The sequence below is a fragment of the Dendrobates tinctorius genome, unplaced genomic scaffold, assembly GCF_039654945.1.
Source record: "Dendrobates tinctorius isolate UK_male_01 unplaced genomic scaffold, ASM3965494v1 ptg000059l, whole genome shotgun sequence".
Classification (NCBI taxonomy): Eukaryota; Metazoa; Chordata; class Amphibia; order Anura; family Dendrobatidae; genus Dendrobates; species Dendrobates tinctorius.
In genome coordinates, this window is record NW_027361727.1 from 18804801 (window position 1) to 18948979 (window position 144179).

The 144179-nt window shown below is 45.0% G+C and overlaps 2 protein-coding genes and 1 long non-coding RNA gene across 12 annotated transcripts; 2 read left to right on the plus strand and 1 right to left on the minus strand.

Moving 5' to 3' along the window:
* Window positions 1-4069: 4069 nt before the first annotated feature.
* On the minus strand, window positions 4070-35372 carry LOC141092391 (RNA-binding protein 4B-like). 5 transcript variants are annotated; one of them, XM_073578513.1, is made up of 5 exons: window positions 35249-35321; window positions 30832-30947; window positions 16979-17399; window positions 14220-14818; window positions 4070-5146 (listed from the first exon to the last, which is right to left on the minus strand). In XM_073578513.1, the coding sequence occupies exons 3-4, from the start codon at window positions 17388-17390 to the stop codon at window positions 14229-14231; spliced, it is 1002 nt and encodes a 333-aa protein (XP_073434614.1). In that variant the 5' UTR covers window positions 17391-17399; window positions 30832-30947; window positions 35249-35321; the 3' UTR covers window positions 4070-5146; window positions 14220-14228. The 5 variants fall into 5 exon arrangements, with proteins under 5 accessions (XP_073434614.1, XP_073434615.1, XP_073434612.1 ...); XM_073578514.1 differs by lacking the exon at window positions 35249-35321 and adding an exon at window positions 35187-35206; XM_073578511.1 differs by lacking the exon at window positions 30832-30947 and having other exon boundaries at window positions 35249-35372.
* Window positions 35373-35417: 45 nt separating this feature from the next.
* LOC141092393 (uncharacterized) lies at window positions 35418-75223 on the plus strand. Of its 5 annotated transcripts, XR_012232782.1 has the most exons (6): window positions 35427-35535; window positions 36636-36724; window positions 37275-37486; window positions 37554-37634; window positions 51117-51174; window positions 55763-58463. It is a non-coding gene; the product is annotated as an uncharacterized lncRNA (long non-coding RNA). The 5 variants fall into 5 exon arrangements; XR_012232783.1 differs by lacking the exon at window positions 36636-36724 and having other exon boundaries at window positions 35418-35535; XR_012232781.1 differs by having other exon boundaries at window positions 35466-36724.
* Window positions 75224-131211: 55988 nt separating this feature from the next.
* On the plus strand, window positions 131212-137320 carry LOC141092394 (protein spinster homolog 1-like). Of its 2 annotated transcripts, XM_073578519.1 has the most exons (6): window positions 131212-131361; window positions 131535-131724; window positions 131970-132035; window positions 132373-132471; window positions 134933-135104; window positions 136496-137320. In XM_073578519.1, exons 1-6 carry the CDS (start codon window positions 131234-131236, stop codon window positions 136528-136530), a joined length of 690 nt encoding a protein of 229 aa, XP_073434620.1. In that variant the 5' UTR covers window positions 131212-131233; the 3' UTR covers window positions 136531-137320. The 2 variants fall into 2 exon arrangements, with proteins under 2 accessions (XP_073434620.1, XP_073434619.1); XM_073578518.1 differs by lacking the exon at window positions 136496-137320 and having other exon boundaries at window positions 134933-136349.
* Window positions 137321-144179: the final 6859 nt, after the last annotated feature.

Genomic DNA, 144179 nt, shown 5'->3' on the forward strand with positions numbered 1-144179 from the left:
TGTGGGCTCCCACGGTAAAATCACAACCAGAGGGAAAGCCAGTGAGGGCAGATTTTGATAGCCTTGAGAGGGACTATTGTTATGGTCAAAAACTGTGTCTATTTCATTAAGAGAATTTTTAATTAATGTCTGTTTATCCATTTAATAGTCTAGAGTTAATAATGGATCGGTGTCTTATTGACACCTCCCCATTATTAATCAGCTTAATGTCACCTTCCATTAGCAAGGTGACATTAATCCATTATTAACCCATTAGCCATCCCTACAGGGCAATGGGAAGAGAGGATAAGTGTCAGAAAAGGCGCATCTTATAGATGGTCCCTCTCATGGCTATTAATATCTGCCCTCACTCACTGGCTTTCCCTCCCTGGTTGCAATTTTACCGTGGGAGCCCATGCATTTTTTTCAATGAATTAACCCCTTAATTTAACACCTAGATGTCCCAAATTTTACACACAAACCCTAGTCAAAGACATAAAAACTAAATGAAACGGTTTACTGTATGTAAACCATGTGTCATTTCATGGCTGGTTATGGAATGATTTTACAGAAGCTGGCAATTGATTTAGCGGCCATTAGGCTATGTAGAACTCTATGAAATATATGTCTCAATGACATAGAATACATGTATTCTGTGTGTCTATAGCTATTCTTTATTAAACAGGTCAGTGTGATTTTACTGTATCACACACTGAATTGCCGGGCTTTTGATAAAGGACACCTTTGAGAATTTCTCGCAAGTCACACGTTTGGTCCGTGTGTAATCCGTAGCTTTCTCACCCCCAGACTTGCAATTGGCGTATTTTGCCCGTAATACGCTGACAATCGCAGCATGCTACGATTGTCTCTGCCCGTAAGATACAGGTGAGAAGTATACGGATGATAGGAGCTGCCCCATAGAGAAACATTGGTCCGAGTGCAATGCGTTGTTTTTTACGCCTCTCACTCGTCCGTATTTTTCTCTAGTGTGACACCGGCCTTAGTCCTGCTGCATTCACAACTCCAAAAGGGAAATGTGAGTGAAGAAAATTTGAGGCACAACTCCCTTTTGTGGAGGAAATCCCAAACAAAGGGCAGATATGGAACATACCTCCGGGTAGTATTCGAAGTATGATTATGACACTTTAGTGCTTGAATTACAATTTATTTTAAAAATCCATAGGAGGCAATTATCTTTGCATGCTGGTTACAAATAAAATAGGAAGAAATCCGCAGCAGTTTTTGCTGCGGTGTACAGTACCATTACCACCTATGGAAAACAAACCGCAGTGCAGTTCACATCTTTCTGAAGAATCCGCAGGGGTTTAACACCATCTCCATTGTAGAGGTGTGAAAACGCAGGGCTAAACCGCAGGCTGATCCGCAGATAAACCGCTGGTCTTTTGACCTGTGGATTTTGCTAAATCCACGCAGAAAATTCTGCAGGTGAATCTGCAGCGTGTGCACACAGCCTTAAAAGCTAACCTGTCAGCAGTTTTGGCTGATTCAAGATACAGCCACTGCCATTCAGGGCTTATTATAGAATGCTGTAGATAAGCCCTCGATCTGACCTGCAAGATAAAACATTTTTTTTGCCACCCGGGGGCGGTGCAGTCCAATGGTGTCACAGGTCCAAGTAACTCCCATCTTGCAACGACAAGCTCCTGTTGCTTCATGCCTCCCCGGCATTGCACTGCTGCGCAGGCATAATTCTCCGCCCTGTTGAGGGCAGATAAGTATGCCTGCTCAGGAGCGCGATGCTGAGCAGCCATGAAGCAACAGGAGGGCGTCATCGCAAGATGGGAGGCGCCAGATCCAGACATGTGACAATTGGACCCCCCCGGGGGAAGTATAATATAACTTATTTTTCTCATCTTGCAGGTTGGATCCAGGGCTTATCTACAGCATTATAGAATGCTGTAAATAAGCCCTGAAAGGCAGCGGCCACATCTTATAGCGGTCAAAACAGCTGACTGGTGCACACTTTAATGCTTGATTTCCCCCCCCCCCCCCAAAAAAAAAAGACCTGTTGATTTAAATATTAACAATTGTATTCCTTGCATGACCCTTCAATTCCAGAGTTCCCCTCATTCAAAATAAAAAGTTAAAATTTAAGAGGATTCCAACACAATACGATTTGTGTCTAAAACAAGGTATAGAGAGAGGAAGAACCTTCTAAGGCGTTCTCTCTGCAAGGTGAATTTATATATATTTTTGAAAAGGAGATTCGATATTCTTTCTAATGGCTGCAGACAGAATTTATGGCTACATTTGAACACACGATTGTCTCAAGTAGAAACATTTAAAAGCTTTCAAAGTGGAAACCGTGCCCATTAATTGATGGGGATGTATATAAAGCTCTCCATGTGTCATTTTGTTTTATACACCTGAGGAAGGCTTTCAGAGCATTAACACGTCGTGTTTTTAAATCACTTTAGGCTTCTCTTACTATTTTATTTGTAACCAGCATGCAAAGATCATTACCGCCTATGGATTTTTAAAATACATTTAATTCAACAAGCACTAAAGTGTCATAATCCCTACGCCGAATACTATCCGGAGGCATGTTACATCTGAAGTTCGTTTGGGATTCCTTCCACAGAAGGGAAGGGCCTCCAAATTTTTCTTCTCACATTTCCCGTTTACTCATGCAAGACGCAAACTGACTGAATAAAATAAAGACACTGGCTTTACCTCTACATATAGGTCTGTTTGTGTTCATTGGGTACATCAGAGAGGGTATACGAGGGTGGGGGAAGAAGAGGGAGGGGAATATTTGACCATACTGGAACCCGAGCATAGTTTATAACTGCACATAAATTATCACACGTACTTTCAAAACAGCTCTTTATTTAGGAAAAAAAATGAAATATACATTTCATACCATAGCACAAATTTCCAAATGCAACTATGGGCAAAATAACACCTATATTCAGTCAATAATAAACCTAGTGAATATTAAAATACGTGCCCAAAAATAATCCTAATGAATAAAGTAAATGTAAACTCCAAACAGAATATACCAAAAGAAAAAGGAGTGCAATACATATAATGAAGTGCAAAACAAAGTGGAAGTAGTATTTATTAATTAATTACAGATAATTGTGTACAAAAATTAAAATTGAACATATCATACAACCCTAGTTGGTATATGTACCCAGTGCAAACCATAGGCAGCAGGAATCTTTAATGGCACATAATGAAATTATGTTACACAAAGTGTTATAATGAAGATAAAAAAGCGGTGCTGTTACATGTATACAAGCAGAAAAAAAAACTTTAATGGCACATAATAAAATTATTTTACACCAAGTGTTATAGTAACCATAAAAAACAGTAGCGCTACATATATACAGGAACCAACCCACAGAGTGCTGCCAATAAAAATGCCAAGTGAAGTCACTGCTTCTTAACACTTACCCATATAGTATGGTGCCTGGTTGCTCTGGAGCCACGTGTCACCCTTGGCTTTATCAAAAGGGATAAAGCCAAGGGCGAAACGCTCGTCAAGGGTGACACGTGGCTCCAGAGCAACCAGGCACCATACTATATGGGTAAGTGTTAAGAAGCAGTGACTTCACTTGGCATTTTTATTGGCAGCACTCTGTTGGTTCCTGTATATATGTAACGCTACTGTTTATGGTTACCATAACACTTGGTGTAAAATAATTTTATTATGTGCCATTAAAGTTTTTTTTCTGCTTGTATACATGTAACAGCACCGCTTTTTTATGGTCATTATAACACTTTGTGTAAAATAATTTCATTATGTGCCATTAAAGATTCCTGCTGCTTATGGTTTGCACTGGGTACATATACCAACTAGGGTTGTACGATATATTCAATTTTAATTTTTGTACACAATTATCTGTAATTAATTAAATACTACTTCCACTTTATTAATTGTTTTGCACTTCATTATATGTATTGCACTCCTTTTTCTTCTTTTGGTAAATACATTTCATACGAGCAAGATGACATTTTTCTGAATAGTTTTACTGCACATTACTTCCCTTCTTGCCAAGACATCTATGGAAGGAGGGGAAATCAAAGCTTGAAATATGAATTCCTAATAAAGAGCTTACAAAAGCACAGTTAGTAAGATGTATTTAAATATACTATGCATACAACACCAAACCCTTTCCACAATTTGGATGTGGTGATATTACAATAGCATATTTCGGGATTTATATTTGAGGCAAAGCAATCAGTCCATGTTGCAACATAATGACATAGGCTATATGTCTTTTAACTCTTTAAAAGTGATCCTCTATCCTGGGATTGAAGTGACATTTCTCATGTATGGTCACTGTACTTGGTAGCCTCCATTCACCTCCTTTGCAGAGACAGTGTTCCTGTCCTCCTGCTTCCAAGATCAATGCACAGAAGCATTGGGTGGGCAGTAATATGGCTAAACCATGCCTGCAAGGAAAGGCAGAAGGTGCCAAGTAGGATGACTACACATGGGAAATAAATAGCTTTACAGCTTCAGTACAAGTAGTCTTTCAATGAAAAATTATATTCCTTCACCATGAATGAGCACTACTACAAGAGGGATGACATTTACACTAAACTATGGATTAAGCTGGAAAAGCCTTTTGTAAATTATAAAGTAAACCAAAAAAACCTAAATGTTATCCAATTAAAAGCGAAATATTTTAGGGTACTAAATGGCAAGAATTCAAAAAGGGCATGTAAATATATAGGAAACTGGATTTGCTTTGAAGCTTTTGCACTATACTGTGATCCTTTAAAATGACAAAATCAAGGTTGACAATCCAGTACCATGAAGGACAAATATACACTAGGCTATAGCGGTATTTTGACTATTTCACTATGCCCAGTAACTTTGTCATTATGGGAAACAAGACACTACCAGAAGGGCCTGGAGGCATCCTACACCTCTCGCCACATTGAAACCATCCACGCTTTGATGAATTTGGTAGTCAGAGAATAGATGCCGGCCAAACGTACATTTGACTCACAGCTATCTACAGAACATTGTTTTAAGAGATGAAACTACATCTATTTAATTCAAACCGGTGAATAATTCATAAGAATTGTAGAAAAAAAATACGTATTTGTAGCAGTGTTACACAATTTTGACGTTCATCCGAAAACTTTATAGCAAACACGACTGAAGACCACGGAGCAGAAAATATCTTACCTAAAATACAAAAAAAGGGTAGAAAACTGCAGTTAAAACATACTGAAATATGTATTTCTACTTTAGATAGAGGAGTGACATCAGTAGATTAGAACACCCTTATCAAATAAATTGCAGCAAATCATGGCCAAAAAAAAAAAAAAAAGTGTTCCAAGGTTTGTGCAATTTCATTTGTTTCTGCCTTGTGCCATAAGCTCAGTCTTTTTTTTTTTAAACATCTGCGATTCTTTATGTAGTTTACTTTCACTAAAAGAGATCAGTTTTGGCTGTAAGCCATGACATGCAGCTAAAGTGCCACCCGTAGAGTTTGGCCAGTCAATCAATCTTAAGATTAGAATATAAATTTAAATGGAACCTGTCACCAGGTTTGGCAGGTATAAAATACAGCCAATGCTTTTCAGGGTTTATCTACAGCATTCTAGAATGCTGTAGATAAGCCCCTGATCCGACTTACAAGGTATGAAAAATACCATAATTTTTGGATAAGACGCACCCCAAATTTTGAGAAAAATAGCTATTTTTTTTTTTAATAAAATGGTGGGGCTTCTTATAATCCATGCGTCTTATTGCTTACCTGGGGTAGTGGGAGGGTCCCAGGGTTGCTGCTGGAGGCGGCAGGTGTGGGGTGATGCTGCAGGCCATAGGCTGGGATAAAATGTCGTCCGATGTGCAGTATGCTGCGGGTGTCCCCAGCTTTGCTGCCAGGGGTGTGGCACTGCTAGAGGGGCTCTGCCGACACTTCATGCGCCACCTCCCCCGGCGGCCATTTTCCCAGAGTCCACAGAACTGCGGGGGACTCTGGACTTTCACAAAATGTCGGCAGTGCCGGACAACCCAGGCTGCACCCCTTCATCCCAGCCTGCAGCAACAGTACCAGTAAGGTATATATGTATTATAAGACGCACCCCCCATTGTAAGTGTCTTATAATGCGTAAAATACGGTATAATAATAATAATAATAAATTTTATTTTTATAGCGCCGACATATTCCGCAGCACTTTACATTTCAGAGGGGATTTGTACAGACAATAGACATTACAGCATAACAATAATCACATACAGTAGATTATAACAAACAACAAGAGGAGTGAGGGCCCTGCTCGCAAGCTTACAGTCTATGAGGAAAGAGGGAGACACGAAAGGTGGGTGGTAACAATTGCCCTGATTGTATGGACCAGCTATAATGTTAAGTGTGTAACAGTACAGACACAGAGGGCTAATGGATGCATAAAGCATGTGGGAACATGATGCTGGGAACCTGGTTATGGTAAAACTTTTGGCTCTGCCACACAGGGATAGGTTAGGTTAATGTGTTGAGGCGATAGGCCAGTCTGAATAAATGCGTTTTCAGGACACGCTTAAAATTGTGGGGATTGGGGACTAATCGTATTGACCTGGGAAGTGCATTCCAAAGAATTGGCGCCGCACGTGTAAAGTCTTCGAGACGGGAGTGGGAGGTTCTGACTATTGAGGATACTAACCTCAGGTCATCAGCAGAACGGAGGGCGCGGGTAGGGTGGTATACTGAAACAAGGGAGGAGATGTAGGGTGGTGCTGAGCCATGGAGGGCTTTGTGGGTGAGGATAATACGTTTATACTGAATTCTGGAGTGGATGGGTAGCCAGTGTAATGACTGGCACAATGTAGAGGCATCGGTGTAACGATTGGCGAGGAATATGATCCTGGCTGCAGCATTCAAGACAGATTGGAGAGGGGAGAGTTTGGTAAGAGGGAGACCGATTAGAAGAGAGTTACAATAGTCGAGACGAGAATGAATAAGAGAAACAGTAAGAGTTTTTGCAGAGTCAAAAGTAAGAAAAGGTCGAATTCTAGAAATGTTTTTGAGGTGCAGATGACAAGAGCGAGCCAGTGATCGAATGTGGGGGGCAAAGGAAAGCTCGGAATCAAGTATGACCCCAAGACAGCGGGCATGTTGCTGGGGAGTAATAGTGGAACCACACACAGAAATAGCAATGTCGGGTATGGGTACATTAGTAGAGGGAGGAAACACCAGGAGTTCAGTCTTTGACAGGTTCAGTTTCAGATATAGTGAGGACATGATATTAGACACAGCATTTAGACAAATCGCCAGTGTTTTCTAGAAAGGCTGGCGTGATGTCAGGAGAAGAAGCGTATAATTGGGTGTCATCAGCATAGAGATGGTACTGGAAACCAAATCTACTGATTGTTTGACCAATAGGGGCAGTGTACAAGGAGAAGAGGAGGGGGCCTAGAACCGATCCTTGAGGAACCCCAACAGTAAGGGGAAGGTGAGAGGAGGAGGAACCGGCAAAAGAAACAGTAAAGGAGCGGTCGGAGAGATAGGAGGAGAACCAGGAGAGAACGGTGTCCTTGAGGCCAATGGAATGGAGCATAGTGAGGAGGAGCTGATGATCCACAGTGTCGAATGCTGCAGAGAGATCCAAGAGAATTAGCATGGAGTAATGACCATTTGATTTAGCTGTTAGCAGATCATTAGAGACTTTAGTGAGGGCAGTTTCAGTGGAGTGTAAAGAGCGGAAACCGGATTGGAGAGGGTCAAGAACAGAGTTTTCTGAGAGATAGCGGATAAGACGGGAGTGGACCAGGCGTTCCAGGAGTTTAGAGATGAAGGGAAGATTAGAGACAGGTCTATAGTTAGCGGCACAGTTTTGGTCGAGGGATGGTTTTTTAAGTAGTGGATGTATGATGGCATGCTTAAATAAGGAGGGAAAAATACCAGAAGAGAGAGAGAGGTTAAATATTTTAGTTAGGTGAGGGGTGACAGCAGGGGAAAGGGACTGGAGGAGATGTGACGGAAATGGGTCACTGGTGCAAGTAGTTGGGCGAGAAGATGCAAGGAGCCTGCTTACTACTTCTTCTGTGACTGGTTCAAAATCAGAGAGTGAGTTAGATGCAGTGGGGGAGGGAGGACAGTGCATGGTATGAGGGGATTTGGAGATAATTTCCTGTCGGATCTGGTCAATTTTTTCTTTGAAGTAATTGGCCAGATCGTCAGCTCGGAGCTCCGTGGTTGGGGCCTGTACTCTTGGATTGAGTAGAGAATGAAAAGTGTCAAAGAGACGTTTCGGGTTATTGGACAGTGAGGTGATGAGGGTGTTGAAATAGGTTTGTTTGGAGAGGTGAAGGGCAGTGTTGTATGTTCTAAGCATAAACTTAAAATGGATGAAATCTTTGTGTAGATTGGATTTTCTCCACAGACGTTCGGCGCACCTGGAGCACCGCTGCAGGAAAAGTGTTTGCACCGTGTGCCAGGGTTGTCGCCGTCTGTGTTGTGGTGTTCTATTTATAGGGGGTGCAAATTCATCCAGGGCACTTTGAAGTGTTTCATTGTAATGCTTCAATGCAGAATCAGGACATGAGAGGGAGGAGATAGGGGCCAATGAAGACTGCAAGTTCTTCAGAAGTTTCTGGGTGTTAATGGCCTGTATGTTTCTATAAGTCTGGACAGTGGGGGTGACCTGAGCAGCCTGGCAGTTCTGTATAGAGAATGAAAGAAGATTGTGGTCAGAGAGCGGGAGAGGGGAGTTTGCAAAATCATCCACTGCACAAAGCCGAGAGAAGACCAAGTCGAGGGAGTTTCCGTCTTCATGCGTTGGAGAATTAGTAAGCTGCGAAAGACCAAATGAGGAGGTTAGAGATAAAAGGTGAGTATCAGATGGGGAGAGGGGAAGAGCAATGGGGATGTTGAACTCTCCCATGATGAGGGTAGGGATGTCACAGGAGAGAAAATGTGGAAGCCAAGTGGCAAAATGATCCAGGAACTGATGGGAGGGGACGGGAGGACGATACACCACCGCCACTTGCATGGAGAAGGGGGTGTAGAGTCTGACGGCATGGACCTCAAAAGAAGGGAAGACAAGTGAGGGTACTTGAGGAATAACCTGAAAGGTACATTTTGGTGATAGGAGCAGACCAACGCCTCCACCAGCTCTATTGTCTGATCTTGGGGTATGAGAGAAGTGTAGCCCCCGGTATGTTTCATTATACTCACCTGAGGGGCAGTCCGGTCCGATGGGTGTCACAGGTCCGGGACCTCCCATTTTGGCGATTCTGCCCTGTTGCTTGCGTCACAGGCTCCCTGGCATCGTGCTCCTGTTCAGGCGTACTTATCTGCCCTGTTGTGAGCAGGGCAATGTAATGCAGTGCGCAGGGCCTCTGACCTTTCCTGGCACATTGCAGTACTTTGCTCAACAGGGCAGATGAGCACGACTGCACAGGAGCGCGATCCATGAAGCAAGCAGGAGGGCGGCAATCATAAGATGGAGGCACTGGACGTGCGACACCCATTGGACCAAACCGCCCTCCCGGGTGAGTATAACGAAGCTTATTTTTCTAAACTGTCCAGGAAGGATGGGAAATCTTGAAAAATGAAATTCTCAAAGCACAGTTGTTAACAATTCCGAAAAGAGGGAAGAATAGGAAGCATTTAAGGAAACCAGGATGGATGAACACAGAACTTAAGCACATGCTAAAAAGGAAGAAAAAAATGTTTATAAAATGGAAAGAGGGAGGCATATCTAAAGAAGAATATAATGCTGTCTGCAGAACCTGCAGGGCACAAATCAGATTATCTAAAGCTGAAAATGAACTGAGGCTTGCAAGAGATGTCAAAAGAAATAATAAAGGATTTTGGGGATATGTCAAAAGTAAAAGAAAAGTCAAAGATGCTATAGGATTTTTACAGGATGAAAATGATGACATGGTAAGACAGGATGTTGAGAAGGCTGAACTTTTAAATTCCTATTTTGCATCTGTTTTCTCTCAGAAAGGAAATGCAACATCAACTGTTATTCACTGTCCTATTAAGGGAATAGAAGAATCCAGGATATCTATAAACAGAAAGATAGTGAGGAAACACTTAGCTAACCTAAATGAATTCAAGTCTCCAGGTCCAGATGAATTACACCCCAGAGTACTGAAGGAGATAGCAGAAGAAATTTTTGAACCCCTCTCCATAATCTTTGAAAATTCTTGGAGAACAGGAGAAGTGCCAGAAGACTGGAGAAGAGCAAATGTTGTTCCTATCTTCAAAAAGGGGAAGAAGGTGGACCCAGGCAACTATAGGCCGGTGAGTCTGACTTCTATACCAGGAAAGATCTTTGAACAAATTATTAAACAACATGTATGTCAATACCTGGATAAGAATGAAGTGATTAAACAGAGTCAGCATGGGTTTCTAACTAATAAGTCATGTCAGACTAACTTAATTTCCTTCTATGACGGTATCACTGATTGGGTGGATCAAGGAAATGCTGTAGATATAGTATATCTTGACTTCAGCAAAGCATTTGACAAAGTCTCTCATACAATCCTTATTGAAAAAATGACTAAGTATGGAATGGACAAGGCAACTGTTAGGTGGATTCATAACTGGCTTAGTGATCGGACCCAAAGAGTGGTCGTAAATGGCTGCACATCCAGTTGGAAGAATGTCTCAAGTGGGGTACCACAGGGCTCTGTCCTGGGCCCTGTATTGTTCAACATCTTTATCAACGATTTAGATGAAGGAATTGAGGGTAAACTGATTAAATTTGCTGATGACACAAAGCTAGGAGGGATAGCTAATACTAGAGAAGAGAGAGAGAGGATTCAAAAAGATTTAAATAAACTGGAGAAGTGGGCAGCAACTAACAGAATGGTTTTTAACAGGGAGAAATGCAAAGTACTACATCTGGGCAATAAAAATGAAAAAAGCATATATAGAATGGGAGGAATAGGGCTAAGTGACAGCACATGTGAAAAAGACTTGGGTATACTAATAGATCACAGACTGAATATGAGTCAACAGTGTGATGCAGCAGCAAAAAAGGCAAATGCAATTCTAGGATGTATTAACAGAAGCATACAGTCTAGATCACGTGAAGTCATTATTTCCCTCTACTCCTCTTTGGTCAGACCTCATCTGGAATATTGTGTCCAGTTTTGGGCACCACATTTTAAAAAAGACATCAACAAACTGGAGCAAGTTCAGAAAAGAGCGACCAGAATGGTGACCGGTCTGCAAACCCTGTCTTATGAGGAAAGGTTGCAGGATTTGGGAATGTTTAGTTTGCAAAAGAGAAGACTGAGAGGAGACTTAATAGCTGTCTACAAATAGCTAAAGGGCTGTCACATTGTAGAAGGATCAACTTTATTCTCATTTGCACAAGGAAAGACTAGAAGCAATGGGATGAAACTGAATGGGAAGAGAGACAGATTAGATATTAGAAAAAACTTTTTGACAGTTAGAGTGATCAATGAGTGGAACAGGCTGCCACGAGAAGTGGTGAGTTCTCCTTCAATGGAAGTCTTCAAACAGAGGCTGGACAGACATCTGACTGGGATGATTTAGCAAATCCTGCTTTGAGCAGGGGGTTGGACCAGATGGCCCAGGAGGTCCCTTCCAACTCTACGATTCTATGATGATTCTATGATTAAACTTTCAGGTCAGATAGGCGGCTTATTTGCTGCATTATAGAATGGTGTAGATAAGCCCTGAAAGGCGGTGGCCGTATCTTATATTGGCTAAACCTGATGACGGGTTCGCTATAACAAAAACACACCACTCATCGCCGTTACTTTAGTCTTTACCTCCTGGTCCCTCGACATCAGGAGCTGTCACTGCGACCTGTACCAAACTAAGCAAGCGGTGGTTTCTGTGTGCAGCAAGAAACCAGGCTGCAAGGAGGAGATATTATATTTTGATTTGAAAATTTGTAAAGTGGTACCCGTAGAAGCGCATACCGTCACGAAACAGCCGTCGACCGTTGCGTCTCCTCTTCACACTTCCTTGCTGTTTTTATGTGATTTCCATAAAGACAGCAGGACATAAATGGGACGGTGAGTGCCTGTACCACTTCTTTACACTTGGAGTTTCAACTGTTGAACTTTATGTGGAGTGGCAACCGAGGTCCCGGAGCTGGCATCTGTCTGTAGTCCAAGTAGTGCAGCTGTGCCTGGCCGTTCTGATCACCATTACTAATTTTCAGCCCACTTGAGAGCTTAAAGCAGCATTCCAGCATGTTTTTTCCCCCACCAGAGTGGTGCTTAAAATCCAAGTTCCCTGCCCCTTGACTGATACTCCCCTTCTGACATTTTCACCAGTTTTCATTACTACTCCCATCAAGTCTCCTCCAGACTGCTGTATTGTTTCAAGGAGCGTGCCAGAGGTCACTAATCAATGCAAGTCTATGAAAGCCTCTTTCTGGCTCAAGACTTTTGAGAGGTTGTGACAGTGTCCGACTTCTGGCCAGTCAGAAGCTGCACTCACAAGAAGATGGCGCCAAAGGACCGGAGCAGCCCCCCCCAAAAAAGGTGAAGATGCAGGTGGTACAGTATAAGATAGGGCAGGGGACTTATCTTTAAAAGCACCACTCCAGTGATTAAGAGAAAAAATAAATAAGAAATTGAGTGGCTAGACACTGTCAGTTACTAGTAGAAAATTGTTTTTTTAAACAGCAAAATTACATAGTACTTTTTACAAAACAGTGACAGCTAGGCCGCTTAGGCCATGTGCACACGTTGCGGATTCTGCTGCGGATTCGCAGCCTTTTTGGCCCTGCGGATCCACAGTAGATTTTGCTGCGTTGTACAGTACCCATTGTATTTAATGGAAATTAAAAAATGCAGTGCACATGTTGCGGATTTGCTGCGGTTTCAAATCTGCAGCATGTCAATTATTTGTGCGGAATCTGCGGCGGTTTTACACCTGCTCCATTGTACAGGTGTCAAACCGCAGGCTAGTCCGCAGGTAAAAACGCAGGTCTTTTGAACTGCAGATTTTTCAAAATCCGCAGCACCATCCACTACATGTGCACATGGCCTTAGGCTGTGTGCACACTCTGTTGCGGAGTTTTCCGTGCGGATTTTGCAAAATCCGCAGGTCAAAAAACCTGCGGTTTATCTGCGGCTTTCCCCTGCGGTATGACACCTGGACAATGGAGTAGTTGTAAAACCGCTGCGGATTCCACACAAAGAAGTGACATGCTGTGGTTTTGAAACCGCAGCAAATCCGTGCGGAAAATTCCGCACCGTGTGCACTGCATTTTTTTTTTTCCCATTGATAATAATGGTACTCCGCAGGACCAAAACCGCTGCGGATCCGCAGCGTGTGCACACACCCTTATAGTCCAGTAGCTCAACTGTATTAATAAGTGAAGTTATTCACAATCGCACCTAGTTGCATTCAGACAATTGCAAGCCACAGGAATGTAAAATCACCACTGCCTTATTAACACCTTCCTAACCTTGTAGAATAGCGATTTAATAACTTACCTGCAAATATAGGGATGTAGGGCATCTAAAATTAACATTTGCAAAAATTAACACACACTGCTCAAATGCAAACGATAACAGACAGGAAAAAATGTGAATACTCTAAAGCAAATTAAGGCTGGTTTCACATTTGCGCTTTTGTGCGCAGCGCATCGTGCGCACCCGTGCGCATGCGCACTGCGCACCTATGTTTAACATGACGTGCGCATGTTTTTGCGCACACTTGCGTTTTCGTGCGCATGCGTTTTTTTGTCTTTTGCGCCAGGTGCGCCAGACGCAACATGTTGGATTTTTTGGTGCGCCCTGTCTCGGCAAAAAAACGCATGCGCACGCTTGCGCACGGAATGCGCAAAAACAACACATTGAAGTCTATGGTAACGCATGCGTGCGCATGGTCTTGCGCACGGTTGCGTTTTTTTACGCATGCGTTTTTGAGTGAAACAAGTCTAGAATGTTCTCTAGACAATGGAAAAAACGTCACACTTAAAAACGCATGCGCATAAAAAACGCCAACGCATGTAAAACGCAAACGCTGCGTTTTTTTTACACATCAGCGTGCGCATGACGTTAAAAAAACGCGCGTTTGTTTTGCGTTTTTCTTTGCGTTTTTTATGCGCCCGATGCGCTGCGCAAAAAAACGCTAATGTGAAACTAGCCTAACAGCTTCTATTTATGCGTTCTTTCAACTGAACCTTTTGTGAAGAGGAGGAAGACAGGAATTAAAAAAACATCCGGAAAAAGGCAGAAGACAGAATGGAAAAGGATTAGTTATCAAAGTATAAAATCACGAGGGGGAAGTTAAATAAAAAACCCTCACCTCCTGAGCTTAGTAATACCGCGTGCGATCAGCGTAGGTATTCCGCGTGTATCGTGGGGTTTCATAGAGAGTGTTACGCATTGTAGGGGCTAACCTGCGATCAGCGACATATTCATCCACAGCGGCGGTCGCAGGAGGAGGAGGCGGACGACGAATTGGGCTTCGCTCTCGTGCGTAATAGCTGGGAATTGGAGGAGGTGGCGGCAACGCATGCCTCTCATATGGAGAGGTCTCCAGACGTTTTCTGTGTGATAGACCGGACATTGTTTGAGGGGGGATAGGAGGCATTCGACGATCCATATAGGCATCATACGATGAGGGGCGTATGCGATAGCGATGGTAATAGTCAATGAGGTTGCGGCGATCATAGTACATATGCTCGTAGGCAGCAGCCGCCGCATTGCGCATAGGGACATAAGGATCCGCGAAAGGGTCATGACCGTAGGGCGACGCCAGATCCACCTCCTGAGCCATTTGGTCCAATGGACACACTCCGGACCAGTGGCCATCCTTCCCGCAACGATAACACTGACTTCGTTCTCCCATCCCCGGGGTGACTCGCAGACGACTCGTAGAGAGCTGAACGTGCATCCGTTTGCCTTCAAGAGAGCAACAACAACCAACAAGGGTCAGGACAGCTCCCTTACTCAAGCACTAATATGACCAACTATAAATGTTACGTTAGATCTGAGTTCGTATACAAAGAACAAAAATAAAAGGTCACAGCTATGGATATATAAAAATATTTAAAGAATCTCATTGGTTTCTGAAACTTCTAGTCAGGTGTTCAGACAAAGTTATAAACGGTCATCCATTCAGCATTATGCGTGAAGACATGCTGAAGTAATTAGCCAAATGGCCAATAACCTCATTATTGCTTAATGTTAGGTGGCGTATACTCAAGTTGCGAAGGCAGTGCTACCTGGCACCACAAATTTGTCCAGTGAGAAGCCAAGGACAAATTTACTTACCAACGAGGAAAAATTACTTTCTGGGATTCTTCTATGGTCATGGAATCAGCAATTTGAGAAATTAGATTTCTAACTTCTTAAAAAAAAATTCAAACACGTGAAATTAAACACTTCTAAACGTTGATAACACTTTTTGTATAGTTAAAGGTTTGTGACATCTAAACATAGCTCTATACAGGTGCCTTTTATGACTTGTGTCCCTGTAAAAAGTCATGTATCCAGTATGCGAATAGCTGGGACCTTCTTTCATGTGTATTTATTTGCTGTGCCGCTGGTAACATGATTGTTTCTGGTTACAGACTGCACAATGCTCAGTTTTTTTTATGCCAAGCCTTTGTTTACTGCATGCAAGGAAGCAACAAATGTACTCATAAAAATGAAACTCGTTCGCAATTGTCAGTCTGAACACATACTGTCAACCTGCAAAATACTATATGGCCAATTGGATATTTTAGTGTTGGCATGAATAGTCAGTTGTCCAAAGCCCAATAAAAGTAGAAGTGCTGCGCACAACACTATACTGTATGGGAACTGATTAATTAACCCCATCACCACTGTTTTTCCACTTTTTGCTCCCCTTCTTCCTAGAGACATAACTTATTTTTTTTGTCAATATGGCCATGTGAGGGCTAGTTTTTTACAGGACGGGTTGTACTTTGGAAAACCATTAGTTTTGCCATATAGTGTTACTGGAAAACAGGACAAAAATTCTAAGTGTGGTGAAATTGCAAAAAAGTTCAATTCCACAGTTGATTTTTGTTTTATTATTTTACCATATGTACTAAATGCTAAAAGTGACCTGCCACTATGTGTTTCTAGATGCCAAGCTGAAAATCAGGGAGCAGCTTCTCAGTGAACCCAGAAGTACTTGGCTGTTAGCTATGTGAAGTGTCATGGGAAAGGCAGTAATTTAATCAGGCCTATGTACATTTGTAGGAAGACTAATGAGAAGTAAGCCTGTTTTTTAATCTGCATTTTGAATGACTACCTGAAAAGAAACCTTTAAATCAATGTTTTATAACGCAAGTGCCTAGACAAGCTTGCAGAATCTAGCCATTTTGGCTGGAGCCCACAATGATGGGTACAGTCATGGTCTGACATCGGTAAAGTTTAATAATGAGCACATTGCATTTTAACATGCAAGATGCTTGGTTCTTCCATATCCATCATATGTGCAGCTAGAAGTGTGATGGCATCTTAGTCGCTCTCAAAATACACATGAACACTAGTTCAATCCTAGAGACTCATGAGGAAGTCAGCAATAAGATATCCTATGAGTGGTAAAACAAATACTCAAGATTTAAACTTCTGTTCCTTGAAGGCACAGCTTGATATGGCTTTAAAAAAAAAAAAAAGCACATGGACAAACACCTTAATAGCTCCAGTGACTATCAAAATATCCACATTTGAAACGTTCCTTACACAGCGGCACTGTTCTAGTGATGTTAGCACTACAATCATTGACAGTAGTGTGACAGCCAGTGAGCTCTGACTGCAGCATCCACTATTTGTTAAAGCAGACTCCGGTTTTGATGGAATAAAAGCTACAGCTGATTAGTTGCCAGTCACTCAACTGCAGTGTGGGAACTTCACCATTCCATCAGGCAAGTATCAAGGGTTTTTATTTTCAGATGGACCCTGGAGCAATTAAGAAGGCATTGTCTAGTAGTGGATATCACTTTTAAAAAGAATGGTTTGTTCAGTTCTTTATCATAAAAGGAAGAGTGAAAGAGGCCTAACCAGTTCTGCTATATATTTTCACAACTACCCCAATTATATATATTTCACCTTTAAACTCATAGTTGTTTAGATTTCTGATGGCTTCAAGTGCTTCCTCTGCTTTCTCCATGTGAACAAATGCGAAATCCTTGACAATGTCACATTCTAAGACGGCACCGTACTCTTCAAACTTTTCTCTTAACTCGTCACTGGTGCAATCAGGGCTGATGCTACTGACGTGAAGCTTGGTTGAAGCTTTTGGCTTTCCCCTGCTGTGTTCCACATTAATGGAGACACCATGCAATTCATATTGGTTTAGATTTGCGACGGCTTCGTCGGCTGACTTTTTATCTTCCATATGGACGAAGCCATAATTTGTTATGATGACACATTCTGTCACTTTCCCATACTGTTCAAACAGTGCCTTCAGCTCTGAAGGAGTCGCCTCAGGTGGGATGTTACCAATAAATAGTTTCACCATCTTGGCAAGCTTCAAAGGAAATAAAAAAAAAACAAAAAAAAACAGTCAGCTACACAGGTTTTCAATTACACTGAACGAACTACATCCCTAGAATCGATACATGACGCATTTCAAACGCACATGGTTGTCAGAGCTTGACAATTCTTGCAGTCAATCTGATAGCAGAATTCATTAACTTTTATTTCAGAAATCAGTATAACACCTGAAAATGTGTAAGATCTGAAACTTCAATGAAGACAAGACTTATTTCAGAGACACTAGGTGGAAGTTGGTGCTGATTAAATCCTATAGAAGTGAATGGGAGATTTACATGCGTTCAATAGAACACAGCAAAAATACGCTGCAGCCAAAGTGCTACTTCCTGGTTGTGGTTAAGGCAATTTTAAATCACAGATACATCGGAGAGTGTGGGAACACAAATTCATTACCATCTTTGATTCTATTCACACAGGACTCAATTTGTCAGAAGGTTTTATGACCCATTACCATATCTGAGCTATCTCCTCCAAGTAGCCCTTTGATGTCACAGAACGTTTCACACTACCCATCTAATCTTACCTAATTAAGGATTCTCTCTCCAAGCTCATTGTTTATTGAAATGTTGTGCTTTAGGCTGTGTGCCCACGATGCGTTTTTTTAAGCGTTTCTGCAGCGTTTGTGCCGGCTCAGACGCTGCAGAAATGCTTAAAAGATGCATCAAATTAGCAAGCATGCGTTTTTGGCTTTTTGTGCCAATGCATGCGTTTTTAACTGCTCAGGAATCGCTTAGCGGCTAAAAACGCAGCATGCTCATTAATTCCCGCATTGCTGAGTGTTTTTAGCCATCCCCAATGATCCCAGAAATCGCGTGTAAAAAAAAAAATGCGTCAAAAACGCATCATAAATCGCGCAAAAAACGCATGGAAAAAGACGTGCGATTTCTGGGAAGGGGATCCTTTTCCTGAGCGTTTAAAAACACTAGCGTGGGCACTAGGGTGACCACAAAAAAAAAAAAAAAAATCGATGTTGGAATTTTGTCCGTCTGGACCCCACAAAACGATTCCCCTTTCCAGATATTGAGATAGCCAAAATTTGAGCTTGATCAAACGACGTTAACCCGTGCCACTCGTCGCTCAAAGTTTGAAAAAATCCAAATTTTTGGCCAAAAAGCTGACATATGGAGCCATAACTCCAGAACGGTAAATAAAAACACGCTTAATATCTCAAAAGAAAGCTAATGTTGTTCTTCAAAATTTATATTTTATACATAATTGTTATTTTAAGTCAAACTGAGTTACAACAGCTTTTAGCCCCAAGAACGTGACCTGGTACCACTAGGAGCAATGGAGCATACTTCGTATATTTTGTTATTAAGTGATAAATTTTGTTTTTTTTTGGTATATTTTTGAGTTTAAAGTAGAAATAACAAAAAAACAAGTAATACTGATAAGTCTAATGACATTTTTTATTTTACAATAAAAAAATGAGGTATATAATACATACAAAACAGACACAGAAAAGATACAGACGTAGTACCTACATGAGTTGATAATTTTACATAGTTATCTAATCTATTCTAGAGCTTTTGTTAAAGTAGTTTTTGAAACGTCAGAATATAATGTTCGGCATTTGCTTACAACTTGCCGGACATATTGCTTTTGTTCTTCATCTTTTGTCAGAAGGTCGTTAAAGTCGGTTATTAATTTAACACCACGCTCAGCCATATCATTAACTACTTTTAATGTTTTGACAATTTTCAATCCTTCTTGGAAGTCATTATTTTGAGGCCAGGTGTTTGGATTTTGTCTTAGGAAATCCGTTTTTATATTAAATCGGTCAAAGAATGTAAATGTTTCTTTGGTAAGTAAATTTACCAATCCTCCATCAACTACCTCTTTTAATTTTTCTTTCCTAACTTTTGGATTTACAACCCTAGCATGCTCTGATGGTTCATCTGTGCTACTGAGCAATTTATTAGCCATTAACAACTTTTCATCGTCTGTAATTGTGGGATCAAAAAACGATAATCCCACCAACTCTGCATTCAAATACCACAAATGGTTCGAAAATTTGGTCAGGGCTATTTCTGCAATGTCGTTGTCACATTCTTTATAGTCTAACAGACTATGCAAAATACCTAAATCTTGCTTTGGCGCAAGATGAGCTTTTGGAGCATTTAACCAAGCTTTACAATAAATTTTAACTAGGAAAACAGAAATGGCACGCACAGAACTTTCTTCTTCTTTAGACATCTTAAATTGACGACAAAAAAAATGAACATTTTTAAGCAATAAATAGCCTTTGCCATCCACCTAGCGTGATGAATGGCTCCTGGAGTTCTAAAACCCACAAGATTGCCGTCTAGTGATCCAACAAATACGAGAACCAACTGCAACAGTTCCTTGTAGTCATCTCTGGGGTGGCTCTCAGTTAATTTGGTCTCGAATTCAGCAGTAACATTTGCAATTACTTCTGGAGTTAGCTGCTTTTGTATTAGATTGTCACTCATACCTGTGTCGTATTTTCCTTTGTCTATCTTGGGCCACGCAGTGAGGAATCTTTTGAAAATGTCTCGATGAGGTCCAGTGGTTGATCCCATTTTTGTGTCGAATACGCCTCTTAACACAATTTCCAAGATATGGTGACGGCAAGCTAGGTGTAGCAGTTCTCTTCCTAACATTTGCTCCAATAGGACGCATGCTCCTTTGAGTCTTCCAGTGTTCGATGCTGCAGGGTCGAAGCACATCGCCTTGACGGTGTTGGGAAGACCCCATTCCTGTAGGCATTCATATACGGCTACGGCTTGCTCTTCTCCAGAGCTGCTTGCTGTTACAGGAACTCCCAGCAGCTGTTCCTTTTCGCCATATGAAATAGCAATAGCTATTCGCTCACATTGCTCATGTTTTAAAACACCCGGTAAAAGTTTACCATCCCAATGGACAACCACGGGCTCTTTTCCAGGAATGTTTACTTTATCTAAAATTTTTTTAGTATATTGTGCTCTGAACATTTGCCTTCTAGAATGTAATAAAGTTTTCGAGACTTTGTACTCAAGAGGGTCAAGGTTTAGTGCTTCTAGAGTAGCTATTAAAATTCTCGTGGCATTTCTGTCGATACCTTACATCGATCTAACACAATGGATAATTTCATGTTTAAAATCTCTTTAACGCCCCTTACAAATTAAACTTTCATCCTCTTGCTCTCAGATGGTCCTGGATCTTCTGCAGCTTCTTCAGGGATGTCCATTTCCTCCAAGCTCTCAAGTTCCTGGTAGATGCTGTCCTCTTCAGTATCTTCTTCTTTTCCTTCTTCGAGCTTGTCTTCATCATCCGTCTCTAAGAAGCAACAAAAGAAAGAAAAAAAAGACTATAAAAACTTGTCGTTTTAGCAGAATAGTAATAATACATAGGTACTAAATTACCTACTTCTAATTATCAATAGGTATTATTTTAAGAATATAAACTCAATCATAAAGATGCCAAATGATGCTCTCATGTACAATTTTCTTTCAATTATAATGAAACTATTTACTTATTTGTTTATCTACTTTTTAGAATAATAAAATAAACTCACCAATATCAAAAGTTTCTTCTTGGATTTGTCGGTTCATTTTTGCAAGTTCCTTTTGCACCTTGATTTCTTCAGCTCGATCCACTCCAGCCATGGAACCTGGGCGGCCCTTCTGCCTCTGTTTCACGAGAAATGCCTTATCTTCTTCCAATTTCATCAGAGCCAAGGTATCTTGTTGAGCAATATCAAAGAGATCATTCAACTTTTCAACAAACTGTTTAAATTTGTTCTTGGCCGTTTCCGATGTTTTCTTCCGGTCTTTTTGAAGACTTCTCCACTCGGCGTGAAGTTTTTCCAGCTTAGTAATTGCATCTTGCTCATGTTTAGTCGGGATTCGAGCTTTCCCCCAAAAAATGAACACTTCTCGTATGGTCAGTTTTGCTGATTCTCTTAGTTAATTTCACAGTACGTAAATTATAAAATAAAGCACATAAGACTTGACGATTTGAGGGTAGTTTACAACCGGTGATCTGGTGAATGGGATAGCCCACAAGAAATAATTTATCCTTGTTACGGCTTTGTACACCTGATGTGAATGCCATTTCAGAGTCCAATAGGTAAATAACAGTTAACTAGAAAAACGAAACAAAATATATTACAAACTTTAATTTCAATAAAATATTTTCAAATATCTTTTAAAATACTATAATATTGCGCATCACCCCTACTCTGGAACTCTCTACCACAACATATCAGACTCTCACCTACCATCGAAACCTTCAAAAAGAGCCTGAAGACCCACTTCTTCCGACAAGCCTATAACCTGCAGTAACCACCGATCGACCAGCTCTACCCTCGCCTACTGTATTATCACCCACATCTTGTAGATTGTGAGCCCTCGCGGGCAGGGTCCTCTCTCCTCCTGTACCAGTTATGACTTGTATTGTTTAAGATTATTGTACTTTTATTATGTATACCCCTCCTTACATGTAAAGCGCCATGGAATAAATGGCGCTATAACAATAAATATTATTATTATTATTATTATTATTATTATTATTATTATTATTATGCTATAAAAACAACAACACACACTTAGAAAATTTAAAAAAAACGTTAAAATATCTTCACTGGATAATTGTTCGATCTAACCAGCTCAAAGGCACTTTAGAAACTAAACTGAATAAATAAAAGGTCGGTTGTACGCTGAAGTAAAATCACCATCCCTAAAATAGAAATTACATGCACCCTGTGTGTAACACAGGGCTGTGGAGTCGGAGTTAGTTTTGGTTGGAGTCGGTAGAAATGTACCGACTCCAGCTTTAAAAAAAAAAGGTATTAATATTTCATAATTGAACTTTCATATGAATTTTATAAATGTTACTCAAATATATATGTTCTATCAAACTATGAACAGTGATAAGCAGTTCTGCTGGAGATAGAGACATTTCTTACTTCTTGTGTGTCACTGTTCTCCACTGCCCTTATCTAATCTTATACTTGGTTAACCTCATGCTGCCCCAACCCCCCTACTTACAATGTATGAAACTGAAAGTGAAAATGTGTTGCAAATTCTTAGTAGTAAAGCTCCTCCTCTAGACTAGATCATACTAGGTGTGTGTCTTCCAAGCATCTCACAGCTGCCTGCTACTCTGAAGAGGAAGACTGTAAGAAGTATTATCCTTTCAACAAACTTTGCATCAGTTAACTGTGAGTACATGAGGAATAATAACAGAATTACTGACCACTATATCAGTTGTACGACCTGGCAATACTTTTGTACAATTGTTTTTAGGAAAAACAATTGTCATTTGGATTGTGAATGCAGAATTAAAAACCTGAGAATGTCAAAGAAGCATCACATTAAATCAGCTGTATTTGAACATTTCACCATCACTCAAGATAGAAAACATTATGTCTGTCAGTGTATGACAAATGATCCAGACGAAAACAAATGCTGTGAAGCCAAGATGAGTGCATATTCAGGCAAAGATAAAAATGCTCCTACCAGAGCTTCTAATCTAAAGAGACATTTACAGCGCTTTCATCCAGAAGTACTGAAAGCAGTGGATGAGAAAGACTGCATCCAAACCAATGAACCAGTGCCCAGCTCTTCCAGTCAAACAAAGGAGCAGAGAACTTTGCAGCCATCAGTTGCGAGATATTTTGTCAGTGACAAAGTTACTGTGACAATGACAGTAGATACATTTAAAAAACAGATCATAGAGCTTGTTGTCAAGGATAGTGTGCCTATTTCATTATTTTCACGACCAGCTTTTGTGTGTCTGAATGGGGAAATGGCCCGCAAGCTTGGTGTTTCTCTGGAGAGAGAGAGAGTATTAGAAAATTAGTAATCGAAGAAGCTTTTAAACAAAAGGAAGAACTTAAAAAAACTCTCAAGGGACGCTTTCTGTTTCTTAAAATGGATGCCTGCACACCTCACAGAGTGAACTATTTTGCCATCAATGTCCGATTTGTTTGTGACAAAAAAATGAAATAGTTACCAAGACATTGGCAGTAAAAGACACCAAAGCTCATCACACCAGTGAGTTTCTCCAGGTCTTGGTGGAAAAGGTTCTGCAAGACTATGAACTTAAAAAAGAGCAAGTTCTTTCTGTCGTAACTGACAATGCTTCAAATATGATAAGTACTATTAAGCTAATGAATGAGAGTAATGATGGTGACCAGCAGCTAGAACATTCTGGGTCCACAGACACAGAAATGTTTGAAATAGAGGAACACAGTATTGTACCTGAGGAGCAAACTGAAGTTGCTTCAGATGAACAGCAACATGATAGTTTAGATGATCTTGTTGAAACTGTGACAATATGTTCTTTCATTCATCACATGCGCTGTGTTGTGCATACGCTACAGCTGGCTATAAGAGACAGTCTGCAAGAAGGACATGCTGCTGCACTGATTGGCAAGGTGAGAAAATTGGCTACTGTTGCCAGAACCCCTAAAGTTGACTCAATTTTGAAGAGACGTGCTGGAAAAGGGGCAATTATTGATCAAGCCACACGATGGGGCAGTACTTAATGATTCAGCGCTTGGTTGAACTGAAAACCTTTCTTGTAGACATGGCTAACCCTCAACTGATGCTAAATGAAAGTCAGTGGAATCAGGTGACTGAGCTGGAAAAATTGCTAGAGCACCCATTTACAGTGACTAAAAAATTACAAGCAGAGGACTTAACTCCAGGTGTTTTCTTAAAGGAGTGGAAGAACCTGATGTTTCGCCTGTCCCAAAGAGGAGGGTTAATTGCAAGTGGCATTGCTACATCAATGAAACGGAGAGAGGAGCTACTATTACAAAATAACATTCTTTTGGCAGCTGTTTATGTAGACCCAATGCATCGGATTCTTCTAGATGATCAACAGCTAAGTAAAGGAAAAGAAGCTCTGTTTGAAATAGCAGTAAGGATGAAAGGGTTGCAGAACAGTCAGGAGGAACAAGAAGAATTTGGTCGTCCTGCCACATCTTCACCCTCATCATCAACTGATGAAGAATTTAATTTCGAAAAATATTTGGATCACAAGGACCGTGCAAAGCGTTCCCGCATAGAAGAGTCATCCCCATCAAGGAACACAGCCAGTACATTTCAGAAGAATTTTTCATGTGCACTAAAAGAAATTGAGAAATTTGACCGTTCATCAAAAATAACAGTGCAACAAGCGATTCCTCTGTATCCTGACATTGTCAGAGATGTTGCCCGAGTGGTTACTGCTTTCCCACCAACACAAGTTAGTGTAGAGAGGTTGTTCTCTGCTCTCAAAATAATTAGATCAGATTTGAGGGCATCCATGAAGGAGGATCTGACAGAGGCAATACTTTTTCTGAGGACAAATTTATAGATTTCTTCTTATTAACTGCATAAAAGTGTTTATTGTATATTTACTTACAGTTTAGAAAAGTTTATAAAAGTTATTTGCTATATTCTAATTGTATTCTAATAAATGTAGTTTTTGCTCTAAGTGGTCTGATTACTTATATGATGGTGAGAAACTGAATAAGCACGATGTTTAATATTTTACAACAGTAAATTTGTTGTTATGAATTGGCCATTTATGAAGGAGTCGGAGCCTGATAAAATCCAGGAGTCGGAGTCGCAACTGTGGCTTACCGACTCCACAGCCCTGCAGGCAATCCCTGCAGGCTTTGTTGTCGCCTAAAATATGGGGACTTTAATTAACCCTAGAACGCATGACCATAAAAATCTACACTTTCACATACCTGGGGCCTTTTAGGCCCGTGTGCAAATAACATGGAATAACTCAAACAAAAATAATTTTCAAAGTTTATTCGAAAATTGCAAAGTAAGGATGCATTCCCACTAGCGCTGGTGTCTGCCAGGAGGAGATCTGTAATGGATCTGACCTCCTGGTGACCCCAGCAAAGGCTGGCGGAATCCCGGCATTCCAGCAGCCATAACTGGAGTTACCAAGAGATCAGATCCATTACTGAGCACCTCCTGGTAGACCCCAGCGCCAGTGGGAACACAGCCTAAGATGTGAATAATTCAAAACATTACTATGTGCAAAAAAAACCAAAAGAGTAAGGCTAGTTTCACACTAGCGTTTATGAGCGCAGCGACGGCCTGCGCACGGCCGCCGCTTAGCCCCGCCCCCGCCGGTAGCTCCGCCCACCGGCGCATGACGCTGCAGGCGCCCTGCGTCCCCTATCTTTATCACAGGGGGCGCAGGCCGTGCGCAGTATGCGTTTGGCGGCGCATGCGCCTTTTTGACGATGCGCAGACGCAACCAAACTGCAGCAGGTTGCGTTTGGCGCAGGTCGGCGCACCGTCAAAAGGACGCATGCGCCGCCAAAAGCATACTGCGCACGGCCTGCGCCCCAGTGATAAAGATAGGGGACGCAGGGCGCCTGCAGCGTCATGCGCCGGTGGGCGGAGCTACCGGCGGGGGCGGGGCTTAGCGGCAGCCGTGCGCAGGCCGTCGCTGCGCTCATAAACGCTAGTGTTAAACTAGCCTAACTGAACGGGCTTAAAACGCCCAATATATGTATTCGATATAACCCTTTATAATAATGTTTTTTTGTCTAAAAAATTTTTTTATATAAAAGTTGCAGTAAACATGCTGCAGGAATATCTCTTTTCAAAGGTTCCTTTTCTACTTTACTAATGACCGCAACAACTTTCACACGTTATCTGTTCGGAAGAATGCTCCTTGCAGACATTTTGTCCACAAGTAGTACAGACACGCTTGGATTTACTGTCCTTCTTTGCTGGACAAATATAACATTGCTTTTTTTTTTTATCTCTTGGCTCTGGATGTTCCTGAAAACGTATATCACATCGGATCATAGCTTCTGTTTGCCTTTGTAAGCATTTTGTTCTGCTTCTCTCCATCATGTTAGGCATTAAAAGTTCATAGCAAAGTTCTGTCAAGTATAGACATCTCTTGTCCTTTCTGTTGGCATGGATGAGTCTCACTATAAACAATATAGGTATTGAGGGCCGACACATCTAGCATATTATAAAAAAGAACTACAGGCCAACGTTTTGTCTGCCTCTTGCACGTATACTCTCCAATCATTTTGTCCATCTTGTCCACTCCTCCTTTGGTTTTATTATAATGCAAGATGATTTCGGGTTTCTGTTTCCTGTAATTGGTGTCTATACTTCCATCACGGTGCATTGTACTCAGTAATATCACAGATTTTTCTTTCTTAGCTTTATAAGACACCATTGCCGCTTGATTGCAGAAACCAAATACACTATCATAAAGTTGTCGATGTTGATTGTGCTTCATGATTGGAGGAATTTCTCTGCGGTTTTGCTTCATTGTACCAACTGTAAGTTGTTTCTGAAGCAAAAAATTGCCCAGTTCAAGATTGGTGAAGTAGTTGTCCATTGTTATATTTTTTCCAGAATAGAAAATTGGTTTCGCAAGTGTTTTTACTACGTCAGAACATAGGTCTTTCTGGACTGGAGCATCAACATCTTTGCCACAGTAAATCACACCATTCATTCCATAATAGCTTGTAGAATCAGACATCCAGAAAATTTTAATACCATATTTAGCAGGTTTGCTGGGCATATACTGAATGAAATTGCAACGTCCCCTAAATGCAAGAAGTTGCTCATCCACTGTCACTAGAATGGTAATGCTTAGTACAGTTCTTGATAAAAAGATTCCAGATGTAGCTAACGGGTGCTAATTTATCTGTTTCCAACCTGACAGGACGAGTTCTCTTGTCATCAAAACGAAGGCTTCTCCGAATATTCTCAAATCTATAGACTAACATTGTAGCTTTGTAATGTGGATCTGAAAAAGGGTTCATAAAGAGTTCTGATAGGAACATTGTATGATTTTGTACTCCCTGCCAGAAGAGTAAGGCCAATATAAGCATACAGTTCCTCTTTTGTTATATTTTTCCATGTTTTTTTTTTTTTCTTCCTGAAGCGATACATTTTCCTTCTAAGTTAGTACACAAAACTACCTCATCTACAATATCATCTGAAAAAATTTTACAGAACATCTCTCTTTTGGACAAGAATTGTGGAATTCCTACAGTTCCTTAAGCAACTCTAACAATATTATGTGATGGGGTTTGTCCAAGAACCTCAGCAGTACTGTTCCAAAAAACATTAGTTTTGGATGTTCTATTTGTACATTCTGCTGGATCCATTACTTCATCATCTGAAGAATCACTGGACGATGAAGTAGAGACATTAGCTGGTGGCATGTACTCTTCATCAGACAAAGAAAGTTCACTGTCTTCATCACTATCAAAAATGATTACTTCGATTTCTTGGTCAGTCAAACCCCTGGATGTAGACTGTGCCATTGTAACCTTATAACTCAGTAAACTAAAATGAAAAAAAAAAAAAAATTACAATCAGGGTTGTACACTCTTTGTAAAGGTACTGTCACACTTAGCGATGTACCAGCGATCCCAACCAGCGATATGACGCAGTCAGGATCGCTGGTACATCGCTAAGTGGTCGCTAGTGAGCTGCCACACAGGCAGATCTCACCAGCGATATCGCTGGCGACAGGGGTCGCTACTTACCTGTCACACTAGGCGATCCTGCGTCCTCCCGCCCGGCTCCACGCTCGTCTCTCCACAGGAAGCGCCGCAGGAAGCTGACGACGAGAAACAGTCCAGGACGTTCTCGCGCAATCAGCGATGAGCAGCCGGTCGTAGGCAAGTATCACACACACAGCGATATCGCTAGCAATATCGCTATAACGTCACAAGTTATAGCGATATTGCTAGCGATATCGCTTAGTGTGACAGGCCCTTTAGTGTGTGTGCTAAGGGTAAAGTGCAGACTCCTCCTCTCACCTTCAGCAGGTCACCACTTTCTTTTAGGTGTAGAAGCTTTTGGATTTTTGGAACTCAGAAAGTTTCTTTTTCAAGAAAGAAAGCCGACTCCTTCCTCCAAAGTCTCTTCAGCAAGTAGCACACAATGAACAGTGTTCAGGACCTATGATGATGTCAGAGACTCATGACGTTGTGAGGGAGCCTCCTTCCCAAGATGACATGACCATGTAGTCAGGCAGAATTCACACTCTTCATAGCAACAGCAGAGTCATAAAGACTGAGTCAAAGTCTTCCCCAGCAACAGTGAATACAAAAAGACTTAGGATCACATGTAAACCTAGTACGGGCCTAAAAGGCCCCAGGTATATGAATATGGGGTATTCACAAAAAAGAGTTGTTATACCGAAATGCCTGTAACATAAAAATAAATGAACAACTGGAAATGACAAACAACTATATACCTGAGGAATACCTAGAGTTTCAAAATTCTAACCAGGGCTGTGGAGTCGGTAAGCCAAACCTGCGACTCCGACTCCTCAATTTCCCTTACACCGACTCCCACATATATTGCTTATATTTAAGTGAAAAATTTATTGTAGTACAATGTGAACATCAGACATTTAATCATTTCTATGATCTAATAATCAAGATATTTAGATAGAACATAATATCTATTTATTGGAATACAGCTTTAGAACACAAAAAACTAATACATTGTAAATATGTAATACACTGTATACATGTACACGGTACAGACCAAAGTTTGGACACACCTCAAAGAGTTTTCTTTATTTTCATGACTATGAAAATTGTAGATTCACTCTGAAGGCATCAAAACAATTAACACATGTGGAATTATATAATTAAAGTGTGAAACAACTGAAAATATGTCTTATATTCTAGATTCCTCAAAGTAGCCACCTTTTGCTTTGATTACTGCTTTGCACACTCTTGGCATTCTCTTGATGAGGTTCAAGTGGTAGTCACCAGAAATGGTCTTCCAACAGTCTTGAAGGAGTTCCCAGAGATGCTTAGCACTTGTTGGCCCTTTTGCCTTCACTCTGCGGTCCGGCTCACCCCAAACCATCTCAATTGGGTTCAGGTCTGGCGACTGTGAAGGCCAGGTCATCTGGCGTAGCACCCCATCACTCTCCTTCGTCAAATAGCCCTTACACAGCCTGGAGGTGTGTTTGAGGCCATTGTCCTGTTGAAAAATAAATGGCCCAACTAAACACAAACCGGATGGAATAGCATGCCGCTGCAAGATGCTGTGGTAGCCATGCTGGTTCAGTATGCCTTCAATTTTGAATAAATCCCCAACACTGTCACCAGCAAAGCACCCCCACACCTCCTCCTCCATGCTTCACGTTGGGAACCAGGCATGTAGAGTCCATCCGTTCACCTTTTCTGCGTCACACAAAGACATGGTGGTTGGAACCAAAGATCTCAAGTTTGGACTCATCAGACCAAAGCACAGATTTCCACTGGTCTAATGTCCATTCCGTGTGTTCTCTAGCCCAAACAAGTCTCTTCTGCTTGTGGCCTGTCCTTAGCAGTGGTTTCCTAGCAGCTATTTTACCATGAAGGCCTGCTGCACAAAGTCTCCACTTAACAGTTGTTGTAGAGATGTGTCTGCTGCTAGAACTCTGTGTGGCATTGACCTGGTCTCTATTCTGAGCTCCTATTAACTGGCGATTTCTGAGGCTGGTGACTAGGATGAACTTATCCTCCGCAGCAGAGGTGACTCTTGGTCTTCCTTTCCTGGGGCAGTCCTCATGTGAGCCAGTTTCTTTGTAGCGCTTGATGGTTTTTGCCAATGCACTTGGGGACACTTTCAAAGTTTTCTCAATTTTTCAGACTGACTAACCTTCATTTCTTAAAGTAATGATGGCCACTCATTTTTCTTTACTCAGCTGCTTTTTTCTTGCCATAATACAAATTCTAACAGTCTATTCAGTAGGACTATCACCTGGGTATCCACCAGACTTCTGTACAACACAACTGATGGTCCCAACCCCATTTATAAGGCAAGAAATCCCACTTATTAAACCTGACAGGGCACACCTGTGAAGTGAAAACCATTTCCAGTGACTACCTCTTGAAGCTCATCAAGAGAATGCCAAGAGTGTGCAAAGCAGAAATCAAAGCAAAAGGTGGCTACTTTGAAGAACCTAGAATATAAGACACACAGTATTTTCAGTTGTTTCACACTTTTTTGTTAATTATATAATTCCACATATGTTAATATGAATTAACATGTTTTGTATGACATGTTTAATATGAATTAACACAAGGTTTTCAGAGTGAATCTACAATTTTCAGTCATGAAAATAAAGAAAACGCTTTGATTGAGAAGGTGTGGCCAAACTTTTGGTCTGTAGTGTGTATATATATATATATATATATATATATATATATATATATATATATATATATATATATATATATATATATATATACACACACACACACACACTATGACTTATCTCGGCTAAGATAAAGCCTAGATCCTCAGAAAACATTCACACTATGGGCGTAGCCAGGATCAAACCTAGGGGGGGGGGGGGCAGAATCTCATACTGTTCCGCAGAATTTCATACTGCACACCTCAGCTGCTGCAGAACCTCATACATCACACTCCTACACTTGAAAATAAAGCCTGCACCTTAAGAAGATGTGGTGATGAATGCAGTCTATTTATTCCAACTATCAGTTGATGTTACTGAAGACGAGCAATGCCTGTCCTGGGCGTCCTTTTGGGCAGCTATGAGGTGTACCTGACTGGTGCGAAAAAAAAAAAAAAAGGAGTGTTAGTCTGTGTGCTATCCGGCTTGCATTCTTTTTGGTACAGATACGATATGGATAAATGGATATATAGATAGCAAAAGCAGATTAGAAATCTGCTCTATTGAAGAAAACATTATCTATGAGCTCAAAAACCTTTCAGGTGATGCAGTTTTTTAAAAAGCTGATCTGCTTTTGCAACTGAAAAACGTATCTTCAAAAAAAACGCAGGGAAAACGCTATGTGTGAATGTAGCCTTAGATCAGGAATAGAACAGTCATTTATAGGACATTTCATAACTTTCCCAAATTCCTATGAAAAAATATTGAGCATATTCTGCATTGAATTACTGTACCCAATTTATTATATATTTTAGGAGTCGGTCCATTTTATACCGACTCCAACTCCACCAAAATGAGCACCGACTCCACAGCCCTGATTCTAACTAAAGTAATCTTGAGAAAATAGAAAACAATTAACAGGGCGGGGCTGCGAGGCCCCAGGTATGCGTTCTAGGGTTAACATGTCACTCGCGCACACAAGACAAACTCGAGTAATGAACACACGCGCTCATGGCTAACCACAAGTTCTCAATGAAAGTCTATGCGAGGCAAAACCAGGCTCTCGCACATTTGTATTGGAGCTGTGACCTCCAGGAAACAATGGAGCGATCCAGCAAAGTGACAAATCTGCTGGAGAACAACGGGTGCAGCGGCAATACAAGGGGGGGGGGGGGGGCTTGACACGGCGCAGGTATGTGCAGCAGACTTGTACTATACACAAGCCAGTGACAATTGTGCCCCATCTCCCAGTACTTTATAGTATAAAATTAGCGTTGAATTCATCAGAGGGGAAAAAAAAAGAAAAAAACCCACACCCCATTGGTTAACCCCTTACCTACAAATGACGTAATATTCAGTCCATGTGACCATGGACCTAATTACCATGGACGGAATATTACGTTATCGCGATCAGCGGCGCCCACGTGGTGAGCGCCGCTGATCGCGGCCGAGTGTCAGCTAATTATCATAGCTGACACCCGGCACAATGTGTCAGGGGCGGTCACGGACCGCCCCCGACACGTTAACCCCTTGCACACCGCAATCAAACACGATCACGGTGTACCGGGGGTTAAAGGGAAGCATCGGCAGGGAGGGGGCTCCCTCCGTGCTTCCCTGAGCCCCCCACGGCAGCGCAATGTGCAGCGCTGCTGCGGGGGACTCCTTTCCTGCAGGTCCCCGGATCCAATATGGCGACGGGGACCTCCGGGGGCCTGCAGGAAGCTGGCTTCCTCAGTGCCTGCAAAGCGCAGGCATGAGGAAGCCTGTGCAGTGCCTGTGACAGATCGCTGATCTGTCACAGTGATCTGTGATGTGACAGATCAGCGATCTGTAACAGGACAGTGATGTCCCCCCTGGGACATTGTAATAAAGTAAAAAAAGTGTAAAAATAATTAAAAAAAAATAAATCGCCAAATAAATTAAAAAAATATTCCCCAATAAATTCATTTTTTTGGAAATAAAAAAAAAACAAAAAAAGTACACATATTTGGTATCGCCGCGTCCGTAACGACCTGCCCTATAAAACTGTCCCAATAGTTAACCCCTTAAGCGAACCCCTTAAAAAATAAAAATAAAAAACAAAGCAAAAAATAATGATTTATTATCATACCGCCGAACAAAAAGTTCAATAACGCGCGATCAAAAAGACGCATATAAATATCCATGGTACCGCTGAAAACGAGCCACCATACAGCATCATCAGCGAAAAAATAAAAAAAGTTATAGCTCGCAGAATAAAGTGATGCAAAAATAATTATTTTTTATATAAAATTGTTTTCATTGCATAAAAGCGCCAAAACATAAAAAAAATGACCTAAATGAGGTATCGCTGCAACCGTACTGACCCGAAGAATAAAACCGCCTTATAAATTTTACCGCACCCAGAACGGCGTAAACGCACCACCCAAAAGAAATTCATGAAACGCTGGTTTTTGTAAATTCTGCGTCCCAAAAAACTAAATAAAAAGCGATCAAAAAATGTCACATGCCCGAACATGATACCAATAAAAGCGTCAACTCGTCCCGCAAAAAATAAGACCTCACATGACTCGGTGGGTCAAAATATGGAAAAATTATAGCTCTCAATATGTGGTGATGCAAAAACTATTTTTACAATAAAAAGCGTCTTTTAGCGTGCGACAGCTGTCAAACATAAAAACCGCCATAAATAGTAAATTAAACCCCCCGTTATCACCCCCTTAGTTAGGGAAAAATAATAAAATTAAAAAAATGTATTTATTTCCATTTTCCCATTAGGGTTAGGGCTAGAATTGGGGGTTTCCACTATTTGCGCACATCAGGTGCTCTCCAAACGCAACATGGCATCTGATCTCAATTCCAGCCAATTCTGCGTTGAAAAAGTCAAATTGTGCTCCTTCCCTTCCAAGCTCTGCCATGCACCCAAACAGTGTTTTACCCCCTCATATGGGGTATCAGCCTACTCAGGACAATTTGCAAAACAACTTTTGGGGTCCTATTTCTCCTGTTGCCCTTAGGAAAATAAAAATTTGGGGCCAAAAATATCATTTTTGTGGAAAAAAAATTTTTTGTTAGTTTCACGCCTGGGCGTTATAAACTTCTGTGAAGCCCTTGGGGGTTCAAAGTTCTCACCACACATCTAGATAAGTTCCTTGGGGGGTCTAGTTTCCAAAATGAGGTCATTTGTGGGGGGTTTCCACTGTTTTGGTACATCAGGGGCTTTCCAAACACGACATGGTGTCTGATCTCAATTCCAGCCAAAAAAGTCAAATGGCGCTGCTTGCCTTCCGAGCTCTGCCATGTGCCCAAATAGTCATTTACACCCACATATGGGGTATCAGCGTACTCAGGACAAATTGCACAATAACTTTTAGGGTCCTGTTACCCTTGGGAAAATAAAAATTGGGGGTGAAAAGATCATTTTGTGGAAAAAATATGATTTTTTAATTGTACCGCTGTACATTATAAACTTCTGTAAAGCCCTTGTGGGTTCAAAGTTCTCACCACATATCTAGATAAGTTCCTTAGGGGGTCTAGTTTCAAAAATGGGGTCACTTGTGAGGGGGTTTCCACTGTTTAGGCACATCAGGGGCTCTCCAAACGCGACATCCGATCAGAATTCCAGCCAATTTTGCATTGAAAAAGTCAAACGGCGCTCCTTCCCTTCTGAGCTCTGCCATGCGCCGAAACAGTGGTTCCCCCCCACATATCAGGTATCAGCGTGCTCAGGACAAATTGCACAATAATTTTTGTAGTCCAATTTCTCCTGTTACACTTGGTAAAATAAAAAAAAATTGAACCTGAAGTAATTTTTTATGTGAAAAAGTTGTTAATTTTTTTTAAATATTCAAAAAATTCCTGTGACGCACCTTAAGGGTTAGTAAACTCCTTGAATGTGGTTTTAAGCACCTTAAGGGGTGCAGTTTTTAGAATGGTGTCACTTTTGGGTATTTTCTATCATATAGACCCCTCAAAGTGGCTTCAAATGTGATGTGGTCCGCAAAAATAAAATGGTGTTGTAAAAATGAGAGATCGCTGGTCAACTCTTATATCTTACTAACAAATAAAAATTTTGGTTCCAAAATTGTGCTGATGTAAAGTAAACACGTGGCAAATATTACTTATTAACTTTTTTGTGTGCCATATCTCTGTGATTTAAGGGTATAAAAATTCAAAGTTGGAAAATTGCGGAATTTTCAAAATTTTCGCCAAATTTCCTTTGTTTTCATAAATAAACGCAAGTTATATGAATGAAATTTTACCACTAACATGAAGTACAATATGTCACGAGAAAACAATGTCAGAATCACCGGGATCCACGGAAGCGTTTCAGAGTTATTACCTCATAAAGAGACAGTGGCCAGAATTGTAAAAATTGGCCTGGGAGTTAACGTGCAAACCACCCTTGGTAGTGAAGGGGTTAACTAAACGGAATAAATTAAGCTTAACTACAATAAAAAAATACAGAATAAGTCAAAAAGGTTATGCTTATGTTAAACTTTCTTCCCAATATCAGCTGTTTCTGACTATACACGGAAATTAGTAGCTAGAGAACAGGGCAGTGCCGCAGTGAGTAGAGTGAAGCCCTCAGGAAACCTCCCATCACTAGAAGCACAACACCAACGCTAAGGACGCCATTACAGCAGCTCGCACACATATACCGGCCATTCGTGGGCCAATTTCACGTCACACTTACACCTATGCCGCTCCCCCTCGTTACTCAGCGGTAAATCTCTGTAACATCCGGACGACACTCACCGCACTACCTCACGAACGATCCACGCAAAATGGCGCAACTGCCGAAGCTGCTCTGTAACAGCTGCGAAAGAGATGGGCGGGGCTCACACGTAAAAATGAAGTTGATTGGCCGGCTCAGGATGCGTGTTACATCATGATTGGCTTAGTTCAGTTTCCCGCCTTGGTGGACAGGAAGTAGCTCGTTACACGGCAGCTAGCAGTGCACCGCGGCGCGCTTCCTCCTGAAGGAGGCCGCCGTTTTGTCGTTCAGTCATTGCTCGTTCTTTGTGCTCCGGGAATGGCGTAGTGTAAGTAAAAGGGTGTCAGGAAAAACCGCTCAGAACGGAAAACTATAGAAAGAGTTGGCGAATATGCGAAACTGAAGTGACATCATCGCGTGCGCGGTTTTTTTTTACCTCATGTACGTCATACGGCAGCCATTTTTTTGCTGAGGTAATTTACCAGAGATACCATTCTGACACGTTTTTTTACGATAACTATTTTCTCACATGAGCAGTAACTTGCACCAAGCGCCTCAATGTAAAATTTTACCCTTTCAAAACTGAAGCCTATTTTCCATTTTTTGCTTATTCCTTTCTTCCAAGAGCCATTGCTTTTTTTTTTTTTTTTATTCTGTCGATATGGCTGTAATGAAGACGTGTTTTTTAAAGAAAATTTTTTTTTCGAAGTAGTCATTCATTTTAACAAAGAATATACTAGAAAATGAGTAAAAAAAAATTAAATGGGAAGAAATGGTACCAAAAAAATGCTTCCACCATTGATATTTTAAAAGTTTTCCTTGTGAGGTAATAAAAAAAGGAACCTGGAAATATGATTCTCCAGGTCAGTACGGTCATGAACAAACCAAACTTGGTTAGATGTTTTTTTTTTGGATTTCAGTGTCAAAAAAATAAAAATATGTATTTTTTTAAAAAAATATATATTTTATTGGTTGGTTTGAAAGGGGGGGGGGTGGGGCTGTGTTGCCTTTTTTAGAACCTCTTTCCCCTGTCTTTATAATTATGTCCTCCCTCTAAGGGCTCGTACTCTTCTGCAAGAAAAAGGCACGAGTGCGATCTGATAAAAAATCGGATTGCGCTCTGACCAACGTTAAAGGGAATCTGTCACCAGGTTCGGCTGATATGAGCTGTGGCCACCACCTTTCAGGGCTTATCTACAGCATACTATAATGCCCCTGATCCAACCTGCAAGAGAAGAAAAACATAGCTCCCACCCGTCCCGATCCTCGCTGGACAGTCCCGTTTTTGACACCCCCCACCCGAGTCCTGCCCGGGACGCTATTTTTAATGCATTGCCCCCCCATGCACCAATGCCATCCTTGCCCTCCCAGATTAGACCCACTGCAGCCTGCAATGATGTGGCTGGGCTGTGTGTTCTGTGCACACAGGGCCTGTGAGAGGGGAGGAGTCGGGTCACATGATCAGGGGCCTCCGTGTCTGCACTCTGCTGTGCTGGTCATTATGATGCTGGATGAGGGTAAGTTTATATGTGGGGTCAGGAGGGGTTTACATTGTGGATGTAGCAGAGCTGCGCGTGTACGGAGCGGCGCCGTGCGTGTACGAGGTGTACGGAGCGGCGCCGTGCGTGTACGAGGTGTACAGAGCGGAGTCGCGTGTGTATGAGGTGAGCGGAGCAGCACCATGTGTGTACGAGGTGTACGGAGCAGAGCCGTGTGTATGGAGCCATGTGTGTATGAGGTGTACAGAACAAAGCCGCGCGTGTACGAGGTGAGCGGAGCAAACACCGTGTGTGTACGGAGCAGAGCTGTGTGTGTGCGAGGTGTACAGAGCGGAGCCGCGTGTGTATGGAGCCATGTGTGTATGAGGTGTACAGAACGAAGCCACGTGTGTACGAGGGGTACGGAGTGGAGCCGCGAGTGTACGAGGTGTACGGAGCCGCGCGTGTACAAGGTGTACAGAGCGGTGCCGCGCGTGTATGAGGTGTGTGCAAAATAATATATATACATATATAATATGTGTGCAAAATGTAAAGCGCTATATAAAAATAAAGATTATTATTATTATAGGTGTACGGAGCGGAGTCGCGTGTGTATGAGGTATGCAGAGCCGAGCCGTGTGTGTACAGGATATACGGAGTGGAGCCAAATGTTTACAAGGCATACAAAGCGGGCTTTTCCCACAGACACAGGAGTACACGGCGGAGCCCCGAGGAGCACTTTAAAACTCGCACATTGACGGTCCACCGGAAGTGATGTGCTGGAAGCTGACCTGAAATGAGGTAATTTCATGAGATTGTGACGGAACCAAGAATGCTTCAGATCCATCACCATGTTCTCCTCCAACAGCGCGGACAGCAGGATCGCCTTGGAATCGAGGATGCCGGCCATGTGTGCGGATCATGATATGTCCTGCTCCGGGAGGCTCAGGTGGGCATTACAATGGGAGCTGGGCTACTATAGTATATAGAATCTTTCTTTCTCTCTGCTTCTTTCTCATTCTTTGTTCTGTCTTTCACTCTTTTTCTTTCTCTGTTCTTTCTCTACTTTTTTCTTTCTCTTTATCCGTTCTTTCCTTTGCTTTCCTCTCTTTCTCTCTGTTCTTTCTTTACTTTCTCTGTTCTTTCTTTCCCCTTATCTGTTCTTTCTTTCCCCTTTTTCTCTTTCTTTCTTTCCCCACTTTCTATCGCTCTGTTCTTTCTTTCCCCTTTCTTTCTTTTTCTGTTCTTTTTTTTCTTTCTTTCTCTCTGTTCTTTCTATCTGTTCTTGCTCTCCTTTCTTTCGTCTTTCTTTCCCCTCTTTCTCTCTCTCTGTTCTTTTTTCTGTCCCCTCTTTCTTTCTCTTTATTTCTTTTTCTCTGTTCTTTCTTTTCCCTCTCTGTTCTTTCTTTTCCCTCTCTGTTCTTTCTTTCCTTCTCTTTCTCTCTAATCTTTTTTTCATTCTCTGTTCTTTCTCCTTTCTTTCCTTTATTTCTTTCCCCTTTCTTTCTGTTCTTTCTCCTTCTTTCTTTACTTCTTTCTGTCTCTCCTTTCTTTCTCTGTGTTCTTTCTTTCCCCTTTCTTTCGCTCTCCCTCTGTTCTTTTTTCTGTCCACTTTTTCTTTCTGTTCTTTATTTCGTTCTTTCTCTGTTCTTTTTCCCCTTTGTTATTTATTTCTTTTTCTCTCTGTTCTTCCTTTCTTTTTACCTGTTTTCTCTGTTCTTTCTATCTGTTCTTTCTTTCCCCTCTTTCTCTCTGTTCTTTTTTTCTGTCCCCTTTCTTTCTCTCTGTTCTTTCTTTCCCCTTTCTTTCTCTCTGTTCTTTCTTTCCCCTTTCTCTCTGTCCTTTCTTCTCTCGCTGTTCTTCCTCTCTGTTCGTTCTTTCTCTGTTTTCTTTCTTTTCCTCAGTACCTGTCAGTGGGCCCACAGTACTAGCCACTATGACCATAATGCCAGCCACTGTGCCCTCAGTACCAGTCAGTGTGATCATCAGTGCTAAATGGGTGCGGTTGGGCATGGACATGAGTGTGAGTAGCTGTGAAATGGGTGTGGTCAGGGCATGGCCTAAAATTTGCCACGGCGCGCTGCACATCCTTTGTCCCTCATTCCCTTCAAAAGTGGGAGGTATGGAAAAATGAGTGTTATTATACTCACCCAGGGACAGTCTGGTCCGATGGGTGTTGCAGGTTCGGATCCGGCGCCTCCCATCTTGTTGAGACATCGCCCTCCTGCTTGCTTCACAGGCTCCCCAGCAGGCGTACTTACCTGCCATGTTGAGGGCAGAGCAAAGTACTGCAGTGTGCATGCGTCAGGAAAGGTCAGAGAAGCCCTGCAGTACTGCGCACTGCCCTCAACAGGGCAGACAAGTACGCCTGCGAAGGAGCGCAATGCCGGGGAGCCATGAAGCAAGCAGGAGGGCAGCATTGCAAGAAGATGGGAGGTGCCAGACAAGGACCTGCGACACCCATTGGACCGGACCTCCCTACAGGCAAGTATAATAAAAAGTTATTTTTCTTCTCATCTAGGTCGGATCGGGGGCTTATCTACAGCATTATAGAATGCTGTAGATAAGCCTTGAAAGGTGGTGGCAGTAACTCGTATCTGCCAAACCTGGTGACAGGTTCACTTTAATCTGAGTCCTTGCTCACTTGCAATTTTTTTTCTCAGCTAAATCGGACTGAGAAAAAAAATGGCAGCATACTGAGATTGTCTTCGTATATCAGACAAGACTTGTTAATGCAAGTCAATGGGTGCGAGAGAGAAAAAAAAAACGCATAGTACTCTGACCATGCGATTTTTACACATCCATGTAAATGAAAAGACATTTTAGCAGCCGCAAAAAGTTAAATCACTGCATGATCTGACAGAATATAATTGATATATAGACATAGAATAAATAGCTACAGTCATGGCCAAAAGTATTGACACCCCTGCAATTCTGTCAGATAATACTCAGTTTCTTCCTGAAAATGATTGCAAACACAAATTCTTTGGTATTATTATCATCATTTAATTTGTCTTAAATGAAAAAAACACAAAAAGAATTGTCCTAAAGCCAAATTGGATATAATTCCACACCAAACATAAAAAAGAGGGTGGACAAAAGTATTGGCACTGTTCGAAAAATCCTGTGATGCTTCTCTAATTTGTGTAATTAGCAGCACCTGTAACTTACCTGTGGCACCTAACAGGTGTTGGCAATAACTAAATCACACTTGCAGCCAGTTGACATGGATTAAAGTTGACTCAACCTCTGTCCTGTGTCCTTGTGTGTACCACATTGAGCATGGAGAAAAGAAAGAAGACCAAAGAACTGTCTGAGGACTTGAGAAACCAAATTGTGAGGAAGCATGAGCAATCTCAAGGCTACAAGTCCATCTCCAAAGACCTGAATGTTCCTGTGTCTACCGTGCGCAGTGTCATCAAGAAGTTTAAAGCCCATGGCACTGTGGCTAACCTCCCTAGATGTGGATGGAAAAGAAAAATTGACAAGAGATTTCAACGCAAGATTGTGCGGATGTTGGATAAAGAACCTCGACTAACATCCAAACAAGTTCAAGCTGCCCTGCAGTCCGAGGGTACAACAGTGTCAACCCGTACTATCCGTCGGCATCTGAATGAAAAGGGACTGTATGGTAGGAGACCCAGGAAGACCCCACTTCTTACCCCAAGACATAAAAAAGCCAGGCTGGAGTTTGCCAAAACTTACCTGAAAAAGCCTAAAACATTTTGGAAGAATGTTCTTTGGTCAGATGAGACAAAAGTAGAGCTTTTAGGGCAAAAGCATCAACATAGAGTTTACAGGAGAAAAAAGAGGCATTCAAAGAAAAGTACACGGTCCCTACAGTCAAACATGGAGGAGGTTCCCTGATGTTTTGGGGTTGCTTTGCTGCCTCTGGCACTGGACTGCTTGACCGTGTGCATGGCATTATGAAGTCAGAAGACTACCAACAAATTTTGCAGCATAATTTAGGGCCCAGTGTGAGAAAGCTGGGTCTACCTCAGAGGTCATGGGTCTTCCAGCAGGACAATAACCCAAAACACACTTCAAAAAGCACTAGAAAATGGTTTGAGAGAAAGCACTGGAGACTTCTAAGGTGGCCAGCAATGAGTCCAGAACTGAATCCCATAGAACACCTGTGGAGAAATCTAAAAATGGCAGTTTGGAGAAGGCACCCTTCAAATATCAGGGACCTGGAGTAGTTTGCCAAAGAAGAATGATCTAATATTCCAGCAGAGCATTGTAAGAAACTCATTGATGGTTACCGGAAGCGGTTGGTCGCAGTTATTTTGGCTAAAGGTTGTGCAACCAAGTATTAGGCTGAGGGTGCCAATACTTTTGTCCGGCCCATTTTTGGAGTTTTGTGTGAAATTATCAATGTTTTGCTTTTTGCTTCATTCTCTTTTGTGTTTTTTCATTTAAGACAAATTAAATGAAGATAATAATACCAAAGAATTTGTGTTTGCAATCATTTTCAGGAAGAAACTGAGTATTATCTGACAGAATTGCAGGGGTGTCAATACTTTTGGCCATGACTGTATAAAGATGTCAGTGACATATGAGTACAGTGACTATGCAGCTTATTGTACATGTATGTAATTAATAAATCTTTAAAAAATGGCATGTGATCCCCTGACATTTTATTAACCAGCAGAGGGACAGTGGACAGCTGAGGGTAGATGTTTATTACCTCGGAAGGGGGAAGTACCCATGGATCTTCCCATGCTATTAATTTCAGCTCACAGCTGTATACTTAGCATATACCGTATTTTTCGGACTATAAGACGCACCGGACCATAAGACGCACCCCAATTTTCAGAAGGAAAATAGGGAAAAAAATAATATGTCAAATGGGGGTCCGTCTTACAGTCCGAATTCAGCTTACCTGGGAAGGGATCCGGCACAGGTGGAGGAGTAGTCACAAGGGTCATTCAGTGGTCCAGGCGCGTGCGGTGGCGGCTCTGTGCTGGGGCAGGTTGGTTGTGCAGGGGCAGCTGTGCTGGGGCAGGGGCAGCTGTGCTGGGGCAGCTGTGCTGGGGCAGCTGTGCTGGGGCTGGGGCAGCTGTCCTGAGGCTGGGGCAACTGTGCCTCTGCGGGGTGGTGGTGGCGGCGGGCTGTGCTCCGCTGCAGGGGCGGCTGCTCTGCCGGCATTTCCTCCAAGCCCGGAGGCCCCCCGCACATCCCTTGCTGGCCGCCGCCATGTTGCGGTGGCCTCCGGGAACATGGACGCCGGGAAGATGGCCGCCGATCCGGGGATGGCGCATGCGCGGGTTCAGATCTCGTCCCGAAATCTAGTCCCCCGAGATTTCGGGACGAGATCTGAACCCGCGCATGCGCCGTCCCCGGACCGGCGGCCATCTTCTCGGCGGCCATGTTCCCGGAGGCCACCGCAACATGGCGGCCAGCAAGGGATGTGCGGGGGGCCACCGGGCTTGGAGGAAATGCCGGCGGAGCCGCCGCCCCTGCACCGGAGCACAGCCCACAGCCCCGCCCGCTGCCACCACCGCACCACAGAGCCCCAGAGGTGAGTATATTGCGACCATAAGACGCACCCCCCACTTTCCCCAAAAATTTTTGGGGAAAAAAGTGCGTCTTATGGTCCGAAAAATACGGTAATGGTTATTAAAATGGAGGAACCCCCCCCCCCCCCAAAAAAAAAAAAATGAAGTAGGGTCCCCCTATAATAACCAGCAAAGGGTAGGCTGACAGCTGTTAACCCCTTAACGACCAGGGGTATTTCAGTTTTGAATTTCCGTTTTTTGATCCCCTTCTTCCCAGAGCCATACATTTTCGGTCAATTTGGCCATGTGAGGGCTTGTTTTTTGTGGGACGAGTTGTACTTTTGAGCACCATTTGTACTGGAAGTTTATTAGCTGAAACAATCATTTTACACATGTCTGTCACATCACCTGTTGGGAACAGCAGCGCCACCATCAGAATGCTGCGGGAGAGAGTATATATAATTTTTATTTTCTATGGGGTCTTGAATTCATTAAGCAGCTGTTGTCTAGGAATGGACAACCCCTTTAATCATTTGGAAGGGACACGAATCTGAGGACCATCATTGTTCCATTCTGCTTCTGCTGTGCTCCTTGCTATGCCCAACTCTGTTATATTGCCACTGTGTGCCTCTTAACATACTCAGCTCTGCCACATCGATGGGCTTGGCTACATTGTCACTATGTGATTCTGGAAATATCAGTTACATTGCTGGGCTCTTCTACATAGCCAGGGTTTCTCCACACACAGAGAAAACGGCATTGGAACAAGCACAAAGCTCGAAATGGAACGGAGAGCTGTTATTAGGAGAATGAATAAATACAAGACTGGAAAAAAAAAAACAACGCGCAATAGGGTCTTACCATGTAAACAGAGAATAGATGAAATCAGAGTATGCTCAACTGGAAGGCTCGCAACAGTCTCAACCCCTTTTTAAGGCTTGTAAAAGGTGTCTGCAGCATCACCACAAAGATAAGACAAAATGCTGGAGACTGAGGTGGGAGTCAAGCCGGGCTGCCAGAGATACGATACACAATAGGAAACCAAGTGGAGTGGAGATGCGGTTTTATTCGACAACGTGTTTTGAGGCAATCCAACCTCTTCATCAAGCAAACTAAATTGTGGCTAGATTACCTCAAAACGCGTTGACGAATAAAACCGCATCTACACTCTATTTAGTTTCACATTGTGTATCATATTTCTGGCAGCGCAGCTTTACACCCTCTTCAACTTCCAGCATTTCTGTCATTAGAAAACAGCTAAGGCAGAAGCCAATGCTCTGGGTTGGTGTTTTTTTTTTAGGATTAAACGTGTAGTCAACAACTTGGACAGCCACTTTTTATTTCCCATGTTTGGCCCAGTTATAAGGAAAAAAAGCTTATACTCGTCTCCATTGCCGACGCCGTTCCAGCGGTGTTGGCACTCATGTTCCCGAGGTTCACGTGAGGTTCTTGTGACACATGAGCCTGGCGCCCAATCACTGCTCACGTTGCTGTCCCCACCTTCCGACGTATTGGTAATCAAGAGGAAGTGAAAGCTGTGGCTGGCAGTTTGCAAGTTATCCACAATCCAAGGAATAATGGCTAACTTTTCGATACAGCATGTCCGAAAAAAAAAAAAAGCAATGACGCACACTTTCTTTTACGCGGCATGCATCTCTTGTCGGGCTGTGTTGCCGCGGGCGCAGAGCAAGCATTTATGCGAAGCCTGCGAATCCAAATGCGCCCAGGAGCCCTCCCCTGCGACCGCGACCAATGTGTCAAATTCCCCGGCGTGGGCCCGATCACTGTCACAGTACATGGCGTCGCTTACGAGAGCAATAGAATCCCTTCAAGCCCCAGATAGGGGCAGGAACAGTGTCTCGCCGCCTTTAGAGGGAACCTCCACCTCACAGGAGCCTCCGGCCTGCAGGGGCCGCCCTCACTCCAGGCAGACCCGGGGGAAGCGAATCCACACGGTGTCGCCCAGTCCATCCGGTGTCTTCGGCATCTGTAAGATCTGCTTCTCGCTCCCCGTCACCAGTGGTTGATAGCGAGCAGACCTCAGATTGCGACTCAGACGAGCCCATTGACCTGGACACTCCAGAGTCACGTGAAACAGTGGACAGCCTCATAGAAGCCGTCAATCAGACCCTGGGGATTGAGGATGATACCGCAGCGGCTACGGGGCATAAAGTGGCATGTAAACAAGTGAAGCGGCCGCACAGAATTTTTTCCTCATCCTGAGTTTGAGGACATAGTGCAGCGGCACAGAGAACGTTCAAAACGGCATTTTTTTCGAGTTAAAGGGTACTCGAAACGCGTTATTCGTTTGCTCTGGACCTCCATAAACAATGGATGGAATCCCCGATAGTGGATCCTCCGGTTTCACGCCTGGCCTCTAAGACCCTGTTATCTGTCCCTAGGGTTTCCTCAATTAAAGATCCCAAGGACTGCCTTATTGAGAGCCTAGCTCGTTCAGGATATGAGGCGTCAGGGTCTGCACTCGCTCCCTCGTTCGCAGCAACTTGGGTAGCCAAGGCTATGATATCATAGTCAGAAACATTAAACAAGGTCGCGCAGGAGCAGGATCTACCTGAAGAGATCTCGGAGGTCACATGTCAGATGACGATAGCTGGAGATTATGTATTGAATGCGCTTTTGGATGGGGCCAATTGTTCAGCACTTGCTGCCGCTAAAGCAATCTCTATCTGAAGATCCCTATGGTTGAGGACATGGCGGGCCGATTCAACTTACAAGAAGTCCTTGACTTCCCTGCCTTATCAGTGCGGCCGCCTAATTTTGGATCAACTTATCTCCGACTCCACAGGAGGAAAGAGCGGGTTTCTCCCTCAACAGAAGGTTAAATCGTTTTTTTTTTTTTTCTCACCCGGTTCAGGCACGTTTTCGGGCCTTTCGCAGTGCCACTGGCCATTCCAGGCCGGGCGTGACGGCATTGGTCAGGTGGCGGCCGCTAAGCAGCCTGAGCCTGGTCCGGGACCCGAATAGGAGACCAGTCCAGGGTCATGCGTTAAAAAACTCCGGGTGGACTACGGGACCCAATTCCGCCACCTCAGGCCGCCCCAACCAGGATAGGGAGCGGCAGGTCATATAGAGCCAACCCATTGGGGAGAATGCGGGCTCAACAGGCCAGATCGAGGGGACCAAGATCCTAAGGATCATCGGCCAAATGACTCGAGGTCTTTACCAGACGACACTAGCAAAGTGGGCAGCCGCCTACTCTGTTTTCAACACGTCTGGGCCAACATCGCTCACGACGCATGGGTAAAAGAATTGGTGTCCTCAGGTCACAAAATAGAATTTGTCAGATACCCTCCAAAATGTTTTTTTCTTTCCCGGCTTCCCAGGGTGGATACCCAGGTAAGGGCTCTATTGGGAGCCATCAAGTTGCTCCTGCACAACGGAGTCATTGTTCCAGTGCCGGAACACGGAAGAGCTCAGGGGTTTTATCCCAACCTTTTTGCGGTTTCCAAAAAGGACGGGTCGGTCAGGTCTGTTTTTGGACCTAAAGCTTCTGAACAAATTCATCAGGATCAGACATTTCCGGATGGAGTCTCCGTTCAGTCATAGCGGTCATGGAGCAGTGAGAATACTTGGCCTCAATTGACAGCCAGGATGCATTTCTGCATATTCCCATTTTTTCCTCCTCATCAGAGGCGGCTACGCTTCGCCATCAGCGTTCAGCATTTTCAGTTCGTAGCGCTACCCTTCGGGCTAGCCACGGCTCCCAGAGTGTTCACAAAGGTTATGGCAATTGTCAGGGCCACACTGCATTCTCGAGACATAGTCGGCTTGCCTTATTTGGACGACCTCTTGATCAAGGGCCCGTTAATACGGGCATGTGAGGAAGGTGTCAATATCACGCTAGATACTCTTGCCGCTTAGATGGTTAGTCAATGCAAAGAAATCATCCAGCTCAGAGGATCTCCTTCCTAGGAATGATCTTTGACACTTGCTGAAGGTTGATAATTCTCCCTCAGAAAAGGGCACTAGTCTCCGGCAGGGAGTCCGGACACTACGCCAACCAGTCCCTCATACCATCCGATCCGCGATAAGGATCCTAGGGAAAATGGTGGCAGCAATCGAAACGATACCTTTCGTCCAGTTCCATACTTCACCCCCTGCAGCACGCCTCGTGTCAGTCTGGGACAAGAATCCTTTCACGCTCACGCTCGATCGGCGGTGCAAACTGTCCTCTCAAGTCAGGCAGTCGCTCGGATGGTGGATAACCAGTTCCTCTCTGGCCTAGGGGAAACCTTTCCCCCCATGTCATGGGCTGCTAATGACAATCGACGTCAGTCTCCTCGGTTGGGGAGCGGTGTTTCGCCACCACACAACCCAGAAACGGTGGTTGCCACAGGAGGCACGCCTCCCAATCAACTTATTGGGGATACGAGCAATTCGGCTGGCTCTGCAGAAGTTTCATCACTTTCTAGCAGGCCGCCCCGTCCGGATTCCATCGGACATCGCCACGGCGGTGGTTTACATAATTTGTCAGGGGGGCACCCGCAGCAGAAGAACCATGCACGGGGTAGAGCACGTTCTTCATTGGGCCGAAGCAAGCCACTCGGTGATTTTGGCTGTCCGCATCCCAGGCGTGGAAAATTGGGCGGCAGACTTCCTCAGCCGGCAGGGTCTTGCATCCGGAGAGTGGTCTCTACATCCCGAAGTTCTTCAACAGATTTGTCAACTGTGGGGAGCTCCGGATGTGGACCTGATGGCTTCCCGAGTGAATGCCAAGGTGCCCACATATGTCGCTCGGGCCAGGGACCCGCAGGCATTCGCGGTGGACGTGTTGGTTCTGCCATGGAACCAGTTTCAACTCCCATATCTATTTCCCCCACTGCCACTACTTCCGAGAGGCAGCAAAGGGATCAAGATGGAAGGGGGGCCAGCGATTCTGCTGGCCCCAGACTGGCCTCGTCGAGCGTGGTACGCAGATCTAAGGCAGCTGCTCGCCGATGTTCCTGGGCGCCTGCTAGAGCGCCCAGATCTACCGTCTCAAGGGCTAATTTGCCACCCGAACTCAGGGACCCTGTGTTTGACGGCAGGGCCGTTGAATCTTGGATTCTAACCCAGGCAGGGTTCGGGAGCAAGGTGGTCGCTACAACGATTAGCGCCCGGAGGCCTGCTTCAGCATGAATTTACCACAACACCTGGAAGGTGTTCTTTGCGTGATGTCGAGGCCGCGGTGTTTCTCCGCTAAGATTCTCGATCTCCAACATCTTGGTTTTTCTCCAGTCGGGCTCATAGAGCCCGGATAGCTCAGTCGGTAGAGCATTAGACTTGGGCTTTGCCCCAGGTTTCCACAGGAGACAAATGTCGGCCTTATCCGCCCTGTCCCAGTGCAGGGTTGCTACCAATTCGCAGGTGAAAACTTTTCATCTGGGGAGTGTCCCACTTGATACCTCCCTATATGGCGCCGATGGACGCCTGGGTTCTTAACATGGTCCTAAGTGTTCTGCAGGAAGCTCCATTGGAACCGCTTCAGGATATCGCTTTGAGGTACCTGTCCTGGGAAGTTGTTCCCCTAGTGGCCTTCACTTCCATCATGCGGGTTTCAGAGCGGGCGGCTCTATCTTGCCAAGCTCCGTTCCTCACTTTCGATAGGTATAAGGTGGTCCTCAGACCAGCCCCTCCTTTTCTGCCTAGGGTCGTGTCCTCTTTTTCACATCAATGAAGATGTTGTTTTGCCTTCATTGTGTCCAGCACCGGTGCACCGTGGGGAAGAAGGCTCTTCACATGTTAGACCTGGTAAGAGCCCTCCGGAGGTACATGTCGCGGACGGCACCCTTTCCTCAGACGGACACGCTGTTTGTGCTCCCTGAAGAGCGCAGGAAGTCTCAAAGTCGACCATAGCCAGATGGATTCGTTTGACTATTCAGGAGTCCCACTGCATTAGAGGCACGCTGATTCCAGCAGGGATCAGAGCGCACTCTACCCGGGCGGTGGGCGCCTCTTGGGCGTTTCGGCATCAGGCTTCGACGGAACAGGTTAGCAAGGCAGCAACTTGGTCCAGCCTGCACACAGTTGTCAAGCATAATATCCATGCTCAGGCCTCGGCGGAGGCAAGCCTGGGTAGAAGGATTCTCCAAGCAACGGGGGTGCACCTTTAAACAGGAGGTGCATGTAGCTTGGATCGGTGAGTCAATCTCCCACCCAGGGACTGCTTTAGGACGTTCCACAGTATCTGTGTCCCCCAATGAGACGAAGGAGAAACATGGATTTTTGTGAGTACTCACCGTAAAATCCTTTTCTCCGAGACACTCATTGGGGGACACAGCACCCACCCTATTAGCCAGTTGGCTCTTGTTTAAATGATTATGTGTTTACTTATTTGATATAAGGGTGGTGTTTTCCTTTGGACATGTTGTACCTGTATTAAGGCTGATTTGTTATCCTCCTACTGCTTTGGCACCAAACTGATTTCTGCCCGCAATAGGGGCGAGGGTGTATACTGCGGAGGAGGAGCTAACCTCTTTTTTTCACTTAGTGTCAGCCTCCTAGCGGCAGAAGCATACACCCACAGTATCTGTGTCCCCCAATGAGCGTCTCGGATAAAAGGATTTTACGGTGAGTACTCACAAAAATCCATGTTTTTATTGATCGGGTGATTCTGAACACGGCGATACCTAATATGAGTATGTGTGATTTTTTTTTTTATTATTTTGATTGGGGCGAAAGGGGGGTGATTTGATCTTAGGTTGTTTTTTTTTAAACTTTTTTTTTTTTTTAACTTTTGGCATGCTTCAATAGCCTCCATAGGATAGCATGCACAACTTGATCGGCTCTGCAACATATAGGCGATGAGCAGATCTCCCATATGTAGCAGATTTACTGCATTGCTTTGAGCTCTGGCCACTGGGTGGTGCTCAAAGCAATGTGCCTGCAACAACCATAGAGGTCTCTGAGACCCGTGGTTGACAAGGCAACGCTCACTTCCGGCTCGATGGCCGGAAGTACAAGTTAAATGCCCACTGTCAGCTTTGACAGCGGCGTTTAACTAGTTAATAGGTGCGAGCAGACGGTGATTCCGCTCGGGCACATGTCAGCTGTTCATAACAGCTGACATGTCGCGGCTTTGAGGTGGGCTCACCACCGGAGCCCACCCCAAAGAAGGGGATCCTTACCGATGACGTACTATTCCGTCATCGCTAAGGAAGGGGTTAAGAAAGAATAGAGGTACAGAGAGATACATAAAGTTCATGTATACTAAGGCCAGAAGCCTCGCCAACAAAATGGAGGAATTAGAATTAATGTTGTTGGAACATAATTATGACATGGTGGGGATATCTGAGACATGGCTGGACGAGAGCCATGACTGGGCGGTTAATTTACAGGTCTATAGTCTGTTCAGAAATGACCGTACAAATAAGCGAGGGGGAGGCGTGTGTTTATATGTAAAATCATCCTTAAAAGCCATCCTTCGTGGTAATATATATGAATCTAATGAAAATGTGGAGTCCCTGTGGGTGGAGATAGGGGGAGGGGGGAAAAATAATAAATTACTGATAGGGGTTTGTTATAAGTCTCCAAAAATAATGGAAGGAATGGAGAATATCCTCATAAAGCAAATAGATGAAGCTGCGACTCAAGGAGAAGTCATTATTATGGGGGACTTCAACTACCCTGAAATACACTGGGGAACAGAAACCTGCAGTTCCAGCAAAGGTAATAGGTTTCTGACAACTTTGAGAGACAATTACCTTTCACAACTGGTTCAGGACCTAACAAGAGGGGGGCACTGCTAGACCTAATATTAACCAACAGGCCAGACCGCATATCAAATGTAAGGGTTGGGGGTCACTTGGGTAATAGTGATAACAAAATAATAAGTTTTCATGTGCCCTGTAATAAGATGTGTAGTAGAGGGGTTACAAGGACACTAAACTTCAGTGTCATGATACCAGTGCTGGTGGACCTTCACTTCTAGGGTTAATGTTTTGATCTCAGTGCAGACTCTTACCTGCACACCTGGGGCTTATTATGGTGGCCTCTCATTGGTTCTGGGAAAGCTTCTTATAGCCTCAGGAAGCTCCCCTCCCCATCAGTTATACTTTCGCCCTTGGCAGAGTTGTTTTGACCCCTGAGTGTGTTTGTGCTGTGTTCTGGTTGCTTGATACTTTGTGTAGGACTCGGTCTGTTCTCTGGATATTGCTTGCTGGATTCTGCTTGGTAACTTCTATGTCTGTTTGGTTTTGACCCCTGCTTGGCCCCGACTATCTGTTCTGTCTCATCCCTGATACTTTACTGCTATCTCTGTGTAAGACCTCCGTTTTGCCTGACTCTGAGTATTTCTGCATAGTGTCCTACTGATCTCTGGAAGCAGGACGCTAAGCCCCGCCCTCTTGCAGTCACATTGTGGCGCCCCCAGAAGTATGGTCACCACGCTGGCATTGCCTTCCTCTTGGGAGGGTGATGTCAGGCTTGGACGCAATGAAGGGTCTCTCTGGCAGTTAACCATAACATGCAACACAGTTCCCACTCCAGGCCAGCAGAGGGAGCTCTGAACCAATACTAAGGGGAAGAGCTTCTCTCTGGGGGCCAGGAGGGGAAATGAGTTAGTGTGAGGAGGACAAAGAGTATAGATATGTGGAGAGAAGCTAGAGGTTGAGCTGAGGATAGAGAGCTCCCTCCCATTGATAGCGCATGATCTGGAGCCTGGTCTCCACGGTTATATGGATACTGAAGGTCCTGCAACAGAAACCAGAGGAATAGGAAGCTGTAAATGCTCTATTCCCAACTAAGGCTCGGAGGCACAACAGCGTAGGGTGGGCCAAGAGAGATAGAAGGCTACAGCTGTCTGCCATATGAGGTAGATTCAAAAGGGAAGAAGAAGGAGGAAAGTCAGTGTAACACAGCACTGCATGTACCTCAAGTCAGCGCTAGAGAGGAGACTACATAACCCATCTGACAGATTCCTACGTTGCTTCCAGGCTAATCATCTCCTGTGCCATCTGTAATCTGGACCCTGGACTGCACTTACAAGTAAAGGTAAAGAAACTACATTCCGCATGTCCTTGCCTTCTTCCTGCAACTTCTTCTGCACTGCTACATCTCTGTGCCAGACACTGCACCCTCTTCCCCAACACCTATCTACACTGCCCTGGGACCAACAGCCCTACCTGTGGAGGGCTATAACATCACTGCTGCACCACACCATCTGTCCCAGAGGATCTGTCTGCAGCGTCGGCTTAACACCTCCCTTGCCGAACACCACAGGTGGCGTCACGAATCACTCATAAACTTTATTTCACCACTCAAACCCCTTGTTACATGGGCGCCCAGGGCCACGGACTGGGTCACCACTGCTGTGACATTCCCCTCTGAAGGACCGGCCCGGTACTGAGTACCCCACAGCCCTGGGAGGGCGACCCATTTTGGCGTCACGAACAGGATTACGGAGCCCGGTATCCCTGGTTCCTGTGTGCCTGAGACTGTTTTGAGTACTGTGGACTGTTGGCGCCATTATCCCGCTGCTTGGCACGCGCGGGAACCCAAAGAGGCGGGCCGTCGTAGACGGAGCCTGCCAAAGAGTGCAAGGAAGTGAAGTGCCGTGCGGGAAGAGAGGACAGCGTGCGAGAAGGGGAGGAGCTGAGGCCTACAGCCGGTAAGCCACTCAACCCCGGGGCCTGGCAACCGTTAACTGGGGGGGAAGGAGAATGTCTGAGGCAAGCGCCGATGCAGCGGCGGACGCCCCCGCCAGTCCCTCAGCGCCGCAAGATGCAGTGCCCAACACGGCTACGGCTCCAATAGCACCCACGCAGCGGTTCCCATAATGCCGCTGTCTATGCCTTACATACCGGGAGCAGCCTGGCTACTGCAGTATTCAGGGGAGTCACATACCCTGAGTGAATTTAATGAGAGACTGTGCAGTTTGTTTGAGGTGTATCCTCTATCTGAAAATAATAGAGAATCGGGTGCTCACTGCTTTCGCAATCTGGTGCTCAGAGGAAAATAAAGCAACTTTTAGAAAAAGCCTCGGCACACAGTATAATGTGAATCTATTGTTCATCCAAAGAGGGCATAATATGATATTGTGAGACCAGTGTTATGCAGACAAAACATCAGCGTTTCGGCTATTAGGCCTTTTTCAAGATATTATCTGCATAGAAAAAATGGTCCACCCAAGCTGCCATCTGGAATATTTATATACTTAATTCATGTGGAACACAGGTGAAATGCCTTCACCAAGAGTGACCGTCCGGGGGGCGCACAGGCAGAGGTGTCAGCAACTGCAGGTGGGAACTGACTCCACCCCTTCATACCAAAAGAATGGGGTTTACAGAGTGATCCAGGAGTTTGAGCGGGTATTCAGTAAACACCCTCTGGATTTTGGAACGGCAAAAGGAGTTCAGCATCATATCCCCACTGGAGATCATCCACCCATAAAAGAAAGGTACCAGCCTATACTCCCAACACAATACCAATGTGCCAAAGGTATGTTGAGAGAGATGAAGGAAGCAGGGGTTATCAGAGGCAGTTGTAGCTCCTGGGCAGCTCCAATAGTTTTTGTAAAGAAAAAGGATGGTACCATGAGAATGTGTATTGATTACAGGAAAATTAACAGCATTACACATAAGGATGCCTACCCATTACCCAGAATTGAGGAATCATTAGCTGCACTTAAAACTGCTAACTATTTTTCCACCATAGATCTCACCAGTGGGTATTGGCAGGTTCCCGTGGCAGAGGCAGACAAGGAGAAAACAGCATTTACCACCCCAATGGGTCTCTGTGAGTTCAACTATATGCCATTCGGGCTCTGCACCGCCCCAGGAACATTTCAACGGCTGATGGAGTGCTGCCTGGGACACAAGAACTTCGAGATGGTCCTGTTGTACCTTGATGATGTCATTGTTTTCTCCAAGACTTATGAAGACCATCTGAAGCACCTGGCTGAGGTGTTTGTAGTCCTGTCCAACTTTGGCCTGAAGGTGAAGCCTTCCAAATGCCACCTCCTGAAGCCCAAGGTTCAGTACCTCGGTCATATAGTGAGTGCAGAAGGTGTGGCACCGGACCCTGACAAGGTCACAGTCATCCGGGACTGGCCGAAGCCCAGCAACCTCCAAGAAGTACGCCAATTTCTTGGGTTGGTAGGCTACTACCGAAGGTTCATCAAAGGCTTCACTGAGAGAGCCACTCCTATGCCAAATCTTCTGGTGGGTCAGCCCAAGAAAGCAGAGTCCTACATTCGAATGGAATGAGGAGCTGGAGAGGTCCTTCACTCGACTGAAGATGGCTCTCACAGGAGATGAAGTCCTGGCCTACCCAGATTATGACCAACCCTTTGTGTTGTATACTGATGCCAGCAACGTGGGACTGGGAGCAGTACTGTCACAGGTACAGAATGGCAAAGAAAGAGTGATCTCCTATGCCAGCAGGAAGCTTCGTCCCACTGAAAGGAACCCTGACAACTACAGTTCCTTCAAGCTGGAGTTCCTTGCCATAGTCTGGGTTGTGATTGAACGATTCAAGCATTGCCTAGCTTCAGCCAAGTTTACCATCTTCATGGACAACAACCCGTTGACTCACTTGGAAACTGCAAAACTAGGTGCACTGGAGCAGCGATGGCTGGCTCGGCTGTCTAACTATGAATTTACCATCAAGTACCGAGCGGGGCACAAGAATGCCAATGCTGATGCGCTGTCCAGAATGCCTAATCTGCCAGATGCAGGAGAAGACCCTGAGGCACTTGAAGAAATCGAGTTACCTGCCTTCCACCGGCCACTTGCGGCCCAACGTACCCAAGGAGTGAGAAACAGACGGTCTGGCTTGAGAGAGGCCACCCTAAATCCATTGCCTCATCATGACTGGGCAGAAACGCAGGATTGTGACCCTGCAGTCCGCCAGGTGAAGGAGCTACTGTCACAAGCTGACTCACGCCCAGAGTCGGATGCTCCTGAAGAAACCCAACAGTTGTGGAAGGAAAGAGGTCGGCTGTTCATCTATGAAGGAAAGCTGTGTCGGAGGAGTATCAATGCCCGCACTCATGAGCTGGTCTGGCAGGTGGTAGTCCCAAAGAGAGAAGCATCAATGGTCTTGTAAGCATACCATAATGGAGCTGGACACTTCGGATGGAAGAAGTTGGAAGCCTTGCTCCGGGAGAGATTTTACTGGGCTGGTATGAGTAAAGCCATTGAAAAGTGGTGTCGAGAGTGTGGACAATGCAACATGCGCAGAAAGGACCGAAACAGCCAGCGAGCTCCTTTGCAGCCAATAATAACCAAACAGCCACTTGAGTTGGTCGCCCTGGACCATGTGAAGCTGGTCCCAAGCCGTTCAGGCTACATTTATGCTCTTACCATTGTTGACCACTACTCAAGATTCTTGGTAGTTGTGCCTGTGATGGATCAAACAGCCAGAACAGCAGCCAGGGCATTCCAACAGCACTTTTGTAGACCACACGGATATCCAGAGCGAGTGCTTACAGATCAAGGTCCAGCTTTTGAGGCAGAAGTGTTCCAGGAATTCTGTAACTTATACGGTTGTAAGAAGCTCAGGACAACACTGTACCGTCCACAGACCAATGGCATGTGTGAAAAGATGAACCAGGTGGTGATTGACCTACTGAAGACCTTGCCCTTGGAAGAGAGGAATCTGTGGCCAGAAAAGTTGCCAGATCTGGTAGACCTCTATAACCACATTCCTGTGAATTCCACCAACTGCACTCCAGCCTACCTAATGAGAGCGAGGCCTGGTAAGCTGCCTATTGATTTGGATATGGGAGTCCTTACACCTGAGGTGACGTCACCAGATGCTGACTGCGACACAGAGAGGCAGCAACAGTACAGAAGAGTACAAGAGTGTGTGGAAAAGAGTCTAGCTCAGGCAAGACAAAAACAAGAGAGGAACTACAATCAGCATGCCCCTGCAGTTCCCTTGTCACCAGGAGAACAAGTCCTAAAGAGGAAAAGAAGGATGCATAAATTGGATGACCAATGGGAAGCTGAACCCTACACCATTCTACCCTCAAACTTTGACAATACCAAGGTGTGCCTTATTAGTAAAGATGAAGGAGAAACCTCAGCAGCAATATCAAGGGATCATTTGAAATTATGCCCTAACCAGCTAAAGGAAAGAATGAAAGAAAATAACATCCAACCAATGGAAGAATAAAAGGTCAGCACTATACTTGGAGAATTCCCTGCAAATTGGACTAAAGTAAATGATGCCATAGTGGTGCCAGTGTTGACATTTCCCCAACTGGTAGAACAAGAAGTGACTCAAGAAAATCCTGAAAATCAGGAAAATCAGACAGCAGATGCCACACCAGCAGTGGAGCCAGAGAACCCTCGCCCTGCCAGTGGTGAATCTGTCATACCCACAGTGAGTAGAAGTGGTCCTAGGAAATCTAGTATCCCTGTGCTACTCAGAACCACCAGTAGTGTACCCAGTACATCACACACTACACCAGTAGTTAGCATCAGGCAACCAGTAAGATCCTCAACCACGCCAATGTTACGTAGATCTACCCGTACTACTCAAGGTATACCACCCCTCAGATTCTGCATATGAATAAGTTAAAGCAATGTAAGTGTTAACATGTATATATGTAACTGATATTGTCTTGCCATTACAGAAGATCGACTCTCCACTCTCAAGATCACATCTCACTACCTGTGCACTTGACCCGATCCCATCCCACTTCATCCCAAACCTCACCACAGTCTTCATCCCAACCCTAACCCATCTCTTCAACCTATCACTAACAACTGGTGTTTTCCCCTCAATCTTTAAACATGCCTCAATAACACCTATCCTCAAAAAGCCCTCTCTTGACCCATCCTCTGTATCTAGCTATCGCCCTATATCACTTCTCCCCTATGCCTCAAAACTACTGGAACAACACTTCCATCTTGAACTACCCTCCCACCTCTCTTCTTGCTCCCTCCTTGACCACTTGCAATCCGGCTTCCGGCCACACCACTCCACTGAAACTGCCCTAACTAAGGTCACCAATGACCTACAAGCCGCCAAGGCCAAGTGACACTACTCTGTCCTCCTCCTCCTGGACCTGTCCTCTGCCTTTGACACAGTGGACCATTCATTATTACTACAGACCCTCTCATCTCTTGGTATCACAGACTTGGCCCTATCTTGGATTGCGTCATACCTAGCAGACCGGACATTCAGCATCTCCCATTCGCACACCACCTCCTCACCACGCCCCCTATCCGTCGGAGTCCCGAAAGGTTCAGTCCTAGGGCCCCTGCTCTTCTCCGTTTACACCTTCGGCCTCGGACAGCTCATAGAATCTCATGGCTTTCTGTATCATCTCTATGCTGATGACACACAGATCTACATCTCTGGACCAGATATCACCTCTCTACTAAACAGAATCCCTCAATGTCTGTCTGCTATTTCATCCTTCTCCGCTAGATTTCTAAAACTTAATATTGACAAAACAGAACTAATCATCTTTCGCCCATCTCACGTGACCCCCCCCAACAGACCTATCCATTAACGTAAACGGCTGCCCACTCTCTCCAGTCCCACAAGCTCGCTGCCTCAGGGTTATCCTTGACACTGATCTCTCTCTTTCAAACCACATAGCCAAGCCCTTTCCGCTTCCTGCCGACTTCAACTCAAAAATATTTCACGGATCCGTACATTCCTCAACCAAGAATCTGCAAAAACCCTAGTCCATGCCCTCATCTCCCGCCTTGACTACTGCAACCTCCTGCTCTGTGGCCTCCTCTCTAACACTCTCGCACCCCTCCAATCTATTCTTAACTCTGCTGCCCGACTAATCCACCTGTCCCCCCGCTATTCCCCGGCCTCTCCCCTCTGTCATTCCCTGCACTGGCTCCCCATTACCCAAAGACTCCAGTTCAAAACCCTAACCATGACATACAAAGCCATCCACAACCTGAGTTCTCCGTACATCTGTGACCTAGTCTCCCGGTGCTTACCTGCACGAAACCTCCGATCCTCACAAGATCTCCTTCTGTACTCCCCTCTTATCTCCTCTTCCCACAATCGCAGACAGGATTTCTCCCGTGCATCTCCTCTGCTCTGGAACTCCACCACAACATATCAGACTCTCGCCTACCATGGAAACCTTCAAAAAGAACTTGAAGACCTACCTCTTCCGACAAGCCTACAACTTGCAGTAACCACCAAACCGCTGCAGGACCAGCTCTACCCTCGCCCACTGTATCCTCACCCATCCCGTTGTAGATTGTGAGCCCTCGCAGGCAGGGTCCTCTCTCATCCTGTACCAGTAATGACTTGTATTGTTTAAGATTACTGTACTTGTATGTATTATGTATACACCTCGTCACATGTAAAGCGCCATGGAATAAATGGCTCAATAATAATAATAACTGTTCAAATTTTGTGCCTACAGATATTCTGTAAGAAATTTCCTTTTTATTGAGTTTTTCTGTTTGTGTTATGGACAGTTTGGCCACTGGACTAGGTGTGGTCACTAACTTTGTACATAGTTCACCATTTGCCCAGGAATGGACCATGGACGTTGATGCCTGGAATTATCATCACAGGACTATTTTTGGAGCTTTTGGTTTTTGTAATTTTTCATTTTTCTAAATCTTGTACATTTAAACTTGTTTATATGTTGTGTATGTTTTTTATCAGCCCAGGAGTGCTGAATTGCACTAGGGGGAATGTGGCGCCCCCAGGAGTATGGTCGCCACACTGGCATTGCCTTCCTCCAGGGAGTGTGATGTCAGGCTTGGACGCAATGAAGGGTCTCTCTGGCAGTTAACCATAACATGCAACACAGTTCCCACTCCAGGCGAGCAGAGGGAGCTCTGAACCAATACTAAGGGGAAGAGCTTCTCTCTGGGGGCCAGGAGGGGAAATGAGTTAGTTAGTGTGAGGAGTGCAAAGAGTGTAGACATGTGGAGAGGAGCTGGAGGTTGAGCTGAGGATAGAGAGCTCCCTCCCAGTGATAGCACATGATCTGGAGCCTGGTCTCCACGGTTGTATGGATACTGAAGGTCCTGCAACAGAAACCAGAGGAATAGGAAGCTGTAAATGCTCTATTCCCAACTAAGACTCGGAGGCACAACAGCGAAGGGTGAGCCAAGAGAGATAGAAGGCTACAGCTGTCTGCCATACGAGGTAGATCCAAAAGGGAAGAAGAAGGAGGAACGTCAGTGTAACACAGTACTGCATGTACCTCAATTCAGCGCTAGAGAGGAGACTACACAATCCATCTGACAGAGAGATTCCTAAGTTGCTTCCAGGCTAATCATCTGTGCCATCTGTAATCTGGACCCTGGACTGCACTTACAAGTAAAGGTAAAGAAACTACATTCCACTGTGTCCTTGCCTTCTTCCTGCAACTTCTTCAGCACTGCTACATCTCTGTGCCAGACACTGCACCCTCTTCCCCATCACCTATCTACACTGCCCTGGGACCAACAGCCCTACCTGTGGAGGGCTATAACATCACTGCTGCACCCCACCATCTGTCCCAGAGGATCTGTCTGCAGCGTCGGCTTAACACCTCCCTTGCCGAACACCACAGGTGGCGTCACGAATCACTCATAAACTTTATTTCACCACTCAAACTCCTTGTTACATGGGCGCCCAGGGCCACAGACTGGGTCACCTCTGCTGTGACATTCCCCTCTGAAGGACCGGCCCGGTACCGAGTACCCCACAGCCCTGGTAGGGTGACCCAACATGACCGTAGGTCCTTCACTGCTTGCTACTTCAGCGTACCCAGGTCCTGTTTGTCAGTACTTTCCGGCCGTGCCTGACCCCAGGCCCCCCTACAGTGCGGGTGAGTCCCTGCTCAGCGGAGGCTGCACGCCAGCGCTGACAGGACCCTGACATTATAACTGACCAGTAAGTTTTGGGGTTTTTTTTTTGTGCAGAGAATTATGGATTCCAGATGTCAGATGTTTCAGGGTTTATCTCTGGAGCAGCAAGCTCTTGCTCGTTCTCAGCAGCAGGTTTCTGAGACAGTGCGAGGGGCTTTATCTGCTGGCAGTGCTGGGTCTCTGGGGGCTGGGGTGAGGGATGTTGTTCTGGTGTCCCCGGAACCACCTGTTAAACTGCCTGACTTTTCTGGGAACAAAAAGGAGTTCAGGATCTTCATGGAGGATTGCAAACTTTTTTTTAGCTTGAGACCACGTTCCTCTGGGGATGAAAACCAGAAGGTAGGGGTCATTATGTCCTTATTAAGAGGGTCCCCACAAGCTTGGGGTTTCTCCCTTCCTCCCACTGCCCCTGAGAATGTCTGTGAATGCATTCTTTGAGGCCCTCGGGCACATATATCATGAGCCTGACCGAGTGCGATTGGCAGAGGACATGGTGATGAGCGTCTGTCAGGGGAAACACTCGGCTGAGTGGTTTTGCACTGAATTCCGCCTCTGGGCTGCAGAGATCTCTTGGGGCGACACTGCACTTCGAGGTCTCTTTCGCAGAGGCTTGTCCGAGCGGCTGCAGGATGCCTTGGTGCTACATCCCCCACCTAACTGTCTCGAGGACGCCATGACCCAGGCCATCCGGATGGACAGCAGGCTGCGGGCCAGAGGGGTGATGCAGGCGGAGACCCCATTGTTCCCCAGTGGAAAAGAGACTGCCCCTGAGCTCATGGACGTAGGCGCCCTCTCCCTGAAGGATACGGAGAGGAAACGCCAGAAGGACAAGCAGTTATGCTTTTACAGCGGTAAAATGGGACATTGGAAACGGGAGTGTCTTGATTGCCCGTGTTCGACCCGGTCGGCGGGAAATGACTAGGTCTGAGTAGTCAGCGGGGAGACTACTCAGACCCTCAGGTACCCTTTTCCTCATTTTCTAAAGTTTTACTTCATGTGGAACTGTTTGTGGATGGTAGTTCTTTTCCCTCTACAGCCTTCGTGGACTGCGGATCATCCATTAATCTCATTGACTCCCAATTGGTCACTCGTTGCAAGATAGGGACAGTTAGGCTCAAGGTTCTGAACAAGGTGGTGGCCATTGACTCCTCCCCCCTCACTAAAGAGGGAATTATTTTCATGTCTGATTTATTTGCGCTCAGAGTGGGCGCTACTCGTGGAAAACCTAAGTTTGGTTCTGGACAATCTACCTGCAGGGTTGGTGTTGGGCATGCACTGGTTACAACGCCATAACCCAGATATTAACTGGAAAATGGGGGAGATTGTTCAATGGGGGTTTAATGATTTTCAGTTGTGTGATAAATCCGCACTGCTAGTTGAACCTGTTAAATCTGTGTCTGTATCATCTGTTGAGCTGGAAGGTAATCTGGAATACCTGAAGGACTTCAAAGATGTATTCTCTGAAAGCGAGGCCGAGATGTTACCGCCACATATACCCTTTACGCTATCGAGCTGGTCCCGGGGGCTAAATTACCTAAAGCCTGTCTGTTTAATTTATTCGGCCCTGAGCACTTGGCTATGAAGGAGTACATTGCTGAAAGTCTGCACAAGGGACACATACGTCCTTCAGTCTCACCTGTGGCAGCAGGTTTCTTTTTTGTAAAGAAAAAAGATGGGTTACGTCCCTGTCTCGATTTTCTCGCGCTTAATCAGACTCCGTTGATTCCCGATTTGTGTAACCAACTATCAGGGGCAAAATGGTTCTCTGAACTGGATCTTCGAGGGGCATATAATTTGATAAGGGGCCGAGAGGGGGATGAATGGAAAACTGCGTTCCTCACGACCGAGGGACTTTTTGAAAATTTAGTCATGCCATTTGGTCTTACCAATGCCCCCGCCATATTTCAGAATTTCATCAACGTGGTATTCTCGGATCTCATTGGTCGTTTTGTTATCTACTTAGATGATATTTTGATATACTCCTCCGACAGGCATTCTCATCTGGAACATGTACGAAATGTTCTCCAAATCATCTGTTTGCCAAATTGGAGAAATGGGTATTTTGCGTTCAGGAATTGTCTTTTTTGGGGTTAATTGTGTCCTGTGAGGGTTTTTGCATGGACCCCAAGAAAGTGCAGGCCATTGCGGATTGGGTGCAATCCCGAGATCTTAAGGGTCTTCAGCGCTTCTTGGGGTTCGCCAATTATTACCGCAAATTTATCCGGGGGTTTTCGCAGGTGGTCAAACCACTCACAGATCTGACATGCAAAGGTGCGGATGTGAGAAATTAGTCCTCGCTCGCAAAAGAGGCCTTTGCGACTCTAAAAAAATGTTTTATGTCTCCTCCTGCGTTGGTACAGCCAGAACCGTCCAAACCATTTGTGGAGGAGGTGGATGCCTCTGAGGTGGGGGTGGGGGCAGTGTTGTCCAAAGGGCCTGCCACTCTTACCAACCTCAGGCCATGTGCTTTGTTTTCCAGGAAATTCTCTGCTGCTGAAAGAAATTATGATGTAGGCAATAGAGAGCTTCTTCCGGTCAAGTTGGCGTTTGAGGAGTGGAGGCACTTTTTGGAGGGGGCCAGTCACCCGGTTACTGTGATCGCTGATCTGTCATACATTGAGTCTGCTAAAAGACTAAGGGTATGTGCACACGTAGTTTTTAGTCTCTGCGGATTTTGTAGAGAAAACCGCAGGAAATCCGCAGGACAAAGTGCTGCGGTTTTTCTGCGGTTTATCTGCGGATTATCTGCGGTTTTTCTGCGGTTTTGCCCTGCGGTTTTACACCTCATAATGGATGAGGTGTAAAACCGCAGCGTTTCTGCACCAAACAATTGACATGCTGCGGATTGTAAACCGCAGCAAAACCGCGCGGAAAAAAACGCAGCATGTGCACAGCTTTTTTTTATTTCCATAGGAAATAAAGGTACTGTACAACGCAGCAAAATCTGCTGCGTTTCTGCAGAGCCAAAAACGCTGCGGAAACGCAGCAGAATCCGCAGCGTGTGCACATACCCTTACGCCCAGACAGGCACGTTTGGTCTTTTTTTTTTCTCGTTTCCAGTTTACTATTACATTCCGTCCAGGGTCAAAGAATGTCAAGGCAGACGCCTTATCTCGCAGTTTTCATCCTGTGTCTGCCCCTGAGCCACCGTCCTCCACTCTGCACCCTGGGGTTGTGTTAGCAGGGATCTCGTCTGAATTGGAACAGGAAATTGAGGGGGCCCAGTCGCTGGCTCCTGCGGCCAAGCCAGGGGGGCAAGTTGTTTGTCCCAGAGCAACTTCGCCTTAAACTCTTGCAAGAGTTCCATGAATCCAAGCTGAGTGCTCACCCTGGTATATAAGCCACGCATCTGGCGGTGGCTAGGATCTTCTGGTGGCCTACCCTTGGTTTTGATATAAAGAAATTCATTTCTGGTTGTGGGGTCTGCGCTCGTTCTAAGAGCTCTCATAGCCGGCCGGTGGGGGAGCTGATGCCCTTGGCAGTTCCCGAAAGACCATGGACCCACCTGTCCATGGATTTTATTACCAGTCTTCCCTCTTCCAGGGGTAATACGGTGGTATGGGTAGTGGTGGACAGATTTTCTAAGCAGGCTCATTTTGTACCCCTGTCCGCATTACCTTCAGCTGAGATCTTTTCCAGATTGTTTGTGCAGCATGTGGTCCGCTTGCATGGGGTACCCCTGAATGTGGTATCTGATCATGGTGTGCAGTTTGTGGCTAAGTTTTGGCGTGCTTTCTGCAAAAAATTAGGGATGTCTCTGTCCTTTTCATCTGCATACCATCCCGAGAGTAATGGTCAGACGGAACGCACTAATCAGTCTCTGGAACAGATCCTCAGATGTCTGACTTCTGCTAGACAGAATGACTGGTGTGATATACTGCCGTTGGCTGAATTTGCCTTCAATTGTCAGGTGAGTCAATCCACTGGTATGTCCCCTTTCTTGATCAACTATGGGTTCAGTCCTCATTTTGGTGAGTTTTCTCATCTGGATCCGGGGTGTCCCGGGGCTGAGGACTCTGTTCAGTGGTTAAAAGATACATGGGCAGAAGTCCAGCGGCGTATATCTAGTTCTCAAGGCAGGTGTAAGTTTTTCGCGGACAGGAAACGAACGCCTGGTCCCATGTTTCAGGTTGGAGAGAAAGTTTGTCTCTCCATGCGAAACATTAAGTTAAAGATTCCGTCAGCCAAGTTGGGCCCCAAATTCATTGGCCCGTACAAGATTGTGGAAAAAATCAATCCAGTGGCGTACAGTGCCTTCCACCCTCTTTCAAGATCCCTAACGTCCTCCATAGATCTATACTGAAACCTTTTGAAGCAGTCCGGGGAGAATATGAGTCTTCTGCTCCTCCGGTTTCGGTTGAGGGACATGTGGAATATGAGATTGGTCACATTGTAGATTCCAGGTTGGTACGGCAGTCAGTACAATACCTAGTTCATTGGAAGGGGTATGGGCCGGAGGACAGGTCCTGGGTGCCGGCCCGGTTGATGCATGCGGATCGCCTGTTTCAGGCTTTCCATGCTAGGTACCCAGGCAAGCCTGGGGGTCCAGAGGCCCCCCGTTGAGAGGGGGGTACTGTCATGATACCAGTGCTGGTGGACCTGCACTTCTAGGGTAAATGTTTTGATCTCCGTGCAGACTCTTACCTGCACACCTGGGACTTATTATGGTGGCCTCTCATTGGTTCTGGGAAAGCTTCTTATAGCCTCAGGAAGCTCCCCTCCCCATCAGTTATACTTTCGCCCTTGGCAGAGTTGTTTTGACCCCTGAGTGTGTTTGTGCTGTGTTCTGGTTGCTTGATACTTTGTGTACGACTCGGTCTGTTCTCTGGATATTGCTTGTTGGATTCTGCTTGGTACCTTCTATGTCTGTTTAGTTTTGACCCCTGCTTGGCCCCGACTATTCGTTCTGTCTCATCCCTGGTACTTTACTGCTATCTCTGTGTAAGACCTCCGTTTTGCCTGACACTGAGTATTTCTGTATAGTGTCCTGCTGATCTCTGGAAGCAGGACGCTAAGTCCCGCCCCTTTGCAGTCACATGACCGTTGGTCCTTCACTGCTTGCTACTTCAGCGTCCTCAGGTCCTGTTTGTCAGTACTTTCCAGCCGTACCTGACCCCGGGCCCCCCTACAGTGCGGATGAGTCCCTGCTCAGCGGAGGCTGCACGCCGGCGCTGACAGGACCCTGACATTCAGGAAGGCAAATTTCCAATGGATGAGAGATGATCTTAGTGCAATTAACTGGGATGATATCCTGAGACATAAAAATACACAAAGAAAATGGGAGATGTTTGTTAGCATCCTGAATAGGACCTGTGCACAATATATACCGTATGGGAATAAACATGCTAGAAATAGGAAACCACTATGGTTAAATAGAGCAGTAAGGCTGCTTTCACACATCCGTTGGTTTTGTTCCGGCGGCGTGCGGTGGGAAGCCGGACCGCCGGATCAGGCCTGCAGCGGTGACACCGGATGCAGATGCGGCGCCTGATCCGGCTTGGAAAGCATTTAAAGGAGCCACACCGGCGACGAGAGAGGCGGCGGTATGCGGGGGGGAGAGAGATACGTGCGCGCGCCGGGCACTTGTGGGTTAAACCTCACAGTGTCCGCGCATGCGCTGTAGAAAAAGCTGTTCCGGCGCTGCAAAAAAAAAACGTTGCAGGCAACGTTTTTTGCTGACGCCGGACGGCGCAGGTTTGCCGTTTCCGGCTTAAAACGGAGGCGCCGCATGTCCTTCCGACACGATGCGGCGATCATTAAATTCTATGTGCCAAAACCGGATCCAATTCCGGATCCAGTTTTCACACTTTTCGCCGCATCGTGCCGGATTCAAAAAGCCGGATGTGTGAAAGCAGCCTATGGGGCGCAATAAGTGACAAAAAGAAAGCATTTACAGAATTAAAGGGAATCTGTCACCTATTTTTCGCATATAAGATGCGGCCACCGCCATCAGAGGCTTATCTACAATATTCTGTAATGCAGTAGAAAAGCCCCCGATGTAACCTGAAAGATAAGAAAAATGAGTTATATTATACTTACCGGGGGGAGCGTCCCAATCCGGCGCCTCCCATCTTCTAGCGATGACGACCTCTTTGCTTCCCGTCGCGGTTCTGGCACAAGTGTACTGCTCTGCCCTGTTGAGGGCAGAGCAGAGTTCTGCAGTTTGCAGGCACCGGACCTCTCTGACCTTTCCTGGTGCCTGCGCACTGCAGAGCAGTACAGGGCAGTGCAGTACACTTGCGCCGCGACGGGAAGCAAAGAAGAGGACATCATCACTAGAAGATGGGGGGCGCCGGACTGGGCCGCCCCCCGGTAAGTATAATATAACTCATTTTTCTTATCTTTCAGGTTTCATAGGGGGCTTATCTACAGCATTATAGAATGCTGTAGATAAGCCCCTGATGGCAGTGGCCGCAGCTTTTATGCGAAAAAATAGGTGACAGATTTCCTTTAAAGTATGTAGTGATGAGGCATTAAATAAATACAGACGATTAAATACGTTCTGTAAAAAGCAAATCAAGACAGCAAAGATTCAGAGATACTTATTGCAAGAGAAAGTAAAAATAATCCCAAAATGTTCTTTAACTACATAAATAGTAAGAAACTAAAAAATGATAGTGTTGGCCCCCTTAAAAATAGTCTGGGTGAAATGGTAGATGAGGATGAAGAAAAAGCCAATATGCTAAATGACTTTTTTTCAACAGTATTTACACAGGAAAATCCCATGACGGATAACATGATCAGTGCTAAAAATTCTCCATTAAATGTCACCTGCTTAACCCAGCAGGAAGTACGGCGGCATCTAAAAATCACTAGAATTGACAAATCCCCGGGCCCGGATGGGATACACCCCCCGAGTACTGCAGGAATTATGTGTAGTCATAGATAGACCATTATTTTTAATCTCTAAAGATTCCATGATAACAGGGTCTGTACCCCAGGACTGGCGTATGGCAAATGTGCCAATATTCAAAAAGGGGACAAAAACTGAACTTGGAAATTATAGGCCAGTGAGGTTGACCTCTACGGTGGGTAAAATCCTGGAGGGTTTTCTAAGAGATACTATACTGGAGTATCTGAAGAAGAATAACCTCATGACCCAATATCAACATGGGTTTACGAGGGACCGTTCCTGTCAGACTAATCTGATAAGCTTTTATGAAGAGGTAAGTTCCGGACTGGACCAAGGAAATGCAGTGGACGTGGTGTACATGGACTTTTCAAAAGCTTTTGATATGGGGCCACACAAAAGGTTGATATATAAAATGAAAACAATGGGGATAGAGGAAAATATGTGTAAGTGGGTTAAGAGCTGGCTCAGGAATAGGAAACAAAGGGTGGTTATTAATGGAGCACACTCGGACTGGGTCACGGTTAGCAGTGGGTTACCACAGGGGTCAGTATTGGGCCTGCTTCTTTTTAACATATTTATTAATGACCTTGTAGGGAGCATAGAGAGTAGAATTTCAATATTTGCAGATGACACTAAACTCTGTAGGGTAATCAATACAGAGGAGGACAATTTTATGTCACAGGAGGATTTATGTAAACTAGAAGCTTGGGCTGATAAAAGGCAAATGAGCTTTAATGGGGTTAAATGTAAGGTCATGCACTTTAGAACAAACAAGATGTATAATTATGTGCTTAATTGTAAAACACTGGGCAAAACTGTCACTGAAAAAGACCTGGGTGTATGGGTGAACGACAAACTCACATTTAGTGGCCAGTGTCAGGCAGCTGCTGCAAAGGCAAATAAAATAATGGGATGCATTAAAAGAGGCATAGATGCTCATGAGGAGAACATAATTTTACCTCTATATAAGTCACTAGAGTGACCACACTTAGAATACTGCGTACAGTTCTGGTCTCCAGTGTATAAGAAAGACAGATGAAATGGAGCGGGTGCAGAGAAGAGCGACCAAGGTTATTATGGAACTTGGGGGTCTGCAATACCAAGATAGGTTATTACACTTGGGGCTATTTAGTTTGGAAAAACAAAGGCTTAGGGGTGATCTTATTACAATGTATAAAAATATGCGGGGACAGTACAAAGACATTTCTAGTGACCTTTTTACTCTTAGACCTGTGACGGGGACAAGGGGGCATCCTCTACAGCAGTGGTCCCCAACCTTTTTTGCACCAGGGACCGGCTTGAACCAAGACCATTCTTCCATGGCCCGGCAGGGCGGGGATGGAGGTGTGACAGGGGCGGGGCTTTGGTCATAAGGGGGCGGGCCTATGGACGGGGTTGTAGTTTAGCAGTGCATATTTATCATTTAATTATAACATTTTTAATGTGACTCAACTCACCATAGGTTTTGAATGAGTGGGAGCACCTGGCTTGTGTCTCTGTTTCAGTGGGAGCACTGGGCTACTTCTACTGATGACCGTCACTGATAATGATGATTGGAACCTACAAGGAAATGGAGCATTGAGCACTTAAGAACAATTGTACTGGAGTACTGTACATGCTGATTATTTTCTAATCATCAGAAAATGTATGTGTGGTCCCCCCGTCCAGCTCTGTGTGGCTCCCCCTGTTGTATGCATGGCTCCCCTGTCCCATCCTGTATACATGGCTCTGCTCCCACTCTCCCATCCTGTATACATGGCTCCGCTCCCATCCTGTATGCATGGCTCTGCTCCCACTCTCCCATCCTGTATACATGGCTCCCCTGTCCCATCCTGTATGCATGGCTCCGCTCCCACTCTCCCTCCCTTGTATATATGGCTCTGCTCCCACTCTCCCTCCCATGTATATATGGCTCCGCTCCCACTCTCCCTCCCCTGTATATATGACTCTGCTCCCATTCTCCCTCCCCTGTGTATATGGCTCCGCTCCCATTCTCCCTCCCTTATGGCTCCGCTCGGCTCCCCCATCCTCCCCATCATACTTACCCTCACGTCGCTGAACTTCCTTCCCGTCGCTGCACGTCCCTGCATCTCGCGGCGCTTCAGCTTCTTCCTGTGCGGAGCGGTCACGTGATACCGCTCATTAAGGTCCATGAATATGGACGCCACGCCTATGGGAGATGAGTGGCGTCCATATTCATGACCTTAAATGAGCGGTAGCACGTGACCGCTCAGCGCTGGATGAAGCCGCCGCTGGATGAAGCCGCCGCGGGATGCAGGGTGAGTATCAGCTGCTGCACCGCCCCCCGGCTCCCCTTGTGTCCGCGGACCGGCAAGGGCACTGCAACGGCCCGGTGCTGGGCCGCGGACCGGTGGTTGGGGACCCCTGCTCTACAGGAAAGAAGGTTTAAGCATACTCACAGACGCGGATTCTTTACTGTAAGAGCAGTGAGACTATGGAACTCTCAGCCTTATGATGTTGTAATGAGTGATTCCCTACTAAAATTTAAGAGGGGACTGGATGCCTTTCTTGGAAAGTATACTGTTACAGGTTATATACACTAGTTTTCTTGATATTGCGTTGATCCAGGGAGCTAGTCTGATTGCCGTATGGAGTCGGGAAGGAATTTTTCCCCTCAATGTGAAGCTTACTGTTTGCCACATGGGTTTTTTTTCTACCTTCCTCTGGATCAACATGTTAGGGCATGTAGGTTAGGATATGGGTTGAACTAGATGGACTTAAAGTCTTCCTTCAACCTTAATAACTGTTACTATGTATGTTACCATTCCCCCTGTCTCAATTTCCCTGCGACTCAGGAAGTCTGCTTTCACATTTTTGATGCCTCTTATATGAAGTGCCGAGACAGATAGCAGGTGTTGTTCTGCTTACTGGAACATATGCTGGATACCTCATAAGATCACGGGATCTCATTCCCCCCTGGTGGTTGATATAAGCCACTACTGCTCGATTGTCCGATATGACGACTCCAAAGTAAGGGGAGACAATGTCTCAAAGCCTTCTCCACTGCCCGCAGCTTCTTCACATTTGAGCCCTGGTCTCTTTCTAGAGGAGACCTGGTTCCCTGCACTGAATGGGGTCCTAGGTGTGCTCCCCATCCCGTACCGCTCGCATCGGTCGTGATCACTTCCTCCACCTGTCTTAACCCCTTTCTGACATCAGACGTACTATCCCGTCCATGGGACCCGGGCCCCTATGCCCATGGACGGGATAGTACGTCTACCGCGATCAGCGGTGCCCACGTGGTGAGTGCCGCTGATCACGGCCGGGTGTCAGCTGATTATCACAGCTGACACCCGGCACAATGTTTCAGGGGCGGTCACGGACCGCCCCCGACACGTTAACCCCTTGCACACCGCGATCAAACGCAATCGCGGTGTACCGGGGGTTAAAGGGAAGCATCGGCAGGGAGGGGGCTCCCTCCGTGCGTCCCTGAGCCCCTCACGGCAGCGCAATGTGCAGCGCTGCTGCGGGGGGGCTCCTTTCCTGCAGGCCCCCGAATCCAAGATGGCAACGGGGGCCTGCAGGAAGCTGGCTTCCTCAGTGCCTGCAAAGCGCAGGCATGAGGAAGCCTTCGGCACTGCCTGTGACAGATCGCTGATCTGTCACAGTGATCTGTGATGTGACAGATCAGCGATCTGTCACAGGACAGTGATGTCCCACCTGGGACTATTTAATAAAGTTAAAAAAAAAAAAAAAAGTGTTAAAATAATTAAAAAAAAATCGCCAATTAAATTAGAAAAAAAAAAAATATTCCCCCAAATAAATCCATTTTTTGGAAATAAAAAAAAATACCAAAACAATAAAAGTACACATATTAGGTATCGCCGCATCCATAACGACCCGCCCTATAAAACTGTCCCATTAGTTAACCTCTTTAGCGAACCCCTTAAAAAATAAAAAACGAAGCAAAAAATAATGATTTATTATCATACCGCCAAACAAAAAGTGTAATAACGCGCGATCAAAAAGACGCATATAAATATCCATGGTACCGCTGAAAACGTCATCTTGTCCCGCAAAAAACGAGCCGCCACACAGCATCATCAGCGAAAAAATGAAAAAGTTATAGCTCGCAGAATAAAGCGATGCAAAAATAATTATTTTTTATATAAAATAGTTTTCATTGCATAAAACCGACAAAACATAAAAAAAGACCTAAATGAGGTATCGCTGTAACCGTACTGACCCGAAGAATAAAACCGCTTTATCAATTTTACCGCACGCGGAACGGTGTAAACGCACTCCCCCAAAAGAAATTCATGAAATGCTGGTTTTTGTTCATTCTGCGTCGCAAAAATCGGAATAAAAAGCGATCAAAAAATGTCACGTGCCCAAAGATGGTACCAATAAAAACGTCAACTCGTCCGGCAAAAAATAAGACCTCACAGGACTCGGTGGGTCAAAATACGGAAAAATTATAGCTCTCAATATGTGATGATGCAAACACTATTTTTACAATAAAAAGCGTCTTTTAGCGTGCGACAGCTGCCAAACATAAAAACTGCCATAAATAGTAAATCAAACCCCCCGTTATCACCCCCTTAGTTAGGGAAAAATAATAAAATAAAAAAAATGTATTTATTTCCATTTTTCCGTTAGGGTAGGGTTAGGGCTAGGGTTAGGGCTGAGATTAGGGTTAGGGGTGTGTTGGGGTTCGGGTTGGAGTTAGAATTGGGGGTTTACACTGTTTGGGCACATCAGGGGCTCTCCAAATGCAACATTGCGTCTGATCTCAATTCCAGCCAATTCTGAGTTGAAAAAGTCAAATGGTGCTCCTTCCCTTCCAAGCTCTGCCATGCGCCCAAACAGTGTTTTACCCCCACATGTAGGGTATCAGCCTACTCAGGACAAATTGCAAAACAATTTTTGGGGTCCAATTTCTCCTGTTACCCTTAGGAAAATAAAAAATTGGGGGCAAAAATATCATTTTTGTGGAAAAAAATGATTTTTTTATTTTCACGTCCGAGCGTTATAAACTTCTGTGAAGCACTTGGGGGTTCAAAGTGCTCACCACACATCTAGATAAGTTCCGTGGGGGGTCTAGTTTTCAAAATAGGGTCATTTGTGGGGGGTTTCCACTGTTTAGGTACATTAGGGGCTCTCCAAAGGCAACATGACACCCACAGACCATTCCATCAATGTCTGCATTCCAAAACGTCACTTCTTCCCTTCCGAGCCCTGACGTGTGTCCATACAGTAGTTTTCTCCCACATATGGGGTGTCAGCGTACTCAGGACAAATTGGACAACAACTTTTGGGGTTCAATTTCTTCTGTTACCCTTGGGAAAATAAAAAAATTGGGGACTAATTGATCATGTTTGTGGAAAAAATACGATTTTTTTATTTTCATGCCCTGGCATTATAAACTTCTGTGAAGCCCTTGGGGGTTCAAAGTGCTCACCTCACATCTAGATAAGTTCCTTAGGGGGTCTAGTTTTCAAAATGGGGCCATTTGTGGGGGGTTTCCACTGTTTAGGTACATTAGGGGCTCTCCAAAGGCAACATGACACCCGCAGACCATTCCATCAATGTCTGCATTCCAAAACGTCACTACTTCCCTTCCGAGCCCTGACGTGTCTCCATACAGTAGTTTTCTCCCACATATGGGGTGTCAGCGTACTCAGGACAAATTGGACAACAACTTTTGGGGTTCAATTTCTCCTGTTACCCTTGGGAAAATAAAGAAATTGGGGACTAATTGATCATGTTTGTGGAAAAAATATGATTTTTTTATTTTCATGCCCTGGCATTATAAACTTCTGTGAAGTCCTTGGGGGTTCAAAGTGCTCACCTCACATCTAGATAAGTTCCTTAGGGGGTCTAGTTTACAAAATGGGGTCATTTGTGGGGGGTTTCCACTGTTTAGGTACATCAGGGGTTTTCCAATTGCGACATGGTGTCCGATCTCAATTCCAGCCAAAAACGTCAAATGGCGCTGCTTCCCTTCTGAGCTCTGCCATGCGCCCAAATAGTGGTTTACCCCCACATGTGGGGTATCAGCGTACTCAGGACAAATTGCACAATAACTTTTAGGGTGCTGTTACCCTTGGAAAAAGAAGAATTGAGGGTGAAAAGATCATTTTTGTGGAAAAAATATGATTTTTTAATTGTACGGCTTTATGTTATAAACTTCTGTGAAGCCCTTGGGGGTTCAAAGTTCTCACCACACATCTAGATAAGTTCTTTGGGGGGGTCTAGTTTCCAAAATGGTGTCATTTGTGGGGGGCTTCCACTGTTTTGGTACATCAGGGGTTTTCCAATCGCGACATGGTGTCGGATCTCAATTCCAGCCAAAAACGTCAAATGGCGCTGCTTCCCTTCCGAGCTCTGCCATGCGCCCAAATAGTGGTTTACTCCCACATGTGGGATATCAGCGTACTCAGGACAAATTGTACAATAACTTTTAGGGTCCTGTTAACCTTAGGAAAATAAAAATTGGGGTGAAAAGATCATTTTTGTGGAAAAAATATGATTTTTTAATTGTACCGCTGTACGTTATAAACTTCTGTAAAGCCCTTGTGGGTTCAAAGTTCTCACCACATATCTAGATAAGTTCCTTGGGGGTCTAGTTTCCAAAATGGGGTCACTTGTAGGGGGTTTCCACTGTTTAGGTACATCAGGGACTCTCCAAACGTGACATGGCGTCCGATCTGAATTCCAGCCAATTTTGCATTGAAAAAGTCAAACGGCGCTCTGCCATGCGCCATGCCATTCTGAGCTCTGCCATGCGCCGAAACAGTCGTTCCCCCCCACAAATCAGGTATCAGCGTACTCAGGACAAATTGCACAATAACTTTTCCAGTCCAATTTCTCCTGTTACCCTTGGTAAAATAAAAAAAATTGAACCTGAAGTATTTTTTGTGTGAAAAAAAGTTAGATGTTCATTTTTTTTTTAAATATTCCTGTGACGCACCTAAAGGGTTAATAAACTTCTTGAATGTGGTTTTGAGCACCTTGAGCGGTGCAGTTTTTAGAATGGTGTCACTTTTGGGTATTTTCTATCATATAGACCCCTCAAAGTGGCTTCATATGTGATGTGGTCCTAAAAATAAAATGGTGTTGTAAAAATGAGAAATCGCTGGTCAACTTTTAACCCTTATAACTTCCTAACAAAAAAAAATTTTGGTTCCAAAATTGTGCTGATGTAAAGTAAACATGTGGGAAATGTTAGTTATCAAGTTTTTTGTGTGCCGTATCTCTGTGATTTAAGGGGATAAAAATTCAAAGTTGGAAAATTGCAAAATTTTCAAAATTTTTGCCAAATTTCTGTTTTTTTCACAAATAAACGCAAGTTATTTGAATGAAATTTTACCACTAACATGAAGTACAATATGTCACGAGAAAACAGTGTCAGAATCACCGGGATCCATGGAAGCGTTCCAGAGTTACGACTTCATAAAGGGACAGTGGTCAGAATTGTAAAAATTGGCCCGGTCATGAACGTGCAAACCACCCTTGGGGGTGAAGGGGTTAACCACTGGACCCCTGATGCCAAATGTTCCCTTACAGTCCACCAGGTCAGGGAATCTCTTACGGCCAAGGAAAGATGTACTTTTCCTTCTAAATGTCCTTTCAATGATCTTTGCACCGACAGGACCTCCCACTGTAGGTATCTTAGGTAAAACTGTGCCCAACCTACTGTCAATATACAGGATGTTAGGGAACCTAGCAGGGACATTGCCTTCCTCAGTGTCATTAAGGGCTGCTGTATTGTTGACAGTACTAATCCCCTTATTTTGACAATTTTGCTCTCTGGCAGGACGCAAAGTTGGCGTTTGGAGTCCAGCACCAACCTTCTTCACTGGAAATCTTCAAACAAAGGCTGGACAGACATCTGTGTCTGAGGTGGTTTAGTGAGTCCAGCATTGAGCAGAAGGTTGAACCAGGTGACCCTAGAAATCCCTTCCAACTCTAACAATCTAAAAAAAAAAAGGGTAAAAAGGAGCACTTGAGGAGGGGAAGCAAAGCCAACGAAACACTTACACTAGTGTTTGACTAGTGTGGCCAACTTTACACTATTGAGGCTGCCTATGCGGCATCAATAGTAAAAGATAGAATGTTAAAAATAAAAAAATTGTGCTATTCTCACCTTCCGGCGTCTCGCACAGCGTTCCCGATCCTCATGACGCTCCCGTTCCCAGTGATGCCTTGCGAAACCTTTGATGACGTAGCGGTCTCGCGATACTGTAGCGGTCTCACAGGTCCTTGCTGCAAGGCATTACTGGGAACGGGAGTTGGCGGTAGCATCGGTAAGGCACCATGGGATGCTCGAAGGTGAGTATAAGCAGATTTTTTTTATTTTAATTTTTTTTTACAGGGATATGGTACCCAGGGCCTGGAGGACAGTCTCCTCTCTTCCAGACCGTGGATTGTTCAGCCGACTCTCCCACATGCAGGAGCGTTCTCAATTTAATGAGATAAAAGGAATTATAAATACATTTATACCATTATTATTTGAGGATCCTATACTAGCAACAGTTTTAAAACAGGGATGTAATGTGGTAGCGAGAAGAGCCCCCACTTTGGGCAATATTTTATCACCCAGTTTATTTTCATCAAAGAAAAATAGTGACACTTGGTTAAGTAGCAAAGGTACTTACAAATGTGGAGGTACTAATTGCAGGACTTGCAGGCATATGGTAAAAACAAAGAATTTTGGTAATCATGAAAGTACCATCAAATGATTTTATTAACGGTAATTCGAATTATGTGGTATACAAGATTGAGTGCACTTTATGCAAATTATCTTATGTGGGGTGCACATCTAGGAAATTGAAGACGCTGATAGCGGAACATTTATATGATGTGATTAATGTGACAGATGGGGTCCGCAATGTATCCTCCGCTGCCAGGCATTTTATTAATTTCCATTCACGTAATATTGCTTCTTTTCAGGTAACAGGTATAGAAAAAATTAAGAAATCTCCCAGAGGCGGCGATATTAGGAGAACATTACTCACTCGCGAAGCATTCCGGATTTTTAATTTGGGAACCAGATTTCCGGACGGATTGAACAAAAAGAATGAGATTATGTTCACTACTAAATAATCAGAGTATTTCTATATGATTAATGTTTTTTATATATGTGTGGTTTTTTATATATTTCTCTGTAGAAAAATGTATATTATATGCAGTTTTCGTTGTATATAAATTGTATTATGTGAATAGGACCTTTTGGTCATGTGATTTGTATTCGACAAGTGATTGGCGCTTCTTTCCTCTTTAACCTGTCTGTGATCTTGGTATGTCAGCTTTGATAAAGATCGCATGAAGCGATCGAAACGCGTCGCTTATGTCTCTCCTGTTTGAGCTGATGCGGTCCTGAGGAGCTGAATTGTTTTATATCCATGCTGGAATAAAAATTGGAATTTTATCTTCGCAAGGAGCTGGATTTTTTCTTCTTTTTCTTTAAACAGCTCTGGTGAAATGAAAGATGCTTAGTGATTGGGTGGGGCAATGTGGAGTGGGCGTGGCCGAAATACACATACATACACACATACATTCATTTTTATATATAGAGATTAAACTCTCCCAACATTAGGATTGGCAGTATCGGAAAAGTATTTGCAGCTGACATAACCTCCCTCATTACTGAATCGCTGTATGGGGGAGGTATATACACTGAGACAAGTATATATTCCTGTCTAAAGAGTCTACAGTGGAGGCAGATGTATCTCCCTTGCCCATCTATCTTACAGCGGAGAAGATCAAACTGAGTATCTGTGTATAAGAATCAAAACTCCTCCTGGATAACTAGATCCCACTGAATGAAAAGTGTGACTCAGCCAGGCCCTATCAAGTATTGAGAGATTGACAGGTCATCTTTACACCACGTCTTTCTCTTCTCTTTGTCATATTAACCCTGGATTGTGTACAGAAGTGTAAACCTCTTTTCGTCAAGTCATGGAAAATGTGTCCAGCATACAGGATCGTGATGGCCCTGATTGCGAGTAGATGATGGGCTCCACATCAACAATTTATGAGATGTTACAGGGTTAACACCATGTAATTACAGCTTTAAAGGGCCAGGCGCTCTGAAAGGAAAGTGTCAATATTATTTTTGCCTCTAAGTGGCTGCTTGCGATTTAATGGCCCAGGTTGGCTATGGGGGAATTGTGTGTGTCTGTGATTTATTACATGGCAGGAGGGTTTGCAGGTCATACAAATATGAAGGTCACGAAGGGACGTACTAAAAAGAATGAAGAAAAGGAATAACTAAAAAGAATAAACATAATGACTTATAGGTCCAAAGACATAGAGAGGTATTAAAGATTTCTTATGCATCTTGGATATGAAACCTTTATTTATATTATCGAGATGTCCTTTGATGCTATCCTGCAAGCGTCTTTTGGTTCTTCCAGCGTAAATTTTGTTGCATGGGCACCTCAGGATATAAATGACACCTGTGGTTTGACAGGTAATATTGTCTCTGATATTAAAATTTTTGTTGGTATTGTCCGTAAAGTGCTTATGCAATTTCTTAGATGTTGCCGTTCTCAGACAGTAAGAGCAGTGCCCACATGATAAAAAGCCCGATGTGCTCGTTTTAACCAGGGTTTGTTGAGTTGCATTCTTATTAGCTAGATTATGTATTTTTATGGTTGGTGCCAACAGGAGGCCCAAATTTTGCGCCTTAGTATAAACAAATCTGGGTTGCTTCGGTAGCAGGTTCCCTATGCATTTGTCCCCTTGTAGTAGTGGCCAGTGTGTAGATACAATTTTACTGAATAATCTGTAGCCTGAATGAAATTGTGTAATGATAGGTAATCGTTGTATTTGTTCTTGAATGGTTGGGAGGGTATCGTTTTTAGGAGGTTTGTAAATTAAAGAAGGCCTCCACATGGTTTCCACCTCCTGTTTTGTTCTAGTTAGGGATTCGGGATCATAACCCTTTTCCATAAATTGCTCAGTTAAATATTGTGTTTCTCTATTGTAATCCTCAATATTAGTACAATTCCTCTTTACTCTCATATATTGGCGCCGGAGCGCGCGAGGTGTCGGCGTCCTCCACGCACTTACTGCCCGCCAGCACCACCATCGCTCAGCGGCAGCACCCAGCCGGCTCACCAGAGCACCGGGCTGCACAAGTAAGCGCACTGCATGCAGCATTTAGCCAAACTAGTGGCTACTTCTAACCACCGCTATCACTTCTAACCATTGTTACCATCTGTCTAGTGCACAATACCAGTGTCCTTCTCAATTGAGCTGCCATTATCCAAAATCCACATATGCGGTCTCTGCACAGTTCGCAGAAAGTGTCCACTATCTGGGAAATCGACGTATACACTGCTATATAGGGATAATACCCACTCATTACTATTATTATTTTGGATTATCCACTAGCATAGGCCATCGATTAATAAAGTGCACCTATAGTAAGCGCTCTGGTCCTTGCTGCTAAAACGCCACTTGTACCAAACATCGTGGTCAGGGGATTTTTTTCCACGTAGATGTGAATGAACCAGTAAGTACTGTAATTACCATTTCAACACATCAGCATCATATAAACAGATTTTTTCCAATTTTTGAATCATACCATTACTATTTTATCAGCAATATCTGCTAAAAGGATGAAATCCATATCCATTTCATGAATACACTCCACATCAACTTAATTACTGAGTAAGTATTCAGTTATTTGGTTTCTTAATTTCTTTACTATCTCAGTATTGCGCGGTGACTTGTCATTTTCAAGGAAATATATGAATATAATAGAGGAATGAGCACATATCCCATATAAACAGGTGTACATTATATTCCCTGTGCTTGATAGGGGAGAATGAACATGAAATATGTGTAGATAATAGAGGAATGAACACATATCCCATATAAACAGGTGTACATTATATTCCCTGTGCTTGATAGGGGAGAATGAACATAAAATATATGTATATAAAGAGGAATGAACACATATCCCATATAAACAGGTGTATATTATATTCCCTGTGCTTGATAGGGGGGAATGAACATGAAATATATGTAGATAATAGAGGAATGAGCACATATCCCATATAAACAGGTGTATATTATATTCCCTGTGCTTGATGGGGGGAATGAACATGAAATATACAGTTGTGGCCAAAAGTATTGACACCCCTGCAATTCTGTCAGATAATACTCAGTTTCTTCCTGAAAATGATTGCAAACACAAATTCTTTGGTATTATTATCTTCATTTAATGTGTCTTAAATGAAAAAACACAAAAGAGAATGAAGCAAAACATTGATCATTTCACACAAAACTCCAAAAATGGGCCAGACAAAAGTATTGGCACCCTCAGCCTAATACTTGGTTGCACAACCTTTAGCCAAAATAACTGCGACCAACCGCTTCCGGTAACCATCAATGAGTTTCTTACAATGCTCTGCTGGAATTTTAGACCATTCTTCTTTGGCAAACTGCTCCAGGTCCCTGATATTTGAAAGGTGCCTTCTCCAAACTGCCATTGTTAGATCTCTCCACAGGTGTTCTATGGGATTCTGGTCTGGACTTATTGCTGGCCACCTTAGAAGTCTCCAGTGCTTTCTCTCAAACCATTTTCTATTTCTTTTTGAAGTGTGTTTTGGGTCATTGTCCTGCTGGAAGACCCATTACCTCTGAGGGAGACCCAGCTTTCTCACACTGGGCCCTACATTATGCTGCAAAATTTGTTGGTAGTCTTCAGACTTCATAATGCCATGCACACGGTCAAGCAGTCCAGTGCCAGAGGCAGCAAAGCAACCCCAAAACATCAGGGAACCTCCGCCATGTTTGACTGTAGGGACCGTGGTCTTTTCTTTGAATGCCTCTTTTTTTCTCCTGTAAACTCTATGTTGATGCCTTTGCCCAAAAAGCTCTACTTTTGTCTCATCTGACCAGAGAACATTCTTCCAAAACGTTTTAGGCTTTTTTAGGTAAGTTTTGGCAAAATCCAGCCTGGCTTTTTTATGTCTCGGGGTAAGAAGTGGGGTCTTCCTGGGTCTCCTACCATACAGTCCCTTTTCATTCAGACGCCGACGGATAGTACGGGTTGACACTGTTGTACCCTCCGACTGCAGGGCAGCTTGAACTTGCTTGGATGTTAGTCGAGGTTCTTTATCCAACATCCGCACAATCTTGCATTGAAATCTCTTGTCAATTTTTCTTTTCCGGCCACATCTAGAGAGGTTAGCCACAGTGCCATGGGCTTTAAACTTCTTGATGACACTGCGCATGGTAGACACACGAACATTCTGGTCTTTGGAGATGGACTTGTAGCCTTGAGATTGCTCATGCTTCCTCATAATTTGGTTTCTCAAGTCCTCAGACAGTTCTTTGGTCATCTTTCTTTTCTCCATGCTCAATGTGGTACACACAAGGACACAGGACAGAGGTTGAGTCAACTTTAATCCATGTCAACTGGCTGCAAGTGTGATTTAGTTATTGCCAACACCTGTTAGGTGCCACAGGTAAGTTACAGGTGCTGTTAATTACACAAATTAGAGAAGCATCACATGATTTTTCGAACAGTGCCAATACTTTTGTCCACCCTCTTTTTTATGTTTGGTGTGGAATTATATCCAATTTGGCTTTAGGACAATTCTTTTTGTGTTTTTGATTTAAGACAAATTAAATGAAGATAATACCAAAGAATTTGTGTTTGCAATTATTTTCAGGAAGAAACTAAGTATTATCTGACAGAATTGCAGGGGTGTCAATACTTTTGGCCACAACTGTATGTAGATAATAGAAGAATGAACACATATCCCATATAAACAGGTGTATAGTATATTATATTCCCTGTGCTTGATAGGGGGAATGAACATGAAATATATGTAGACATTAGGGGAATGAACACATTTCCCATATAAACAGGTGTACATTATATTCCCTGTGCTCGATAGGAGGGAATGAAGATGAAATATATGTAGATACTAGCTGAACAGCCCGGTCCTGCCCGGGCATAGTAACTAACTGTGGTTAGTTATAGCAAATTATAATTATCCTCCATCCCATAGTCCCGTGCCCATATACCCATCACACATCCTCCATCCCATAGTCCCATGCCCATATACCCATCACACATCCTCTATCCCATAGTCCCATGCCCATATACCCCTCATACATATTCGCCATCCCATAGTCGAGTGCCCATATACCCATCACACATCCTTCATCTCATAGTCCCATGCCTAAATACCCATCATACATATCCTCCATCCCATAGTCCCGTGCCCATATACCCATCATACATATCCGCCATCCCATAGTCCCATGCCCATATACTCATCACACATCCTCCATCCCATAGTCAACCGTTATGACATCATAATGAGCGGCGGTAGGACTTGCAACCTATGATGACATCAGCGTCGCCATGGCAAGAAGAGCCCAGCGCTGCCCGGGCATAGTAACTAACTGTGATTAGTTATAGCAAATTATAATTATCCTCCATCCCATAGTCCCGTGCCCATATACCCATCATACATATCCTCCATCCCATAGTCCCATGCCCATATACCCATCATACATATTCTTCATCCCATAGTCCCATGCCCATATACCCATCATACATATTCGCCATCCCATAGTCGAGTGCCCATATACCCCTCACACATCCTTCATCTCATAGTCCCATGCCCATATACCCATCTATAATAATAAATGCCCTAAGCAGCTTCCGGTTGTAACAACTTCCGTCCAGTTGTAACCGGTGACGTCACCACACACACGCACATGTTAACCCTCAACACACCACACTGCCTCAACACACACTCCTCTCACCTTTCACCTCCACTCATGTCCACTCACTCTTTCACTCCACATACGTTCCTTTCTCTCACTCCGTTTCTCATACTCACACCGTCATCGTCGCTGCCCCGACATCTTCCTCCGCCGCCGCAATCCAGGATCCAGACGTTCTCCAGGCCGCCGACATGTTCTTGCGGGACGCCATCTTGGATTTCGTGAAATCCCGCGATATTAAAGATGGCGTCGCCGCAACATGTCGCTGGCGTGGACGACATCGGGATCCAAAAAGATGGCGTCGGCGAAATCTCGCGAGATTACGCCGACGCCATTTTGGATCCCGATGTCGCCATGCCAGCGACATGTTGTTGCGGCGACGCCATCTTGAATATCGCGGGACTTCACGAAATCCAAGATGGCGTCCCGCAAGAATATGTCGCTGGCGTGGGCGACATCGGGATCCAAAATGGCGTCGGCGTAATCTCGCGAGATTTCGCCGATGCCATCTTTTTGGATCCCGATGTCGTCCACGCCAGCGACATGTTGTTGCGGCGACGCCATCTTTAATATCGCGGGATTTCACGAAATCCAAAATGGCGTCCCGCAAGAACATGTCGGCGGCCTGGAGAACGTCTGGATCCTGGATCGCGGCGGCGGAGGAAGATGTCGGGGCAGCGACGATGACGGTGTGAGTATGATTGATGGAGTGAGAGAGAAAGGGTCGTATGTGGAGTGAAAGAGTGAGTGGATGCGAGTGGAGATGGTGAAAGGTGAGAGGAGTGTGTGTGTTGAGGGTTAATATGGCAAGAGGTGTGATGCTATCGCATCCTCCCGATGCGATAGCATCGGGCCATAATCTAGTCATACATATCCTCCATCCCATGGTCCCGTGCCCATATACCCATCCATACATATCTACCATCCCATAGTCCTGTGCCCATATACCCATCATACATATCCTCCATCCCATAGTCCAGTGCCCATATACCCATCACACATCCTCCATCCCATAGTCCCATGCCCATATACATATCTGCCATCCCATAGTCCCATGCCCATATACCCATCACACATCCTCCATCCCATAGGCCCGTGCCCATATACCCATCATACATATCCTCCATCCCATGGTCCCATGCCCATATACTCATCATACATATCCACCATCCCATAGTCCAGTGCCCATATACCCATCACACATCCTCCATCCCATAGTCAACCATTATGACATCATAATGAGCGGCGGGGCTTGCAACCTACGATGAATCAACGTCGCCATGGCAACCATTATGACATCATAATGAGGGGCGGGGCTTGATACGCACACACTGTTTCTCCATTATGCAAATAGGGGCATTATGACATCATAATGAGGGGCGGGGCTTGACACACACACACTTTTTCCCCATTATGTAGATAGGGGAAAAATTGTTTGGTGAATTGGAAGACGCGGGGTTAAAATTTCGCCTCACAACATAGCTTAGGACGCTCTCGGGGTCCAGACGTGTGACTGTGCCAAATTTTGTGGCTGTAGCTGCGATGGTGCGGATGCCTATCCCGGACATACACACATACACACATACATACACACATACATACATGCATACATATATACATACACACTTTGACCTTTATATATTAGAAGATTAAAGGAATGAGCACATATCCCATATAAACAGGTGTATAGTATATTCCCTGAGATTTATAGATGGGGAATGAACATGAAATATATGTAGATAATAGAGGAATGAACACATATCCCATATAAACAGGTGTGTATTATATTCCCTGTGCTTTATAGGGGGGATGAGTATGAAATATATGTAGATAATAGAGGAATGAACACATATCCCATATAAACAGGTGTGTATTACATTCCCTGTTGATTTATAGGTGAGGAATGAACATGAAATATATGTAGATAATAGGGTAATGAGCACATATCCCATGTAAACAGGTGTATATTATATTATATTCCCTGTGCTTGATAGTTGGAGAAGGAACATGAAATATATGTAGATAATAGAGGAATGAACACAATGTTTTCCTCTTAGCCATTCTTGGGTGTTTTTAGCTGTGTGTCTTGGGTCATTATCCTGTTGCAAAACCCATGATCTGCGACTGAGACCAAGCTTTCTGACACTGGGCAGCATATTTCACTCTAGAATTCCTTAATAGTCTTGAAAAATATTCAGGATTGAGAGTCCTCAGTAGTTGATACCTTTTAATGGCTAACTGAAAAGATGGCCATACATTGCAAGCTTTCGAGACTACTCAGGTCTCTTCATCAGGCTGACTAATACAAAATCTGAAGTCACATATTTATGCACAATACAGCCTAGAAAAAATGCAATAGATAAGACAAGTGACGTGAAGCAGAACTATCAATATGGGAGAGGGAGAAACATAAATATAAACATTGGACCAGTTCATAGATAAGGAGTCTGGATGTTTTATGGTCCTCTGATTGGGGTCTAGTTCTGTGCTGTGATGCCCCGCAAGGTTTTAAAAGGAAATTCCTTAATTGATGTAAAAAGACATAAATCCATGCAACACATTCATTCCAGCACTGAGAGTGTCAAAGGTCGTCATAAATTTGTACTCCCAAACTCGTCTCTCTCTCTGAGAATTGAAGTTACCTTTCAATACCAGTAATTTCATATCCACGCTGCTGTGATCAGGGATACAGAAATGTTTTGCCACAGGTAGATCCATTCTTTTTTCTCTTATTGTGTGACGATGAGCATTCATCCTTGTTCTAAGCTTTTGCCCTGTCTCCCCCACATACAGACCCCCCCGTTGGACATTTAGTACAAATAATTAATTACACCACATTAGATAGTCTTGAGATTTCTTTGTACCATTCACAGATTCTAGACACCCTGTGCCAGATTCAGCAAAGCAACCCCAGAACATAACAGAGCCTCCTCTTTTGTCAGATTCAAGTTATTTCTGTGACCATTGTGGGCTTGAGGGGTACCAACAATTTTGACCACGTGTGTATACCAGCATGCGGGACATACTGTATATACCAGGATGGGGGACATATATAACAGGATGGGGGACATATATGCCAGAATGTGGGACATAGATAACATGATGGTGTGGGGAAGTGGACTGGACCGCGGGTACCTGCATGCCGGGTCCAGAACTTGAGAGGCTGCGTCTTCTGTCCCCGGGAGGAAGCAGGAGAGAGATGGAGCTTCCTGGAGTGACAGGGGGTGGGAGAACCGGATAAGCGCGTGCAGGAGGGCAAGGCTAGTAAGAGGAAGCGTGTGAAAAGGAATGGTCTGTTGCCAACAGAGGGCAGCGCGCAGGAGAGTTGTGAGGAGTGCGCACGGTTTCCCCTCCCTCACCAGAGCGTACCGGGGCAGTGACAGGCAGTGTTGCACTCCATGAGAGAGACAGGGACCGCTGTGCAGAGTGTGGAGCCAGGCCAGAGAGTGCGGAGCCATGTGAAGCCGGGCCAGAGAGTGCAGAGCCGTGTAAAGCCGAGCCGTGCAGAGCCGTGCACACGGAGCAGTGCCACGCGGACCAGCATCCGCCGTCACCCGCCGCCAACAGTGGGGACCAGGGTGAGTGGGACGTACAGGGTGTGACCAGTGACTGCCAGAGAACCGGTGGCTGTGCCCTACACGACCATGAGTACCGCACACATACTGCACAAGAGAGACTGTATACCTGACACTTGCGCCCTGACTGGGTCAGTAGATAGTTGCCTTAACATTTTGGACTGGACATTACTAGTGAAAATAACAGAGGGTCCACGTTGGTCCATACAGGACTGTGGCCCGTGCCTGTATTTAGTCACGTTAATATATGGACAAGGGGCAGTGGAAGGTGCCAGAGACCGACCACTTTCACCAGAAGACGGACCGTCTACAGCGACCTCCAGGAGAAGGTGTAGCGCCCACCGTCATCTGCGCTATTGAGTACGCAGCAGAAGATGCAGAGCTAGAACTTTCTGATATACCTGTTACGCAAATTGTCGTGTTTGTTCTGTTATTATTGTGCTGTGCCTTTAATACCATTTAACTCTTATCTCCTTGCGTGGAGTAAATTCCCCTGTAAATAAACCTGTTAACCCTTGCTCTGCCTGCGTCCCGTCACTGCATCCCACGTTCCTGCTTGTTGTCCTTCAATGGGTCCCAGGATTGGGACATATATACCAGGATGTGGGACATATATAACACGATGGGGACCAGGATGTGGGACACATATACCAGGATGTGGGACATATATATCAGGATGAGGGACATATATATCAGGATGAGGGACATATATAACATGAACATGATGGGGTGCAGGATGAGAGACATATATACCAGGATGGGGGACATATGCAAAAAATGGACATATATCCCAGGATCGGGGACTTATATATCAGGATGGGCCCAAAATGGGGGACATTACTACATAATGAGGGAGGAGTGGTAACACGTATGTCCTTATAGGATTTAGTAAGCTACAAGGGCTAATACATCTAACCAACATGGAGGGAACCCCAGGTACAAATTTTTCACCAAGACTCATCGGATTCTATTTACATGACAGGTTAGTCTGCCACATCTATGGGCAATTACCAATCAGTCAACCAATGATACTCTTCTGTGCAGTCTGCAGACGGTGTAACTGATATAATAGAATAAATGGATATCTGTCCTACCTAATTATCCTACAATTATCCTTGGATTTCAATGCCAAATCTTTTATTTTCCTTGGGATAAGCCTTTGTCAGAGGAGGAGTCTGAGGCCAGGGTCACACTAACCGGCGCAAAATACGGTCCGTAGTTTACGGGCGTAATACGGATGAATGACCTCTAAATAGTGCTCCGTAGGTCATCCGTAAGCAAGGTGCTGTCGCGTATTTTGCGCATGTGAGCATCCGTATGTAATCCGTATGGCATCCGTATGCAATCCGTATGGCGAGATTTTCTTGCAGCCTTGCAAAATGGACATTTAATGGTTTTGAGGCCTGCCAACTATTTAAATCATTAGCCTGCACCCTATTTATTGGCTCAGGAACAGGTGGCTGCCTCCATTCTGTCCATTTGTGACCTTGCCTTCACTAGGTGTGTTGCTGTTGTATGTGCAACATGGCAGAGGGTCTGAGTTTCAATACAACTGAGCAGGTTCTCTTCAACTGGCTTTTGTCACGGCGCTTTGGGCAACCATACCCAGTGATAGTGGATCCGCGGAGGAGGAGACGCATGTGGGTACATCCACTTTTGAGGCAACGACTCACAAGAGGTCATTTTCACCGCCTCTATTCTTCTATGCGGGAGCATCCTGTTAAATTTTATCAATACTGTCGCATGAGCATTGCCACATTTGATCTACTCTTGGAGACAGTGCGCCCTGGGATAACCTTTCAGGACACAAGGATGCGCAAAGCTATATCTGCAGAGGAGCGACTTCTGCTCACATTACGGTATGTACTACACAACCACATTCTCTATGTTCATAATGTGTGGGCCAAAGTATGTATTTTTGGCTTATTGGACTAAGTTTAATGCCCTCATCTTATTCCACATATGTTTAAACTTACAGACCAGAATGTTAGGTCTAATATGTACTGAATGTCACTTACTCATTGTGCAACCAAATATGTGTGTGCTAGTCTATCTCAATTCCTACCAAGTTTGGTCGGCATGTAAATGATTTTTTTTTCCTTTCTGCATTCTAAAATTATCCATTTCTGTTGTTCTTCAGCTTCCTGTCCACTGGCCTGTCTTATGCCGCCCTCCACCATGAGTTTCTCATTGGAAGATCTACCATTTCTGGCATAGTCAGGTCAACATGTATAGAAATCTGGACAAGACTCCATCAAGTCGTCATGCCCGAGCCCAGGATGGAAGACTGGTTGAGGATATGAAGGGACTTTGAGGAGGACTGCCAGTTTCCAAATTGTATTGGGGCCCTTGATGGAAAACATATCCGGGTGCGTAAGCCGCCGAACTCTGGCTCCCAATTCTTCAATTATAAACAATACTTTTCTGTTGTATTGTTGGCTCTGGCATTCCCTCAATACAAGTTTATAATTGTTGACATTGGGGCCTATGGAAGAACGGGAGACTCTAGAGTCTTCAATACTTCCATAATGGCTCGGCGGCTACGCACCAACCAGTTGGATCTACCAACACCACGCCAGCTACCAGGTTCCACTGAAGAATCAGTCCCTTATGGCAGATGAGGCGTTTCAGTTAACGCGCAATGTCATGAGGCCATATCCCCGCCGCAACCTTGACCACAGGCGCAGAATTTTTAACTTGCGCCTATCACATGCTAGGCGACTGGTGGAGTGTTCCTTTGGCATTCTTTGTGCCAAATGGCGGGTACTCCAGTCTGCCATTCAGCTGAGTGAACAAAATGTTAATGAAGTTGTTAAAGCGTGTGTGGTTCTTCATAACTTCACCAGGATACATGATTGTTCGTCCTCTGCTGGTGTTGTGCGTAGGCCGGACAATGTGCGTAGGGTGAGACCACCTATCAACCCTCAACGTAGACCGCTCTCTGGCCTCAAAGAGCGTGATATTTTCACTAATTACTTTATGTCACCTGAGGGGGAAACTTCTTGGCAAGAGCATGCTGTGTCAATGTTATAATTTTGTTTTTTCTGTGTGTCTAAATATATATATTTATACCCCTTCTGATTCTATGACTGTTTCATTGCATTGGTAAGCGTATGCTGACACTGTTTTAGAGAAATCACACAGATACGTAAAGTGTAGTAGACAAATTTTTACTTTTGCCTTTTTTTTTGTTTTAAAGGCAAACATAATATTGAAATATGCAAACTATGGAAATGGGCCTAATTGCCCTTTTTGCATAATAAAACTTTTTTGAAAAGTAACATTTTCAAACAAACCAAAAAAAACAATATGCAATATCAACATTGCTACATGAGAAAATTTCCCTACAAAGGAAAAAAAAGGTGGTCTCCAGCCCCAAAATTATTGCTAAAAGATAACACTCACATTTCTTCTGAATGTTTTCCAATCATATTAATATTCCACCATGACAGGCAAGGCTACCTTACGCCTTTCAGACAGATATGACATGTCTGTACAAAAGAGAATATTTCACCGCGCTATACTGTAAAGTGAAAGGATGACAATACACTACTCACTTGCTAATGCCTAGGAAAGGCGTGCTGGCCTTAGTGAAGTAGTCACTTTTTTGCCAGCTATCTATAGTCACAAATCAAGGCGACCAGCCTTAAGAACATCACGCTCTCTCTATGTCTTAACAAGTGAGTAGTGTATTTTCATCCTTTCACTTGACCAGTATAGCATGGTTAAATATTCTGTGTTCTACACACATGTAATATCTGTCTGAAAGGCGTAAGGTAACCTTGCCTGTCATGGTGGATTATTAATGTGATTAGAAAACATTCTGCAAATATGTGACTTTTCACATTTTTAGCAAAATTTGGTGATGGAGACCACCTGTTTTTTCCTTTTGATTGGTATTTGTAGCTGTAGTGAAACCTCCACCAGGGGGAGCTGGTGAGGGAAGAGAGGTTATACACTAAGAGCAGCAACCCTGAGCAACAGCACAGGTGCCACAGGTAACAAGAGAGAATAGTCAGACGAACCGAGTCAGAAACTAACAGGAGCAGACGTACCAGAAGGAGCAGCAATACACGTAGTCAAAATACCAAAGCCGAGAGTCAGAAAGCCAGAACATGAGCACGGGGTCCAAAACGTGAGACGAAATACGTGGTCGGGGTACAAGCCAGGGAGTCAGATGCCAGAGAGGGAATGTAACAGCAGAGATGAATACCAAGAGACGGGGTCAGAAATCAGTCCGGGTCATACACGTGAATATCAGTCAAAGGCAGGAGGATCACCAGGGTACAAGGGTCAGCGGGTCTAAACTGCAAGCTTGAGCTATCACTAACACTGGTCAGCAGGCTGTGAGGGATTTTAATAGCTCAGCTAGCTCCAGAACGAGGCTGAGGAGATTAACCCCGCATGACCAGTCCGGAGTGAAGACAGCAGAAGATAAACTCCGGACTGGACCATGACAGTACCCCCCTCTCATTGGGGGGCCACTGGACCCCCAGGCTTCCCTGGATGACGAGCGTGAAAGGCCCGGATCAACCGATCCGCATGGACCGAACGCGCCGGCACCCATGACCGATCCTCAGGACCGTATCCTTTCCAATGGACCAAGTACTGAAGTGAACGACGGAGCATACGAGAATCCACCACCTGTTCCACCTAGTACTCGGTCTGCCCATCTACCATAACAGGCGGCGGGTGCGAGGGAGACTCGTCAGAGGAAGGCACCGAGGGCTTCAGAAGCGCTTTGTGGAACACATTAGGAATCCGTAATGACGGAGGCAACCACAGGCGAAAGACCACAGGATTAATCACCTCTAAAATCTCATACGGACCAATAAACTTGGGACCCAACTTAGCAGAGGGAATTCTCAGCCTTATGTTTTTGGTGGATAACCATACCTTATCCCCCACCTGATAAGTCGGCCCCACCGGGCGTCGTTTATCTGCAAAAAACTTATATTTGCCCTGAGCCTCCCCAATGTTTCTCTGAACTTCCCTCCAAACCTCCTCCAACCGCAAAAAGGCTGAATCAGCCCCTGGACACTCCGAATCTAGTCTGGAGAATTCACCAAAATGAGGGTGAAACCCGTAGTTGCAGAAGAAAGGAGAAGTACCAGTAGACTGATTGACACGATTATTGAAGGCGAATTCCGCCATAGGTATCATAGAGCACCAATCATCCTGTCTGGATGTGACAAGACACCGCAGGATCTGCTCTAAAGACTGATTGGTCCTTTCAGTCTGACCATTGGTCTCGGGATGGTAGGCCGATGAAAAGGTCAGACTGATGCCCAGCCTTTTACAAAAAGCTCTCCAGAATTTTGACACGAATTGCACCCCTCTATCAGACACCACACTGACAGGCACACCATGCAACCGAATCACATGCTCAATGAACAGCCCAGATAGAGTCTCAGCATTAGGAAGGCCCGTTAAGGGTACAAAATGTGCTTGTTTGCTGAACCTATCCACAACTACCCAGATCACGGTTTTGCCATTAGAGGGAGGGAGATCGGTGATAAAATCCATGGACAGGTGAGTCCACGGTCTATCTGGAATTGGCAGTGGCACCAGTTCCCCGGCCGGCCGGTTGTGGGAGGCTTTAGCGCGGGCACAAGTTTCACAGGAGGACACAAAACCAGTGACGTCAGAAGTCAACGAGGGCCACCAGAACAGCCTAGTGATGGCTTTACGAGTGGCCGAGATTCCTGGATGCCCACTCAGAACTGAGTCGTGGAACTCCCGAAGCACTCTTAACCAATACTGGACAGGCACAAAGAGCTTATTTTCAGGTATGGACGGGGGAGCAAGAGATTGGGCCTCACGAATCTCCTGCTCCAATCTCTGGGACACGAAAGCCACCACCACCCCGCGCTGAAGAATGGAGGAAGGAGGCTCCGGAGGCGATACCGGATCTAGGCTGCGAGACAAGGCATCCGCCTTCACATTCTTGGAACCTGGTCTGAAAGTGATGGAAAACTGAAATCGGGAAAAAAAAAGTGACCACCTTGCCTGTCTCGGAGTCAGACGTTTGGCGGATTCGATGTAAGACAGATTCTTGTGATCTGTAATGACAGTGATACGATGGACAGCCCCCTCCAAAAAATGCCTCCATTCTTCAAAAGCCAATTTAATGGCCAACAACTCTCGGTTACCCACATCATAATTCCTTTCAGCAGAGGAAAATTTTTTAGAAAAGAAGGCACAGGGTCTTAAGTTAGTTAATGTGGTGGGCCCCTGGGACAACACAGCCCCCACTCCCACCTCAGAGGCATCCACTTCTACGATGAATGGTTTAGACAAGTCAGGTGGCACCAGTACCGGAGCAGTCATGAAACGTTCTTTTAACAAAGAAAACGCCGCCACAGCTGGAGCTGACCAGTTTTTAAGATCCGCTCCCTTTTGGGTGAGATCAGTGAGGGGTTTGACCACTTGAGAGAACCCCTTGATGAATTTTCTATAATAATTGGCGAAACCCAGAAATCGCTGAAGACCCTTGAGATCTCTGGGTTGCACCCAATCCACAATGGCCTGTAACTTCCTAGGGTCCATACGAAACCCCTCAGCGGACAGGATGACCCCTAGAAAGGACACTTCTTGAGTAAAAAATGAACACTTCTCCAATTTGGCAAAGAGTGAGTTCTCCCTGAGCCTCTGGAGAACCGCATGAAGATGACCCATATGACTTTGTCTTTCAGAAGAATATATAAGTATATCGTCAAGATAAACAACTACAAAACGTCCAATAAAATCAGAAAAAACATGGTTAATGAAATTCTGGAATACCGCTGGTGCGGTAGTCAAACCGAAGGGCATAACCAAATTTTCAAACAGACCCTCAGAGGTGAGAAACGCAGTTTTCCATTCATCCCCCTCCCGCATACGGATGAGATTGTATGCTCCCCTGAGGTCCAACTTAGAGAACCACCTGGCCCCCGACAATTGATTGTACAAATCAGGTATCAGTGGGAGAGGGTAGGCGTTTCTTATGGTTATTTTATTCAGTTCTCGAAAATTGAGGCATGGGCGTAAACCACCATCCTTCTTTTTTACAAAAAAGAACCCCGCTGCCACGGGAGAGACAGATGGCCGTATATGCCCTTTACGGAGGCTTTCAGAGATATACTCCTTCATAGCAGCCCGCTCAGGGCCGGAGAGATTGTACAGCCGGGCTTTGGGCAATTTGGCACCGGGAACAAGATCCACGGCACAATCGAATGGGCGGTGTGGTGGTAGAACCTCAGCCTCCTTTTCGGAGAACACATCCTTAAAACCCTTTAGGTACTCCGGAATACCCTCCAGGTTGACGGATGACATAGACACAGTAGCAAGACAATTTTCAGAACACCCAGGTCCCCATTTAACAATATCCCGGGACCCCCAGTCAATAACTGGGTTATGCCGTTGCAACCAGGGAAACCCTAACACCAGGCCAGCAGGGAGGTTATCCAAAACAAAGCATGACATGCGCTCCTGGTGTAGGGCCCCCACCCTGAGCGTAAATTCTTTAGAACTGAAATGGAGACCATCCTTAGTGAGTGGTGTAGAATCAATAGCCACAATTTTTAAGGGAGTCCCCAACCTAACTGTCCCTAATCTACAGCGAGCCACCAGCTTAGAGTCAATCAGGTTCAGGGATGACCCACAGTCTACAAAAGCCGAAGTATGGAAAAAGCCGTTCTCAACACCAAGTTCCACCTTTAGCAGTACTCTTGAAAAGGAAGAAAAAGGGACCTCCACGATTATCACCCAGACTCAGCCGCTTGTTAGTCGGAGGACAGGAGGGGCAGTCTTTTTTCCAATGTCCGGGATCTCCGCAGTAAAAACACAATTTTCCATCACGTCGCCGTCTCCTCTCTTTCTCCTGGGGGTTGGTGGCTCCCACCTCCATAGGTTCAGATGGAAGCAAAACATCAGGGTTAGCAGGGAAAAACGGAACCCCTCGCTGAGTAACACCTCTCTCCCGCAGTCTCCGATCCATACGGATAGCCTAACTCATAGCCTCCTCCAATGAACTGGGAGGTGGATGGAGAGCCAGAGCGTCCTTCAAGCAATCCAACAGTCCCTTCCTGAACAGACATCTCAGTGCAGAGTCGTCCCAGGACACCTCAGTGGACCATCGACGGAATTCGGAGCTGTACCATTCGGCTGAGTGCTTCTCTTGCCCCAGACCCAAAATAGTGTCCTCTGCCACCCTAACACGGTCCGGTTCGTCATAGATAAGTCCTAGGGCCTCAAAGAACCTATCTACCGACATCCGTTCAGGGGCAGTAGGGGGCAACGAAAAAGCCCAGGATTGGGGACCCTCCCTAAGTAAGGAGATAACAATCCCCACCCGCTGAGTCTCATCCCCAGACGATCGGGGTCTAAGAGAAAACCATAATTTACAACTCTCCTTGAATATATGAAATTTATCTTTTTCGCCAGAAAATGTGTCAGGAAGTTTAACTGAGGGTTCAGGAGAGTGCAAAATAACATCTACAGAGTCACCTGGTGGACAAACAATATGAGAGGTGTTTCCCTGCGTGGTCTTAATAGTCTCAGTCAGTTCTTTCTGTAAGAGGGTCTGAGACATGACAAGGGACTGATGATTCACAGAAAAGTCCTGCGCCATCTGCGTCAAACTGGACACTTGATCTGCCAAGTTATGCAGCAGATCCATGGCCAAAGAAAAAAAAATGCAAAATCCCGTTTAAATGTGGGGTTAGTGATAATGTAGTGAAACCTCCACCAGGGGGAGCTGGTGAGGGAAGAGAGGTTATACACTAAGAGCAGCAACCCTGAGCAACAGCACAGGTGCCACAGGTAACAAGAGAGAATAGTCAGACGAACCGAGTCAGAAACTAACAGGAGCAGACGTACCAGAAGGAGCAGCAATACACGTAGTCAAAATACCAAAGCCGAGAGTCAGAAAGCCAGAACATGAGCACAGGGTCCAAAACGTGAGACGAAATACGTGGTCAGGGTACAAGCCAGGGAGTCAGATGCCAGAGAGAGAACGTAACAGCAGAGACAAATACCAAGAGACGGGGTCAGAAATCAGTCCGGGTCATACACGTGAATATCAGTCAAAGGCAGGAGGATCACCAAGGTACAAGGGTCAGGGGCTCTAAACTGCAAGCTTGAGCTATCACTAACACTGGTCAGCAGGCTGTGAGGGATTTAAATAGCCCAGCTAGCTCCAGAACGAGGCTGAGGAGATTAACCCCCGCATGACCAGTCCGGAGTGAAGACAGCAGAAGATAAACTCCGGACTGGACCATGACAGTAGCATCAGACAAACCACACTGGACATCTCCTGGCATCAGACTGATTGTGTAAAGAGAATTATAAATTCTCATACGTTGGGGAAGGAGAACGCAGAAGAGCAGCCTGTGGTAGCTGCTGGCTACTGTGCCCAAGATCGCTCTGTGTGGGGCCATACTGATGCCCATGATGTTGGAAGTGTCCTGCCTCCTGTGAATGTTGGGGGTACTGGCCAGAGTAATAATGGGGAGGGGCATCTTGTTGGCTGTGGTAGACACGTGTCTCATACCCCCCAACATAGCCATATCGTCCCCAACTAGGTTGGGACCAGCCTCCAACACTGGGTGGTAAAAAGTGGCCATATTGGTGGGGTTGGCTAGAGGCAGACATTTGTGGCTGCTGTATTGAAGGTTGGGTAGTGGGAGGAAGGGGGTGAGGTGTAGGCCCACGTATTTGAGGATCCTCAGATCCTGCTTGAGCATGCATTTGTGGGGGGTGCCTAAGGCGCATGAGATTTCTTGGGGAAAGCTGCCACCTCTCAATATATTCAAATAATTCGTAGGGCATATTGGGGTATGTGCACACATCAAGCAGGATCTGAAAACATCCTCAAATACGGAGCCTGACCTCACGGGAAAGGGCACGGAGATAATTGGCCAGGCTGCGTGAGTATGCCTCCTCCCCATCATCACTATTTACTCTGGCTAAATAATTTAGGTCCCCAGTGTCCACATTAGTGCGGGTATCAGTGGCAAGTATTTGCCGCCTTCGGCTTCTTCCTCGCCGGGATGTGGCAGCAGGCTGTGGGGAGCCCCGGATGTGGCCAGTTGGGCTGCTGCTGATGCTGCCCTGCTCCTCTGCTCTTGCTGATGCTGCAGCAGCACCAGATGGTTCTGGTGGTGGGCTTTGGGGCGCAGGCAATGGCATATCCTGACTCGAATCTTCACCCCTGCTCCTAGTTGGGGGAGAAGATGGGCCAGCCACCTTTTCCCCTGCAGACCCAGGATCGATGATGGGGTCTGTTTCCGAGCCAGTTCCTCTGTCCGTAAGGTTGGACTGATTTCTGTTATGAAATAGAACAGAGCCAAAACTAAATACATATTTTTGGCCCTGTAAAGTATCTGTGTAATGTGGTGTGAGGTATCTATTTACGGTCTGAGATCCAGAATAGGGGCGAGGAAGGAGAGGTGGTCATAGTAGATGTACTTTCTTTTCACATAGCCCGCATTCCCACTCCTGGACCGCTGCTGGCGTTCCCGGCGGTACTGGTCCCGGATGCTTCACCAGCGTCTCATGACATCTTCCACTGCAATGTGACAGGAAATATTGTCAAATTCACATATTTGATAGGTCACATTTGCTACCAGTAGTCTAGCCATGGGGCCTTCTGGGGTGTGCTTTCTACCCATGGTGGCATATGTAATTGGGGCATCCAGGCCAGATACACAGGGTCATATTATCTACACTTAAAATAACTTGTTTGGCTAGGAGGATGAGGAGCTTGTGGCCTGGCCCAAATTATGGCAGTGTCAAACCACGTGTCACATCAAAATCTAACGGCCTCATGAGGAAAAAAGTTCAAGCACAGGAAGGTGCTGAATCGATATTCATTTTTTGTTCTGCTTTAATTTTAATCATTTTTTGGCTTGTACTTACTAATTTTCTGCTTCTCCTCACGTGGCCGATCACCAAAATCATGGAACATCTGCCTACATATGCGCCTCCATGACGCCTCCTTTCTTGCCCGGTTGGCATAATGGGCATCACGTTGGTCCCATAGTTCAGGCCGCTCCTTCACCAGGACAATTAGCATTTCCACATTAATATAAGTGGACGCCATGATGCTGCTGTACTCCGTGGAGGCTGACTTCCTGGATGTCTGGAGCGCTTTTTGAGCTCATTTGCATGTCTCAGCTTCCTGATGATGGGTTGGGCCATTTCCTGGCAGCAGCCAAAAGACCTGCGTATTTCTCGCAGGTCACACGTGTGGTCCGTGTGTAACCCGTATTTTTTGCGCACCCATAGACTTGCATTGGCGTACTACGGCTGTAGTATGCTGACAATCGCAGCATGCTGCGATTGGCACGGACCGTAGAATATGGATGAGAAATATACGGCTGGTGCGAGGTACCCCATAGAGAATCATTTATCCATGTCTAATGCGTGCTTTTTACGCCTCTCACACGTCCGTATTCCTCTCTAGTGTGACCCCGGCCTGACAGTGGCTCTCACATCGTCTGTTGAGAGAGCTCCTGCCCAACGATCCTTCAGACAACAGCTATCTAATGTGTATGGGAGCCTTAGGGTATGTGCACACATTGCGGATTCTGCTGCGGATTTTTCCCGCAGATTTTGTTAAATCCGCAGGTAAAATGACCTGCGTTTTCCCTGTGGATTTAATGCAGATTTACTGCAGATTTTCTGCAGTTTTTGTGCGGATTTCACCTGCGCTTTTACACCTATGGATTGCTATATTGGAAGAGGTGTAAAAACGCTGCGTCTTCAGCACAAAGAACTGACATGCTGCGGATTCAAACCCGCAGCAAATCTGCGTGGAAAAATCCGCAGAATTTGCACAGAGTTTTTTATTTTACATTGACTATAAGGTATATTGTACACCACAGGAGAATCTGCTGTGGATTCGCAGCAGAATCCGCAATGTGTGCACATATCCTTAAAGGAGCATGACGTTCTCCGCACACTCTTATTCCAGATTTGCAGGGTTTTATTTAAAGAGAAAACAGGCAAAAATACTATACAACGCTCTGCATGCCAAATCTGAGACAAAGATGGAGTTCAGGGCGATGATCACCATTTTCTATTAACCTTTTTGGTGCTGATTGGCTTAACAACAATTTCTGGCCAATCAGTGCCAAAGGGGTTAATCAAGTGAGGTGTCATCGCAATCAACCCACCCATTGTGACCACTGTCATTGGTGCAGTGTCACACAGCACCGATCACAGCATGTCTCTTTTTTTTGTTTTTTTTACTAACTTTGTCACATTGCTGTGATTTGCTCGTCAGAATTGACCAGCCAATCTCAGCAGTCGCTAACATGGGGGGACGGTAGACCCCCTGGGTGATGTGCAAGGATGGTTTGCTGTCAGGGACAGCAGCCATCTTAACCGGGTCACCGCGTGATGCAGCATGGTGACCGGAAATAGCAGCGCCATACTAGTACTGCGGTTTGTAGTACTAGTACCGCACATATCGAGAAGGGGTAAAATATATCTCCCTAGGAATGCTTTACTCCACCATAGGCGGGTACGTTTGTTGAGTAATTCCTTGTATTTATTAGTTAAATCAATAATGACCCTGAATTTCAAGTCTAAAAAACTACCCACTCCCTCACTAAAGACCTTATCCAATTGTGTAAGGCGCGCTTTTTAGCGTTTGCGGTAATCTATCTGTTCTGAGATGGTTACTCTGAAAACACAGACTTAGAGTTGAGCGAAACAGGTTGGTCAGATTCAAAAATCGCCTACTTTCGTCAAAGTTGGGTTTCACCGACCGAAACCCGACCATAGCGTGAGGTCGGCCATGCAGTCGTCGACCTGATCACCAAAGTCGCGTTTCCCATAATGCTTGCAGGCGCCTTTTATCAGCCAATGAGCAAGGACGCACACTGTGGGCAACGAGATGACTTGGGCAGCGGCCACCACCATCTTAGAGAAGGGCATTGCAGTGATTGGCTTGCTTTGTGTGGTGCCACAGTGGCTATAAAAGCCCTGACCGACGACCTCCATTTTACTTCTGCCAATCTTAGCATAGGGAGAGATTGCTGCCGCTGTTTCTCAGTAGGGAGAGAGTTAGGCAGGAAAGAAAAGTGATTCTGTGCTTGTGCTGATAGCAATTGTGCTGTACAGTTAGAGTGCAGTGACATGGGAGGATTTTTTTGTGTGCAGCAGCGCTGGTTATTAGGCTGTCTGATAGCTGCATTGCTGTGTGTACACTGCTGTGCCTACTTCTTTTTACACAGCACTAATACCTTTATTCTTTTTTTCTGCACAGTTACCGACCGTTCATTTTTTCCCACACCGTATAGAGCTGTACGCTCCTCACACACTACCATGTAACGGCTGGTATCACGGACAAATACATGCTGACTATCTGTGTGTGACTCCGGAAATAAATACGGAGATTTAAATTTTCCCCTACACCGTATACAGCTGTAAGCTTCTGATACAGTACTGTATATCTGCTGTTTGGATTACGGTCACATCCATACTGGGAGAGGGTCTGTGTGTGACTCCTGAAATAAATACGAAGCTTTAAATTTTCCCCTACACCGTATACAGCTGTTTGTTTCTGATACAGTACCATATATCTGCTGTTTGGATTACGGTCAAATACATACTGGTAGAGCGTCTGTGTGTGACTACGGAATTAAATACCGAGATTTAAATTTTCCCCTACACCGTATACAGCTGTTCGTTTCAGATACAGTACCGTATATCTGCTGTTTGGATTACTGTCAAATACATACTGGGAGAGCGTCAGTGTGTGACTAAGGAAATATATACGGATATTTAAATATTTCCCTACACCATATACAGCTGTACGCCCCTCATACAGTACCATATATCTGCTGGTAGTTTTGGAACATTTTCCCAAACATGAGGAAGTATGGTGGAAGAGGCCGCAGATGTGGGCAGGGGTGGCAGCTGGTACTGATGGTGATGGTTGTGCATCTGCTGGTTATGCCAAAAGCACAATAGCAGCTAAGGCAGGAGGTGTTGATCCTGCCTCATTGTCTGGCTCAAGAAGGCCTGGAAGGTTCCCTTTTCTGCGAGTAGGTAAACCGCTTTTAAGGCTGGAGCACAGGAACAGGTTTTGGCTTACATTGCCGAAACAGCCTCCAGCTCTATCGCCTCCTTTTCTGAAGTTTCAAAAACTGCAAGCACTGAGTCGTCAGTGCAGGCTTCTGGTCAGGAACAACACCTTTCCTTGTGTCCTTCACCCCCACCAAAAGTGAAGGATGCGGCAGGCCACACTCCAGATTACTCCATGGAGCTCTTTTCACATACCATGCCTGGGTTACCAAGTCAAATCCTGAATTCCCCAGTCCAAGATGAATCTGACATGGAGTGCACTGATGCACAGCCACTGCTAGATAATTCTGCTGGTACATTGACCCAGAGCACTACATTGCCCTCACAGTCTACTGAGCCAAAATCTGACCCTGATGAAACTCAGGTGCCCCTTCCCGCATATTATACCACCTTACATGGTGACACAGAGGAAGGTGCAGCTGAAATTGAAGAGGAGGTGATGGATGACCCAGTTGTTGACCCGGATTGACATCCATTGGGTGCCGCTGGCAATAGCTCAAAAGAGGAGAAGGATCCGCAGCAGGCATCAACATCGCAGCAGTGGTTATCTGGCAGGCCCATAGCTGTTCAAAAATGTTGTAAAAGAACAAAAAGATTTGAAGGACAGCTTGCCCAGACGGTCAAATTACCACAGCGTGCAAGCCCTGAAAATTTATACCATAGTAGGAAGAGTGCAGTATGGCACTTTTTTGACCAAAATCCTATTGATGAGGCAAAGGTTATCTGTAAGAAGTGCGGAAGGACCTTTAGTCGAGGGAAAAATCTCCGAAATTTGAATACCAGTTGCATGCTTAGACATTTAATCACCATGCACTTGCAAGTGTGGACAGACTACAAAACCTCAGGTAGCACATGTGCACCTGCTCCGACTGAAGGTAGCCAGCAACGCTTCATCGCTTCCCCCACTGTAAGCCCACCGGTAAGCACACCACCAGCAAGAAATGTTGAGGTGTCATCGCAAGGCCAAAGCAGTCAGGGAATCACAATGTTTTTGCAACGAAAGACTGAATTTAGGCCATCACCACCAGCACCAACACCATCACCATCACCAACCCCCTCTCAGTCCGTCAGGTCCACCACTAGTTCCCCCATAGGCAGCTCTCAAGTCCAGCTCACCCTAGCAGACACTCTGAGTAGGACAAGAAAGTACTCATCCTCTCATCCGCGTACACTGGCTTTGAACGCCTACGTTGCCAAACTGATCTCATTAGAGATGATGCCCTTCCGCTTGGTTAAAAGCGCAGCATTCCGAGAGCTCATGGTCTACGCTGTCCCACGCTGTGACTGACCCAGTCGGCACTTCTTTTCTAGAAAAGCCATCCCTGCCCTCCACCTGCATGTGAAAGACCGCATTGTCCATGCACTCAAACAATCAGTGAGTGGAAAGGTGCATCTCACAACAGATGCATGGGCCAGTAGGCATGGCCAGGGCCATTACGTGTCCATCACTGGGCACTGGGTTAATGTGGATGCAGGCTCCACAGGGGACAGTGGCGGTGGAACAGTGCTGCCTAGCCCACGGTATATTGAAACAGTTGGCCTAGGCTACCAAACAAGCGGCGGAGACCGCGTTTAGCCCAGCATACCCGATATCTACAATTACATGCCTCATATGGGTCTCTGACTACCGTGCTTCACACAGACAGCACCAACAGGCAAACTGCTTCAACACTCCAAAGGAATGCATTTTTACTCAGTCTCATCAAGGGTACGTGCTTTCTAATAAGCGCATCCAATATTATTCCTAGTTGATTTACCAGCACAGCACGCCTCAGTGTTAGCTGGAAGCACAGCATACACCTGCACTATACCCTAAAGCAGGAAACCACATAAGACTTCTCTCGTGAACTCATATTCAGTCATTGTACCTTGACAGCAGTCGGCAGACTGACGAAGGCTGATTGTAGGCCGAAATGTCTTTTAGGACTGCATATAAATAAAAAACACATTTATAAAGGATCATTCAGTTGAGTGCCAAGTTACTTTATTATTCACTTGGGTCTGGGTAACCTACTTGTGCACCTTGTGGTAGTGCCACGCTATACTTGACACTATTTGGGCGACAACAGACACACCGCGGAGGTACTGGCCGACTACTTGCAGCGAGAATCTGAGTCATGGCTGGGCAGTCTACATCTTGAGCCAGGCAAGGTAGTCAGTGATAACGGCCGTAATTTTGTAGCGGCCATAGCCCTTGCAAAATTCAGACACATACCTTGCCTGACTCACACCTTGAACCTGGTGGTGCAGTGCTTCCTAATATTTATCCGGAGTTAACAGCCCTGCTCCATAAGGTGCAAAGACTGTGCTCGCACATCCGTTGCTTGCCCATAGACTCCAGTCGTATGCAGAGGCTGCAGCGATCACTTAACCTCCCCAAGCACCGCCTAATCATAGACGTTGCAACAAGGTGGAACTCCACCATGCACATGGTTGAGAGGCTGTGCGAACAGAGGCAGGCTGTAATGCATTTGTGGGAGGATACACGGGCAGGCAGTTTGAGGGCAGATGTGGAGTTGTCAGGTGTGCAGTGGTCAAAGCTGAAAGACCTCTGTAAAGTCCTTCAGTGTTTTGAGGAATGCACAGGGCGGGTAAGCGCAGACGATGCCATCATAAGCATGAGCATTCCACTTATGCGTCTGCTCATGCAAACTTTGACGCACATTAAGGATCAGGCGTCTGCAGCGGAGGAGGAAGAGGAGGAGGAGGGAAGCCTTGATGACAGTCAGCCGTTGTGTGCTCAGGGAACTGTCCTGGATGAGGTGGAGGAAGAAGAGGAGGAGGATGAGGGGGATGATTATTTTGGGGAGGAGGATGCTTCTCAGGGGGCAAGAGAAAATGTTGGCTTGCCAAGGTCAGGTACAGGGTTTGTGCGTGACTGGAGGGATGTGGATTTTGCAGAAAGTGCTCCTCCACCCACCACTGTCAGTGCACCATTGACAGGTGGAACATTGGCCCACATGTGTGATTATCTCTTGCGGATCCTAAAAAGGGACCCCTGCATTGTCAGAATTATGAAGGATGATGACTACTGGTTGGCCAGCATCATCGATCCACGATATAAAGGCAAATTACAGAACATCATGCCACAGGAGAACCTAGAGCTAATATTGGCGAACAAACAAGCAACTCTGGTAAACCATTTGTTAGAGGCATTCCCAGCACACAGCAGCGGTGCAGGTTCTACCACGTGCTGTACTGGGCCAAATGCAGTGGTGTAGCATGAGGGGGGGCAGTCCGTCCCAGGCGGCACATGTGTGGGGGCGGCGCGGCAGCAGCAGTGCTCCATGACTCAAACTGATGCGACCGTGTGAGTTCATTTTTCCTTCACCATTGAGGTCTGATGAACTCCCTCCTCTAGTGAAGGAAGGTAGTGAGACTGATTATCAAACACCTGTGCAGCTAGATGATGACTGGGTGGCTGGAATTGAGGACTGGATATAAGGCTGCCGACGCCCTTCTTCCTGGCTGGTGATTTTCCTGCTGGATTCTTGGAGACCAGTCTGATTCCTGCATCTCAAAGCTAAGTTTTTCTGCTCTGCTTTGTACTCTTCAGTTTTGTTTTTGTTTTGCCTTGTTTTTTGGGAGTTCTGCCATCCCCGGCCGGGGGTGAGCTGAATTCCATTTTTGTCTCTGATCTGTTGATATTTTGCTCTGTCTTCAGAATATACCTGAGTGCTGATATACTCTTTTGAAGCCTAGCGACTTCAGGGCCTGTTTTTCCTATCAGTCGGTTGGCTCATTTTGATAGGGTTTTTGCGGATGGCAGACAGCAGCTTTCCTATCCTGTGCTATGTAGTTAGCTTGGGCCCCATCATTTGCTCAACCTATCTTTCTATCTGTGTTAGTGTTTTCATCTTGCTTCACCGTCATTATATGTTGGGGGCTGCCTATTGCTTTGGGGTCTGCTCTGGGGTAGTTTAGTTTTTCCCCTTTCTGTCTTTAGGCTATATAGTTCTCCAGCTGTGATCGAGGTGTCTAGGGCACCGTAGGAACCCCCCACGGCTACTGCTAGTTGTTGTGGATAGGTTCAGGGGTCTGCAATCCGATAGCTGCCAACCTCTCTGGTTTTTCTGGACTTAGCTGGTATTTTGTTTTTTCCTCCTTCGGTGACTCATCATGACAGAATCACGAACCATACCGCATATCCTAGGGTACTCAATAGCAGGAGAGAATTGTAAAAAAAAAAAAAAAAAAAGTGTCAGAATTTTTTTTTTTTTTTGTGTGCATATTTTTTCCTCTATATCTCTGAGGCCGTAGGGGGAATTTTTCTCTCAATGGAGATGAAGCAATTGTCTGATCGTGTGGAGCAGCTCGCTGCTGAAGTGCGGGGAATTTCCGCCTATCTTGCTCATTCACATGCTGCTGAACCAAAGATTCCTACTCCTGATGTATTTTTGGGGGATCGGTCGAAATTCTTGAATTTCAAGAATAATTGTAAATTATTTTTTGCCTTGAAGCCTAACTCGTCGGGGAACTCCGCGCAGCAGGTTAAAATTGTCATCTCTTTGCTGCGTGGCGATCCCCAGGATTGGGCGTTTTCTTTGAAACCTGATGATCCTATTCTGAATAATGTGAACGCATTTTTTCAAGCCTTGGGGTTGTTGTATGACGAACCTAATGCCATTGATCAGGCTGAAAAGACCCTATTGGCATTAAGCCAGGGTCGGGATTCGGCAGAGTTGTACTGTCAAAAATTCCGAAAGTGGGCGGTCCTTACTACCTGGAATGATGGTGCCTTGGCAGCCCTCTTTCGGAAGGGTCTGTCAGAAACTGTAAAAGATACTATGGTGGGATTTCCTGTTCCCTCTGGTCTTGACGATTCTATGTCATTAGCCATTCAGGTGGATCGGTGTTTACGTGAACGCAAAACTACACGAGAGATGTTACCACCTGTTGAACAAATGTCTGAACCTATGCAATGTGATAGAGTTTTGTCTAGGGCGCAACGTCAGGAGTTCAGAAAGTGTAATAAGCTGTTTTTTTTGTGGAGATGCCTCGCATATTATTTCTGTCTGCCCTAAACGAGAGAAACGTTGTGCACACACGTTTTCTGTGGGTGGTGTTCAACCTAAGTTTCTTCTGGCAATTGCTCTGATTTGCTCCCTGTCCACATTTTCCGTCAAGGATTTTGTGGATTCAGGAGCAGCTCTGAACCTGATGGACTTGGATTTTGCTAATTGTTGTGGATTTCCTATGACACCTCTGCGGACACCTATCCCTTTGAGGGGTATTGATGCTGCTCCTTTGGCGAAGAATAAACCTCAGTTTTGGACCCAGGTGGTAATGCGGGTCGCCCCAGACCATCAAGAAAATTGCAGATTTTTGGTGTTGCATAATTTGCATGATACCATTGTTCTGGGGTTTCCCTGGTTGCAAATCCATAATCCAGTTCTGGATTGGAAATCTTTGTCTGTGGTGAGTTGGGGTTGTCGGTGTGCCCTTAGTGATGCTCCTGTTTTCTCCACCTCTCCCCAGTCACATGATGGTCCTGACTATTTGGCTGACTTTTATAATGTATTTAGTGAGAATGAGTCTGCGTCTTTGCCTCCTCATAGGAGTTATGACTGTGCTATTGAGCTGAACCCGGGGTGTAAATTCCCCAAGGGTCGGCTTTTCAATTTATCTGTACCCGAGCACGAGGCTATGCGATCCTATATTAAGGAGGCATTGGAGAAGGGTCATATTAGACCATCCTCTTCACCCTTAGGTGCTGGGTTTTTTTTCGTGGCTAAAAAGGATGGTTCATTAAGGCCTTGTATTGACTATCGTGCCCTCAACAAAATTACTGTTAAATATCAGTATCCGTTACCCCTGATTTCTGATCTATTCTCCAGAGTTAAAGGTGCTTGCTGGTTTACCAAGCTTGACCTCAAGGGGGCGTATAATCTTATTCGCATTATGCATGGGGATGAATGGAAGACGGCGTTTAATACTCCGGAGGGACATTTTGAGTACCTGGTGATGCCTTTTGGGCTCACTAATGCCCCTTCTGTCTTCCAGTGCTTCATGAACGATATATTCCGAGACTTTGTGGATACGTTTTTGATTATCTATCTGGATGATATTTTGATCTTCTCCAAGAATTGGGACTCTCGTGTGGAACATGTTCGGACTGTGCTCTGGATTTTGAGGGAGAATTCCCTGTATGTCAAGGGATCGAAATGCCTTTTTGGGGTACGGAGGATTTCATTTTTGGGATTTATTTTGTCTCCGTCAACTATTGAAATGGACCCGGCCAAGGTACAGGCCATTTATGATTGGGTTCAGCCCACTTCTTTGAAGGCCCTCCAGAAGTTTTTGGGTTTTGCTAATTTTTATCAGAAATTTATAGCTAATTTTTCTGGTATTGCCAAGCCATTGACGGATTTGACTAGGAAGGGTGCTGATGTGCTGAATTGGTCTCCGGAGGCTGTTTCTTCCTTTCAGGAGCTGAAGCGAAGATTCACTTCTGCTCCGGTTTTGCGGCAACCTGATGTCTCACTCCCGTTTCAGGTGGAGGTGGACGTTTCTGAGATTGGTGCAGGAGCAGTGTTGTCCCAAAAAGATCCTGTGACATCTAAAATGAATCCTTGTGCTTTCTTTTCCCGAAAGTAGTCCCCATCCGAACGTAACTATGATGTGGGGAATCGGGAACTGTTGGCCATGAAATGGGCATTTGAGGAGTGGAGACATTGGTTGGAGTGAGCCAAACACCAAGTCGTGGTCCTTACTGACCACAAGAATTTGATTTACCTGGAGTCGGCCAAGCGCTTGAATCCTAGACAGGCTAGGTGGGCCTTGTTTTTCACACGTTTTGATTTTGTGGTCTCTTTTCTTCCGGGCACTAAGAATGTCAAGGCAGACGCCCTCTCTAGGAGTTTCCTTGCTGATTCTCCTGTTGTGACTAAGCCTGCTACCATCTTAGGCGAGGGGGTAGTTCTTTCTGCCATCTCGCCCGATTTGAGACGTGCTCTGGAAGAGTTTCAGGAGGACAAACCTGAGCGTTGTCCCAGTGGAAAGTTGTATGTTCCTGACCAGTGGAGGAAGAGAGTGATGTCTGAAGTTAATGAACTGCTCTGCATTGGTTGGTCATCCAGGTATTTTTGGTACTAGAGATCTGGTGAGTTGATCTTTTTGGTGGCCCTCCTTGTCACGCGAAGTCAGGAATTTTGTGCAGTCCTGTGGGACTTGCTCCCGGTCTAAACCTTGTTCTCGCTCTAGTGGCTTGTTGATGCCTTTGCTGGTGCCCAGGAGGCCATGGACCCATATTTCAATGGATTTTATCTCTGATATGCCTGTCTCTCAGAGAATGACTGTTATTTGGGTGATTTGTGATAGATTCTCTAAGATGGTCTATCTTGTACCACTCCCTAAGTTGCCATCTTCCTCTGAGTTGGTGCCCTTGTTTTTGCAACAGGTGGTTCACTTGCACGGGATTCCTGAGAACATTGTATCTGACAGAGGAGTTCAGTTTGTGTCTAGATTTTGGAGGACTTTCTGTTCCAAGCTGGGAATTCAGTTGTCCTTCTCCTCTGCGTTTCACCCTCAGACCAATGGGCAGACGGAGAGAACAAACCAGACTTTGGAGTCGTATTTGAGATGTTTTATTTCTGCAGATCAGGATGATTGGGTTTCATTTTTGCCCTTGGCCGAATTTGCTTTAAATAATAGAACTAGTTCTGCCACTTTGATGTCACCTTTTTTTTGTAACTTTGGTTTTCACCCTCGATTTTATTCAGGGCAGGTGGAGCCTTCTGCCTGCCCAGGTGTTGACACTGTGGTGGAGAGAATGCACCAGATCTGGGACCAAGTAGTGGATAAGTTGTCTCTCTCCCAAGAAAAGGCCCAGCGGTTTTCCAACCGGCGTAGGACCGTTGGTCCCCAGTTTAAGGTGGGTGATATGGTTTGGTTGTCATCAAAAAATATCGCTATGAAGGTGGCTTCTCCTAAGTTTAAGCCTAGATTTATTGGACCTTACAAGATTTTGGAGATTATTAATCCGGTTTCTTTTCGGTTGGCTCTTCCTGTTACATTTAAAATTCATAATGTGTTTCATAAGTCCTTGTTGAAGAGGTTTGTTGAACCAGTAGTTCCTGTGGTGGCACCTCCTGACCCTATATTGGTTGAAGGTAACATGGAATATGAGGTAGAGAAGATACTGGATTCCCGTCTGGCTAGACGGAGACTCCAGTATTTGGTTAAGTGGAAGGGTTATGGTCAGGAGGATAATTCCTGGGTCTCTGCCTCTGATATTCATGCCGAAAGATTGGTGCGTGCCTCTCATCGGGCTCACCTGGATCGCTGTTGTGAGTTCATTTTTCCCTTCACCATTGAGGTCTGATGAACTCCCTCCTCTAGTGAAGGAAGGTAGTGAGACTGATTATCAAACACCTGGGCAGCTAGATGATGACTGGGTGGCTGGAATTGAGGACTGGATATAAGGCTGCCGACGTCCTTCTTCCTGGCTGGTGATTTTCCTGCTGGATTCTTGGAGACCAGTCTGATTCCTGCATCTCAAAGCTAAGCTTTTCTGCTCTGCTTTGTACTCTTCAGTTTTGTTTTTGTTTTGCCTTGTTTTTTGGGAGTTCTGCCATCCCCGGCCGGGGGTGAGCTGAATTCCATTTTTGTCTCTGATCTGTTGATATTTTGCTCTGTCTTCAGAATATACCTGAGTGCTGATATAGTCTTTTGAAGCCTAGCGACTTCAGGGCCTGTTTTTCCTATCAGCCGGTTGGCTCATTTTGATAGGGTTTTTGCGGATGGCACACAGCAGCTTTCCTATCCTGTCCTATGTAGTTAGCTTGGGCCCCATCATTTGCTCAACCTATCTTTCTATCTGTGTTAGTGTTTTCATCTTGCTTCACCGTCATTATATGTTGGGGGCTGCCTATTGCTTGGGGTCTGCTCTGGGGCAGTTTAGTTTTTCCCCTTTCTGTCTTTAGGCTATATAGTTCTCCGGCTGTGATCGAGGGGTCTAGGGCACCGTAGGAACCCCCCACGGCTACTGCTAGTTGTTGTGGATAGGTTCAGGGGTCTGCGATCCGATAGCTGCCAACCTCTCTGTTTTTTCTGGAGTTAGCTGGTATTTTGTTTTTTCCTCCTTCGGTGACTCATCATAACAGATCGCCCTGGTGGCATGGATGAGGGTTCGGTGACCCCTCCTCAAGGGGGAGGTACTGTTGTGAGTTCATTTTTCCCTTCACCATTGAGGTCTGATGAACTCCCTCCTCTAGTGAAGGAAGGTAGTGAGACTGATTATCAAACACCTGGGCAACTAGATGATGACTGGGTGGCTGGAATTGAGGACTGGATATAAGGCTGCTGACGCCCTTCTTCCTGGCTGGTGATTTTCCTGCTGGATTCTTGGAGACCAGTCTGATTCCTGGATCTCAAAGCTAAGTTTTTCTGCTCTGCTTTGTACTCTTCAGTTTTGTTTTTGTTTTGCCTTGTTTTTCGGGAGTTCTGCCATCCCCGGCCGGGGGTGAGCTGAATTCCATTTTTGTCTCTGATCTGTTGATATTTTGCTCTGTCTTCAGAATATACCTGAGTGCTGATATACTCTTTTGAAGCCTAGCGCTTCAGGGCCTGTTTTACATATCAGTCGGTTGGCTCATTTTGATAGGGTTTTTGCGGATGGCAGACAGCAGCTTTCCTATCCTGTCCTATGTAGTTAGTTTGGGCCCCATCGTTTGCTCAACCTATCTTTCTATCTGTGTTAGTGTTTTCATCTTGCTTCACCGTCATTATATGTTGGGGGCTGCCTATTGCTTTGGGTTCTGCTCTGGGGCAGTTTAGTTTTTCCCCTTTCTGTCTTTAGGCTATATAGTTCTCCGGCTGTGATCGAGGGGTCTAGGGCACCATAGGAACCCCCCACGGCTACTGCTAGTTGTTGTGGATAGGTTCAGGGGTCTGCAATCCGATAGCTACCAACCTCTCTGGTTTTTCTGGACTTAGCTGGTATTTAGTTTTTTCCTCCTTCGGTGACTCATCATAACACGACCGATCACAAAGATGACAGCAAAGCAGCCGCCATCATAGAAGCAATGCCGGACTTACAGCACCAGAAGGTTCCCCGACGTGCGCACTGCTGACACTTCTCCTCCTGATACATAAGCAGCTTCTGACGTCTGAGCTCCTAATGCTCCTGCAGGCTTTCTTGCACCGTGACCTTTGAGATACAGCTGCTTCCTCCTTTCAAACTGTCCCGCTGTCAAGGTAAGTCTACTGCGCATGCTCAAGCAGGAGCCGAGATTGGTAGTTTCCACTTCAGGAAGTTGTTGTTAGAGAGAAAAGTGAACTGAGCTGTGTCTGCTTTTACTTAGTGGCTTCACAAACATGGCGGACGCACACAGCTCTCTCGTCTGTGCTTTGCTGCTTGGCCACGTTTATTAATTTTCTTTAGTGGAAGGATAAGAGGATAAGTTCACCATCACAGGAATCAGCTGTGGAGACAATGTAACTTCTAATGAAAGGAGCAAACTGCCACATTTTTATTTTTGATCTTGGCATTTTATTAAAGCCGGGAATCTCACTCCATTCACCTGTAAGGCACCGCAATGTTGCTGCAGCGCAGAGCGATCTAAAGTCCCATGTAGCTTCAGCCTCAAACTAGTGAGGGAGTGAAGCTGGTGGAATGATAACAGCTGCAGAATAGGTGGGCTAAATGTCCCAGATTTATCACAGTGGTCCATGATGTTTGGTCAGTCTGGTGTTTATGACTATCTAGCCCAGGGGTGGGGATCCCTGCAGGCTGTAAATGATCTTTTCACCGGACCCCAGGCAGATACCGCCAGATGGCAGTGCTCTGGTCAGCAGCTACGATTTGACAGCTAACCAATGTCAACGCAAGGAAATACTTTGTACTCTCCTGTCCCAAAGAAGAAGACAGCAGCGGTTCCTGTGACGTCTATACCGCAGCCCCATGTCTCCTGTGACGTCTATACCGCAGCCCCATGTCTCCTGTGACATCTATACCGCAGCCCCATGTCTCCTGTGACGTCTATACCACAGCCCCATATCTCCTGTGACTTCTATACTGCAGCCCCATGTTTCCTGTGATATATACCACAGCCCCATGTCTCCTCTGACATCTATACAGCAGCCCCATGTCTCCTGTGATGTCTATACTGCAGCCCAGGGGCGTAGCATGGGGGGGAGGTCCTCCCCAGGTGGCACGTGTGTGGGGGCGGTGCGGCAGCAGCAATTCCTCTCCTCTGTGGGAGAAGCGCGGAGGCACAGTGCAGCAGCAGCAGCCAGCGGACCTGTCTCTGTGTGTCTCCACCGTGGGCATGGCAGCGCACTTCCGGCCCGGCAAACACCACTGATAGCAGCTACCAAGTTACCAACAGACTTGTCCTGGGTCGGGGGGCCATCGATCAGGGCACCGGATCCACCCGCCCGCTTTTTTGGTAAGAGGGCACAGGAGTCAGTGCCTGCCTGACTGTGTACGTACATCCATTGTGTGCATGTCACATTGACGCTGTCTATGTGGGTGTGTGGTGTGGCACTGGTGCGGGGTGGGCTCTGTGCTGACCTGGGCTGATGGGCACATCTGGCTACAAGGAATGAATAGTCTTATGGAATGGCCACCAGGATTCTGGACTATGTGCCTGGGCAGGGACTGTAGATGTGTATGTGCCCACTGGGCACTGCCCAGAGATCTCTGCCCACCTGGTCCTGGGGTGTCACTGTAGATGTATATGCGCCCAGAGATCTCATACATATATAGAGAGAACTGCATAGAAATGTAGAAATAATAACAGCAGAGTTAGTAGCAAACTAAAAATTAGATCTTTGAGTGTAGTGTGGGCTCTTTGGAAGCTTCAACGACCAAAGGGGCGGCAAATTTTTCGACCGCCCCGGGCGCTACAAACAGTACGCCACTGGCCAAATGGAAGAGGTGTTCGTGGTGCACACAGTCAAACTGGTGCTGGAGACAGGGGTTTCATGACCATGTTGTGGACTGATTTCTTGAGGACCGCTCATTGCAACAGACAGGAGACTGTAGTTGTCAACTATGGTTCAAAATTACCTCTCCTCCCCTATCGATGTTCTCCCTCACGGTTCATTCCCCTTTGACTACTGGGCCTGTAAACTGGACAATTGGCACAATATGCCTTACAGGAGCTCGCTTGCCCTGCTGGTAGTGTGCTATCAGAAAGAGTCTTCAGTGCTGCTGGATCAATCCTGACAGAAAGAAGGACCCTGCTGTCAACCCAAACTGTTGATCTCACCTTCATTAAAATGAACCATGCATGGGTTTCAAAGGATTTTGTCCCACCTTCCCCTGATGACACATAGGTTGCCAGCAAAATGGCTCGCTTTGTCCTCCTCTTCCTCCGACGTCTCCAATTCCTCCATTTGCAGCTGCTGAATGTCCAGCCTACACCTCAACATATGCTAGTTTTTCCACCTCCCTAACTGAACTGTCCTCCCCCCAGGGCTGGCGTCAGCACCTGGCACACCCAGGCAAGTGGCTGTGACCTGAGCCAGTGGGGGGGCCCAGGCCGGTGTCTATGACGGTGGGGGGTCCCACTCGCCGTTACAGACACCGTCGTACTATGAGGGGCCCTGTGCCAGTGCCGTCGCACACGAGTGGGCCGCCCCTGCTTGCTCAGGGCACCAGCACTGGCAATACTTACCTCTCCCTGCTCCACTGCTGTGAACTCTTCCATGTTTCCTGACAGTGACATTCAGGTCAGAGAGCAAGATGACGTCACGTCTGTATGCCTTCTGCCTGAACAGTGAAGAGTCTAGAGTAGAGCAGTGCCCAGCGAGGAGAGGTATTTCATTTTTTTTAATGTTTGGAGCAATATGGGAGCATTATACACTGGAGCATTATATATGGTGCGTATCATACACTTGAGCATCATAGATAGGGCCCTTTATACACTGGAGCATCATATGGGGCCCATTACATATCGACCATTATATGGGCCCATCATACACTGGAGCATTATAAATGGGGCCCATCATACACTGGAGCATCATATATGGGGCCCATCATACACTGGAGCATTATATACGGGGCCCATTATACATTTGAGCATTATAAATGGGGCCCATTATATATGGAGCATTATACACTGTTTGCATAATTATTATTAGGCAAGTTGCATTTGAGAGGATTCTTTTTAGTATTGAACAACAACTATGTTGTCAATCGACCGAAAAGACTCATAAATTTCAAAGCTTCATATTTTTGAAAGTTGGAGTGGGTTTTTTCTAGATTTGGCTATCTTAGGAGGATATCTGTTTGTGCAGGTAACTATTACTGTGCATAATTATTAGGCAACTTAATAAAAACCAAATATATACCCATCTCACTTGCTTTTTCACCAGGTAAACCAATATAACAACACAACATTTAGAAATAAACATTTCTGACATTCAAAACCAAAAAAAAAAAAAAAAGGGACCAACATAGCCAGCTTTCTTTACGATGACGCTCAAAAGTCTTCCATCCATAGATTCTGTCAGTTGCTTGATCAACATTGCGTGCAGCAGCCACCACAGCCTTCCTGACACTGTTCCGAGAGGTGTAATGTTTTCACACCCTGTAGATCTCACACTTTATGAAGGACCACAGGTTCTCTATGGGGTTCAGATCAGGTGAACAAGGGGGCGATGTCATTATTTTTTCTTCTTTTAGACCTTTACTGGCCAGCCACGCTGTGGAGTATTTGGATGCATGAGATGGAGCATTGTCCTGCATGAAAATCATGTTTTTCTTGAACGATACTGACTTCCTGTACCACTGCTTGAAGAAGGTGTATTCCAGAAACTGGCAGTAGGTCTTGGAGTTGAGCTCCACTCCATCCTCAACCCGAAAAGGTCCCACAAGTTCATCTTTGATGATACCAGCCCATACCAGTACTCCACCTCCACCTTGCTGGCGTCTGAGTCAGAGTGGAGCTCTCTGGCCTTTACTGATCCAGCCTCGGGCCCATCCATCTGGCCCATCAAGAGTCACTCTCATTTCATCAGTCCATAAAACCTTACAAAAATCTGTCAACACATTTCTTGGCCCAGTCTTGACGTTTTATCTTATGTTTCTTGTTCAAAGGTGGTCGTTTTCCAGCCTTCCTTACCTTGGCCATGCCCTGAGTATGGCACACCTTGTGCTTTTTGATACTCCAGTAATGTTGCAGCCCTGAAATATGGCAAAACTGGCATCAAATGGCATCTTGGCAGCTTCACGCTTAATTTTCCTCAATTCATGGGCAGTTATTTTGAGCCTTTTTTTATCAACACGCTTCTTGCGACCCTGTTGCCAATTTGCCATGAAACGCTTGATTGTTCAGTGATCACGCTTCAAAAGTTTGGCAATTTCAAGACTGCTGCATCCCTCTGCAAGACATTGCACAAATTTTGACTTTTCAGAGTCCGTCAAATCTCTCTTCTGACCCATTTTACCAAAGGAAAGGAAGTTACCTAATAATTAAGCACACCTTATATCGGATGTTGATGTCATTAGACCACATCCCTCCTCATTACAAAGATGCAAATCACCTGATTTACATAATTGGCAGTTGGCTTTCAAGCCTATACAGCTTGGAGTAGGACAACATTTATAAAAAGGATGATGTGATCAAAATACTCATTTGCCTTATAATTCTGCACACAGTGTATAGGCCCATCATACACTGGAGCATAATCCATGGGGCCCATCATATACTGCAGCATCACATGGGGCCATTATATATGGAACATTATATGGGCCCATCATACAATGGAGCATCATCCATGGGGCCCATCATATACTGGAGCATCATATGGGGCCCATCATACACTGGAGCATCATATGGGTCCCATTATATATGGAGCATTATATAGGCCCATCATACAATGGAGCATCATCCATGGGGCTCATCATATACTGGAGCATCATATGGGGTTCATTATTTATGGGGCATCATATAGGGCATGGATCACATATGGAGCCTATTCTGGATGGAGCATTATATGGAGCCCATTCTGTATGGAGCAATATATGGGGCCCATCATATACTGTATGGAGCTTTATATGCAGCTCATTATACTGTATGGAGCAATATGTGGGGCTCATTCTACTCTATGGGGACCATCCTATACTATATGGCACATTATATGGGGACCATCATATACTGTAGCATTATGTGGAGCTCATCATATACTTTATGGAACATTATATGGGACCAATTATTTTGTATGGAGCAATATATGGGGCTCATTATTCTGTATGGCATACTATGTGGTGGCCATAATACTGTATGGAGGAATATACTGTCCGGTTTTTGAGCTATTGTAGAATTTAAAATAGATATGTCATGTAATATAAGAAGTGAAGTATTTGACATTGCACTATACCAATATTTCTCTGCCGTATCGGAGCATCATGAATTGTGGTATGTGTTAAAGGGGCCCACTGACACTCTTTCGCCCGGGGCACACGAAAACCTGGAACCAGCCCTCCCCCCACAACTTTAGCCAAATAACCCCCAATTTTCAATGCGTAACTATTATTATAAAATAAATTAAGGTTGACAAACTTAAGTAATAAGAATTGATGTTTTTGGCATTGAAATGGGCACTGTAGGTGTGTTTCCTGTCCTCCACTCCCTGACGACTTTGCTTCTCCATTGACTTGCATTGGGTTTCGTGTTTCAGTCGGACCTCCGACTTTTCCCGATAGTCGGCCGATTTCGTTCAACTCGACTTTTGAGAAAGTCGGGTTTCATGAAACCCTACTCGACCCTAAAAAAAGGGAAAGTCGCTCGTCCCTACACAGAGTATAATGACATGATATCATCAAAATAGAAAACCTATTAAAGATCAGGAATATACAGTGCCATAAGGTCCTATGCCTTGCTTAACCCATTCCCGCAAACAGCATTACTAGTATGGCGCACTGATCGCGAGGCCTCATGCTGAGTGCTCCGGTGATCGGGTGCAAGTGTCAGCTGTATGTGATAGCTGACGCCCCGCAGCAATGCCCACGATCGTGGGCATGTAACCATTGATGCCGCTGTCAGTAGTGACAGCGACATAATGGGGCATCGTGCAGGGAGGGGTCTTTTATTGCATGGACTATCTAGGCCTTGCACTATTGTAAACAATAAAGAATTTAACGAATTAAAAATAAGTCGAATTGATCATATCCCTAGAGATACCCCTAATAGAGTACCGAAATTAAATAGGAAAGACATTTACTGGATATACAGACTTAATACCATAAAACCGCATGGTCTAAATGAAATTACAGAGGTTTTTTTTATAATAATTCTTATTCCTTTTAACAAATAATATTTATCTATTTCTTTTAATCAGTGCTGTGTATGCATCTGTGAATTCTATATGAGATTGTAAACGATTTTATTTGGATTTGTCAATGATATTATATCATGTTCATATACTCATCTGATACACCGGATCTACCATTGTTAGTACCACTTTAATCTATGATTTTCAATGTCAATGGTTGTTCTAAATGAATTGCTTGTAATGATAATGGTATTGTAGACACTTGAACAAGGGGTTCCTGGTGTAATGTGTGAGGTACGGGCTGTTTTTGTTGTTGTTTTTGCCTGGTGCGCTGCTGGGCATCAATCTCCGGTCCTCTTTGCTCTTTCCTTTTGTGACCTTTTCTTCTGCTCTATTTGCTTGGTTTGTGATTATAGAGTTAATCTTTTAACAAGACTATCGATCATGAATTGAAGAATGTAATATATACAGTGGGGCAAAAAAGTATTTAGTCAGTCAGCAATAGTGCAAGTTCCACCACTTAAAAAGATGAGAGGCGTCTGTAATTTACATCATAGGTAGACCTCAACTATGGGAGACAAACTGAGAAAAAAAATCCAGAAAATCACATTGTCTGTTTTTTTTTTCATTTTATTTGCATATTATGGTGGAAAATAATTATTTGTTCAGAAACAAAATTTCATCTCAATACTTTGTGATATATCCTTTGTTGGCAATGACAGGGGTCAAACGTTTTCTGTAAGTCTTCACAAGGTTGCCACACACTGTTGTTGGTATGTTGGGCCATTCCTCCATGCAGATCTCCTCTAGAGCAGTGATGTTTTTGGCTTTTCGCTTGGCAACACGGACTTTCAACTCCCTCCAAAGGTTTTCTATAGGGTTGAGATCTGGAGACTGGCTAGGCCTCTCCAGGACCTTGAAATGCTTCTTACGAAGCCACTCCTTCGTTGCCCTGGCGGTGTGCTTTGGATCATTGTCATGTTGAAAGACCCAGCCACGTTTCATCTTCAATGCCCTTGCTGATGGAAGGAGGTTTGCACTCAAAATCTCACGATACATGGCCCCATTCATTCTTTCATGTACCCGGATCAGTCGTCCTGGCCCCTTTGCAGAGAAACAGCCCCAAAGCATGATGTTTCCACCACCATGCTTTACAGTAGGTATGGTGTTTGATGGATGCAACTCAGTATTCTTTTTCCTCCAAACACGACAAGTTGTGTTTCTACCAAACAGTTCCAGTTTGGTTTCATCAGACCATAGGACATTCTCCCCAAACTCCTCTGGATCATCCAAATGCTCTCTAGCAAACTTCAGACGGGCCTGGACATGTACAGGCTTAAGCAGTGGGACACGTCTGGCACTGCAGGATCTGAGTCCATGGTGGCGTAGTGTGTTACTTATGGTAGGCCTTGTTACATTGGTCCCAGCTCTCTGCAGTTCATTCACTAGGTCCCCCCGCGTGGTTCTGGGATTTTTGCTCACCGTTCTTGTGATCATTCTGACCCCACGGGGTGGGATTTTGCGTGGAGCACCAGATCGAGGGAGATTATCAGTGGTCTTGTATGTCTTCCATTTTCTAATTATTGCTCCCACAGTTGATTTCTTCACTCCAAGCTGGTTGGCTATTGCAGATTCAGTCTTCCCAGCCTGGTGCAGGGCTACAATTTTGTTTCTGGTGTCCTTTGACAGCTCTTTGGTCTTCACCATAGTGGAGTTTGGAGTCAGACTGTTTGAGGGTGTGCACAGGTGTCTTTTTATACTGATAACAAGTTTAAACAGGTGCCATTACTACAGGTAATGAGTGGAGGAAAGAGGAGACTCTTAAAGAAGAAGTTACAGGTCTGTGAGAGCCAGAAATCTTGATTGCTTGTTTCTGACCAAATACTTATTTTCCACCATAATATGCAAATAAAATGAAAAAAAAAACAGACAATGTGATTTTCTGGATTTTTTTTTCTCAGTTTGTCTCCCATAGTTGAGGTCTACCTATGATGTAAATTACAGACACCTCTCATCTTTTTAAGTGGTGGAACTTGCACTATTGCTGACTGACTAAATACTTTTTTGCCCCACTGTATATATATACCGTATTTTCCGCTTTGTAAGACGCACTTTTTTTCCCCAAAATTTGGGGGGAAAACAGGGGTGCGTCTTACAAAGCGGACATGCCTTACCTAGGCTGTGATCGGGGGCGTCCGGCGGTTGCTGGCCGCTGCTGCGGGTGTGTCCGGTGCCGCGTTGTGTGCCCGTCGATGCCCGGGGCTCTGCCAACATTGTGCGACAGGCCAGAGCCCCGGCATTTCCTCGGTTCCCTGTGTGCCGGTAAAAAGATGGCCGCCGGCGCGTGCGCAGATGGGATTTCAGGACCCAGTTCTCGAGAGATGAGATTTGAAATCTCATCTCTCGAGAGCTGGGTCCCGAGATCCCATCTGCGCACGCGCCGGCGGCCATTTTCCCTGGGTTCCCTGTGTGCGCGCGGTGGTGCCTGTAAAAAAATGGCCGCCGCACGTGCGCAGATGGGATCTCGGGACCCAGCTCTCGAGAGATGAGGTTTCAGATCTCATCTCTCGAGAACTGGGTCCCGAGATCCCATCTGCGCACGCGCCGGCGGCCATTTTTTTTTTTAACCGGCACTTCAGCGCACGTATACAGGGAACCGAGGAAATGCTGGGGCTCTGGTCTGTCAAACAATGTCGGCAGAGCCCTGGGCATCGATGGGCACACAACGCCGCACCGGAGGCACCAACAGCACCGGCCTGCAACAGCCGGACAAGTGGAGAAACCTGACACCAGCACAAGACTCTGCAGCAGCAACGGCACACATCGGAGCCCCCCCTCATCCCTGGATGTGGCCTGCAGCATCACTCCACGCCTGCCTCCTCCAGCAGCGAGCCTGGGACCCCGCTACACCGCAGCCACCAACTCCGGTAAGCAATAAGATGCAAGGATTATAAGAGGCACCACCATTTTATTAAAAAATATTTTTTTCTTATTTTTCTCCTCAAAAATTGTGGTGCGTCTTATAATCCGGAGCGTCTTATAAAGCGAAAAATACGGTATATATATATATATTTTTTTTTTTTTCATGCTCTCACTGTACTAGTGTGAGTTTTGGAATTTACCCTCATGGTATAATCCCTTCTTCAGTTGAATGGTCTCAATTTTCCAATCTAAAAAAAATAATTTTTTTGAAGTTGTGATGTCGCTCTGTGGTGTAGGGCTGGATGGGAACTCGTGTTCCTGAGGCTGTGTACCCCGTACTCGATGTGTTTGCTTTTGGTTCCTTTCTGATGTACTCCGCTAGCTCCTGGTAATTGAGAAATGTTCACTTGTGGGTGACTTGTTATTAACTATCCAAACCAATAATAGGAGTACTAATATACTATGAAATCAATCATGTATGTATTCATTACCGATTCTTTTTGATTATATATTCTTATCCCTAGGATAAAAGGAGTCCTGTAATATTTGATTTTGCTGAAAATTTCCTTGAATATTTTTATCTTGCCTTCTGATGGATTCTTTGATATAAAGGTTCATAAAATAATTGCACAATTGATACAGAAAAGCATTTTATATATATTTTTATTCATTTTTATTTTTTAGCTTTTTAAACAAATTAATACATTATTCATTCCTGATGGTGGTAATATCAACCTTGTAAATACATTTTTCATTTCAAATCACTAATTTTTTATTGAAAATCATCAATTATCATTTTAACTAGTTTTCTGATGTGGAGTTGTGGCTCATTCGTTAGATGACACTGCTGGACATGTGATTCCCTTTGGTGCCAGATTTGAATGTGGAATCTATTTAAACAGTATGAGGTCATATTGCAGGATTATAGCAGCTCCTGATGAAGGCGTCCTGTAGACTGCGAAACGCCATTCATCACCTTCTACACATCTGGACCGTTATTTGTACAGCAGCGCGGATGATAACCACAAATCCTCCTGGTTTAATACTGAAATTCCAGCTGAGAGATGTAAGAAGCTGGTTGATGGCTATAGGAAGCGATGATTGCAGTTATTTACTCCAAAGGGCATGCAGCCAAATAGTAAGTTGTGGGTGCTAACAATTTTCTCCAGCCCATTTTGGAGGTTTTGTGTGAAATTATGTGGAATTTGGCTTCTTTTTCTCTGATTTTTTATGTTCCAATACACACAAAGGAAATAAACCTGTGTATAACAAAACATGCGTAATGGCAGGAATATTCTGGGAGAAAGACTTCATTTTCTGGAACAATTTCAAGGATGCTAAAACTTTTGGCCATGACTGTATGTACTGTACATGCACTGCATGATGACATCACAATGGCTTACAACTCCCGGTGACAGGCTGATGACATCATAATGGCTTAGAACTTTCAGTGACAGGCTTATGATGTCACAATTGGACCCAGCATTAAACTGTGTGCGACGGCCTGATCCCAGTCATTTTCTATTGTGCGTTGCAGTCACGAGTTGTGTGTTGCAAAGTCTGTTATAGAAAGCGATAATTATTTATTATTATCAAGCGATATTTATTATCAGCGCCAGAGAGGAGGAGAAGAGAGGAGAGAGGAGGAGAAGAGAGGAGGAGAAGAGGAGAGAGGAGGAGAGAGGAGGAGAAGAGAGGAGGAGAGAGGAGGAGAGAGGAGGAGAAGAGAGGAGGAGAGAGGAGGAGAAGAGAGGAGAGAGGAGAAGAGAGGAGAGAGGAGAAGAGAGGAGAGAGGAGAAGAGAGGAGAGAGGAGAAGAGAGGAGAGAGGAGGAGAAGAGGAGAAGAGAGGAGGAGAGAGGAGGAGAAGAGGAGAGAGGAGGAGAAGAGAGGAGAGAGGAGGAGAAGAGAGGAGAGAGGAGGAGAAGAGAGGAGGAGAGAGGAGGAGAAGAGGAGAGAGGAGGAGAAGAGGAGAGAGGAGGAGAAGAGAGAAGAGAGAGAGGAGAAGATAGAGAGGAGAAGGAAGAGAGAGAAGAGAGAGAAAGGTAAGTCTGAACTTAATCTAATGAGTTCCGGGAGTCTTTCCCAGGGGGAGACACAACCTGCAGATAATTATAGAGGGACAGATATAGATTTCTCTATAGAATTATTGATTTTTACCTTATTTTTTAGTCCTGCTAGGGGACTTTAACTTATTATTATTTGCTTATCTAATATATAAAGCTCAAAGTGTATATGTATATATGTATGTATGTATTGTATGTATGTGTGTATGTCCGGGATAGGCATCCGCACCGTCGCAGCTACAGCCACAAAATTTGGCACAGTCGCACGTCTGGACCCCGAGAGCGTCCTAAGCTATGTTTTGAGGTGAAATTTTAACCCCGCGCGTTCCAATTCACCAAACAATTTTGCCCCGTCAAGTGTGTGTGCGTCAAGCCCCGCCCCTCATTATGATGTCATAATGCCATGCCCTATTTGCATACTGGGGAAACAGTGTGTGCATATCAAGCCCCGCCCCTCATTATGATGTCATAATAGTTGACTATGGGATGGAGGATGTGTGATGGGTATATGGGCACTGGACTATGGGATGGAGGATATGTATGACGGGTATATGGGCACGGGACTATGAGATGAAAGATGTGTGATGGGTATATGTGCACGGGACTATGGGATGGTGGATATGTGTGATGGGTATATGAGCATGGGACTATGGGATGGCGGATATGTATATGGGCACGGAACTATTTGATGGAGGATGTGTGATGGGTATATGGACACTTGACTATGGGATGGAGGATATGTATGACGGGTATATGGGCAATGGACTATGGGATGGCGGATATGTATGATGGGTATATGGGCACGGGACTATGGGATGGAGGATATGTATGATGGGTATATGGGCATGGGACTATGGGATGGAGGATATGTATGACGGGTATATGGGCACGGGACTTTGGGATGGCGGATATGTATGATGGGTATATGGGCACTCGACTATGGGATGGCTAATAGGTATGATGGGTATATTGGCATGGGACTATGGGATGGAGGATGTGTGATGGGTATATGGACACTCGACTATGGGATGGGGATATGTATGATGGGTATATGGGCACGGGCCTATGGGATGGAGGATGTGTGATGGGTGTATGGGCATGGGACTATGGGATGGAGGATAATTATAATTTGTTATAACTAACCACAGTTAGTTACTATGACCGGGCAGCACCGGGCTCTTCAGCTATCTAATATATAAAGCTCAAAGTGTGTATGTATGTATGTGTGTATGTATGTGTGTATGTCCGGGATAGGCATCTGCACCATCGCAGCTACAGCCACAAAATTTGGCACAGTCACACGTCTGGACCCCGAGAGCATCCTAAGCTATGTTGTGAGGTGAAATTTTAGCCCCGCTCCTTCCAATTCACCAAACAATTTTGCCCCTATCAACATACTGGGGGAAAAAGTGTGTGCGAGTCAAGCCCCGCCCCTCATTATGATGTCACAATGGTTGCCATGGCGACGCTGATGTCATCATAGAGGATATGTATGATGGGTATATAGGCATGGGACTGTGGGATGGAGGATATGTATGATGGGTATATGGGCACTGGACTGTGGGATGGAGGATATGCATGATGGGTATATGGGCACGGGCCTATGGGATGGTGGATATGTATGACGGGTATATGGGCATGGGACTATGGGATGGAGGATGTGTGATGGGTATATGGGCACTGGACTATGGGATGGAGGATATGTATGACGGGTATATGGGCACAGGACTATGGGATGGAGGATGTGTGATGGGTATATGGGCACTGGACTTTGGGATGGAGAATATGTATGATGGGTATATGGGCACAGGACTATGGGATGGAGGATGTGTGATGGGTATATGGGCACTGGACTATGGGATGGAGGATATGTATGACGGGTATATGGGCACGGGACTATGGGATGGCGGATATGTATGATGGGTATATGGTCATGGAACTATGGGATGGAGGATGTGTGATGGCTATATGGGCATTGGACTATGGGATGGCGGATATGTATGATGGGTATATGGGCACGGGACTGTGGGATGGAGGATATGTATGATGGGTATATGGGCACTGGACTGTGGGATGGAGGATATGTATGACGGGTATATGGGCATGGGCCTATGGGATGGTGGATATGTATGACGGGTATATGGGCATGGGACTATGGGATGGAGAATATGTATGATGGGTATATGGGCACTGGACTGTGGGACAGAGGATATGTATGATGGGTATATGGGCACTGGACTGTGGGATGGAGGATATGTATGACGGGTATATGGGCACGGGCCTATGGGATGGTGGATATGTATGATGGGTATATGGGCATGGGACTATGGGATTCAGGATGTGTGATGGGTATATGGGCACTGGACTATGGGATGGAGGATATGTATGACGGGTATATGGGCACTGGACTATGGGATGGAGGATATGTATGATGGGTATATGGGCACGGGACTATGGGATGGCAGATATGTATGATGGGTATATGGTCATGGAACTATGGGATGGAGGATGTGTGATGGGTATATGGGCATTGGACTATGGGATGTAGGATATGTATGATGGGTATATGGGCACGGGACTATGGGATGGAGGATGTGTGATGGGTATATGGGCACTCTACTATGGGATGGCGGATATGTATGATGGGTATATGGGCACGGGACTATGGGATGGAGGATGTGTGATGGGTATATGGGCACTCGACTATGGGATGGAGGATGTGTGATGGGTATATGGGCACTCGACTATGGGATGGTGGATATGTATGATGGGTATATGGGCACGGGACTATGGGATGGAGGATATGTATTATGGGTATATGGGCACGGGACTATGGGATGGAGGATAATTATAATTTGTTATAACTAACCACAGTTAGTTACTATGCCTGGGCAGCGCCAGGCTCTTCAGCTAGTTATACTATATACTGCATTATCACTGAATTTCTGCACCACAGACTGAGATTAATGTAATATTTTTACCATCTTGTGTGTTTTCTCCAGTGTTTGCAGGGCATTGTGGACATGGCATCTCTCTACAATTCTACCCAAAAAATGCCAATTCCATCTGATGATGTGGAAAAAGGCATTGACGGTCAAGAGAAGGATGAAAAGGGCGAAACGCAGGACCTGCACAAGCGGACTGGAGTTTCCGTCACCCGTTCCTTCATCACTGTAGCCATTCTGACCTACATTAACTTAGTCATCACCATGGCTTCCTCCACTGCTGTAGGTAGGTGGGGGTACACTGGGTTATGTCGGTGGGGCAGGGTGTATAAGACCCCTAACTGCAACATAAAAGGAAAGAAATCTTCATGGCCAACGAGAAGGCTCGTTAGTTGCTGTGACGTCTATTCCTGCACTTATCTGATTACAATAATCACTTGTGTTCCTCTTTTTGTTCTGGCAGGAGCGAGTTCTTACCGGCAAGCTGACTTTAAAATTGATTACAATGGATCCAGCCTTAAAAAATTAGGTAAAATTTCAATATAAAATGTTATTCTAAAGTGACGAGGACGGGAGAAGTGTTTAAGTGCAACAGTCTAAATAATCCTCAAATATAAAAAATGCAATAATATAAAAATGTTTTTATTGACCTCTTGTTTTTTCCCTTCCCATTCTAGTATTCACAGTCAGCAATGTGGTGTTGGGTCTAGTCTTTGGATACCTGGGAGACCGCTGGAGCAGGAAACGCATTGCGTGTACAGGCATGGCGGTCTGGTCAGCTATAAGTATCGGCATGATCTTCGTTCCCAATGAGGTAAACTGAACGTAAATTGAACCTGTCAGGTCCTCCACACCCTCCAACCAGCAGCATTCACTTATCTAGGAGTAAATTCCTGCCTCACCAGCCCTGTAGAATGTTTTTCTGTAAAAATGAGGTTAAGGCTGTGTGCACACGCTGCGGATTAGGTGCGGATTCATCCGCGCGGATTTTGTAAAATCCGCAGGTGAAACCGCAGGTCAAAAGACCTGCGGTTTTACCTGCGGATTGCTCTGCGGTTTTGCCCTGCGGTTTTTCATCTCCTCAATGGAGGAGATGGCAAACCGCAGCGGAATCCGCAGAAAGAATTGACATGTCAATTCTTTCTGCGGATTGAAAACCGCAGATAATCCGCGCGGAAAATTCCGCACCATCTGCACTGTGGTTTTTGATTCCCGTAGGGAATCATGGTACTGTACACCACAGCAAAAACTGTTGCGGGTCCGCAGCGGCCAAAACCGCTGCGGAACCGCAGCAAAATCCGCAGCGTGTGCACACAGCCTAAGAAAGCCTTCATATTGTCCCCATTTCCTATGCTAATGGGGGTGCTAACTAGTTGATGGGTCGATACTTGCTCCAGACTAGTCAGCCCTCTTTCCATGTTATCACGCCCCTGTGGGAGTGATAACATAATTTGCCGGACCTTTTGTCATCGCCAGCTCCTGCACATCCCGCACACGCGCGCTGCACATTTTGGCAGCATCACTGCACCTCTGCAGCTGGGTGTACGCTACCTGGCTTCATACGTGCACTGCCCATGACCGGGAGCCATCTTCTGAACTGATGGCCATGCGCACTGCACCTTTGAAGCTGGAGAACTGTACACCTAGGTCATGGCCGGAAGCTCAGAAGATGGCTACTGGTCATGCGCCTCTGATGCCAGGAAGCATCTGTGGATCTCGATGCCATCATGGAGCGCAATGCACGGACAGGCCGCGGGTCTCCCGACCCGATCATCACCATCACGCGGTCTGTGCGTTGTAGTCCATGATCGGACCATGATCCACAGACGTCTGCAGGAGCTGTAAAGCCTCTCACCTGTTTGTATCTAGATCAGTATTTTGCATTAGTATTTGTAAACCACAAGCAGGAGCTGCTCAAAATTAGGGAAAGTTACAAATCTTTCTATTATGGTATTTCTTTAGGTGTCTAAGAAATCTTTCTTAAATAGTCACTGAATATCTTTTTGTGTTTTCACAGTATTTTCCAGTTTTTCTGTTGATCAATGGACTGCTGGGAGCAGCACAGGCAAGCTTTAGCGTTACTGCCCCCTCAATCATTGCCGATCTGTTTGTGGGAGACCGGCGCAGCGGCGCGCATTCCTGCTATAACATAGCAGCACCTATTGGCAGGTGAGTGTGGACCTATTTATTGATTAGAGGAATTCCAGCAAGGCGGACTTGTTGTGGACTTTTTCCGGCCCAGATTGTGCTCTGCAGATGCATGCATGTACAAGACATATGGATGGCATCTTACAAAACCCTCCACAAGTAATGAGGAATCATTAATCAGAAAGGAGGAGCCGGAGAAAGGCACTCGCACATTTATATGTTTCTGTGTGTGCAGAAATGATTACAACTTTGTTTTTGTTTATTACAGTGGTCTTGGTTACATCATTGGCTCTTATGTTACAAGTGCAGCCTCTGGCGACTCGCGTTGGGCCTTACTGGTAAGTAATAGGTGTGAGGGATCTTGTGGACAAACTGTGAATCTTAATTATAACTCCTATATGGTTTTAAAGGGACTCTGCCAGTAGGTTTTTATCATTTAATCTGATAGCAATGCCCCTGTAGGGGCAGAGGACCTGATTCCTGCGATGTGTCACTTACTGATCCTTGTAATTATTTAGAAAAAAAAATCAGTTTGATCATCAGGAAATTATAAGGAGGGGACTAGTTGTCTCATGCCACATAGTTCTCCTGCTCTGTGTGACCCCTCCCCCCACTGATTGGTAGCTTTCTGCCTATGTACAGTGTATACAGAAAACATTGCTAATCAGTGGTGTAGGCGGTGTTATAAAGGGCAATAACAAGGATCCCATACAAAAAGCTGAAATGCCCAGGGATGATATCAAAACCATTTGTTCACCCCTGGCAGCAGCCACATCTGCTCCAATAATCAATAGAACAGCGGAGAAAGAAAGGAGCGAAACGATGATTGCAAAATTATCAAAATGTATTAAATATATTACAAAGAAGTGCACAAAATCATAATGAGGTGTCAATATAAAACAGATGAATGTACACCCAAAAAGGATTCCTCCACTGACCCAGATGGAAAAAGTGTCCACCTATATATGATATTATCAGTATATCCACAATAGATAGTTTGAATTGCAACACAATCAAGATTAAAAAGTACCCAAGGACACCCGGTACTGATCAAAATCCTCCTATATATATATATATATATATATATATATATATATATATATATATATAGTGTAAACAACAGGTCCAAAAAGGCTCCACTATAATATTACACTGCATCACTGAATAATCATAAAGTGCAGTAACGGTAGGTATGCCCAAGTAGGAGCTGCAAAAAACAGTATGGTAAAGCTATATAATATATTGTATTACCAGAGTGTCCACGGTGAATAGAAAAAAGTTGAGATGCAATCAAAATAAGTGCGTCCATACCAGTTAAGGTCCCTATATATATTATAATAGCAGCATATCCACAATGGGAAGGTACCAGTAAAGTATCATGCTGCACCATTGTGCAGTCATAAGGTGCAGCAGTCAAAAAATATATATATATATGCCCAGGAGCAATTGCTGAAAAGGACAATTGAATGTAAGGAAGCACTTACCAAGGGGAACGGTGAGGGAGCGTCTGGTGGTGACCTCCGACGCACGTTTCGCGGCGTTAACAGGCCACTTTATCAAGGAGATAATAGCTGCATCTCCACAGGACCTTAAAATACCCTATAACCCCCGTCACATGATCCGAATCGGCCAATCAGAAGAGTATAGGCGGCGCATGCGCTCTGGGATCGGCCAGCGCCGTCATACAGAATAGGCGTCATGCTAAGAGTAAATGCTGGCCAGCCAAAGCACAGCCCATGGTATATAGCATAAAGACACCTTTCTGTCGGCGGCCCAGCGTCTCCACAAAGCGATACGCACAACTCCCTGTGGTTCGATTCCCAGTGGACTCTGAATGCAGGCATATATAAATAAAGCCATACGGGGCAAAAATGAATATTTTACCTCCAATAATATATCCCATAATCAGTGGTATATAAACCGCAACTTAAGTAAGCATATAATCTGTGTGATAGATGCATGTTAATGTTACTGCTATCCTATCACATATTAATTTTCAGAAAATAATATAAAGTTGTGGCAGAAATGTGGGGACCCGATGGGTTTTCCCACATGTCACACAGATTTAATAATTTGGGAATAAATTCATGACCATTTGAAATAAACGAATATCGAGTATTATAAAAATATTCGATGCTTGCATAAATATTATCCCAATTGTATACATAAAACTAGATGTGTATTTCCTGAAGGAAGTACAGATAGTGGTTTGAAATGGTGCCCGGGCTGCCCCTTTAAGAGAGACTTGCCTGCTGCCCCTGCAAGACTTTCAACTCAGGATACGATTTAACTGTGGGTGCCTCTCAGGGGCCACTTTGGCCTCAGGGTCTGATTTTGTGGGTGGGGCCCCTCAGGGCCTGATTTTGTGGGTGGGGCCCCTCAGGGTCCGATTTTGTGGCCGGGGCCACTCAGGGTCCGATTTGGTGGCCGGGGCCCCTCAGGGTCCGATTTGGTGGCCGGGGCCCCTCAGGGTTTGATTTGGTGGGTGGGGCCCCTCAAGGTCCGATTTTGTGGCTGGGGCCCCTCAGGGTCCGATTTTGCGGCCGGGGCCACTCAGGATCCGATTTTTGTGACCGAAACCCCTCAGGGTCCAATTTTGTGGGTGGGGCCCCTCAGGGTCCGATTTTGTGGCCGGGGCCCGTCAGGGTCCGATTTTGTGGGTGGGGCCTCTCAGGGTCCGATTTGGTGGGCGGGGCCCCTCAGGGTCCAATTTGGTGGGCAGGGCCCCTCAGGGTCCGATTTTGTGGGTTGGGCCCCTCAGGGTCCGATTTTGTGGCCGGGGCCCCTCAGGGTCCAATTTTGTGTCAGGGGCCCCTCAGGGTCCGATTTTGTGGTTGGGTCCCCTCAGGGTCCGATTTTGTGGTTGGGGCCCCTCAGGGTCCGATTTTGTGGCCGCGGCCCCTCAGGGTCTGATTTTGTGGCCGCGGCCCCTCTGGGTCCGATTTTGTGGCAGGGGCCCCTCTGGGTCCGATTTTGTGGGTGGGGCCCCTCTGGGTCCAATTTGGTGGGCGGGACCACTCTGGGTCCAATTTGGTGGGCGGGGCCTCTCAGGGTCCGATTTTGTGGTTGGGTCCCCTCAGGGTCCGATTTTGTGGTTGGGGCCCCTCAGGGTCCAATTTTGTGACTGGGGCCCATCAGGGTCCGATTTTGTGGCCGCGGCCCCTCAGGGTCTGATTTTGTGGCAGGGGCCCCTCTGGGTCTGATTTTGTGGGCGGAGCCCCACTGGGTCCAATTTGGTGGGCGGGACCACTCTGGGTCCAATTTGGTGGGCGGGACCACTCTGGGTCCAATTTGGTGGGCGGGGCCTCTCAGGGTCCGACTTGGTGGGCGGGGCCCCACAGGGTCCGATTTGGTGGGCGGGGCCCCCTCAGGGTCCGATTTGGTGGGCAGGGCCTCTCTGGGTCTGATTTGGTGGGTGGGGCCACTCTGGGTAAGATTTGGAGGCTGGGGTCGCTCAGCCTCCAATTTGGAGGCCGGGGTCGTTGAGCTTCCGATTTGGAGGCCGAGGTCAAGGAGCCTCCGATTTGGAGGCAGCGGTCGATGAGCTTCCGATTTGGAGGCCGGGGTCGATGAGCCTCCGATTTGGAGGTCGGGGTGGCTCAGCCTCCGATTTGGAGGCCGGGGTGGCTCAGCCTCCGATTTGGAGGCCGGGGTGGCTCAGCCTCCGATTTGGAGGCCGGGGTGGCTCAGCCTCCGATTTGGAGGCCGGGGTGGCTCAGCCTCCGATTTGGAGGCCGGGGTGGCTCAGCCTCCGATTTGGAGGCCGGGATGGCTCAGCCTCCGATTTGGAGGCCGGGGTCGCTCAGCCTCCGATTTGGAGGCCGGGGTCGCTCAGCCTCCGATTTGGAGGCCGGGGTCGCTCAGCCTCCGATTTGGAAGCCGGGATGGCTCAGCCTCCGATTTGGAGGCCGGGGTGGCTCAGCCTCCGATTTGGAGGCCGGGGTGGCTCAGTCTCCGATTTGGTGTGTCGGCCCTTTAAGACTCATTTGGGTGCGCTGGCCCTTTAACAATCACTTTGGCGCGTTGGCCCTTTAAGAGCTAGTTTGGCTCACTGGGCTTCTTTTAAATCCACTTTGGCGCACACATTCTCTCTCAGGGGCATGTGTCATGTGATGAAGCTAGATTTGCATTTGTGCTGTGGGTTTCACTTTAAGAGCTGATATTATGTGGCAGAATCTCTGTTCTGGAGATGTCATGTGACGTTCGTAGGCGTTGGCATAGTAACTGGGTCTGCCTGCGCATATCAATGAGCTCAACTGTCATTTCAATCGCCTCAGGGCACGTTTTGTCATTTCCTATTGAAAAGCATTGGAGACAGTGCATTCCAATGACGGGAAAAAAAATTTTCAAACGCAAATTGCGCAAAAACTACAAATCCGATCGACACGAAAAATACTTAGCACACCTCTCGTGGACGCTGGCTTCGAAACGACACCTCAACTGAGTCTGTGCGTGTAGCGGTTCGGGCCGCATTAATTGCGGAAATCAACTTAATAATAATAATAAGAAGAAGAAGAATAAGTTAGCAGCGTTCGGATTACAATATAGTGGTTTTTTCAAACCACTATAATAAGGTCATAAGAGAAAAAACAACATAATCCCCATACAGATATTACAGTGGCCGCCATATCAGACTCCATGTGTGTAAATGGAATGATCTTCAACATTGGAGCAGTCACTAGATTTCGTTCCATACGGACACAAATACAGGGCGAAGGTCCACAAGAGACACAGGATTCTCAAGGTCACTAAGTAAAAATGAATGACAGACATATTAGTGCAAAATAAAAAGAAAATTAAATTAAAAACAAATATAAAAACAACACACCACCAGATCACTTGTTTCAGGGTGATACCAACATGTGGAGAGCAAATCACAGGGGAAAACTAGCCATAATATATACATATACTACCACGTTAAGAGAAGGAGGGAAAGGTACTCTGAGAGAGAACAGTATATATATTAGCAGAAAATGCACCAAAGCACCCATTACAAATTAGAAAGGTCAAAAAGGCCCATTGTTTATAGGGTCCAATGCAATTACAAAAATGGGGCGAAACTCAATGTCTCATTGAGTCCCTTAGGGGTCATGATGTCCAATTGGACAATCCATTTAACTTCCATCTGTGATAAGATTTTTTTGTTATCACCACCCCTAATCCCCATATGTAAAGCATCAATCCCTCTAAACTTCAATAGGGCAGCATCACTATTATGACACAATCTAAAATGTCGGGTAAGAATCTTTAGATCTTCAATATCGGACACTGTCTCGGCCGCGCCAATGTCCCGCACATGTTCACGCACCCTAATCCTAAGTTCTCTAGTTGTAAGACCCACATATATCTTGGGACAAGGGCACGTAGCATAGTAAATAGGATCCACAAGAGATCCTCTGTCTTATCTCAAACTCCCTTGTCCCATCAGACGAACTAAACGTAGAACAGCGAAGGACATTGGCGCAGGCGAGACAGTGGCCACAGGGGATTGATCCCTGAATGGGGCCTTTTGAACCGAAAAAGTTTTTAGGATTAGGAACGTAGTGGCTCTGAACCAACAGATCACTGACATTCCTAGATCGCCGAGGCGTCATAGGAGGAGAACGACCCAGGAAGGTCCCCAGGGTGGAATCAGTGCCCAAAATTGGCCAATGTCTATTTAGTATGGTGCGCATATTCCGCCACTCATGATTATAAGTTGAGATGAAACGAACAGGCCCACCATCCTCCATCCTTTGTGCCCTCCTGGCAGTATGTAATAGAGTGCTGTGTGGAGTGTGTCTAGCCCTGTCATATCCAGCTTTTATCGATCTCCGGCTGTAACCACGTGTCAAGAACCGATGTTTTAAATCTGTGGCTTGTTTTTCAAATTTAGCATCAGTGGAACAAGTTCGCAGCATCCTAAGGAATTGTCCGACCGGGATGGCCCTAATGGTAGAAAAATCATGGGCAGATGTAGCATGTAGCAATGCATTGACCGACATGGGCTTCCTGAAAACATCGGTCTGGATGCGCCCCCCAGAGTCGACCTCAACACGGACATCCAGGAGTCCACAGTCTTGCTGTCAAATGCATGCGTCAAACGAATGTTGTAAATATTGTTATTAAGACTGCCCATGAAATCCCCGAGCTGGTCGGCCGTGCCTTCCCACAAAAATATCACGTCATCTATATAGCGATACCAGCACAGCTGGTTATAAAGGGCTCAGCATTCAGAGCTCTGCAAGATCTGCAGCAGAAAAAACAGGGATTTTATCATAACTGCACCAAGCAGAGCAACAAGTGACATATCGCTGGATTAGGGGTCTCTGTCCCTACATTATGCTGCTCTCATATCTGCAGCAAACACCTGGTGATAGATTCCCTTTAAAGGAACCAGTTACACAACAGTCTGTGGTCACATGTTTTTTCTGATGACACCTGTGTATATGTAATATGTGATGTCGCCTTCTTTATCTACACAGATCTCTCCTGCTCTTTGCCTGATAGGACTCCTGCTAATGTGTGTGAGTGTAAAAGAACCGACCAGAGGAGCTGCAGAGGGAAATAGCAGCAAACCGCTGAGCTCCAGAACATGGATTTCAGATATGAAGCAACTCAGTAAAAAGTAGGTGTTTTCTGTGCACTGATTGATGTCACTGATCCACCCCGTGACTTCTGTGTTATTTACATGTTTTTCCCCTTTTCACTTTCTGCAGCCGAAGCTTTGTGTTTTCCACACTTGCGATGACGACAGTAAAGGTTGCTACCAGTGCCATCAGCTCCTACGGTCTTATCTTCCTGCACTATGCCCGGGACACCATACAAGAGAGCGCACGAAATCCCCAGACTGAAGTCGGCGGTGACTATGACAGGTACAAGTTTACCAAACTTTGATTTGACAATCACTGGTGGGAATTTAATGTTCCCTCTACCCCAGTTTTCTCTTTAAAAAAGAATTTATATTTCAAATGATTATTATATCAAATTATTTATATTTCATTCATTCGAGCGCCTTCACTAATCTCTTTACCACTTTTCTTTGCAGTCTGATCTTTGGGTTAATTTCATGCATCTCTGGCAGCATGGGCATTGTAGCAGGCGCGAAGATAGCCAAAATATGCAAGAAGAACAAACCATGTGCCGTTCCGATAGTTTATGCGTCCGGCCTGCTCGGATCTGCCATTTTCTTGCTCTTGGCTACATTTATGGGAGACATCAGTATCGTGGCCACTTATGTAAGTACCTGATGTGTAGATTGCTTTATAACCTTAATGGGTCTCGGAAATAGGACGGATGTAATGAGCGGTAGAAATCATAGACTATGACGGAGGCTGTCTATGAATGTGTGGAAACTGGGGGGATGAAAGGATTAAAGGGAACCTGTCACCTCGTTTTTCCACTATAAGCTGTGGCCACTGCCTTTCGGGGCTTATCTACAGCATTCTATAATGTGTATATGTATTGTTCCTTATCTCTGCAGGTGTTTATATTCATCGGACTCATATGTCTGAATCTGACCTACTTCGTTTCAGCTGATATTTACCTGGTGAGTGGAGAAAAATGCTAAACGTTGCACAGCTAAAATTCTATTTATGTAGTCAGTCTGTATGTTCTGTTTCACCCATCAAGGCCCCTTAATCCTGGCTGTATCCAAGCATTTGTTGGATAATTCCCAACTAAACTCCAAAATAGACTTGACCCAAGAAGATTAAAAACTTCTTTAATAAAATCTCAGCACATAACGGGCTTCTGGGCTTTTATTTCAATCCTGGCTGACTGTGCTCTTTACTTCTGTTTCACATATGTTCACTTTGCCAATGTTCTCTTATCTTGCTGCATCCAGTGACTTCCTTCTGCTCACTCAGAATAATCTCTTGTTTTAGGATGTGGCATCTCCTGCAAGCCGATCAACAGCAAAGGCCATATCTATGACAGTGACCGACCTGCTGGGGACTGTCGGAAGCTCCTATTTCTTCGGGCTGGTAAGTAACTGTTACATATTTCCACATCACTTTAAAGCTACATTCATACATCTTTTTCCATTTGTACAACCTAGAAACATAGAATGTAAGAGTTGGCAGAGACCTCCAGGGTCATTGTGTCCAACCTCCTGCTCAATGCAGGATTCACTAAACCATCTCAGATAGATGTCTGTCAAGCCTCTGTTTGAAGACTTCCATTGAAGGAGTACTCACTAGCTCTCGTGGCAGCCTGTTCCACTCATTGGTTACCCTCATTGTCAAAAACCTTTTGCTGTTATCTATTCTGTATATTCTCCCTTTCAGTTTCATTCATTGTTTCTCATGTTTCCATGTGCAAATGAGAATAAGGGTGATCTCTCTACACTGTGACAGCCCTTCAGATATTTGTAGACAGTCTCCTCTTAGCCTTTTTTTTGCAAGCTAAATATTCCCAGATCCTTTAACCGTTCCTCGTAGGACATACTTTGCAGTCTGCTCACCATCCTGGTACCTCTTCTCTGAACTTGCTCCAGTTTTTCGATGTCTTTTGTAAAATGTGGTGCCCAGAACTGGACACAGTATTACATATGAGGTCTGATCAAAGAGGAGTAGAGGGGGATAATTACTTCAAGTGATCTAGACTCCTTTCTGCTTTTCTTAATACATCCTACAACTTCATTTGCCTTTTTTTGCTTCTGCATCACACTGTTAACTCATGTACAGTCTGTGATCTACTAGTATACCCGTCCTTTTCAAACGTACTGTTGCTTAGTTCTTTTCTTCCCATTCTGTAATTGGAATTTTATTTTTTCTTGCCCACGTGTAGAATCTTGCATTTCTCCATGTTAAATATAATTCTATTAGTCGCTGCCCATTATTCAAGTTTATCTAGATCATTCTGAATCCTTTCTCTGTCTTCTCTAGTGTTAGCTATTGATTCCTAGCTTTTCATTGTCTGCAAATTTGATCAGTTTACCTTCAGTTCCCTTATCTAGATCATTTATAAAAATGTTGCACAACACTGTAGCCAGGAAAGAGCCGTGTAGTACCCCACTTGAAGCACTCTTCCAATTGGATGTTCAACTATTTATTACCACTCTTTGAGTACGATCACTGAGACAGTTATGAATCCACCTAACCGTAGCCTTGTCAATCCCATACTTGGTCATTTTTTCAATAAGGATTGCACGAGATACTTTATCAAACGCTTTGATGAAGTCAAGATATACTATATATACCGCCTTTCCCTGATCCACCCTGTCAGAGATTTCATTATAGAAGGAAATTAGATTTGTCTGGCATGACTTGTTTGCTACAAATCCATGCTGGCTCTTGTTAATTACTGTAATTTTATTCAAGTACTTACATACATGCAGTTTAATAATTTGTTCAAAGATCTTTCCTGGTATAGAATTAAGGCTCACTGGCCTGTAATTTCCTGGTTCCAACGTCTTTCCTTTTTTGAAGATAGGGATATTTGCCCTTCTCTAATCTTATGGGACGTTTCCTGTTCTTTCAGGTTTTTCTACAGTTTTGGGAAAAGGTAATACATAATTATCGACAGTATCCCCAATCAGAATATCAGTTCAAAATAAAGTGCAAGTGCATATTCTCCAAAGATATAGGGATCCTCGGGGGGCCATCCCTGCCCCCTGAGAAAGCCATTAAGAAATGCGTGTTGGGGCGCATGGCTACAGATAGACATCAATATGGGTGAGAACTATTTATAATATTTATGGCCCCTTAGCTTATTAGGTGGTGAGTTCTATGTGATAGGTCACTGACCGGAGAACTGGGAGAAATCTCCATGCTGTTGTAGTGTTACTTACCTATTTGGCATTTAGGATTTGGCCATCCCTATATCTTTGGAGAATATGCGCTGGCACTTTATTTTGAACTGATATTCTGATTGTGGATACTGTCGATAATTACAGTATGTATTACCTTTTCCCATGGTTTTTTCTCATTTGTAGCATCATGTTTTACATCTTGGCATCTGTGGCCATATTCGGATACCTCTGTTTATATACACTATTAATTGATTGATTGTCTTTTTTATTTATTATGCTATTGAAGAATGTTACATTTTATTCTATTCAAAAAATTTCTTTGTCTTTTGGTGGTGTATTTGCCCCATGTTTTGGTGTTTGAATGTTGCTTGGGAGCTCCACAGGGTTTATACCCATATTCATTTGGGTTGTTTAAATCCTGAATTCTGATTATGATATCTGTGTTTGAGATTGTGTTATTCTGTCTCTAGACATTGAGTAGTCTAGAGTTGGGGCTGCAGAAACTGGAACTGGTGCTGTTCATGGTTTGGAGGATGGAGTCTCCTCCTCTATCTGCAGTTTGGCACCTTCTGATCACCAGATTTCATTGTTATCCATTGACTGCTGTCAGTGTAAATGTGTCCAGTCAATTATGTATACTGTGTTTTACTTTCATTAACCATACATAACTATCTATTTTGTCATATCTTCAGATATATGAATGCATCAAAAGTTATTATCCTGACACGGTGCTATGGAAGTTCCAAAGTTTGCAGTGTGTCCTCATGGCTTGTTCCAGTGTCGTGGCTATCGCAGGAGGATGCTTTTCTGCATGTGCCTGCTTTATTGAAAAAGATTGTAAGACGACAGAGACAGAGTCTGAAGGTACGTGCAGAAATATGTTCATTATCCACTCATATCTCTTGCAGAATTAATTTGGATTAGCACTAGCTCCATAATCAGTAACTGTAATACCCAGCATCTGTATAATTCATCTCTCTCCATAACAAAGCTCCATAACATGAGAGTAACAAAGCTCCATAACTAAATATGCATATATTTTAACCTGGTATAAATTATGCCCTTTTTCTGAATCTGGCGTTGTTTGTCTGTTGTTCTCATATCTCCCCATTCCTGATGTATGTTTCCCTGTATATTTATCAAGCATTTTAGCCAACTAGGCATGGTCATCAAGATATTTCTCAAAAACAGAAAAATTGCGAGGCTCACACCCACTTAAAAAAATACTAGATTTATATAAAGGGAGAATTGAGAACCCTAGGAGTAAAGGACAAGCAACGGTAGTTTCAGGAGAATGACGGCATTTAGAACAGGTGAAAAAATAGTTAAATGTCCGGTCATCTTGTTCAATTGTGTTAATTTAACATTTCCAAATTTTACAATAATATTAACAAGGAGTATAAACTGGGGAGGGATAAAAAGGGAAGAATGGGGTAACAATGCGAAGTTACAAGAAAGAAAGTAAAGTCAAGACTGCTCATTATTATTAGGAATAAACAGACTATTATAATGTTGCATTTTGTACATAATATTTGTAAACTTTTAATTTGGTATACCAAAAAAGAAAACGGATGGCACTCACCGGTTAAAATCTTCTTTATTCCAATACTTTAAAACATCGGCATAGGGAGGATGGGAGCGGGAGTGGAAATTACGACAGCTGTTTCGCGCTGCAGTAGCGCTTCTACTGGTCTCATGACATTCATCCAACTCAATATGGTTTTTAAAAACTTTTTTACCTAAGCACAAAGTTGAACTTATATATTGTGCGTTGATGCCCCTTCCATTACATCTGATATTGATGGAGGAATTATTTGCTTCCATTTTGTTGCAATTAAATGTGTAATAACCAAAAAGATGTAACAAGAGATATGTTGAAATTTGGGTAGGATTTCTTCTACATCTTGCAATAATACTAACTATGGAGTAATAATGGGTTTAGAAATTCATAGGAGTAAGTTCGAAGTTTCTTTCCACAATTACTTTAAAAGTGGACAACTCCAAAATATGGGTAACATTTCCCTCGGTTTCCCACAGCCTCTCCAGCATAGAGGAGATTGGGAAGGAAATACTCTCTGGAGTTGCATTGGAGTAAAGAACCACCGTAACATAATGTCATAGTGTGTCTCATGGAGAGAAGCGCACGTACTGGTAGAATACGTCAGGTTTAATGCTTTACTGTATATATAGATAATCCTTCTGTATTATTTTCTATAAAATCATTTTTTAATCCTGTTTCCATGTTTTCTTTATAGATTTGGTACTGGACGTAACAGCTACAACTCCATAAATTGAAGAAAACATGTCAGAAAAAAAGAGGCAGATTCCGAGCTCGGTCTCTGTTCTCACTTACTGGACTTTCCGCAGTCAGACATACTCACGGAATAAAGTGAGTTTCCTGCTGCATAAAGAGACAGATTCTGGGCTCGGTTTCTGTACTCAATTATAGACATGTCACTTATTGGACTTTCCGCAGACAGACATACTCACGGAATAATGTGAGTTTCCTGCTGCATAAAGAGACAGATTCCGGGCTCGGTTTCTGTACTCAGTTATAGACATGTCACTTATTGGACTTTCCGCAGTCAGACATACTCACGGAATAATGTGAGTTTCCTGCTGCATAAAGAGACAGATTCCGGGCTCGGTTTCTGTACTCAATTATAGACATGTCACTTATTGGAATTTCTGCAGTCAGACATACTCACGGAATAATGTGAGTTTCCTGCTGCATAAAGAGGCAGATTCTAGGCTCGGTTTCTGTTCTCGACATTTGCCAGACTTTTCGTGCTGAGAAGTGTTCATAGATGAAGTGACTTCTATATCAATTTATGTCTTTGTCATAAGGCCTATCATTATTGGGGCCACATTGAAGACTATTGGGCAACACGGTGGCTCAGTGGTTAACACTGTTGCTTTGCAGCGCTAGGGTCCAAACCCAACCAAAGAAAACATCTGCAAGGAGTTTGTATGTTCTCCTCGTGTTCGCGTGGGTTTCCTCCGGGTTCTCCGGTTTCCTCCCATACTCCAAAGACATACTGATAGGAAATTGAAGAATAAATAATTGAATATTATTCTAACTATTATTGAGAATTCTTATCTTTGACACCTTGAATGAAGTTAATAGTCAGTATGATGGAACATCTGAAGCCACAGGCTGGAACCCTGTGTGACAGCCGAACTGCTACATTATGGAGTAGCTACTACTAGTGTTAGGTTGAACAATAAGAAATGTTCACTAGTTGCCTGTTCCTGGCCCAATGGGTTTTGATCAGTGCGCACTTAAAGAAATCACACCACACAGTCGGATGTAACCTCTCTTTGATCAATCTATGGCACAGCTCCAAGATAGCAAGAGTGAGAGAGACTTCATTGATTCAAACAAAAATTTATATATCCCCTGTAAGGGGGCTAGGTTAACTCTAAAATGGGAGTGTTCGGATGTATTCCATTGGTTAATGGATTGGGCAGTGAGCTAGTCTGGGCGGATCCATGAGGTCATCAGGCTGGGTTGGTCCTTGAGGTCATCAGAATGGGCGTCGTCATGGGCGGATCTATGGAGCACATGGGGTTTGGTGAAACAGGAAATTCCAGATCCATGAGCACATGGTGTGAGGCAAACAGGAAATGGCAGCCACCTTTAGTGGCACATTTTGATCTGAAAAAGCTCATGTAAGGTGAAATAATACACTTTTGGGTAGTTCCTCTCAATCGCTTATGTCTTGAGGTTAATTAAGTATTTGAACTTAAGACTCAAGTTTCCCAAGTCAACCATTAACAGAAGAAGACTCTCCTGCATCTCATTACAGCTCCCAGCCAGATTCGGTTGGAGGCTTTTTTCCTTACTGAGGTGAGAATTACGGGACACCATTTCCATGGAGGTGGCTTAAAGGGTTGTTACATAAACCAGGATGGACCCATAATGGGGACATTGCTACATAATGGGGGAGGGATGGTAGCACATATACTGTATCCTTACAAGATTTAGTGATCGCATTTAGTGTAACATTAAGAGAGTGTTGGAGAGTGATTCAGGAGAAGGCAGACCAGGCCAGAGGGCCACACAGTACAGAAAGGCACAGAGCGCTTAGCAAAGCAGAATGTGGTCGGCCGCCACTTGGTACGATGGTGCCCCATAGAGAATACGGGGCCTATGGCTTGAATCAGGACAGGGGAACCTTTTTCATCTCCCAGTGAAGGGGAGCTTTAGTGGGAACCAGTACTGGAAAGTGGGTGCAGGAAAATGGGGAGCCAGGATAAGCATCTCACACTCTAGAGGAGCCAGCATTGAGAGGGAAAGCTCAGGCTGAAAACATGAACTTGTGCTGTACTGAAATTACCATGGATTGTTATCAAGTAAAGTTACACTGTTAAAGCAGAATACAGTGTCTGCTCCTGAGTGTGTGATATATTAGATAGAATAAATGCCGGCAATTCAGCAGCCACATAGTGTAAAATCACAGCAGGAGCCGACAGCATAGAATAGATGGATTACATACAGTAAATACATATAGAATAGATAGATACACAGATGTATTAAAGGAGTCTGTGTCATTCCTTCAATTAAAGGACTTTATTCTGGGTGTGTGTGTTTCCATACTATGGCATTAGTAATAGGGGCATCTTATTGATGCCTCTCCATTACTAACCTCGGGGTTTGATGTCACCTGACAGTACAAAGGTGACATCAACCCCCCAACTATCACCCCACTTGCCACTGCTGCAGGGCAAGTGGGAAGAGCGAGGTTAAGTACCAGAATTGGGGCATCTTATTTTTAATCGGATTTGCATCCGTCCAATTTCATCGCAAGTGGGGATGAGGCCTAATTCTGAGCTACTCTAATCCTTTCCACAGGACACTGACTCACTTTACTATTTGTGACGCTCTGTTTGTACACCTATCCAGTACTAGGCAGTTCTTTTTGTTCATTTTGCAATGCCACTAGTTTTCACCAGACAAACCAAAACTCTAATAAAAGAAAGTTGCTTTTGTTTTGTTTTGATTATTATCCAAGCACTTCATAAACAAATGCTGAACTTACAGAGCCGTCTCACAGCCGACAATTGTCCTGGGGATGATCGATGCTTCCTTTCATTGGTTGCCGAAATGTGGTGGGAAGAGACGTGAATGGACAGGTCCATGCGTTAACTCAGCAATGAGCAAGAGCACAATCCATGCCCAGTATTATTAACGATCAAAATAGTAATTGCATGCATTTATAATCAAGTCTTGTAAAGCAGCTTTATCTGGTCAGACACTATATCATAGACCCATCATCATTGCCTTCTTCATGAACTTAAGCAGCACAAGGTTCTGTGTGTCCGAATAAAATGGTGTTCTCTTTTCCAGTACATAAGCTACAGATATAGCAGAGGTGAATTCATTCATTTAAAGGTGTTGTCTGGGATTTTAACATTGACTTATCCTTAGGATAGGTTATCAATGTCTGATCCATGGGGGTGCGACACTCAGCACTGAGTAGTTGTGGGCCAATACCAGGAAAAGCTGATCAACGGGGTGGCAAGTGTTGCACCCAAATGAGTCAGACATTTCTGTCCTATCCTAAAAATTGGCCATCAATGTTAAAATCCCAAACAACCACTGTAATATGAAATGCTTTTTTTTTTAGAGTTTTTCTTTTCCTTAGGGTTCATTCATATGTTTATTTTTTTCATGTACAAGAAAAATGGACTGAGTTTCATCAGTCTTTATACAGCTTCTTAAATCAGTCCATGAAAATGGATGGCATCAGGATGCTAAAAAAAATCTCTAAAAAAAGACGCTTCAGAAAAAAACGTCATTTTTGGAAGCGTCTTCCTTTTCAAAAAATTCAATTAGTTTCTAGATTTTGGAGGGCCTTCTGCAGAAAACTGGGGATTGATTTGTCCTTTTCTTCTGCTTATCACCCTGAGACTAATGGTCAGACAGAGAGGACAAATCAGTTTTTGGAGCAAATTTTAAGATGTTTTGTCACCAATCAGCAGGAGAATTGGTCATCATTTCTTCCACTGGCTGAGTTTGCCTTTACCAGTCAGGTTAATCAGTCCACGGGGACCTCACCGCTTTTCTGTAATTGCGGGTTTCATCCTCATTTTGGTGAGTTTTCCAGGATAAGTTCTGGGTGTCCTGGTGTGGATGTCACCAATAGCTGGAGGATGTTTGGAGGAAAGTTAAACAGAACATTGGGGTGGCTCAGCATCGGCAGAAGCAGAAGGCAGATAGGAGGCACTCTTCAGGGGTTGCCTTCAAAGTGGGAGATATGGTATGGCTTTCCTCTAAGAATATTAAATTAAAGGTGCATTCGCTAAGTTGGGTCCTAGATTCATTGGTCCGTATGAAATTCTGGAGATGGTCAATCCAGTTGCCTTCCGGTGAAAGCTCCCTCGGTCTTTCCATATTTCTAATGTGTTCCACAAGCCTTTGAAGGAATTTATTCTCCCTGTTCTGTCTTCTTCGCTCCCGCCTCCTCTAGTTTGAAGCTTGGGAATCTTGGAATATGAGGTACAAAGGGTCATTGATTCCCGAATGGTCCGGAATTCCATTCAATACCTGGTACATTGGATGGGGTATGGACCTGAGGAGCGATCCTGGGTTCCAGCTCATTCTGTAAGGGCTGATTGGCTGGTCCAGGCCTTTCATCAGAGATTTCCTGGTAAACCTGGGGTCCGGTGGCCCCCCTTGAAGAGGGGGTACTGTCACATTTCCACTCTGTTTCTGTCTTTTTGTTACTTTGTGTCAGGGCTGTCAGCAGTGGTGAAACTACAAAGTTATGGGCCCCGGTGCAACCTTTCAAATGCCCCCCCAATGCCAAAATACATGCACATCTCCACTCCGTCCACCTTGTACACGCGTGGCTCCGCTCTGTACACCTCATACACACACGGCTCCGCACCGTACACCTCGTGCACATGCAGCTCCTCTCCGTACACCTTGTACACACGCTGCTCTGCTCCGTACACCTCGAAACACATGCGGCTCCACTCCGTACACCTCGTACACACACAGCTCTGCTCCGTACACCTCGTACACACGGCTCTGCTCCGTTCACCTCGTACACACGCCTCCGCTCTGCACACCTCGTACACACATGGCCATACACCTCGTACACACACGGATCTGCTCCGTACACCTCGCACACACAGCTCCGCATACCTCATACACACACGACTCCGCTCCGTACACCTCGTACACACACGGCTCTGCTCCGTACACCTCGTACACACACGGCTCCACTCACCTCGTACACACACGGCTCTGCTCCATACACCTCATACTCACACGGCTCCGTTCCGTACATCTCGTACACACGGCTCCACTCTGTACACCTCGTACACACACGGCTCCGCTCCGTACACCTCGTACACACACGGCTCTGCTCCGTACACCTCGTACACACACGGCAGTGCTCCATACACCTCGTACACACACGGCTCCGTACACCTCATACACACACAGCTCTGCTCCGTACACCTCGTACACATGGCTCCGCTCCGCACACCTCGTACACACACGGCTCCGCTCCGTACACCTCGTACACACACGGCTGCGCTCCGTACACCTGGTACACACACGGCTGCACTCCGTACACCTCGTATACACACGGCTGCGCTCCGTACACCTCATACACACACGGCTGCGCTCCGTACACCTCGTACACACACGGCTCCATTCACGTCGTACACACACGGCTCCACTCCATACACCTCGTACTCACAAAGCTCCGCTCTATACACCTCGTACACACATGACTCCGCTCCGTACACCTCGTACACACACGGCTCCGCTCCGTACACCTCGTACACACATGGCTCCACTCTGTACACCTCGTACACACACGGCTCCACTCTGTACACCTCGTACACACACGGCTCCACTCCGTACACCTCGTACACACAAGGCTCCACTCCGTACACCTCATACACACTCAGCTCTGCTACATCCACCCTGTAAACCCCTCCTGACCCCACACAGAAACTTTACCTCATCCAGCACCATGACAACCAGCACAGCAGAGTCCTGCAGACAACGAGGCTGTGAGATATCAGGTATCCTGTCAGGTATATATTATTGTAGATACAGACTGTATGGGCTCCTGTCAGGTATATATTACTGTAGATATAGACTGTAAGGGCTCCTGTCAGGTATATATTACTGTAGATATAGACTGTATGGGCTCCTGTCAGGTATATATTACTGTAGATATAGACTGTATGGGCTGCTGTTAGGTGTATATTATTGTAGATACAGACTGTACGGGCTCCTGTCAGGAATATATTATTGTAGATATAGACTGTACGGGCTCCTGTCAGGTATATATTACTGTAGATACAGACTGTACGGGCTCCTGTCAGGAATATATTATTGTAGATATAGACTGTAAGGGCTCCTGTCAGGTATATATTACTGTAGATACAGACTGTACGGGCTCCTGTCAGGAATATATTATTGTAGATATAGACTGTAAGGGCTCCTGTCAGGTATATATTACTGTAGATATAGACTGTATGGGCTGCTGTTAGGTGTATATTATTGTAGATACAGACTGTACGGGCTCCTGTCAGGAATATATTATTGTAGATATAGACTGTACGGGCTCCTGTCAGGTATATATTACTGTAGATATAGACTGTATGGGCTCCTGTCAGGTATATATTACTGTAGATACAGACTGTACGGGCTCCTGTCAGGTATATATTATTGTAGATATAGACTTATGGCTCCTGTCAGGTATATATTACTGTAGATACAGACTGTACGGGCTCCTGTCAGGTATATATTATTGTAGATACAGACTGTACGGGCTCCTGTCAGGTATATATTATTGTAGATATAGACTGTATGGGCTCCTGTCAGGTATATATTATTGTAGATATAGACTGTATGGGCTCCTGTCAGGTATATATTATTGTAGATATAGACTGTAAGGGCTCCTGTCAGGTATATATTACTGTAGATATAGACTGTATGGGCTGCTGTCAGGTATATATTATTGTAGATACAGACTACGGACTCCTGTCAGGTATATATTATTGTAGATATAGACTGTATGTGCTCCTGTCAGGTATATATTACTGTAGATATAGACTGTATGGACTCCTGTCAGGTATATATTATTATAGATATAGACTGTACGGGCTCCTGTCAGGTATATATTATTGTAGATACAGACTGTATGGGCCGCTGTCAGGTATATATTATTGTAGATATAGACTGTATGGGCTCCTGTCAAGTATATATTACTGTAGATATAGACTGTATGGGCTCCTGTCAGGTATATATTATTATAGATACAGACTGTATGGGCTCCTGTCAGGTATATATTACTGTAGATATAGACTGTACGGGCTCCTGTCAGGTATATATTACTGTAGATATAGACTGTATGGACTCCTGTCAGGTATATATTATTATAGATACAGACTGTACGGGCTCCTGTCAGGTATATATTACTGTAGATATAGACTGTACGGGCTCCTGTCAGGAATATATCATTGTAGATACAGACTGTACGGGCTCCTGTCAGGTATATATTATTGTAGATATAGACTGTATGGGCTCCTGTCAGGTATATATTACTGTAGATACAGACTGTACGGGCTCCTGTCAGGTATATATTATTGTAGATATAGACTGTATGGGCTCCTGTCAGGTATATATTATTGTAGATACAGACTGTATGGGCTCCTGTCAGGTATATATTACTGTAGATACAGACTGTACGGGCTCCTGTCAGGTATATATTATTGTAGATATAGACTGTATGGGCTCCTGTCAGGTATATATTATTGTAGATATAGACTGTAAGGGCCGCTGTCAGGTATATATTACTGTAGATATAGACTGTATGGGCTCCTGTCAGGTATATATTATTGTAGATATAGACTGTATGGACTCCTGTCAGGTATATATTACTGTAGATATAGACTGTATGGACTCCT

Coding starts and splice junctions, on each gene's coding strand:
- LOC141092391 (XM_073578511.1), bottom strand. CDS start 17,390: ATGGTGAAACTATTTATTGGTAACATCCCACCTGAGGCGACTCCTTCA. Junction 14,819..16,978: donor AAACAACTATGAGTTTAAAG/GTGAAATATATA, acceptor GCTCTCTTGAAG/GCAAACGGATGCACGTTCAG.
- LOC141092394 (XM_073578518.1), top strand. CDS start 131,234: ATGACGACAGTAAAGGTTGCTACCAGTGCCATCAGCTCCTACGGTCTT. Junction 131,362..131,534: donor GTCGGCGGTGACTATGACAG/GTACAAGTTTAC, acceptor TTTTCTTTGCAG/TCTGATCTTTGGGTTAATTT. Junction 132,472..134,932: donor GCTCCTATTTCTTCGGGCTG/GTAAGTAACTGT, acceptor TCATATCTTCAG/ATATATGAATGCATCAAAAG.